The following is a 143,356-nucleotide window of genomic DNA, read 5'->3' as shown; positions in this document are numbered from 1 at the left end:
AAAGAAAAACGCTTAAATAATTCCATTACAAACTCATGACATTTAAAAATTAAGCAACCGAACTTAATTGATAAATTTAATTGTTTAGTGACTTTCATGTTAAATTCACATTATAGTAATTAAAAATTATAATAACCCCAACCGCACTCCCTTTTAAATACTCCCTTTATGGCCATAGTCTAAAAGCCTTTCATTCCTTAGGGATGGAAACCAATACATAGACCATTTTGCACTAGCTAGTACATAAGAAAGTAGTGTTAATGGCCTTCATACTAATGAAAACTAAATTAGAAATTTTAATTTTCAAAAGACAGATCGCTCTCTTATAAATTGATAAGGGCGATTCCTAATTTGAATCGAAGTATACATTGCCCTAGCTAGAAGGTGATGAATAATCATAAAAAGTTCAGGGCTACAAGGCAATACCAGTGAACACAAACTGTGGTTTGAGGTGAATTAGCTTGTCAATATATAACTTCATGGCGTTTAAGGGACTTTCCAATTGATCGAATGAAGTAATTAATTAACAGAATACCGTAATGTTATAAATTATATTTTTATCTTATAATTATTCTAAAATGTTGATATGGCAATCTTAGCCAATTTTTAATCCATCCTTACTTAAAAAATAATAAAATCAATGATTAGTTGAGACTACCACATTAGCATTGTACTCTTATATATATAAAGAGAGATATTTGACGAATCTTGTTAAGGATATTATAACTTTTAGCATAAGTTTTTTTATAAATTGACGTGACAGTACTCCAATTGGCATACTATCACATCAGCCATTAAACAATTAAATTTTATTTTGGCTAATGCGGCAATGTCATGTGGATTATCACATCAATTTGTAAGATCACGTGACACTTACATGCGAGCCACTAAACAATTAAATTTAATCATGACTAATATGAAAATGTCATATAATTAAACTGCCACGTCAATTTTTAAACTAGAGGTTATACCCAAACATTTTCCATATTTGACTGAAGCTCGTGATTCATTACCCTGCTTTATCTTTAATACGTTACCACCACAACAAATGCGAAAGAAATAATATGGGGCTCATCTACCAAAGCAAATTTAGTGAACCCTATCAGTTTTCTTTTTCTTTTTTTCATTCTTTGGACCATAGAACAATATGAGTACAGTACCCATTGAAAAGAAACATATATACCTCAATTGATTAGTACGAGCCATAGTCCGAGCCTTAGAGTTACCAGCCCGGTTGGGCCCATCCCTCTCATCTCCTTGAAAAACACCACAACCGCCGCGCGTCTCATTCACGCGCCACTTCCGAGCTGCCGCCACAAGCACCTGCGCCACCGTAGTGAGTGGGCTCCCTAGGGGGCCATGCTTCCTGTACCTCTTCATTCCTAGCAAAAATATTGCTAGTGACACCGCCAATGCTGCTAACAAAATTCCAAATCCTACGGCCCAACCAACATTGTCCTGTATGCATAGATCGAGTATAAACAAGGATTAGAATTTTCTCAAATTTCTTTCATATCACAACAATTGATTTGGATTTCAATGGTAAGTACTGGACCTATCAATTCAAAAACTATGAATAAATAATAAATGTTATATATTACACGTTTTTTTTCACTAGGCTGATTAATTTGGTAGTGCCCTTTGTTAACAAGATTAGGCTTACGGGTGCCATAGTTTTTAAATAAAAAATAAAAAATTGCACCACTGGTCCCTAGCATGTGGTTGACCTAAATTTTTTATTATGATCGACACGTGTCGTCATCTTATTGGTGGTAAAGTGACACCAAATGGAATCAGCCAAATTTTTTAATGGAATTTGACTCCAGATGATGATTTGTAAATTATCCCAACCATAGGAATCTCTGAATTAATTTTGATACCAGAAAGAACGATTTGTAATTTAATTAGGTCAACCACATAGACTAATAATGCAAGTATTCCATGCGAAAGAGAGAAAGCAAAATTAAGTCTAAACCCTTAAAAAGCGTAGATGGATGTAATTTTTTTAAAAGCACATAAGCCTAATCCTTTTCAACAAGAGTCGATCCAATGATTAATTGACATTGTCACGTCATTCCAGTGAGACGGGAGTGGGGTAGGTGGAATTTTTCAAGCCATTTGATGCAAGGAAGTGCTTAAGTTCCGTGGTTTTTTTGTTTTAAATTCTAAGGGATTTTGATCCATTTACTATATATTTAAGTTCCTTACAAACTAAGGTCACGACACTTATCGTATCAACCACAAAACGCGCGAAGTTTTTAAGAAAATTATAGTAAAAGAAGCCAAACAAATGTTTATTTTATACCTCCACGTATATTACGACCAGGATGGCAGAAGTGGAGCCAACTATTATTCCCAAATACCACCAGTTGAAGAATGAGCTCTTGGCCTTCCTATCCTCTTCAGAGTCCTCGTCAAATTGGTCCGCCGCGAAGGTTTGCACGCATGGCTTGTGCCCGCCTTCGCCGACTGTTAATATGTAAAGCGCTGTAAAGAACATTTCTTTACGATAATGCAGAGGAATTACTGAGACCGACAGTGTCAACAAAACCATTCCCTGCAACATATATAAAAGCCACGAACACAAGGCCTTAGATAAACGTACTATATATACATGCACAAACACACCCACGCACACACAAATTAAGCAGAATAGGATTCTTCTAGATTTTAAAATTACGAAATTCAGGCTATTTCAGTCGGCTTGAAAAGGTGCTTACGTTAAGAAGATGGCATATATATGCTTTTTAGGCATGCTTTCAAGGCAGCTTTCTTTACTTTTTCAGAAAAGCTTATCTGAAAACTTTCGCTTACTATATATCTCGAATTTTTCATCATTTTTACGATCATAAACATAACTTAAAAAAAAAATGTAAATTTAATGTATGCATTTTTTAATTTTTTTCAATTTTATCTCTCCTTTAGAATTTTTCATTAAATCATAACCAAAGGCCGGGTATCAAAATTTCTAAAATACCCATAATTTTAAGAAGAAAAAAAAATAAAAAAAAAAAATTGTAAGGAGTTAGGTGTTGGTTAGGATTTAACAGAATTTGTAAAAATACCCATGCGAATCATTGAAAAAAAAAATTTTAAAAAAAAAAAAAGAAGGTATTTTGAAAATTTTGACAGGATTTAACAGAAAATCTTAACGAAATAGTGAAATTGAAAAATTGATACACTAAATTGACATTTTTTAAAATTTAAGATTATGATTGTAAAAGTTGTGAAAAATTAGAGGCCAATGGTAAGTGAAGTTTTCTTAATGTTTTTTCTTCGTAAAACCAAAACATATTGAGAGCACCAACTTGGTGAAAATATATCGAGAAAATTTCACTTACCATCCCTGATGTTATGCCACAAAGTATGTTATCTGTTTAATAGATTGCATTTTACAAGCGGTTCGATTCTAGGAACAGCTTGAATTCCGTAATTTTAGAACGAGATCCTATGTCATAAAGCATGCATGAAGGTTTTGTATGGAAGAAAATGGAAGAGAAACAAGGCGAGAGATTATTGTACCAGAAGATAAATGATGGAGGAGAAAAGGATGGTCTTGAAGCGACCGAGGAAGGAATCAGCAATGAAGGCTCCAAATATCGACAAGACACACGACATACCAACCCACATGTTGACATCTTTTGCCGCTGTAGGAGTCGGCTCGTGGAGTTCGTTTGTGAGGTATGTGATGAGGTTCCCCATCATGCCAAAGAAGGCAAATCGCTCAGCCACCTCAACAACTGCAATCAGAAGATCAAGTGAAAAAGAAGGTCAAAGATGAAGATTATTGATCAAGGAGGTGGCCGGAGGGAGGAGGAGGAGGAGGAGGTTGGCTTACAGATGATGAATATAGCGGCGTTCCAACCACCCTTGGTGGGTTTTTGTTGTGTAGAGACCTTCTTGTCGGTATCTCTATCATGTTGACCATGATTATCAGCCATGACTGGTGCTGCTAAGAGAGTTTACCAGTGGAGAGTTTATGTGAAGATTTGGACTTCAGTACTACAAAAAGTTTGATGGTGCTTCTTGTGCATTTGGGTCTACTTTTATATGTATGAAATTCATTATTATCACTTAATTAATTTCTTCTTTGGAGTTTATTTGGGTACTTCAAACGGTATCTAGTACTATATCTACTATGGTAATTCAGTAAGTTTTTAGCTGTTCTTGGAGTCATTAATTAGACAACTAATACAAATGAATTGAGATTCTAGCAATTCCAAGAATTGTAGGAATTGTAGGAGCTACCATTTCAAAAATTCAGCTAGTTCTTTCAAAACAAATAATCTAGATTAAGTCCCATAAGCCTTAGAAAACAAATAAACAAACTAAAATTGTGACTCGACCACTCCTTAGATGATTAATCACCTCCTTGAAGAGTGGTCGAATGTCGTTTTATCTTTTTAAAGAAGTGTTTAGTCATGAAATGACTACTGGCTAGGGTAATATATATAGGTCATTCTCTGCTACTAAGGGTGGTCACACTTCCTCCCTACACGTTGGGATTAATGTGGCTCCAGAATGATCGTCCCAAGAAGTAGTCGGCCACCCTCACAGGACAAGTCAAAAAGAGAAGGAGCAGGGCAACTTGTCATGTTTCTCATGCTCTCCACCATAGAATTTGACACGTGGGTGCATGTGCTGTATATGTGCCTCTATATCACTGTGTTTAACTTTAGAGTGGTCTCCCTGGTTTGCAGTAAAAAGTAAATACTTCCCTCACAGGTTCAAACCCCCCCTCCCCCCAAGCGTGAAAAGGGTAGATGCATGCAAGAACCTCACTCCCATTTAAAGCATCCTCAAAAGGATGGAAGTTGTTGAAGATTTTTCTGCTTATTACACAAAATGACAAGAGGTATTTATATTCACATTAATTGACATCATGTTCTAATGTTCTTCTAATTCATATTTTCTTTTTTAATAAATGAATGTTTAATATGGTATTAACCACAGGTCTTTGAGTTTACATTCTAATTCTAAGGTTTTTTTTTTTTTCATTTTAGTTAAATATATGACATGTTAGATCTCTCTTATAAAAAAATAAATTAAATCATCACGTAAAGAAGAGTATTAGAATATTAATAAAATTAAAATGTTTAATTACATTCATTAATTATTTCTTATCATTTGTTCTTTGTTAATTGGAAGTGAAAATGAGAACCCACTATTCTTTTTTGGTGGTCTCACTCATCTATCAATTTTCAATGACTTAATAATATGCTCATACATAATGATAAGACATTTTAATCCAGCCTATAGGTCGCCTCTTTCGTGACTCAATCAAAAAGTCGCTACTCATTCGATCCTATACTCAACGAACTGTGCCTGATTTTATGCTCGACGTACTTATAGTGGCTGGCTTTAATACCAAATGATACAAACCTCAAGTACGTAGAACTGATCACCCTTAAAAACCGACTTATAAACTTTTATATATATATAATTAAAATTACACTTAAGCCATATAGAACACTTATATAAGATCATAACATATATAGTCCATAAACATGCATAGTCCGTAAACATGCATATGCATGTTTATAAGAGATACAGAAAACATAAACACCGTTTACTTTCCAATATATATATAATTAAGATTACACCTAAGCCATATAAAACACTTATATAAGATCTTAACACATATAGTCCATAAACATGCATAGTCCATAAACATGCATAGTCCATAAACATGCATATGCATGTTTATAAGAGATACAGAAAACATAAACACCGTTTGCTTTCCAATATCCAATCCAATTAAACAGGGAAGAAAACATATATAAAACGTAACACTTTCTTCATTTAATTGGAGTTTTTGGAATATCACGCATATATCATTTCCATCAAGGTACGTACACATTCAATTACTGCTCCTTTTATGCGTGTATATCATCATCATCCCCTTCAACTTTTTTGTACACAAAACACTTAGCAACCCACACATAAACACACAAATTCAAAGCACTCAACCCAGCCAGCACCAAGTAGAAGTAATCAAGGTGTGCACGGTTAAGATTGTCACCAAGCCATTCTTCGCCACAGCTCGAGCTGATTGCCTCCACAGTCGATATAACAGCACTGCTAACGAAGCTCCCAACGCCTACGACGCTAACGTATCCTGCTGCTCCCAAGCTTCTCATCGACTCCGGCATTTGATCGTAGAACAACTCTTGTAGCCCAACAAATGTGAACACGTCGGACAACCCACACAATATGTATTGTGGAAGCAGCCACCACACGCTCATCGGAACTGTTGCTTTCGGGTTGTCCAAGATGTTGTATTCTTTCGCCACGCCGACCCTTTTGGCCTCTACCAAAGCTGACACCACCATGTTAAGCAATGACAAGAATAGACCGATGCCTATCCTTTGCAGCAAAGTTATACCTGGTATAATAAATTAAAGGATTAAATTTATTTACTTTTATCCTCTTAAACTTTTGGGACTACTTATAATTTAATATGATATCAAAATCAAAGATATTAAATTCAAACATTATCTCCATCATTTACCTTAAAGTTGTACAGGCGGCCGGTGGTTATTATCTCTAACTGCTAATCACATTGCTTTAAGCGGTTATCAATTTTGAACGGTTAGTCGTTATTTATGCTCAAACCGCACCGAAGTAAGTGTTTGTCAAGTATGGGCCTATTTTGTTGTTTCGTGCCTCTTTTTATGATATGTTTTAGGTGGTTTTAGGACTGTTTTAAGCCTATTTTATTGTTTTGGTACAAAACCCTTAACCAAAACGACGTCATTTTACTGACAACTTGAGTTATTAACCGCATCTATATAAAATATACCCTACTGCTGCTAATCGCACCACCCAAGCGGTTAGTTGGAAAAAGCCAACCATCAACTCATGCAGTTAGCAATTATTAAGTTAAATGACCATCCTTTTATAATATTGTACATCTTAATTCAGGAAAATGTTAGATTTACAACACCAATACAACAACTGTACAACAACCCCTCACATGAGGGTGGGTCCCACACACTGGAGTTCACCCTCATATGAGGGGTTGTTGTACACTTATTGTGATGGTGTAGTACAAGAATCAAATCCCCTTAATTCATCACTTATTTTAATTAAATATTGTAACATGTTGGGGCCGAGGTTGAGACGAGTGATGATCATTTAACCATATATACCTGATAGGTGACCGGTGAATCTTCTAGTTATTGGGACGAAGATTCGGTCGTACACCGGAATGGCGATCATGATAGTGATGCCAAGAAGGGCTTGGAGCGATGCTGCGGGAAGTTGGAAGTGCGGCCCGAGTGATCGGATCATTGTGCTGCCTTGCTTGGTGAAGTAGGTCTGGAAATTGGTTGCCACAACGGCAAACATTAAGGAGGTCAACCATATGGGGATGAGGCGGAGGACGAGCTTCACTTCTTCCACTTGATTTAGTGAGCATAGCCTCCATGGATTTCTGCTTTCTCTTGTTGCATCAATGTTGTCTATGATCGTTGCCTTGTCCAAAAATCTGCACTAGTTTTCATAATATCACATGCATATAATTGTAGAGTAATGCTACATATCATCCCCTTATCTTCTTTTTATCCTCCTAAAATTGATGCAGCTCTTAAAATCACCATTGAATTTATAATAGATCATTATTAGATTTTGATCCAATGGTGATTTTAAGAGCCACATCAATTTTGAGGGAACAAAATGAGGATAAATGGATGATATGTAGCATTACTCATAATAGTAACTAATATCTATTTTTAAATATGGTCGAAAAGTTAAACTCAATTTTCAAATTCAAATATATATATATATATATATATATATATATATATATATATATATATATATATATAGAGAGAGAGAGAGAGAGAGAGAGAGAGAGAGATGTTTAAGGGCTCGATTGAGTGTGCAATTTTTTAAAAAATTATGAATATCGAGAGAATTTATTTTTTGAAATTATGTTTAAATGGTTTAATAATATGAGACAATTTATAAAAAATAAAAAAAGTTGGATAAAATCTTAGTAGAATTTAATATTTAAAAAACAGTACGTATTTGAATTTTTTTCACCCAGACATGCCCTAATCTTCATATTCATTTGATATTAATTAACATGCATGGCATATTTTAAGTAGTCTTTATTTTATTTTATTTAAATAACTGAATAATAAATCACTTAAAACACGTTAAATTAGCAAGTATAAAATGGATAGAAATAGCAGTACTCATATTTTAAGAAAAAAATTCAAATGAGAGCCCCCATGGTTCTTACTCATATTGGTTAGTTAATCGGCTTCTTTACTATCCTAAATTAAAAAATAAAATAAAATAAACACCCTTAAAGTGCCATTATTTTCCTCTAAATTAAGTTGAAAGTATTTTTTTTAATTCAGTCTAATAAACTTTTGTATTTAGAGTATATAATGTAAACATATGTTTTTAATAAAATTAATAAAAATATGTAATTCTTACTTACATTTTTTAAAATACATATAAAACTGACGTATTTATATATATATATATATATATAATAGATTTAAATTTAGATGTAAACTTTTATTTTTCAAATTTATTATTTGACATTGACATGTGTACGTATTGAATGAGAAGTTGAGAACCCACACCGAGCTAGCTACCATAAAGATAAATCATAAATAAGAAGGATCACATTGGGGTCCAGTCCATAGGACCCACATGCAGCGCACTGATTAGAAATGGCACGAACCTCAACTGATCGGTATGGGCCAAAGTCCTAGCCTTGGGTTGACCATCTTCGTAGACCCCACTTCTCTGATCTTCACAACAAACGCGGCTTGTCTTGTCCATGCGCCACTTGCGTGCCGCCGCCACAACCACCTGAGCCACCGAAGTGAAGGGGCTCCCCAGAGGACCCTGCTTCCTGTACCTCTTAATTCCTAGCAGAAATATTGCCAGTGACACCGCCAACGCTGCCGCCAAGGCTCCAAACCCAGCCGCCCAACTGATATTATCCTATATATACACAATGTAACAAAATCAAGACTTTAGACTTAATTTACTGATATTCTTTGCACCCGACCAAAAAAAAAAAAAAACTTAAAATATTTATCTTGATCGGTATAAAATAGGTGTAATAAATAAGTGTTAAAAGTAATATTTATTTTTAAATAATATACTTAATTATCAAATGTGTTTAGAAAATTATTGATAGAAGAAATCAAAAAATTCCATCGGGATAGAGCATGAATGTTGAGGGATCAAACTTAATTTTTATAAGGGTCAAGTCTAATTTTTAGGCTTCCTAGCCCCGATTCCATCCCGGGACACATGCAAGATTTAATAGCTAATATCATATTATTAAGTAAAAAATATTAGATTTAAGTTTTTTATTTTTAAATAATGTTTCAAAGTGTTACATCGATCAAATTAATCTCACTCTAAAGTCAAATCCTAAAAGATCAATTACTCGCAATTATAAGGATTTGGAATGATTTCTGCATCTTTTTTTAAAGAATTTTGTTTTATTCTTTTAATTTTGTGGTCAAATTTATGTTTATATATATATATATATATATATATATATATATATATATATATATATATATATATATATATATATATATATGAAAGTTGAATTAAGATATATATTGAGGTAAAAAAATAATATGGGAATTATGTACCTCGATGTATACTACCGCTAGTGTGGAAGAAGTGGCGCCAACCATTATCCCGGCGTACCACCAGTTGAAGAATGAGCTCTTTGCCTTCTTCTCCTCCGGCAAGTTCTCGTCGAACTGATCGGCCGCAAAGGTTTGCACGCATGGCTTGTGGCCGCCTTCGCCTACAGCTATTATGTAAAGCGCTATGAAAAATATTGCTTTCCGATCATGCAAAGGTAATACCGAAACCGATAGTGTCAACAAAACAATTCCCTGCAACGTACATTAAATTAACAACATTAAAGACTACAAATATATGTCTCGTTTTACTTTGGAACGGCTAAAAATCTCTTGTAATTAGTTGCTCAGGCAACACCCACAAAGAAAACAAGTACTGTAAAATTTACCTGTTACAGACAGCTTACGTACGTTCTTTATATGAAACATGTCCAAATTACATACAATTTAAACAAACAATGTTAAAGAATCCCCCGTTAAAGCCGAGGTAGAAGGGTACACATGTTGTGCTTTAATTAAGTTTAATTATCTATCTTATACTAATTAAACACATGTAAACCATGCAGCCTGCTTTAGATGCTTTACCATACGTAATTATAATCAATGAAGACGTACATGTGAGTCAGTGTGTGTTAACGTTGGTAAATTTCAAAGATCTTTTAACATTTTCTTTTTCTCTCAAAATTATAAGATGAATCATATATAGCATCCAACAACCGAGTGAAGACACCTGTAGAAAAAAACAAACAAAAGAAAAACACAAATAATCACTCGTTTTCATTATATATATATAATATATAAAATCTGACTGGGTTTTGTATGCAATATATAGCTAGCCAGAAGCTGTCAGCACTGACTTCATGCAACCGCGAGGCCCTCATGATTAGGGAATTAGGACGACAATTTGTGTTTCGGTGTTAGATTTCGATCGTGTGAAAAAATGAATATATATATATATATATATATAACAGAATTTTTCGCCTTAAATATCGTGTTTATGTTCGGATCGTCTCGAATCATCATGAATATAAAATGAAATTATATATCAAAATTCATGTGGTTGCTTGCTGTGCGGTATAGTTGTGACCGAATGGCGGCCGCCTTTCGGTCTCTACTGATCTCTCAAATTCCATGTCTCTTTTTCAAGTCGGTTCCTCCATAACCAACATGCTTACACAAGAAAAAGACCGAGCGATATTGCTTAGAGCTAGCATTGAGAGTTTCGATCAAGTCAGTCAACGTTAGCGATGCTATACGTTCTAAAGATATTATCGTTGTAATCGGGCGTTGCCTTCAGTTTACAAGTAATTGAGATAAGTTTTTTTGCTAGGGTATCTTGCTGATGATGAAAAAGAAAGAAGAAAAACGCCGTGTGCATGGGATATGAAAGATTTAAGAACTTATATATATATACCGTGCAGTAAATGATGGAGGCGACAAGGATGGTCCTGAACCGGCCGAGGAAGGAGTCGGCGGTGAAGGCTCCAAGTACGGGGAAGAGATAAGAGACGCCGACCCAAGTGTTCACAATCTTCACCGCCGTGGAGGTGGGCTCGTGGAGTTCATCTGTGAGGTACGTGAGGAGGTTGCTAGCCAGCCCACAGAAAGCAAATCGCTCCGCCACTTCAACGACTGCAAACACATAATAATAAAACGAAGTAAAGAAACTATATATATATATATATATATAGTAGCTGATCATGAGTTCTAAGAAGAAATGAAGAGAGGAGGCCAGGAGGTTGGTGGCCCCGGCCGGCAGCTTACAGATGATGAAAATGGCGGCGTCCCATCCACCTTTGGAAGGTTTTCGTTGGGTGAAGTACTCCTCTTTGCCATCTTCAAGGCTTCTATCAATCATTTCTGGTGCTAGGTGCAAAATAATGGACTTGGTAGGTGCAAAATAATGGACTTGATTGGTTTGTTTGATTGATGAAAATGTGTGGGCACTCTTGAGCTTTTGGGGCCTTTATATACCCGAAATTCTCTCCAAGGGCATCTAGGTACTTTAACTTCTTTTCTTTTCTTTTCTTTTTTTTTTTTTTTTTTCCCTAAATCAGCTTTAACATGATTCACTTAGCATCAACTTATTATTGTATTGACCAACAAAGATCTATAAATTAGTGCTACTTCATGGAATTATAGGATTTTTTTCATTTTACATGAAATGAAAAAGAATTATTTCATGGTTTAAATTAAATTTTAGTGTATATAATGGTATATAAATTAATATTTTAAATAAAGTGACATTATATATGCATTATTTACAAACAAAAAAAAAAAAAAAAGTAGCTAGTGTGAGTTATGAGTGCTTAGGAAAGCGAGCATATATACTTTATCATGAGGCCAACAAATGCATTACTTTTATTCTACACGCAATTCGAAGCATGCAGTAGATCTTTGTAAAAAATATTATTTCGAGGCTCTTTGTTTTTTAAAGAACTTGAGTGGAAAAGGTGGCCTGAGCAGAATATTCTTCCATGTTTATGAACAGTTAAGTTTGATAAATCACAATTTATGAGCTCGGTAGTATTAAAGTAAAATTTTTGATTTTGAATTTGAACTTTGTTTTTATTTTTTATATTAATTAAATATTTTATAGGTTAGATTACACTTACTAAGAAATCATTTGAACCCACATAATTAGTGACCAAGCCCAAAGTCCTTCAAGCGATTAGAACTTAACAACCAATTTTCTTAGCATTTGGTCGCACAATTCACTTGTATCCAAAAATCGCACCGATCAACGGACCACCAATCGATGGTTACAGCGATCGAGGGAATAACCCTTGATTCCATCTCTTGTGATAGCCATTATTTGTCACCACCAATGAAACGTCTATAAGTGGGGCTTGGTGCGTTCAAATCATCCTCCCTTAAGTCACAAAAACGTCAGGGAAAGTACATGTCACGTTAGTCCAAGTAGACCTCGAGCCCATCCAAAACCTTATGCACAGATTACAAAAATCTTCCCTTATAGACACGTGGCATGTAGTCATATCCAAGGTTGTATCACCTTCTCAATTTCAAAATTTGTGAGACGAAGGAATCAACCCCCTTTGCAATCCAGATATTATATAAAGGGGAGGCACCAATGTAAGAAACACAACGAAAATTTCGTACTTTTATGCTGATAAAAAAATAAAGTATGCTAACTTAAGCATCAGAGTATCTTCGGCTCCAACCAGAGATCCTCTGACGATTTTTCCTGCTTCTTAGAAAAAAGTCAACCGTATTCAAGTGAAGTTTCGTTTTAGCCTCGTCATCTGATATCTTTGGTGGTCTAAACTCTTCATGGAAAAGGGTCCTAGAAATTGCCCCAACACACATGTAAAATAAAGTATTAAAATATTAATTAAATTAATTATTTTCTATCAACTCAAATTTCTAGAATAAATAGTGATTTAATAAAAGTTTATATATCTTATTTGTTTTGATTTAATTAGAATCCAATTAATAAGTTACAATATTATAAACTATTATGAACTCAACTCATAATCATGCAATAGTTCAAAAACTTAATTCACACATATGATCACAATCCACTTATGAGTTAATGAAGTTGAAGAGTCGAGCATAACAAAAAGGTCAACATAAAAGAGATCATGATATCTTCTCTTTTTTTTTAAGAGACGCAATACATGTAGGCCTCTCACAAATTTAATAGTTAATTCGCAAAAAAAAATTGTAAGTAGATGTACAGCGAAAATATATTAGATGGATTTTTTTTTTTTTTTTTATGATAGGTTAAAAACATTGCTAGTAGATTTTACTTTACCTAGTTTATGCGGATTCTTTATAATTTATTTATTCTTTAACGAGATAAAAGGGAATATTAGAGATTGAAAAATATAAATTTGGTGAGCATTGTAGCAGTAGCTCATCAAATTTTGTTTCAAATTGTTAAGCCGGATGCAGCTTCTTTTACCCTCACTTTAACATCCCGATTAACCAAAATAACAACTGACTAGCGGGGTGTAAATGATCAAAGACATTTAAATATTGGTTCTTTTCAAAGGCTCTTAAATGGTACGTGGGTTTTCTTGATATCAATGGCGGTTTTGTACCTAACTTTGCAGTAACAAACAAAAATTCAGGTTTCTCACTCTCACTCTCACTCAATCAAAGGTGGTTCACTCATTTATACTTCTAGACATCTTTTTCTGTTTGAATTGATTAAAGCATCTTGTTTACTGATCTCACTCTCACTCAATCAAAGGTGGTTGACTCATTTTTATTTCGAAACATCTGTTTCTCTTTGAATTCAATGAAATTTGAAGCATCCTTGTCCACAGATCGAGTAGTAGTTGGATTAATTAAGCTTTTCTTTTTATATACAAAATGACAAAAACTATTAAAGATGATGATGCTTAATTCTTTCTTATTTCCATTTTAACATACAATGCTAGCTAATTGAAGAAGGAAAATGGTGATAGTAAAGTGAGGCAACTTGTTGACCACGAATTTCTTTCTTGTTTCACAGATTATCTTTCGTCTTTTATTTTATTATTTTCAGTCATTTTCTCCAAAAATGGTTTTTGTTTTTAAGTTGCTATTTGTTTCATGAAAAAAATATATATATAGAAAACATATTCTTCAACGTTAAATCGTCACTTATCCCAAAAAGCTTAAGTTGATTTGAATGATTTAATTAATATTCTAATACTCTTCCTCACGTGTGGGATATATAAAACTCTTCCTTAATAAGTGAGGTCCAACACGTAGATAAATTAGAGGTGAATGACTGATACAATATTCGAATTTATGACATTTATTTTGATATCATATTAAATCAGCAATTATCCTAAAATTTAGGTCAATAGAAAATGATTGATTTTAACCATTTAATTAGTATTCTAAGACTCAAACATTTCAATTTCTTAACTTTTAGTTATAATGTTATATTGCTATCTACGTTATGGAATAAGATCCTCTAAATTTCGAGTAAAATTGAGATAATTTATTTTGCAGTCAATATTTTATTTTGTTGCATCTAAGTATGTATATGGAATAGCGTTATTTAAAATTTTTATATAACATGATAACATATACACCATTAAATTTGTTAAATATAATATGGACGATGAAATTGATCCATATAAGATATAACACTTCAAGAATTTTAAAAATTCTTGATTAATGATAATAGGAAATATATATCCTTGGATAACAAAGGCATTATTGCTCGCTAGTCATAACAACACGCATTATCTTCCTCCAATTAGATTTTATTCTCCATGAAATAAATAATAGAATCTTCTTACTATTTAGTTTTGAACAAAAAAAAAAAAACTATGGTTTAGATTCTTAGAAGGTATGAAACTTGGGGCTACAAAGTCAGAGGTTCTTCAATCCACTATTCCACTCTTCCACCAGGAAACAGTGTGAACCCACAGAAAAAAATTTCAGGGTTAGAGAAACCAGATGGAGTTGGCATTGGAAAATTACTGTATAAACCTTTTCAATGTTAAAATATTAATTAATCGATTAAGCTCATCTCTTCCGATCTTATCAATTTAAATTTTTGAAATAAGTGATAATTTAATATGATATCAGAGTAGAATTATTGAATTCGAACATTGTCTTCATCATTTACCTTTTATTTCAATTAAATATTTTACGTGTTAGACTTTCTAAAATAAGCATTGGTTTAACACTCAAAATTTTCAAACTTAAATAGAGTCCAATTTGAGTAAATTGCTTCCAATTTAGGCGGTGAGAGAGCCTAAAAATCTTGAATTAATCCTTGACTCATTGTTAAAAAAAAAATGTTCAGCTTATAATTCTTAACAATTTGTCGATACGTGTCGGTGTGATTGAAGGGTGTTAGAAAACAAATTATGTGCTTACACATGTAAAAGAGTTGAAGTTTTAGCATTACTCTTTTCGGATTTGGCTTGTGTCCAATTTTAATTGTAATCGGACCCATTTGGAATTGATGCTCATGTTTGATAACAAGAAACAAGACTCATATTCCAATCTCAACGAGCCTCAAACCAAATCTACAATTTCTTATATGATTTCCTAAGGTTTATGTTCAAAAATAAAATTGCTACTTAATTATTTGAACTGGAAAGAGAGAACATAGAAATCTAGAGTTTGCATTTTCTCGCACTATCGACATGAACACATAACAATTTTATAAATTGAATTAAACAAAGTTTCTTGTCATTCAAAAAAGAGAAATGCTACATAAACTCTTAACTGCACACTCTCATATGCATACTCCTTGAATTTTGAATCCAATAATAATTTTTACTGTCGCGTTATGAAATATGAACTTTCAAGTAAAGATAGCATTTTTCGAGATAAAAACCAAAATAAAACCAAAGACAAAAATTCATCTTTCACTAAACCCTAGAACCAGTCTGTACTCCAGTCTGCCCATAAATAGAAGAGCAACCACGGACAAGTATCCTATGTAACCCACAATGTGCTTTATTGCCATGCCATATGAAATAACCTATTATGTGTTTTGGTAGTTTACCTCTCACTCTAGCATGAGAAGCCTATGTCTAATTAGCAAATCTTATTCCATCATGGCCCATCTATTAACCATGATCAACAAAATATTAATCATGATAAACTTCAACCTTTCATTCAATAACCGACCAAAACATACACCTATAAAACCAACAAGTGAATGAACCCAATCTGGCCTGCATGTATCCAAAGCACAAAGCCCAAGAGGGAATAAGATCTTCATTTCAAATGAAATGAAGAGAATCCAGTGAATGTATTCAAGAGGGGTAAGATAGTCTAAAAAAATAAAATAACCATCTTACCCCTCCTAAATGAACTAACTGTCTCCTCTCAATTTCATTTGAAATAAATGAAATAGAGAGAATCCGTTTCCGCCCAAGAGTTATACAAACAAACAAAAAGTTCAATTACAATTACAAACTCCAATTTTTTTTAACAATTAATTGTTACTCAACTGATGTTTAGGTCTTCTGAACTCTATATACACCTTTAACCATTTTTATTGGTAGTTTGGATTCTTGGCATCTTTGCCAAGAATCAATAAGCCCGCGTAATTCATTTGATGCATTGCTTCTGCGTAATTACTTTCTTTTATGTTTATTGTTGGGCTGCCCAACCCTAATTTGTTGTAATTTCCTTTCTTTAAGCCTAAAATTTAGCTTTGGCTTTAGTTTGTAGTTGTTTTTCATGTATCAAAAAAAAAAAAAAAAAAAAAAAAAAAAAAAAAAAAAAAAAAAAACCCTAGTATAATTCCACTACATGTTGTGCATATTATGAGAATATTCCTTATGTTAAAATATTACCATAATTGCGATAGAATATTTTTGACACATTATGGGAATATTCCTTATTCACCTATCACAAGTTTCTTATAAATAAAACGAATAATGCTATAAAGATGACTAGAGTCCTCACAAATTTCATGTGGTGAAAAAAGTTCATTTTGCCTAGCACGCCACTCCACATGCCACTTGTAGTCTCCTTTCGTCGCATGAGCACAGTCTCTTCTTTCAAGCATTTTTCTAGTGTTTTTCTCTGCTCAAGCAACACATTAAACACTTCTTTGACACCTAATGCGTGGATCACAACTTTTTAATGTTTGAGAGGACATTACAAATTAATTGATCAATTGAAGGAGTAACTGTAATTTTCAATACATTAATCATGCATATTCTTCATTTTTATGAGCTAAAAGGATAAGTGGAGGTCAAATATTGACACTTCATATCCTAATCGTTATTGTGATGGGTCATCAAATAAGAGAAGCCAAACGAATTAGTGGGCAATACGAAAAATGATCCCTCAAGATATATAAGAGACATGAGCCTTATGTTCTATAGTCAACGATGGTGAGACTTCAACCCATCACCTCCAATCCATCAAATTATATAGGAATAAGTTTTATCACTAGACAAATATCTTAGACCAATATCTTTCAATAGTTAACCTCCATGCTGAATCCAAAAAAAAAAAAAAAAACCTCCATGCTACATAATGTTTACAGGGTGCCCATCTACCCTTTGTTCGGTGACCAACCAAAACAAATACACCCACAAGAACCAATAGATCAATGAGCCCAATCTAGTAATCTCAGTCCCCAATACCTCAAAACCAGAAACTTTTCATTAAAGCACCCAAAAGTTAAAACCGGGGAAAAAAAAAAAAAAGTTAAACTACAAGGACAAACTCCTATTGTTTAACCCCAAATGAGTGTAATTCCTTCTTGTTTTGCTTTAGTTTTAGGGTTAAATGCGTAATTGCCACAAGTGGTTTACCTATTTATGCCCTGTTTGTTTGGACGTAAAATATTTTCGGGAAAATATTTTATGTATTTTTCGGTGTTTGGTGGAACCGAAAATGATTGTCAACGGAAATCATTTTCAATTTAACCGTAAAAGCTTCTTTAATTTTTGGAAAACGATTTACGGTTTTAAAAATCGTAAATCTTTTTTTTTTTTGGATTTAAATTCTTTATTTTTGAAGGCACATTTGTGGGAATCCGCCTTTGCCGGGCATTGGAGTTTGTTAATAGCCCGAAACTATCGCCAAAAGTCCCCAAATTTTGGTATCCGATTGCCTGATTCCGGCTACGGCAACCGCCGCTGGATTCTGGCAAAACAAGCCAGAATCCGCCGGTGCCGAAATTTGGCGTTGGTCCGTTGGAATTCGGCAACGTTCAGCCACCGTCGCTAGATTCCAGAGACCATGTTCATCCTAAATTGGCCAAAATCTAGCCAGTACGACCGGAATTCAGCCAATTTGCCAAAATCCGACTACATTGTGCCAGATTCCAACCAGTTTGGTTGGAATCCAGTACAAATGGTCAGATTCCGGCCACCTTCACCAGAATCCGGCCAACCCAGATTATAACGAAACTGGCCGAAATCTAGCCATTACTGCCGGATTCCAGTCTTCATCGCCAGAATCCAATGAAAGGGGCCAGAATCCTGCCAGCCAATGACAAAATCTTGTCACTAGTGATTTTTTCGTCGTTAGTGATTTTTTCGTACGAGCCAAACCCTGAAAAATATTTTCAGATAAATTATTTTTTCTGAAAAATAATTTTGTTAAAATATTTTACAATGAAAAACATTTTACGTCGAAACAAACGGAGCATTGTTTAAAAGGTGTATGGGCTTTTTTAAAAATGAGAAAATTGATATATGTACTTGACAAAATTTTCAATTTGATATTTCTATCCATTTACTTTCTAAAAACCTGGTGACTTTTTTTTTTCACATGTATAAAAAGTCATATAAGATCAATAAAATATACATTCAATTGACACTTAACATAAAAAATAACATTAAAAAAAAAAAAAAAAAAAAAAAAAAAAAAAAAGGGTGGCGGAGGGGGTGTTGTGGTTTTGGACTGTTGAATACATTTTTAGGTGAAAGAATAACGGTGAGAGTGGAAAGTTGAGAGAACTTTACCCTTGTGATGTAAAAAGGCTAATCCACTAAGACTAGGCTTTAAAAAGTATTATGTGTGAAAAATTATGTTTTTTAAAGTCTTGGAGACTCTGGAGGCTAGGCCCTATGAATGATAAAAATATGATTTTTCGAAAGTAAGAGATAATGAACAGTGTATCAATTTATTATTGTTCGATATTGATCAATTGATAGTCGAGTACTGTGCTAATTATACTCATCGAACAATCAATGCTCGGGTACTGATATATCGATAACCACCGATCGATTGGCCTTCGAGTGCTGATCTATTGTTATTTGGTCAAAATATTGAAATTTATATGTTTTACAGACTAAAGTTAGGACTACCACTTAGTAAAGCCTACTTATCGTAGGACATCTCATAGACGAATGAAATTGTTTACTATTAATGTTGTGAACTCTAAGTTTCGAGTAAAGATGAATGTATTTGTAAAATGAATGACTATGTGATTTGTAGTTATATGCATTGTTAATAAAATGGAATTGCTTGTATAGCCTAGCCACCATGAGAAAAATAAGTAAAGGGTATGGAGCATGTGAATACTATTTCTATGGGCTTGACATTATGGCTCATTGTTGAGTAGAGTATTATTTACCCTGGATCTGAAAGCTAATGTGATCGGCACAACCACTCAAAGGTAGGGGTGTAAACTCAAAGCGGGTTTTTGGTTATTGGGTAATAACTGGGAACTGGTTTCGGGATCCTTGGTTATTAAATTTCAGTAACCGGAATCGGAATCGGGTACCCCGATTATCCGGACCGAGTACAGTATTGTTCTATACTTTCTCAGTTTCTAGGCAATCAAACAGAGGGTAATCTAACCCCAAATTTTCCTCCCAAACAATCACTATTCAAATATCAAAAAAAAAAAAAAAACAATTAGACAAGTTTTGGATTATTACCATAGATTTAGTGAGAGTAAGTGCGGATCTGTGGGCAGAGAGGGGATCGCCGAATCGGAGCGGAGAGCTTTGGTGAGGAGAGGCAGTGTACTCGATGCAGCGATCGCGTTCATCTTCGTGCTCGTGGCATGCGTCGAGCTCTGTAACAAGTATTTTATCACTAATTTCTTCAGCATTTCCATCACTATACTTAATTCAAACCCAATCACCCGAATTAAACTATAACCTAGAAAGCAAATCAACATAATTTCTCCATTTCATACACGAAATGCAAAGGTAATCTTACAAGCTCTGCGACGCCGCCACCGTCGTCGACGTCTACCAGCTCATCCAGTACGACGTCTCCGGAGTCCCCTTCGGATCTCGCCTCGCCGCCCTCAACCACCACGCCGGCTCTCTGCACTTTTCTCCAGGTGCCAATCTCTTGCACACTGTCTCATCATCCCCGTTGGCGACCTCAACATCTCCTTTGAGGTACGGCTTTTTTAAGTTTTCTTGGGAACTAAAAGAGAAGGAAGAGTTGAAGTGAAGGAGAACGAAGAGGCGAAGAAGAGTCTGGAAACTACCCTTATAGAGAAAAGGGCTTAGGGCAAAAGTTGGAAAGGACCGAAAGGTCTCTATGTAGGCTGGTGTAGCAATAGGGTGTAAAAGGGTTGGGGGCAATTTTTTTTTTTTTTAATATGTTAATGGACCCGGAGTCGGGTACCCGATTATAACCGGGTGTTTTGAAAACCAATACCCGGCTCCAGGTCCGGGTACCCGGTTATTAAAAACCAGGTACCAATCCAGTTTTTCGGTTATTCGAAGCCGTTAGTGCCAGAAACCAATTTTCCGGCCAGTTATAACCTGTTCGGATTTACACCCCTACTCAAAAGGTGGAGTCACACCTTATGACATCATTAGTTTAGTGGATCACTGGGGTCGTATCCAGTCGAACAACTAGTTGTGGCTAGCTATTGTATCTCACTAGGGTATTACTGTACTAGACTTGTACCCATATGTCCCATGGGACATACAAATCTCACTGTAAGCTGGCTATAAGTATGGATAAGCCATAAATGACGATTATGACTATGGAACACATGTGATAATTTGTGTTACTAATATATACATTAATAATATTTTTTACCTTATCTACCTGATGGTTTATAAAAGATTGGGTTCAATGCATATTGACATGTTTAAAAAGTGATTGTTTACCAAGTCATGGAACTCTGAAATAATTATGTTTTACAGCATACCCATTTTAGACAATGGTGCATTGGGGCCCGCCCAGAAGACAAACTACTGATGAATTGGTTCAGCTCCTGATTGGTAGCACTAAGGGTGCTACTTATCTGCATGAACAGCTGAACACTATGAGGAGATTAACAGGGCTTGGCTGGAATTTTTGTACTGGTGTATAGGGTGTTTATCCAGGGTTGTAGAGAATTTTATTATGACACTTTGATAATCCTAGACTTGTTATGTATCCCCTCACATTTAGGCTTGATATGCAAAATTTGGTGACATAGTTATTGCTTAGTCTCTGACCCTCTTGATGAATGTTTTGACAATATTACTAAGTTATGTTATGATGGCTTAAGTTATATTGCAATTTAGTAATGTTCTGGTTATTATTATTTGTGATTTAGTCTTGTGGCTATTGTGGATGCCAAAATAAAAAATACCTTTTCTGTTGCATTGTTATTTGATTATCGAGGAGTTGTGTTAACCCTGCGGGTTATTTACATATTGAATAATCTTGGAGATGTTATAGTAACACTCTGCAAAGTTATTACCATTAATAAACGTTTGGGTCGTTACTAGGGGTATACAAGCAGTTACGGTTAGCGGTTATTTGTTAAAACTGCTAACCGCTAACCGCAACAGCCAAAGGTGGTTATTGAATTTTAATAACCACAACCGCCTCCGCCTAGACAGTTAACGGTTATTTTTATAACCGTCAGTTAGCAGTTATTTTTGAAAAATATTGCAGCAGTAGTTTGATTACTAGGATGCACTTAAATGATTTTATTCAATCTAGAGTATAGGTTGTCGATTCAATCTATCATTAATGGGATTTTAGCTTTTGTTGAGTGGTATAGAAGGGATTTCTATAGTAGGTAGCGACAAGATTTGTAGGGGCGGTTTGAAAGCCGCTTTTTAATTTGGGCTTTGGGCAAGTTTTAATTTTTTCAAAAACAAAATTAATAATTTTTGGACCTTTTGGTACAAAATTAACAAATCTAAATACAAATTCAAAACACTACAAATCCAAATAACCAAATACAAAACCAAAACATCACAAATCCAAATTTAAATAAAAAAAATTACAAATCCAAGTAACCAAATACAAACAAATCCAAAACCAAAACATTACAAATCCAAATAACCAAATACAAATCAAAAACCAAAAAAATTACAAATCCAAATACAAAAAATTACAAATCCAAAACCAAAACATTACAAATCCAAATAACCAAATACAAACAAATTTTTAATATCTATTTTTTTTCAATATATAAAATATAATATATATTATAAGGGTAGGCAGCTAGCGGTTACTAACTGCTTCTGCCTATACCTAAAACCGCAAACCGCCTTTACTTAGGCGGTTAGTGGTTATGCGGTTAACAGTTATAAGCAGTTAACGGTTGCAGAGCGGTTATAACTACCACATTTGTACAGGCCTAGTAGTTACAAATGGAGAGATAAAGGGAGAAAGATAATATACTCGGTGTTTGGAAGGAAGACAAAGAGCCTTTAAAGGGAGCTCTCAAGGAGTGAGCTTTCTATTGTGAAGTTCAGTTCATTTTTTAACAAAATTCCATTCTTCATTAACTTCAAATTTGACCCCAAATTAGGATCTAGTGACAATTTGTTCCCTAATTACAATACCTTCGATATGATAATATACTGTGAAATTCAATTCCTAGTTTGCATAAATATTTTGGTTTTTTGTATGATAATATAAATTTGTATACATCAAATATTATAGATAATAATGGATATGCAGTCAGACAATTATTATCATATAGGAACCACAACTTTAATCGTTGGGACATATTCCCACTAATTAGTAAATGGGCCCGGAAGTCCAACACGACCCATTTATTACCCATAGCCCTGAATAAGGCTATTAACCGGGCCCATCGACCGGGCCTCTTGCTTGAGCCCATGGGTTGGGCCGCCTGATCCATCGTATAACCCGACTAGGCCCAGCCAAAAACAACCCATGGAAAGCCACGAGAAGACTGAGGCTCCGTGATATCCGGAGCATGTTTCAAACACCTTTCGGCCCACGTCTCGGACAATCATGCTAGGGGTGAAATAACCGCTAACCGTAAAACCGTTAATCGCTAACCGCCTTTATTTTATATATATATATATATATATATATATATATATATATATATATATTATATTTCTTTTAGGTGCCCTAACTCATTCGCCTCTCATCTCATTCTGCCTCTCTCTCTCTCTCTCTCTCTCGCCGCAACATACATTTGAAGGAGTAACCGGTGGCTAATAATCGTTCAGGAAACTCTCTGGAAGGCAGCAGCACGAAGTCAATTGAACCCCACTCGTGCAGTTTTCGAGAAGTCTTTGTCGGAAAAACATTACCAGAGGACTAAATCGGAGAGGTATGAGCTACGAATTGGGGAGGATGGCAACGCGGTTGTCCTCGCATTTGACTCCGGCCCAAGAGCACGGACTGGGCTCTGTGACGTTCTAGAGAAGCGTTCTTCCGCCAACTGCCAACCGGAGGGCCAAGAGAGTAGATCGGTTGGAACCCAGATCTGGTTTTGCCAAGGGCAACACAACGTCGTCTTGGTTGGTTTTTGGTATCTTGGTTGGTTTTCTTCTGGAGAAAACCACCAAGATTTTGAAACGAGGAAGTGGGTTTGTGGGGTTTGGAGTATTGGTCATATCTGTAATCGCTTCAAAACCCTCTAACCAGTAAGCTTTCTTTGCGTTTGTTGAGGGATTTGTTTGAATCGACATTTTTGGGTGATGTTGATTTTCAGCATTTCTGGTTTTATTGTTTTTATTGCTGGATCTGTCATGTTGGGAAAAAGAAGCAGTTACCGGTAGGCGGTTACAAATCACCAACCGCCAGTTATTTCATGACCGGCAACCGTCCATGCGGTTGGCGGGGGCGGTTGGTGTTTTTCACTAACCGCCCAGGCCGTTGCGGTTAGCGGTTTTGGCCAATAACCGCTAACCGCAACCGCATTTTCACCCCTATCATGCCCTAGAATGCGGGCATGCACGATTTGGACACAAGGAGATGCGCCGATCAGATATGTGGAAACCCACATTTCGAAAGATACGAAGACCCACATTCCGAAAGTGGAGACCCACGACTAGAAAGCCGGTTCCTGCCATTTCCGAGGAAAACCGACTCCACTTTTCAGTATAAATACAAACCTATCTTTAGGTATTCCTATAGCTGAAATTATTATCGTTGAGGCATTTATATAGATTATCTAAATAACTGACTTAAGCATTGGAGTGAGACCAGCTGGTACCCCCAGCAAGCATCCTTATCGAGCTCACTATGTTACAGGAAAATATATCAATAACTTTCTAGAAGCTTGTGCTACTGGTTCGAAAACTGTTTTAACATTAACAAATAGTTTTAGACTCTTCATTGCGATGGTTTATGCAGTCCTCATATATTCATCCACAAAATCACAAAGTTACTCCGTGCACTAGCATCTTGAGTGCAATGATAATCTTTTAAAGGGGAGATAAAGCAAGTTTTCTAGAATTATCTCTTCTTTGGATGAAGTATGGCTCGTGGTGTGTGTTTTAAATAGTACTCGCAAGCGCACGAATCGTTTGCAATATAGTGTGTGCAAGTGCGAGGTCGAATCCACAGGGAAATGGTCAAATATTGGTGTCTTGTTTAATCAACCTCATTTTAACCTAGTTCCAAAGGTTTGAGAATTGATTCAAGAACAAAAGACTAAATAAAAGAGATAGAATAAAGTATGCAAATTAAAAGGAACTAAGGCTAAGGAATCCACCAAACCAAATCCAACAACTCACACTCTTGGTTTCCACTTGAACACCCAAAGAACATTAAGCTTAGGGTGTCATTTGAGTTTCTTAACCATAAACCCGAGAACAATTAAATGAATCCAACACATAGACAAATCACAAAGAGTACCAATTGAAATCAAAACATCCAATGTATCATTCAATCACAATGGATATCATCATTCAAACCGATAAAACAATGTATTCATCGGTTAAAACACATAAAATGTCCTCTTTCCACCACTAACCACATTCATTGCAAAAGATAAAGCTTTAAATAAATGGAACTTGAACAACTAATATGATATATATCATTAAATGTGCAAGTGGTACAGCAAGATTGTGAGTGTTATCAATGGAAAGGTTTCATTTTCAACCCTAGTTGAGGTTACTAGCCTTCCATGACTAAGAACACCACAAGAAAATGATGAACAACCATGGAAATGAAAGAAAAGCTTTACAAAGAGAAAGTGTCTGAAAATAAAACTACTGAAATACACTACAAGATGCACGAAATTAAACATATCTACTGTTTTTCTGCTCTATTCTACTCTATTCTACTCTTTTAACAAGGAGACATGGCTATGGCTTTTATAGAAGAAAGCTAGGGCTAGAAATCCATGTACAATGACTCATCTACCCTCCTTTAGGGTTCCTCTGCTGCTAGAGACAACCAAGAACATGAAACTAGCGTGTTCTGCTGCGAAAATCAGAGGGAGGACTGCTTTTTGGCTTCTGATTGGGTGTTCTGGTGCGCTATGCAAAAGCAGGTTCTGGGAAAATTCGATTGATCAACTTTTATGTCGATCGATCGACTTCGGACAAAGTTTCGATCGATCGACTTTTAAGTTCGATCGATCGACTTTTCAGGACCTCCGAATTTCCAGTCATTTTCTTATGAAATTTGCCATTCCTCTTTTATTGTCCTACAGAAAACAGAAAACACAAAAATTAACAAAAACATTAGAAAATAACAAGGTTAAAGGTCTTAACTAGTGCAAATCAAGGGGTCCAAATACACAATATTTGACACTCGTCAGCTCGTGAGCTTCGACCTTGAATTGAATACAGAGAAAAAGAGAATGCCTCATTTGAAACCTCCTCGGCTCCTCCAAAATAATTTGGGAGAATATGTTTGTGATTCAAAAAAATAGTTGAGAAAACATCCTCCGAGACTTTGCAAATGATTACGCCTGATGTATTTACGACATTGGGTAGCATAGCGATGGGATGTTGATCTTTGGTAGTCCATATCACTAATAATTATCTCTAAATCATTATCAGAGTCATTAAAAAAAATTTGTGAAGAAAATAATGACCCTTCTAAAAAGAGCAAGCCTTAAGAGAAAAAACAAGATTGAATGGAAAATTAAACTTGGGTTGAGGTTAATGAAAATTGAAGAGAAAAGTGTCTTATTTATATTGAAAGCATATAACGGTTGGAAAAAGACGAATTTGTTGAAAATATAACCATTAAGAAAAGACGAATTTCTAAAAATATGATATTAGAGAAAGACAAATTTTAAAAATATATGGCCATTAGGGAAAGATGAATTATAAAAAATAATTTTTTTATAAATATAATTAATGGAGAAAGAATAAAGAAATAATTGGAAAAATATTTAAATATATATATATTTTTTTAAACTAGTGGGTGGTCGGCCGCTGTAAAGGGGGGTTGGGGTTTTGGGTTTTTTTTTTTTTTTTTGGGTGGTCGACTGGCCACTGTAAAGGGGGTTGGGGTTTTGGTTTTTCTCTTTAATTTTTGTTTTTTTTGAAAAAAAGAGTGGTTTTTTCTCTAAAAATTGTGATATATTCCTATTAGAATAGTTATTCTTCTCATTTTTTAGAGGAATGGGTATTCCTCTAGGCCTAAGTGATTTTTGTGGATAGTTAAAATATAAAGAAAAGTAGTTTTTGTTAATTAAAAATAAAAAATAATTTTTTTTTTTTTGTTGAACAAATAGCATATGACATCATATATGAATGAATAAAGTCCCAAGGCAAGGACAAAAACAAAAGGTTCAAGACCTCAATACTCTAAGCCAGATAAATCTGACTTGAAACAGCAACCTGAACAATACAAATCGTTATAGGGACAACAATGAGCCACTCTTTACATTTAAAGCACAACTCACAAATAGATGAGGGCAGATTTAGCACATAGGCCATCAAATAGTTCAATAACTTTTAAGCATCACAAAGGCAAACTGTGAGAAAACACTAAAAAAATGAAATAAAACACCCTAACCCAGAAGCACAAATCGGGACCGGCGTCAGGTGGCGCCGTCGCTGGAGACCTCCTCAACAATAGAAATTCGCCAGAAGACCTCAGATCCACCGAAAAACGCCCAACCTCGCCTTGGAAGACAAGCTGTGACACACACGCGTTGGTTCAGGGAGAGACTTCCCTGGCGCGTGTAGGCCACGCGCCGAGCGTGAATGACCGACACTGCCGTGGCTGAGGCTGCTGGACCAGAAGAAGCCGGCGACCACTGTGGTGAGGTGCGTGTCTTGGAAGAATCCGCCGAAGTGAGCAGATCTGACACCAAATAATGAAACCCAAACAAAGAAAAACATGTCAGAAACTCCGCCGAAAAAAAACACACCAAAGAGTCGCTTCCCAACCCAAATCTCGTTTTAGACTTCTGTCGGGAAACAACAACTACTACCGAATTTAACCCGGGGGAACAAAAACTCAAAAAACCTAATGGCTGGAGGAAAACAAACACTCCACTGGCACTAGCCAGGAAAGAACAAAAGACCTTTCCCAGCCTAAGAGGGCAATGGGGGAAACACCACCCAGGGAAGACTCTTAAAAAAAAAACTCTCTGGGAGCCAAAATAAATTTTTAATTAAAATGAATAATAAATTAATATCGTTGTTGTTGTTGTTAATTTTTTTAAAAAGTAAATGTCAATGTTATTAGTTTATATAACTTTATATTAGTACACGTTACACGATACCACCATTTTGTTTTTCTCACAACATAAAATACATTTCTTGATTCTCACTCTCTTCAGCTCTCTGTCTCAGCGTCTGAGGTTTCACTCTCTTTCTTTTCAGTGCTCTTTCTTTTAGCTTTAGGGGTTTGATTTAGGGTTTTGGGCTAGAACCCACCAATTCGAAGGGCAGTGGGAGTGAGAATCTGTGGTAAGTTTTTCTGTTCCCCTTTTGTTTTGTTTTGTTTTGTTTTGTTTTCCTGTGTTTGGTTGCTGAGAATGTGAGGGAAATAAAGTGAGAACGAGGAAAATTGGGGGCATTGTGTTTTTGGGTTGGTTTTGATCTTAGGAAGAAAAGTGCAAAGTAGAAAAATTGGTGCATTTTTTTTTCTCAGCTGTGTTTGTCTGAATTGCTGTTTCTTGGGGATTGGAAAAGTTCAGACCTTGGGTGGTTTATGTTCTCTCTTTTTTTGGTTTTCTTTGGGTTTCTCGGAAACCAAACAGAAGTTCGTCACTTTCTTTGACTGCCAAGCTAAAGACATTGCGTTGTTGTCCTTTTATTGTTTGTTTGCATTTAGGGTTTTGTTGATGGTTTTTTTTTATTTGGCTGGGGTTTAGGTAATGTTGCTCTTCCTTCCATGCATCTTACGTTTTGATGTGTTTGGCTGCTGCGAAAGAGGAGGGAAAGGAAAGTGGTGATTTTTCTTTCTTTCTCCCTTTCTCTTTTTTAGTTGTGGTTTATAGGTTTTTCTTTTTACTTAAAAATTAGAAGAAAGGTATTTTCCTCTATTTTCTCAGAAGCCAAACCAAGCCTTTACATTGACTCAGTTTATTCTCTTATTGTTTATTAATAATTTATTTATTCTGTTAAGTTATGCTGAAATGTTTTCCGACATTTTTCTTGGCATATATACTGGAACTTGGGCTTTACTTGTAAAAGTGCATTTGCAAAAGTCTTTTTTATTTTTTGCTCTTTTTTTTGGGCGGCTATATAATAATCTTGGTTTTTGCATGTATGCATGTTGGTTTTGCTATAATAAGTAGTTTTTTTTTTTTCGTTTTCTCTTCTTGGGCTTATTTTGTACTTCTAATCAGAATATGTTGCTTATTGAGATATTGGAAATTTATATGCTCAGTGGCAAATGGATAAAAAAGAAAAAGAAAAAATGACTTGTTGTTTACTTGCACCATGAAAAGCAAAGAAATGGGATTTATGAGATCTAGATTTATCAACATTTGGGACATTTGGAAACAAAGTCTTAATTTTGAAATTAATACATACCAGGAAACACAATATCTTATTGTATGTCGTTCTATTCTATCTTTTGCTTTATTTCTCCCATTTGTCATCAACCAACAGAGGGTATTTCTTTTAATATATGATATTCCATTGTTTTGGGACCCATGAGATGAACTGTCCTCACTTTTGAGTTTAATAAAACCAAATGGATTAGTTAAGCCTAGTTTTTTTACTTTTGGAAACCATATTATAAGTTATAAGTTTCAAAGTTTTTGTTTATTTTCCTCAGAATTATAATTTTCACTACAGCTGGGCATCATAAGTCAGCTAGCTTCTTGTTTTAAAAGTGCAACTACTTGTTGAGATGAATCGTTTGTGACATTGAATCCAAATCATTATGGATAATTAGATCCAAATTTCTTTTCCTTCCAATATTTTTTTCTCAAATTATCTTCTCAGTTTTGTTTAATCCTAAATATTATAAAACTACAAAATTTAGAGTACTGTAACTTGCTGTACTAATTTTTTTTGCGAGAAAAAGATTTTTTTTAGCTGTAATATAATATTCATTTTTTTACATAATTACTGTTTTAGTGCATATAAAAAGGGGCAAATTTCTTTTCCTTTTGCACCATTTTCTCAAATTATCTTCTCAGTTTTATATGCTCCACAGTTACTGAAAACTGCAGAATGTGGATCTGTAATATCAGGCATTTCGTTTTTACATAATCATGGTTTCACTGCATATAAGTATCATATTATTTTCATCTGCTAAAATGGTCCTCCAGTAAGGTGGAAATTACTGACAGCTTGAGCTAAATGAGAACTGCTTAAATCTATACTGGCAACATCTCTGAAAGTTCCAGGAAGATTACAGCTTCTTTCTCTTTTGCTGTACTCTTGTTTATTTTCCATTTGTCACCTCATTTTGTTTACCTTCTTAATCACACTTAATGATGATTGACATTTGCTCGCCAAACTTGGGTTGATTTTGCAGATCCTGTAATACCTTATGCAAGTGTTGAACTTTTGCTTGTCAAGCTGGTTTAGGTGGATCAGAAAACAACTTTAACAATGAATTGATTGTTACTGATGGTCGCGTGCTTTGTTTTTGCTACTTATACATGTCTGTTGAGCTCCTTCAAAATGATTAATTGAAGCTCTCTCTCTCTCTCTCTCTCTCTCTCGCACTCACATACAAGCAGAAGTGTGCATGCTTGAGCACAAATACACAGAGAGGTATACCTGCTCCCTTATTATTTTGATATGTGGTTGTACAGCAAATTGATGACTAGGGTAAACTTCTGGCTCATGTGGGTTAGGTGAATTTCATTGCTTCTGGTTCATGCAGAGCCTATAAGGCAGCCCTATCTCCTTTTTCATCTTTTTATGTAATCTTGTTTTGCGTATTTAATGCCAAAAATTTTAATTTAGTAAGGGAGCTCCTTTTTTGTTAAGCTTTTTGACACTGTTGAGTACTTATATATTATCCTATATTGTTGGCACTTAATTAGGATTTCCTTTGCAGTACTTTTTAAGGTTTTCTGTAAAAGAGATGGAGGAAAATGTCTCTTCAACCATTTTAGATGGGGAGATTGTTGGGATCAGATTTGCTTTAGCTACTCGTCATGAAATTGTAAGTAGAAATGATATTTGATATTTGATATTTGTCTTTGTATGAGATATCTTCTTGGCATTCAGTTGATGGTAATCTCTTGATAAAAAATGAAGGTAGTTTTTTTCTATTTTGTTTGGAGGTAGTTGCTGTAGAGCTTACTTTGAACATTCAATTGAGAATGATAACTAGTTATCTAATATATGAAGTATTGCTGATAATTGGTAATTCATTATTGACTATGCCAAGCCAAACTAGAAAGTCACCTCCAACTGAGTAAAGGTACTCTATGTATTGCCTGCCTAATGGTCACAAAAAAAAAAAAAAAAATTATTGCCTGCCTAATTCACAAGTCACTCTATTATTATAATGGTACGAATTCAAGCCTTGAACCTTTTACCAAATCACTAGTAAATGGTTTAATTAATTTGTTTTTACATTGTTTTTCGTAGTGTACGGCATCCATCAGTGAGTGCCCCATTACCCATGTAACTCAACTTGCAAATCCCTTTCTCGGCCTGCCCCTTGAATTTGGTAAATGTGAATCTTGTGGAACTTCTGAACAAGGGAAATGTGAAGGTGCGTAAGTGTTCATCTCCGCTTGTTATCTCGTATACAAATTAGCGGATATGGTTAAGTGTTCAAATATATGACATGCAGATAATCATTCTTTTGTATATGTTATAAAGAGCAAAGTTTTGTTCGTTTCAGGACATTTCGGATATATTGAATTACCAATTCCAATATATCATCCCAGCCATGTTAGCGATTTAAAAAAGATGTTGAGCTTATTGTGCTTGAAGTGCTTGAAATTGAAAACTAACAAGGTATGACCTGATCAAGTATTTCCTCCTACTTTATTAAGGATCCTTTTTATGTCATGCTTCTGTATGCAGAGAAGAGACTTCACCAAAATTTTAGTTTTACTTGTTCTCTTAATTGTTCCTCTCTGTATATTGAGGAAAGATAGAGGCACTCCTTGTTTCTATTTTCACTTTCTGCTAAGAAATGAAGTGGTTTATATCAGAATCCTTGCTTATTAATAGCTTTTTTTCCCCTCAAAAGTCTCTCATTTCTGTAATTGTACTATTATGTTTTGATAAGTTACTACATTATTGTTTTTATTTCATCATTTTGTACAATATCTTCTTCATTGTATTTCTTTTGTATCTTCTCTGTTCATGTAGGTTGTACAACACAAAGTTTGTGCCTAGTTTTGTCAAAACATTGCAAAAGAAATCTTGAACCTTGATGCTGCATGATCGATTTTGAATATATTTCAATGGACCATTGACTTGGAACCCACGACTCTTTTGTTTGTTATTTTTCTTTTCAAGAACTAATTGATAAAAAGTTGGTCTGTTAGTGTGGTTCTTTCTTTTTCAATTCCTTTTTACTTTGCGAGCCAGTTGTGGTGCACTTGATATTTGAAATTTTACAGTTTCTGAGCTTGTGATTTATATGCTTGATCTTACTACCATTCAGTTTCCAGTCAAGACTGACGGTTTAGCGGAAAGATTGCTATCTTCATGTTGTGAGGTAAGTATAAAATGAATCAAATTTCGATTACTTAGAAAAAAGTATTAGATGAATCACTTATCAAAAAAAGTATTAGATGAATCAAATTATAGTTTCCTTGTTATTGGATGTGCATGTTATTGGGTGTGCAAAATGTTGTGCTTAGCTTATTTCAATTAATTTTTTATGTCGCCAAATTGATATCTCGTCTCAGCATATGTTTTCCTTAACTGTCTCTCTCTTTGAATTAAAAGAAAAAAGAAGTAACTGGATGAGTACAAATAGATGTGTTGTAAATAATTTTTCTATTATAATGTGTCTTTATACATTTTTTTTGATAAGTAAATAGATTTATTGAAAGCGTAAGGCGCCCCTTAGTACACTGGAAGTATACAAAAGAAAACACCTAACTAGAACAAGAAAATCAGAATAGCTAATCGACACGAGTGACAAAAAGGCCACCGTCCACTGATACAGCGTATGAAAAAACGAAGCTAAAATATCCTCCATAGAATTCTCCTAATCTTCGAAACACCTAAGATTTATTTTCTTCCAAACACACCAGAAAATGCAGTTAGGCACCATCTTCCAAATCGCAGCACTCCTTGGCCTTCCAGACTTCCACCAACAAGCAAATAAATCGATAACTCTTTTAGGCATAACTCTTTATACATTATATGTTTGAAGATCCAATTTCCAATGTACATGTTTTAGTTCTAATAAAAAAAAGGAGAAAAAGGTCAAATTCAAGTTTCCATAATTTTACCTTTGATCACATTCATGGTAGGTCTTACAAAGTTCCAATTCTTGGACAAGTTTGAGAGGTAATTGCCTTTAATTTAGAGTATGTTGATATATGCACTTTACCCTATATCTTTCTATGTATATCTTGAAAGATTATTTTTATAAGATCATATCCCTTTCCTCTCTCACTCCCTCTCTCCCTCTCTCTGCAAGCGATGGCGTGTGTAGGCGTGCCACACTAGCTCTCAGCCTTAGTTCGCTTTCATCTCCTTTCCTCTACTCTTTCTTTGTCAAGGAGTGTTAAGAAAAGAGAGGAATCTGCAACCCCAAAGAGATCTAGTTGTTCTGGGAAGCTTGCGTCTGTTTGGATATCAACCATGTGAGGTGTGGCGGCAGCGCTGTTGCGAATCCCTTCGGGGGCTGTCGTGTGTGGTAGGGTATGGAGAGCCGAGGCTAAATCCTTCATCTTCTTGGTGGTGAAAGGGTTTGTTGAGTTGAGGGTGACGAAAAAGAGGAAAGGTTTCTCAGGGTGGGTTCTGTTGGGCGCGCGATGCGTTGCTTGGTTACTGTCGTTGGTGGAAGAGGTGTTGTGAAATCTTGGCTTCGAGGATTTCGTTAAATCTTTCATGGAGGGTTCGAAGGTGACCATTATTCGGAGAGGTGGGAATAACTCCGGCCGGTTCTTGGAAGTGGTGGTGTACGCTGTGGGTGGCCAAAGAGGGATGATTGTGTTTCCTGAAGGCTGTGACAGGTGGGGTTGGGGTCGTGTTTCTAGGGAGCTGAGCAAAGTGTTGGCTTTTTTTGAATCCACGGTGGCGTCGTCATCTTCTAGTGGCGTCTTGGTGGGCAAGGTCGTGGGTGGTTTGTCGTTTGCAGAGGTGGTGCGCTCGTCGGTTGATGGTGGCGGTGGTCTGGTGCGAGGTGGAGAAGATCAATTCAATGGGTCGGGAGCAGGAGTCTTTCCGGCAGGTGGTGGATTCTTACGCTTTGGAGAGGTCCTCCGGGTAAGGACCCTGCGGTGGATTGCTATGCTTTGGAGGGGTCCTTTGGGTAAGGTCCTTCTGGCGTGCTCCAGGAAGCTTCTTGATATTTTTGAAGAGAGGCTTGTTTGAGCTTGTGGGCATGGGACTGAATTGGGCTGGGTTTCCTCTATTGGGCTAAAGTGGAGAATGGGCAGGAAAAAGAGTTGTCTTGGGTTGGGCCTAGGGTTGGCAATCCGGGTCAGCGGGTCGGGTTCGTGTCGACCCGACTGACCCGATTACATATTCGGGTTCAACACGAACTCGACCCGATTATTAATCGGGTTGAATATTCAAACCCGAACACGACCCTATTGTTAAACGAGTTACCCGAACACGACCCAGGTAACCCGTTGTGCCTTGTGACTTCGTCTTCTTCCTCGTCTCAACGCTGCTGCTCCTCCTCCTCTGTCTTTGTCCACCTCTCTCACGCCCCATCTCAAAGATCCACAAAGAAGATCATCAAAGAAGATCCACAACAACAAAACGAATCAGAGGAAGGAGATGCAGAAGGCGACCGTTCGGATTGGACTTGGATTTCGGGCAACTTCTAACTTCTTCAACCATCTCAGCGAGGCCATCAGGAGGGCGTTCCGGTTCAACCAGCGCTCGATCGACGTCGACGACAAGTGGGTCGACGATAGCTTAGGGAGTCAGGGTCTGGGGATCGGAGCTTCGGAGGAGGCATGATTATGAAACCAGTGAAAGTTGAAACGGCTGATTCAGACCGTAGGAGAGGAGGCGTGAAACTAAGTGAAAGAAAGTGAAAAGGAAAACCGAAAAGAAAAGATGCGGGCCTGCGGCTGCTAGGTTTGTTCTTTGTTTCAGTTTTTTTTTTTTTTACAAACGGGTTGTAGTCGTGTCTGGCTGGTCAACCCGCGGGTTGACCCGCCAGACACGAATATAATTGTGTCATAATCGGGTTGACCCGATTATGACCCGAACCCGATTACTATAAACCCAAACCTGAAATTTTCGTGTCGTGTTCGTGTCGGATTCGCGGGTCGTGTCAAAAATTGCCAACCCTAGTTGGGCCGGATGCGTTTAAGAGCTGGGTCTAGTAGGGTGGGTTGTAGGCCCTATTCAGAAAAGACCACTAGGGCGGTGGTTTCAACGCTGTTTTTGTCGATTTGAGCTCAAGTTCGGGTTTGTGGTTAGGCCTGGCGTCTTCGGTGGCCGACGATGCTTCTCTGGCACCGAAAGCTTTGGGCTATTTGTTAGTTGAGTTTCCGGTGTCTTCTTCTTCTCCTCCAAAGGTCTCTTCTCCGGCTGCTGTTGTGGAGATTTATACTGCCGCTGTTCCAAAGCAGGTAGCCGTGGGTTGCTCCTCAATTGTTGTTCCGGCGCTCTATCAGTCGCCGGTAGATGTGGGTTTCTGGATGGGGTGCTCGTCAGGAGTAGGTTTGGCGTCAAATCCGTTTGGCATGGAGGGGTTCCTTCCCCCTTTTCAGTGGGTTCTGTTTCCACCGAGACCATTCTCCTCGGTGTATGGGTGTTCTCCCTAGTTTTTACCTGGTATGTCTTGGAGGGAACATCAGTCTTCTTGGGTCTTCGAGGTGGGTGAGTCTTCAAAGGGGGTTGATCCTGGGGGAGGGGTTGTTGTATACCCCAGGGTAGTGCAAGATGCTAGGTTGTGTTTTCGCTCGATGGGGATTTCTTTCAAGGGGTCTGAGAAGGGTTTTCTGGATTTCTTAACTTTAGTTGAAGAGGGGTAGCACTCTATCTCTGCTCCTAAGAAAAAAGGTAAAAGAGAGGTCAAGATTCTAGAATGCTCGATCAATTTCGATGCTAGGTGAGTGGGTTCTAGCTGGGTTAGAGGCAAGAGGTTGGGGTTTAATGTAGTCTTTCCTTTGTCTTTTGGGTTTTTTTGGGTGTTTTTCATTTGTTTTCTATTTTTCTTTTGTTTTGGTGTCCTTGTATACTCCCTGTAGGCTTAGGGGCACCTTTATGGTTTTTTAATACTATTTCGTTTTATTACCTATCAAAAAAAGATTATTTTAGTGGTTTCATCTCTCTCTCTCTCTCACTTATAAAAAAAAAATCTTTCTCACTTGCTCTCTCTCAATAGGTGTTGTCCCGTGTATATTGGTTTATCGATTTTGTTTTTAAGTCTATAATATTGTATCTCTCATTTTATGTTGGGCTAACTTTAAGCTTTATAAACATCTTTAGATCCTGGCAAACTCTTCAATGTCTTCTCCATCATAGAATTGGCAATTGATCCTTTTAGACAGCTTAAGCTATAGAGAAGACAGTTTTTAAGGAAGACAAAGAATTTGATCAATTTTTTAAGCAGTTAGTAGATGGGTTAAAGAAATTATGCAATAATTGGAACAATTTTTGTCGATGATTGACTAAATAATTTTGACATTGTGTTCGATTGTCCCAACTACATACTTTTAGTTAGCTGATTTCTTTGGAGCAAAGCATCTTTGACCTAGTCGATATAGATAATTATGGCTTTGATGTATGAGATTGAATATTGAGAGCAGGAGTGTAGCGGAATGAAGTACATTCTCATTCCTATATCAAAGCACCCAATTTGATGATAGTTCATTATATCTAGGCGTCCAAAAATATCTTGATGATCTACTTATAAAAAAAATATATATCTTGATAATCTTTTTGTTGATAAGTAATAAAAGTTTTATTAAAAAAAGCGTAAGGTACCCTTAAGTACACAAGAACAACCAAAACAGCCTACAACAAGAAAGAAAACCCAATAACCCACAAAACCCAAAACCAACGGAAGACCCCAACCCTACACCAAGTGCGCCTTGCCTTTCCTATGCCGGGAGGACGTGCTAGAATCACTATAGTTGATGGAGCTTACCAAATTCAAAACTTCCCTCTTACCTTTGGTCTTTGGACGTTTTGCCTTAACTCTCCGTTGGAAATCCTCTTCAATGGCTTCTGAAATTGCCAATGACGGATCCAAATCCTCATCATTGTCCAACTCCCTATCCAAAGCCAATTTGGGAGGTAAAACACCCAAAGGGTAAGTAGAGTTGCCATCCTCCTCATCCCATACCTCGTCACCCTGTTCCCACGCAATCACCTCTCCAGACAGACCAAGGCCTATTGGCCACTTTTGGAATTGGGTCAAACCATTCACCCTGAATTCTTCTCCCTTAATGGCGGTCGGAGAACCTGGAGTCGACTCACCCTCCTTAACAATAGGAGTTGACGCAGACACGACCGACACTTATGTGTGACAACTGGGCTCGGGTTGAGAAATCCCTGCCAAAGAAAAACCCTCACCGGAGAGGGAGACTTACCCTTTTTTTGCAGCAAAAGCACAACAGCTACCTTCTTGGTTGGATCACTCGGAATCAGAGATAGAAACCTCGGCCCTTGAGTTGGCCTCAAAGCTTCCATAGAATCAGCAAGAAGAATCTCGTCCATATGTGCTTCTATGGCTTGCATAGCCTTCCAATAGTATTTTAGGAACGGTTTAGAGTTTGACAATATAGGAGAAGAGGAGCACAACCTCTTTCCCAACTCAGTCGCCCCTAAAAAAGACTGAGAGGAGGTGATGTAGGACTGAGAAGAAGAAGAAACTTGTAGAGGCATCACGTCGGAGGACTGAAAATCTGAGCAAGCAACAGCCGAAGAAGAGGCACCCAAAGAAAGAGACCCGACGACATTACTTATTGGTGTCGGGGCCAAAGAAAGTATCTTTGGAAACCTGAGGGGGAGGGGGAGGGAAGAAAACCTAGAATAGGACTCACCACCGAAGATGTCGACCCTAGCTACTGAATTGCAGAGTCCCCGGAGACGGCCAGGAGAACCAACGAAGACGACTCAGGCTGGGCAGGAATGGAACCGGGTTCCGAACTGGCAGAGAAGTCCAAAGACCCAGGAGTAGAGTCTATAGAAGAAGACCCAAGGCCTGCAGAAAAATTCTTCACCATGGCCTTAGTCCTAGCCCGATTGCCTCGTTTGGGCCAGCCCAACACAATTTAACTCGAAAGCTGAAACCGGGTCCAAAATAGCCCAAAGCCGCTCAAGAAGCTTCTTCCACGAACGATAAGGCCTTAGCTGTTGCTTCTTCCTAGCCTCGTCGCTACTAAGCAAGCAGATTGGGTTCGTGTTCTTCACCGTCGACCCGTGCGGTTGCTCCTCCAAATCATTGCAATTCATCCCCAATCTCCCGTCTTCAACCACCCTACACCACGCCTCCGGAAGCAGATCCAACCCACGTAGCTCTAACTCCGAACCCCAGCAACCCAGTAAGCTTGACGTGAGAAACAACTTCCCCTCGAACCACTTCTGCAAAGGATGGAGAAACCCCACCTAGATGACCTGATGAAACACCCCCCTTCTGTATCCCCTCCGATGTAGACGCCTCAGAAACCAATGTCCGAGCCTTAGATCCGAGAAAAGTGAGCATCTTCTGAAACTCACCCACAACTCGAGACCAGCCCCAACCTTCACGGCCTTAAAGGAGCCAAATAGCCCCTTTTCAACCGCCCTCAGCGTAGGCTACCACCTCTAGGTAGCGGCTGACCTTGTTATCACCCCCTCGTACCATCAATGCTTTCACGTCCTCTTGGAAATACTTGACGAAGTCTTTCTTTGGAGCCTTTAATGCCTCCTCAACAGTGGTCATCAACCACGGTGAACCTTGGAGACTCAAAAAAATGAACCCACAAAACCCCTTCCTCCTCTCCTCCAAACACAGTTTAGATGCTTCTGCCTTCGCCGGTGGGATTTTTTTATGTAAAAGAGATGCCAAATGAACACACATTCCTTCTTTTTTTATTTTATTTTTGTGTAAAAGGGATTTTTTAATTAAAGAGATGCCAAAAGAAGAAGGGATCCAACCTAGTATGGGAAGTATGGTAAAAGAGTATACAAAAAAGTAAAAGATGTTATATGTCAAGAGACAATTAATCAATGAACTCCAGATAGGTATGCAACCAAGCAAACGAAGAAGAGATGGAGCTTCAATAACATAGCACACTTTGAGTTAGGAAATTGACTTCTCCACCCGTCTGAACTCCCTCTTATTACTGTGTCTAAATATTACAAATTAGAGACAAGGAATCTGCTTTGCTTGCCACCTGATTTATTCCTCTACCAAAACTGCCTCTCCATCATCCTCTCCATTGCTTGGCTTGGCAATATCCCACTAAAGTTGTGAGTGAAAAAAAAATCATAAATGTCATGCTATTGGGCAATGCGTAGCAAGTTTTGCACTATTTCTCGTCATACATTACTTTGGCTGTTCAAATTGAACATATCATGTAATTCCACGGTGTACAACTCACAAATAAATTGTCATTAGTCCTAATGAAGGAGTTTAGGTGATGGAAGAAGTTCCCTGATTTGGATGGCTGATGTACTTATATGTTTTGGATAAGAAGTGGTCTTAAAGTCTGGTCTGTAGTTCATATCATGTATGATCATAACTCTTTGCTCCATAGATGGGTTCTTGATGTTGTTTCCATATCCATTGTTGTGGTTGATTCTGTCTATGGTTCTGAGCTTTAAATTTGAGTGGCTACAGAGGTTTCATGTGGGATCCCATGTAGTTTGGCCTAGGGCTTTGTTTAGTTATGTTGCAGAGCATAGCTATTACTGTAAATAATGAAAGTAAACTATGCATAAATTTCTTATATTGCCTTTCTCTTTTATTATATTATTTTATATTATCAGCTTCTCAATTGTCAAGCTTTGAAGATGAATTATACTAAAAAATAGTTGACAAAGCAATCTTTGTGTTTATAAAGGGATTTGCTTTTGTTCCTTAATCTTGTAACAATCTTTCTTGTGGACCAAGTTTCTTGTCCTGAACTAATTCAAATGGGCGGCATTATTATTACTGATCAAGAAATATATATATATACATATATTTAGAAATATCTCAAAAATAAAAAGGGCAATTCTTTTTATGGTAAAAAATTCATTCATCTCAATTATTTCGTAAGAAGAAAAAGAAAAAAACAGGGGATCTGTTGAATTTTTTATGGGTGTGGTTCTTATGTGTTTAGATATGGAACATTTTCTGACTATATATTTCTCTGTCATTTCAATTTACAAGGTTTATGATCTTTCCCATTTCTTTTTGTTCTGTTCTTTTTCTTGTTTTAGGACACTCCACAAGTTTCTATTAAAGAGGTTAAATCAACAGATGGAGCTTCTTTCTTGGAACTGAGGTTGCCACAAAAGGCAAGACTGAAAGATGGTTTCTGGAATTTTTTGGAAAGATATGGTTTTCGCCACGGTGATGACTTTCATCGACCTTTGCTTCCTTGCGAGGTTTGCTTCCTCCTGTTATTCTGTTGATCTTTGCTGTTGTGACACTATATATTTTTGGCTAGTTGATATGTAGGCTCAGATAAATTGACTTCTTACCTGCTGTTGTTTTACTTTGTTCGTATTTAAGTGGAAGTTTCTTACTTGCGAGGTTTGCTTCCTCCTGTTATTCTGTTGATCTTTGCTGCTGTGACACTGTATTTTTGGCTAGTTGATATGTAGGATCAGATAAATTGACTTCTTATCTGCTGTTGTTTTACTTTGTTCGTATTTATGGGGAAGTTTCTGGAAGATTTTGTGATTTTGCTGTTCTACCTTGAGCTTCATGCCCTTCCCCCCCGCTTCTCTCTCTCTCTCTCTCTCTCTCTCTCTCTCTCTCTCTCTCTCTCTCTCTCTCTCATACGCAAACACGTTTCTGGAAGATTTTGCAATTTTTCTGTTCTACCTTGAGCTTCATGCCCTTCCTCACACACTCACACACACACAGACACACACGTGTTGTACTGGTACCGTTGTGGTTTTTGAATCACATTTGTTCATATTAATATGTAGCTAATTATTGTCTTAAATTGTAACTTATAATGTATTATCATTGCATGCTTGTACTAATATTGGTATTGTTTGTGGTTTTGGCACCTGTATGAGTATCTTTATGCGTAGCTATGATATGTTCTATTCATGGCAATTTGGTGATATCACCATCATATTTTCTTAGATCATTAGGGTGACTTAAATTTATGGCATGTTTTGCCCATGGTTGGCTAGTTCTTCGATCAGTTTTTGTGGGTTTGAAGAGTGGCCGTGGTCTAATTTCTTCAATCATGTCGTAGTGATTGAGTGGTGTTGTATGTGTAAGAAAAATGAGGAGTCTATGGATCATCTATTGCTTCACTATGAAGTCGCCCATGATCTTTGGAGTTACATTTTTAGTTTATTTGGAATAGAGTGGGTTATGCCACGAATGGTGTTGGAGTTGTTGTCTAGTTGGGGTGGGTCGGTTGGGTATGGTTGTGCTAAAGAAGCTTGGCGGTTAGCTCCATTGTATTTATTGTGCTGTATTTGGTGGGAGCGGAATGCGCGGTTCTTTGAAGATGTAGAGACATCAATGGTAGAACTATGGAAGCGTTTGCTTAATATGTTATATCTTTGGATAGCGTCCCATCATTGCTTGAATGATTTTTCTTATGTAGAATTTTTAAATCTATTCTCTTCTCGTCCCTTTTAGGGGCTCTCTTGTATACTTCCCGTGTATAAGGGTTGCGCCCCTCTGCGCTTTCAATGAATTGAGTTGCAATTACTTATAAAAAAAAAAAAAAAATTTCTTCAATCCATTATTTTGAAGGCTGTATAATTTGGCTGGACTTATAAAAATTTATAATATCTCGAAGTATCACATGGAAAAAATATATGGGCGTTGATTCAGTACAAGCGCAAAGGGAGGAAGCCAAAGTCGGTGGTGGGTCTAGGAGAACAAAAAGATATGGGCTTTCTCAGGTGGGGGTTTGTCAATTCGAGCTCGTCCTCTCTTCCTCTAGTAGATCGTGGTGTCTCAGGCGGGGGTTGTTCTAGTCAAGCTCCTCCTCTCTCTGTGGGTGGTCCCTAGTTTATCTCTTCATTGGAGTGGTCTATGTTTTGTTCTTCGATGGTGTTTAGGGATAAGGGGAAAGAGCCGTTAACTGTGGCCTTCCTCTCTGCACTTGATGTGGAGCATAGGCGGTTGGATAAGATTGAGGGTTGTGAGCTTTAGGGGTTGGGTCAGTGTTGAGGCTGTTGCTTCTTGTATACTCCGTGTGTACTAGGGGCGCCTTACGCTGTTTTTTTAATAAAATTTGCACTTACCTATCAAAAAAAAAAAAAAAAAATCCAATCATCAATAACTGAGTCAAATGCTTTATTTTGTAGAGGTTTGAGATCTGAAAACTGAAATCATGCCATGTAAATCATAGACATTTCACAAAATGCTGTGGTATTCTGCTGTTTTTTGCATTGACACATGTATTGTCTCTTGACTATAATTAATAGGTCATGGAAATGCTGAAAAGAATTCCTGAACAGACTAGAAAAAAACTTTCTAGGAAAGGGTATTTCCCTCAAGATGGATATATCCTGCAGTACTTACCTGTCCCCCCAAACTGCTTGTCTGTGCCAGAAATTTCTGATGGTGTTACTGTCATGTCTTCAGTAAGTCAAATTATTAGCAAATCTTTACAGTTCACCTCTTTTTTTTCTTTTTCTTTTTAATTATTTATCTTGTTTGAGGTTGACTATTGGCATTTGTTTCATGTTTTATTCCAGGACCCTTCTTCATCAATGCTCAAGAAAATTCTCAGACAGGTTGAGATCATCAGGAGTTCAAGATCTGGGACACCGAATTTTGAATCTCATGAAGTTGAAGCCAATGATTTGCAATCAACAGTTAATCAGTATCTGCAAATTAGGGGTACTGCAAAAGCATCTCGTGATATTGATTCACGATTTGGAGTTAGCAAAGAGCCCAACAATTCTTCAACAAAAGCGTGGCTTGAAAAAATTAGAATGTTGTTCATTAGAAAGGGTTCAGGCTTCTCCTCCCGAAGTGTGATAACTGGGGATGCTTATCAAAAAGTCAGTGAGATTGGCATCCCACTCGAGATTGCACAGAGGATTACCTTCGAGGAGAAGGTTAACGAGCACAACATTAAGTATCTACAAGAGCTGGTAGATAAGAAGTTGTGCCTTACATATGGAGATGGCTCATCAAGGTATTCACTGAGGGAGGGTTCCAAGGGGCATACGTTTCTCCGACCGGGTCAAGTAATACATCGGCGGATTATGGATGGGGATATTGTTTTTATTAATAGGCCACCAACAACCCACAAGCATTCCTTGCAAGCACTTGCCGTGTATGTTCATGATGATCACACCGTGAAGATAAACCCACTCATTTGTGGGCCCTTAAGTGCTGATTTTGATGGTGACTGCATTCATTTATTCTATCCTCAGTCTCTTGCTGCAAAAGCTGAAGTTTTGGAACTTTTCTCTGTGGATAAACAATTGCTTAGCTCTCACAGTGGCAAACTGAACTTGCAACTGGCCACTGACTCATTGTTGTCACTGAAGACAATGTTCAAGACATATTTCTTAGAGAGAACAGCAGCTCAGCAGTTGGCCATGTTTGCTTCATCTCCTTTGCCACAACCTGCTTTGTTGAAGGCTCATTCTGCTGCCCCTTTTTGGACTACTTTGCAGATGTTACAGACGGCTTTGCCGTCTCACTTTGACTGCTGTGGGGAGAAACACTTGATTCATCAAAGTGACATGTTGGAAATTGACTTCAATAGGGATGTTGTATCATCTGTGGTTAATGATATTGTGACCTCTATTTTCTTTGAGAAGGGTCCTGAAGAGGTTCTAATTTTTTTTAATTCTCTACAGCCTTTGTTGATGGAACACATATTTACAGAAGGTTTCAGTGTCAGCTTAGAGGATTTTTCCATATCCAGTGAGGTCATACAAAACATTCGGAAGAATTTTCAGGTTATTTCTCCTTTGCTGTATCACCTAAGGTCAACATACAATGAGCTGGTGCAGTTGCAATTAGAGAATCACATCAAACTTGTGAAGGTGCCAGTTACAAATTTTATTCTAAACTCGTCTGCATTGGGTGATTTAGTCGACTCCAAAAGTGATTCAGCTATTAACAAAGTAGTTCAACAAATTGGCTTTCTGGGCCTGCAGCTTTTTGATAAGGGAAAGTTCTACTCTAAGACATTGGTTGAAGATGTGGCCTATCTTTTTCATAGTAAATATTCTTCTGAGGGAGTTGATTACCCTTCCGCAGAATATGGATTAATCCAAAGCTGTTTTTTTCATGGGTTAGATCCATATGAGGAGCTGGTTCATTCAATATCTACGAGAGAAGTAATTGTTCGCTCATCGAGAGGATTGTCTGAACCTGGTACTTTATTTAAAAACTTAATGGCCATCCTTCGAGATATTGTTATTTGTTATGATGGCACAGTGAGGAACGTTAACAGCAACTCCATAATCCAATTTGAGTATGGGGTAAATTCTGGAAGTAAAGCCCATAATATTTTGCCTGCTGGTGAACCTGTTGGCGTCTTAGCCGCAACAGCAATGTCAAATCCTGCATATAAGGCAGTTCTTGATTCTACTCCAAGCAGCAATTCCTCATGGGAGCTGATGAAGGTATTCAACTTTTGGCTAATGAAGTAGATATTATCATCTTTTCGCTTCTGCAGAAAATGCATAGGCATCTCTCATAATTGTACATTTTTATTTGTATTTTTATTTGTTGTCTTCTTCAGGAAATATTGCTTTGCAAGGTCAATTTCAAGAATGAACTTATTGACCGGCGTGTGATATTATTTTTGAACGAATGTGATTGTGGGAGAAAATATTGCCGAGAAAAAGCAGCATATTTAGTGAAGAATCAATTGAAGAAAGTCAGCCTTAAAGATACTGCTGTTGAGTTTCTAATTGAGTATGTTTTTCCCCTTCAACTGTACTTTTTGATCTTCTCTTACATATTTATGCATGTTCTGTTCCTGTAAAAGTATGGCACAATGCCCTAGTCCTTGTTGATTATGTTATCAGTCTATGTGTTCTTTTTGTGTAATATATATTCGTTTTATAGTTGCATCTAAGAAACAAGGATTATTTATGTCATTCCTTATTGTGTGAGTGAACCTTATATTATGATATAAATTTGCAAGTCTTGTGAGCCTTGGTTGTTTGATATATATATATATATAACTTGCTTTGCACCATAACATTATCTGTCTGTGCGTGGTACCAAATACGTACTTATTACTTTCAACGTGAACAAGAGATTGGGATAAGTGTATCTTATAAGTCAGTTATTGGACTGTGTAACTTCGTATAAGCAAGTCGCCAAATAGTGTGTAAAAAAATGAAACTGCAAGAGATGCTCATCCTCAAAAAGATGTGAGATATCACATTTTTTAGGCTGTGGTGGGTCTCTTCCAAAAAAGGCTTGTTCAAGGTCGGGTCTTGCTTTAGCTCTCTGACTTGCTTTGTGGGGAGTCACTTTCCTTGGAAGAGTGAGTGACGGACTCAGGCTCCTTCGCGGGTGGCTTTTTTTGCGTGGTCGACGGCTCTAGGTAAGATCCTTACAATGGATAACCTCAGGAAGAGGCATGTTATTTTGGTGGATAGATTTTGCATGTGGAAGCGAAATGGAGAATCAGTGGATCATCTTCTTCTTCATTGCGATGTGGCTTACGCTCTGTGGAGTGCTCTCTTTATTCATTTTGGTTTGTCTTGGTTTATGCCTAGGAGACTCTTTGACTTGTTTGCTTGTTGGTGGATGTCTGGAAGGCCGAGGAGTGCTGCAATTTGGAAGATGGTGCCGATATGCCTTCTTTGGTGTGTTTGGAAGGAAAGAAATAATAGTTGTTTCGAGGATTTGGAGAGGTCCTTGGAGGATATTTTACTTCTTTTTTTTTTCATACTTTGTATCTTTGGACGGTGGCTTTTGTGACCCTTTTGTCGCTTAGTTTTGGTGATTTTTTTGCTTGTTTTTCGCTTTTTAGTTAGGTGCTTTCTCTTGTATACTTCTGGTGTACCGAGGGACGCTTTACACTTTTAATAAGACCAATTTATTACTTATATAAAAAAAAGATGTGAGATGGAGTGCTTTGCTTGCAAATTGTCTTTGCAGTTGAATGTCTGGGAGAACATAGAAGGAGGAATTGCTAGTTGATTATCCCGTCAATGACAGATCCCATGTTATGTTATACGCCTTTTCTCTTTTCTACGTGAATATGATGCTCTCTTGTTACCAGCATACAACACAAGCGGATGGGCCAATAATATCTCCTCCTACCATGCATATTTTTGTTAATTTTTTTTTCCTTCTTAACAGAGTGTTTCTCTTGTATACTTTCTATGTATTAAGATTGTGCCTTTATGCACTTTTAATGAAATTGATTTACTAATAAAACAATAATTTGTCGTACTCATTCTATTTTCTTTTACTCCCCCCCCCCCCCCCCCCCCTTCTTTTCTGTTCAGCTTACTCTGTAATTGTGAAATGATTGTGTAATTATGTGCTTGATGTAATATGCAAAGTTTTAAGCTATATTTCTTACGTGCAGATATAAAGAACAACAAACTGTGTCAGAAAGTTCTGAAATTGATGCAGGCCTGGTTGGTCATGTTCATCTAAACGAGGTTGGTATTTTACTGATGTAGTTGCTATTGCTTGCTGACAATGATTATATCCTTTTGTGAGTAACTGAAGCGTTATTAAACAGATACTATTGAAAGAGATGAACACTAGTATGCATGAGGTTCTTCATAAGTGCCAAGAGACTGTTAATTCTTTCCGGAAGAAGAAGAAACTTGGTCATGTTTTTAAAAGAATGGTTTTGTCTGTCAGGTTTGTTCAGTTTAACTTCTAATTGCCTGATAAATAAGTTGCTCAGTTTTACTTTTTTTGATAAAAGAACTGAAATAGTGCAATCATTTCTCAGTATATTTTTTTTAAAAAAATTTATTTATACATTGCCGTAATATGAAAGTAGTGCAAACATTTCATAATATTATAGCCCCTTGGAGCTACTCTGTTGTTACCTTTATGATCTGTTGTCCACCATCATTGTTGGATCTTCCTACAACAGCAGAAGAATCATGATGAATTCTGTTAGTTATGATTTATCATGATTAAGGCTTTATAAATTGCTTACGCTAGTCTCCAGATAACCATGGAAGCACTCTTGAGCTCTGGAGCGTTAGGCTTTCAGTTATTGTCTGAAGGAGTTTTCATACCTATTGTACACTTCTGATTTTTATTCCCAGTCTTAGTTTGAATACCACACAACAAATGGACCTTATTTCTTCAAATCCAGACTTCATCATGTTTTAATTTATAGGTGACTTCCACTTATCAAAAAAAATTATTGGGGACTTCCAACTTTACCACTATGCTTTCACTAAGGTTTAATTAGTAGTATTCAGAATTTTGAGGTGTCTCCTTGAGTCGCACTTTTTTGTTCTTTTTTGATGTCCTTTGCACTACTGTACTTGTCCGTTTGTTTTTGGTTGAGATATGTACCTGTTATTAAATTCTTCAGTTGAATGGTTCTCTATAAAGAGAAGACTATCTTCTTCCTTTTACTTTTTTGTCGGAATTATCTTTTTTTCCTTTGTCATTTTTCCACTCAAAATTTTGGAATTAGCTTTGTTTTATCTGCGCTAGTTATTGTGCGGATGCATATAATCATCTCCCAAGATCACTTGTGTGATTATATCATGACCTTCATTTGTAAGCTTTTTTCCCCTTTATCAGCATGAGGTTATGAATGCATCATCTATGGCGCACTCTAGAAGGACTTTTCACATATTTTTAATCTTCTTCGGTGTTTATGTTCATATTATTCTCTCAAACATCAGTCGTAGATTGTTGTATGATAGTCTTCATTTTGCATCCATCATTGATTTTTCTTCTCTTAGTACTTATCAAAAAGAAAGAAAAAAAATTATTCTCTTAGTTGTCTCAGAGTTATTTGTATTGCCTGTCTCAGAGTTATTTGTATTGCCTGTCTCAGAGTTATTTGTGTTGCCTTTATCGCTATGCTTTTGTTTCTTATTTTTATATTTTATGATAAGCTACTATGTCCTTCATAACGTGGTGTGCTTTTTGTTGATGCTACACCCTGGAGCTATTGGTCAATGCTATTTGACTGATGTATTATTTTTGCCTTGGAAACCCTTTTACCGGTTTCATATTAAAAAAATAAATTGGTGTGCTGTTTGTTAATGCTACTACTGGAGCCATTTTTCTATGAGATGTATGCTGTGTCACTATTGGACAATGTTATTTTGAGTGGTGTATCATTTTTGCCTTAGAACCTTTTTTCCTGGTAGAGAAAAATTGAAGACAATTATCATTCTAGACTTGAATTGGAAGTGTGATGCCATGGAAACTTGGATTTATCTTAAACATTTCCATTTCTTTTGATGGGTTTGGCATCATATTTTTAATTTCTTCCAATCACCTTATTAAGGAATAGGAAAGATCATAAGTATAGGAAGATGATATTTGAATTTAATAGGATTGAAAGATATAAGGATATGGTTATATACACCATAAACTACAAATTGCAGGTTACTTGTGTAGGCAGATCACTCCTTGTTTGAATCTTTAAAAGAGGCTCCCCTTTTAGCCAAGAAGTGTCTGCCTCTGCATTACTTGGTCAAAAAATTCAAAAGATCATGAAACTGGTCTTAATGAAGATTCAAAGTCTCTCTAAGCAAGCTATCTCTCTCGATTCTAATATTGGCTTTAGCATTCAGTTGTTTAGGCCATCTCCAGCAGAAGCTCTATTTTAACCAAAAAGTCATAGTTGACTTTTTTTGCTTTTTTTTTCTTCTCCAACAGAATGGTTACTTTAACCATTTTTCTAAACACATGAACAGTAAATAGCCAACATTGGCTATTTACTGTTCTTGTGTTTAGACTTTTTTTATTAATTTTTTCTCTCTCCCTCTCTCTTTCTCCGATCCCTCTTCTGTTGCAACCTACCCTCCTTCACCGACCGTTTCCCCCAAATCACAGTCTTGGAACCGGTCTCCCTCTCCATCCTCTTCACCGACCCTTTCCTCCAAATCACAATCTTGGAACCAGTCTCCCTCTCCATCCTCTTCACCAACCCTTTCCCCCAAATCACAATTCTGGAACCGGTCTCCCTCTCCATCCTCTTTTGGGTATTCCCTCTCGGCCCAATAATCAAACCGATGAAATTATAACCTGGGTACTCGTTCATCGGTATGTAAAGCTTCTTCTGAAGCTTCGGCTGCCAATAATCTGCCGGTGGCTTGCAAGCCGAGGGACCGAGCCCCTTCTGCTCTATCGTCAAGAGGTAACCTGGACGATAACATCCGACTAATCTCTAAAAGCCTACTATTCAGAGCTTGGATTTCGGGATCGAATTCAATACCTCCGGTGAGTTCCTTCATGAAATCGGGGAGCTGAAGTGGCAGAGACGTTGACAGCTTCGGCTCGTCATCGGCCCACCGCGACTTCCTCTTCCGCGCTCCGCTGCCCGAATCGTCACCGTTATGAGTATTGTTGGCGTTGTCTGTGTTGGAGTCCAGTTGGGGGTCCCATCGGCTGCGGCGGCGGGTTGGGGTTGGGGTTGGGGAGATGGGTCGGGGTTGGGGGTTGGGGGAGACTGGAGAGTGAGAGGGAGAAGTGAAAAAAAAAATGAAAAATAAAGAAAAAGATTAAAAAACAATATTTTAAGAAAATGAAGAGTGGAATAAAGATTATTGTTGGAGTGTTTTTAAGATAGTCAGTGGTTAAAGTAGAGATTTGTACTTTTTGAGTAGCTATTTTAACTCCAACTGCTGGAGATGGCCTTACATGGTATAAATTAATGAAATGTTGGGTTAAATTTTTCTCCCTTGTGTGTGTGATTTTACTACCTTCTTACTCCACATTTTTACTGCTGTTTGGCACAACACCGAAGCTTTGAAAGTGAAAAGTTACCTTTTTGGTGTCTTTATTGGCAGTGAATGTTGCTCTTTCCAGCAATCTTGTCAACAGAAAAGCTCTGGTATGCCATGCTTGATGTTCTTTTGGCAAGATGCAAGTGATAGTCATTTGGAGAAAACATCACATATCCTTTCTGACATTATTTGCCCAGTTCTTCTTGAAACAATCGTTAAAGGTATAATTAACCATAGCTTTTTTTATTTTTTATTATTATTATTTTTATTTATTTTTTGTTTCAAGATATTTATTCTAGAGTTTTCTTGTTTCTACTATCTGTGTATGTGGATTAGATATGGTCAGTGATTTTACTTCAAAAGTGGTTGTTGTTGGGCTATGGTGCATTTCATTTGTGTATGTCTTATTTTACTCCCAATTCTCTGCCCTTGGCTATATGTCTTATTTAATACTGCTTTATTCATTTTTCTTGAACGTCTATTTAATCCTCATGTGAAAAATGTTGGCCCATATGTTTGGCCCTAGGTTCGTTGGATTTTGCTTACCAGGTGGCATACTGCATAAGTAGAAGGGGTTCTAGCACTTTAGAGACTTTTGAGGGTGACTAAGCTCCATTAAGCCCATAATCTTTTGAAGGGTTTTCTACTTATCAAAAAAATCTTTTGAAGGGTTTTCTGTTTTCTTTTTACCATATTGGTAGTTTTATACCTTTTCTGCTTTTATTTTTCTGTCCTCTTTTTTTTTTTTTGTGTGTTTCTTTTCTTAAGAGCCTCCTGCTTATGACATTGATCCTTTCAGATAGAGTATATGTAGCTTTTTTGAACTTTTGAAAGAAAGAAATGATTTGTGTGGAGCAATTTTTTGAGAAGGAAAGCTTAAAAATGTGACCTTAAAGTCTCAAATATTGACAAATTGTTTGTGCACTAACCTGGTCCGGAGTTCCTTATTTCTTTCACACCTAATGAAGTTTCCCTGTATTCCAACTTGCATAATGATTTACACATTGAAAATTAGGTCTCGTCTAAGTATTATCTTTTCCAGTCTTTCTCAGAAATGATGTGATTGTGTACTTTGGCGGTCGTATATTATGTATCTTTTGATATGTTGAGAATGTCAAAGTATCTAGAATATGAAATGAGATGCACAATTCCTCTTCAATGCGCAGGTGATCCTCGGATTTGCTTGGCAAACATAATATGGGTTAATCCGGATACGACAACTTGGATAAGAAACCCTTGCGAGTCTCGGAACGGTGAATTGGCTCTGGACATTGTTCTGGAGAAATCTGTTGTGAAGCAAAGTGGCGATGCTTGGAGGATTGTCTTAGACTCTTGTCTTCCTGTACTTCATTTAATTGACACCAGACGTTCCATACCATATGCAATTAAGCAACTTCAGGAAATGCTAGGGGTTTCTTGTGCTTTTGATCAAGCAGTTCAGGTATCATGGACATATCTCTCATTGTATGTTCTTCTGGCTCCCTCTATGCACACAGCTGAACATTCTGCGTTTCCTTTAGATGAGGGTACTTTTATACCCAGTTTGAAATAGAATGCTGGCTATTATTGAGGTGCATAATTTGCTGTATCTACTGAGGAAGCACTGATATGGATACTGATACAACATGAAAGGGCATGGTGAACATCAATTCATAGAAACTTAGGATGTGATATGGCATGGATATATTAATTAATAATAATAACTTATTAAAAAAAAAGGCGAAGCCCTCTTACATGAAAAGTATACAAGAGGAACAACAACCCACCCTAAAGTTGTCTTTTTCGAAGATGAATAACAAACACTAAAGGCATGATATACACACATACACACATGTATGTATGTATATATGCATATAAAAACAAATATTTCTTATTTTGAAGCTATGAAAGAATTTTTATTTATTTATTTTTTCTTATTATCGTTGCAACAAACAATAGGCTTGCAGCAGTGTGCATACCCTTGGCCAAAACAGAGAGAGGGAAAAACTAAAGAGAAAAAGATAGCTAACTGTGCCAATGTAAGTCACATGCCAAACAACTGTTCTTGCAACCAATCACTAGCTGACCTGCTTTTAACTGCAACCAATAACCAAACCAAAGAACTGTTTTTTTTTTTTGGGCAACTAAAAAATTAAAAGGTGGGTCCCTTCTTTTCCTCCTGTTGAGCGTAAAACCTTACCTGTAGTGTATCTGAGCCATATCTGAGATAAAATTAATTTTTAAGTTTTTGGATGTGTATAAATGTAGTCCGTTGTATCCATATGTATCAGATAGAGATACCCTAATGTTTTAAGGTATCCTTGCTTCTTAGGCATCATTGTTGCCTTTCTCGTAAGGGTAAGCACTGCAGTTTTTGTTCCTCCAAATCAGTGCATTAAAATTCTGTCCCGTCAAGTGCTTAGGGTGGTTTAAAATTCTGTCCCTGTCAAAACACCTTGAATGCTCTATAAATTATGATACTACAGGCACATCCTCTAGGTGTGGGAAAGGCAAGGCCCACGTTTTTTAGCGTTGAATGCTTAGGGTGGGGTTCGGGTTTGAGGGCCGTTGTTGTTTGTGGGCTATGGGTTTGGGAGCTTTAGTGTTTTGTGGGTTTTTCTTGGATGGGTTCTGTTTTGTTTTATTTTTTTTTGGGGTTGTTTGGGTTTTTCTTATGCTCGCCTTAGTTGGGTGCTTCTTGTTGTACCTGTCCTTAGAGGCGCCTTACGCTTTTTATAAAATTTCTCTTTTACTTATCAAAAATAAAAAATAAAAAAGATTGTCCCTGTCAAGTGGTTTTTCAGAAGTTTCTAAAAATACCTGTTCTTAGAAGGCTCTGTTCTGGTCGTTGGTCTCCTAATGGAAAATCTTTGCGGGTATCCTTTTTGTTAAGTTGCCTTGCCTTATTGTATCACAACTATTTGTGGCTGCTTCTGTCTTCATGTATAATTTGTTTTTGTACCTGTTCCTTCCAACAGAGCCCCTCCTGTGGTCATGCATTTCTTTTGCTTAACCAAGGGATTTTATACATTTTGGACATGGACCTTCTAAAATATCACTACATTATTATTATTATTATAAAAAAAAATTATTATTATTATTATTGTCAATGCCTCTTTCTGGTTTACATTATTTACATCGTCATAGTTTGGCACATTAATTCCCTCAAAAAGAGGAGGAACTTTTTAGAGTGAATCTTAGATAACATGAGATATCAGATCTTAATTTCAGTTATCCAATTCTTATTACCTCTGTTTTTTTTTTTCTCTCCATAAGAGAAAAGACTTAATACTGGCTCATTTGCAGCGCCTGGAAAAATCAGTGACTATGGTAGCCAAAGGTGTTCTCAAAGAGCATCTCATTCTCTTGGCAAATAGTATGACGTGTGCTGGAAATTTGGTTGGCTTCAATTCTGGTGGTTATAAAGCATTGACGCGTTCATATAATGTCGAAGCACCATTTACGGAAGCAACACTTTCTGTAAGTAACATGAATTTTGTTTTGAATGCTTTGAAATATATTAATTCTAATGCTTAAGGTTGTCAAAATCAAATCTTACTCGTGATCAGTGAGGTGTCTTTGAAGTATGTGAAACATGATTAAACAAACTTGAAGCACAAACCAAAAAGCTAGAGGTTAGTGCTTATAGCTCAAAAGATTAAGCCAAATTATAACCACGAAGATCAAGGTTTGACTCCTTGCAAAAAGTATATAAAAAGAATGTTCTATGTACCCATGAAAGAATATTTATTCACTTGCAAAGAAATAGACATCTCATGTTCTATGTACGGAATGCACGCAGTTTTGAAGATTGTGAGAATGGCTTGCTCAATTTGAAGAAGTCGGTGCTACAAACCTTGTATATGTGGAGAGTGACGTTGACTACATGTTCTACTTTTTCTGATTTTTAGGGGTATCCTGTATACATCTTGTGTATTTTAGGTTGCGCCCTTCTGCGTTTTTTTGAAATATACATTATTTATCAAAAAAAAAAAAAAGATCTATTAATTTCAGGCATCCCAAGTTCACCAAAGTTTAAGCCAAATGAGTAAGATTGCAGGTTTTTACCCATGTTGAGATTCATGTAATAGGTGGGTGATGCAGAAAGACTAAAGAGAGGAACTAATAAAATTCATAAGAAATAAAGAGCTGGGAAAGAAGAAACAAGAAAAATAAGTGAACGACTGAGTGACGAAGAAAACTGGGAACTTTAGCTGGAAGGACAGGAGGGGTAAGGGGGAGGGCATGATGCCTCTGGTGATCTGATCTTAAGAGGGCTGATTGCCCAAGATATTTGTGTTGGGTCTTGGGATGCGGTTTAATGTCTCTGGGGCACTGCCTCTTTCTTGTCAAATTGATTTTTATTTTGTACATAATGCCCAAATGCAAATAACAACCCATTGCAAGAAATCAGCCCAACTTTCATGACATCCCACCAATTTTATGTTTTAGATCCTGATATCCTCTAAGGCTACTGCTGTTTTTGAAGCAATCTGGATGGATTGGTTAACTTTGGAGCATAAACCGTACGACTTCACAACTTAAAATGAGATTTGTCAAACCATATATGAGATTTTATCTGAACTGAAAATTTATTGACCATTAGATAAGCTTCCTTGTCAGATAAGCTTCATTAGTTTTCATTTCATCTCACCTATATGTGGTTGCAGACACCAAGAAAATGTTTTGAGAGAGCTGCTGAAAAGCGTCATATGGATTCACTGTCCAGCATAGTTGCATCTTGTTCCTGGGGTAGACATGTGGCAGTGGGTACAGGATCTAGATTTGATATCCTCTTGGACACAAAGCAGGTACATGAGATTATAAAGTTCTTTTCTGACAGTCATCACAGCCTATCTTGAACATACTCCTTGGCTGCTAGAATTTTGTACTATTCATTTGAATTTTTTTTTTTTTTTTTTTTTTTTTTAAATTTTGTTTTCCAGGTAGGATTGAATCAAGAAGGCGGAATAGATGTTTATAACTTTCTCCATATGATGAACAGTACTGCAAATGGAGAAGAATCAAATACTGCCTGTCTTGGGGCAGAAATTGACGATATAATGCTGGAAGATGAATATGAAGATTGGGCCCCCTCCCCAGAGCATAACTCAAGTTCTGATAAGCCATTCTTTGAAGACAGTGCTGAATTTGAAAGCAGTTTAGATAATCGGCCAGGCGAATCAACTTTGGATGCTGATGCTTCGAATCCTTGGGGGGGAAAGGCTGGAGACATTGATCCTGCGAACCCTTGGGAAAAGGCTGGAGGCGTTGATGCTGCAAACCCGTGGGGAAAAAAGGCTGGAGAAAATACTTCATCTGGTTGGGGAGCCCATAATGCTGAAGCAGGCAATGTCTCCACCAAAGCCCCAGAGGATTCTTCAAGGTCTAGTGGTTGGGGTGCAGCAACCAAAAATGTTTCTTCTGGTTGGGGAACAGGTGGAGAAGAATTACAAGATTCTTTTGTCTCTACAAAAGCACAAGAGAAGTCTTCCAGATCCCCAACCTGGGATGCTGCAAGTCCTTGGCAGAAAAAGGCTGGAGATGTCGCTGAAAATACTTCATATGGTTGGGGAACCCATAATGCTGAATCAGGCAATGTCTCCACCAAAGCCCCAGAGGATTCTTCCAGGTCTAGTGGTTGGGGTGCAGCAACCAAAAATGTTTCTTCTGGTTGGGGAACAGGTGGAGAAGAATTACGAGATTCTTTTGTCTCTACAAAAGCACAAGAGAACTCTTCCAGATCCCCAACCTGGGATGCTGCAAGTCCTTGGCAGAAAAAGGCTGGAGATGTTGCTAAATCTGGATCTTGCAGATATGATGGAAAGCCTGTGCTTGAACAAACAACAGAGACTTGTGATTCGGATAAGAAGGTTACTCAGGAGACAGTTCAATCAACATCTGGTTGGGTTTCTTCAACCATAGAAGACTGGACTAGGAACGAAACTCCTTCCCCGTCTCTGGAACATGCTGAGTCACCTGCCATCAATCATTCACAGGGGCAGCGGAAGTCACCAGAATCTTCTCAAGGTTGGGGTGCTTCGAATGAGACAAATCAACCAGCAAGTTTGCATGGTTGGGATTCGCCAAATGCTGGTGACAGTGAAAGAGATAGACATCATCAGTGGGGAAGGCAGAGTGCAGAACCATCCAAGAAAAATTTCTTTGAAGGCTCAAGGGGTTGGGGTTCAAATGATGGAGAAAGGAAATCTATTCGCCCTGCAAAATCACCGGGAAGGACACATGCTGATTCTAGTGCAGGTGGAATATATACTGCAACTAGACAACGATTAGATATGTTCACTTCTGAGGAACAAGATGTTCTCTTGGATGTTGAACAGATTATGCAATCTATTAGAAGAATAATGCATCAGCCTGGGTATGTTATCTATGATATATATATATATATATATATATATATATATATATATATATATATATATATATATATAAACAATGTGTGATTCTTCTTGTTCTTTTTAATGCGAAACAATTAGATAATATTTGATAATAGTTATAATTCAGTGTAGTTTGTTTGATGAGCCTGTAACCAAAGCATATGTGCATTATTGTCCTGTTACATGTGAAATGGACCAGCTTGATTTAGGGCATTCTCTATGCAGCTTAATTTGGGGGACCTCGAGTCTACAATGTGGTAGATGTTGATTTAGCATGTGCCAAGCCAGATGCATTTGTGCTCTGTTTTCGGTTTTCCATACTTAACCTTTCTGCCCATGGCTTAAATGCTGCATGCTACCCATACCCTTTTAGGCTTGTACCTTTTGCTGAATTAGATCACTGGCAAGGCACACACCCACTTGGAAGTGGTGTTCGCGGTATCACTTAACCTTTTATTCCTGTTGATTTTCTTGGGGGTTCAGTAATGTATAATTGCTTCTGGATATCACTAAGAAGATGCTTCCGGGTGTATCGCTTATCCCCCCACCCCAGGTGGGTTAAATGTGCCTTGGCAGTTATGATCCTCAGAATACTTGCTTCTGAATTTCATTTCTGCTTTGATGATGCCATAAATAAATGCTAACATTTAGGGCAATTGTCATCACTTTGCCTTTGTTTTCTTTGATGCCCCATTTTTCAACTGTTTGATCTCAAATCTTCTTTCTTTTTGTAACAGTTATTTCCTGCAATGTGACTTATTCTGCAACTTTCCCATCTTTTGTAAAGTTTCTGATTGTAAGTTCCTGTGTGAAGGTACAATGATGGGGATCCACTGCCAGCTGAAGATCAATCCTATGTACTTGATAATGTTTTTAACTATCATCCAGATAAAGCAGTGAAAATGGGTGTTGGAACTGATCATTTCATGGTATGATTCACTACAATGTTTTGACTAGTATGGTTTCATGTATTTCAATGGACTTATTACACATAATAGTTCATTGTTTGTATTCTTTTTCACATGTTTGCATTTTTTACAGAAACTAAACCTTACTTTGCAAAATTATCCAAACAGAATCTCCTTGCCTATCTGACCCAATTAGTTCGAACTTCAATGTGCACAGCCAAAGCTTTCTGTGCAGCAAATTTATGCATGGAATTAAAATCAGTGAAAATTTGACTTGTCAATCCATTGGTGCAGAAAGATAGGAAAAAGCTTAAACTCCAGCTACCTGAAGTAAATTGCAATGACCACATAATTCAATTCACATGAGTAACTTAGTTTTGCATTTTATGAGTAACTTTTGAAGGGAGAACCATCTTTCTACATCTATTACTCTGCCACTTCTTTTACACTCTTCTTTTGTTGCTGACCTTGCACTTTGGTCTCTCGCTTTCTGTTTGATTGGCACTTGGGACAATGTCAGAGGCGGTAAGGGTATTTTTCTTTCAATTTTTAATTTATATATATAATATTTTTTTTTTCTTTCCAGTGATTGCATGTGAACCATACTCTTTTGTTTTGATTGGTCAATACACTCTTGCAGCACCTAACAAATGGAAAAACAGTTGATTCTGTCATCTTGTATCTAGCAAAACTGGATTTTCATGATGGGGTCGTTGATTTTATTCTCCACATCTGTATGATGTGTGGTGATCTCATTACACTTTATGCATGGACTGTAGATGTTGCTGAACCCATTGTTAAAAAGTTTACGAACACTGAACCTTTTGTCTTGATTTTTTTTTTTTTTTTTAAATAGGTGAAGAGATGTTACTAATAATCCTGGCCAGAGAATGTATGTTATTTGCTGATAAAAGTTGGCCGACTTATTTAGCATCTGGTCGGGAAACTTTATTCCTGTTGATTTTGATTTGACTGATTTGCAGTATTGTTCTATTAAACAGTAGAAAAGATTTTTAGGCCTTTGGTAGACTTTAGTAAACAGTGCTAGGGTTGAATGACTTTTTTTTTTTTTTGGTTTCTTTAGTCCTTTCTTGAAATGCTGTTTTTGTCTTTACCAACTATTTTTTTCATGGTTTTTCCCATAATTGTGTTGCGTGATAATTGATGTTGTTTGATATAACGTTGAGACTTGATATGACAGGTTAGCAGGCATAGCAGTTTCCAGGAAAGTCGGTGCTTCTATGTTGTCTCGACTGATGGTCGAAAAGAAGACTTTTCCTATCGAAAATGCATGGAGAACTACATCAAGGGGAAGTATCCAGACATTGCTGAAGCATTCATTGCCAAGTATTTTTTTAGAAAACCCCGTTCTGGAGGGAACCGGGAGAGAACCCCCAATCCAGAGGGATGGAACCGGGAGGGATGGAACCGGGAAAGAACCCCCAATCCAGAGGGATGGAACAGGGAGAAAACCCCCAATCCAGAGGGATGGAACAGGGAGAAAACCCCCAATCCAGAAGGATGGAACCAAGAGAAAACCCCCAACCCAGAGGGATGGAACATGGAGAAAACCCCCAATCCAGAGGGATGGAACCGGGAGAAAACCCCCAATCCAGAGGGATGGAACCAAGAGAAAACCTCTAATCCAGGGGGATGGAATCAGGAGAAAACCCCCAATCTAGATGGATGGAACCGGGAGAAAACCCCCAATCCAGAGTGATCTGGGAAAGAGCATAGGCAGTAAGGCTGCAGATGGGGCCGTGGTTTTGTTAAATGTAAATCCTTTAGCTTGCTCCCTTGATGTAATTAGATAGAAACATTTGTATCATCTGTTTGTTTTTTTTTTTGTTGTTGGTATATATGCAGGGCAGATGTTAAGGATACTTTTCAGCTCCTCCCCACAAAATCACCGAACCCCCTTCCATGTGAACTGCTAATTTTTTCAAATATCAGCAGTTCTTATTTATCCCGTACATAGCTTTATCTTGTAGAATTCAACTTATACAGTGGAGAGGGAAATTCACATGCTGTTTATTGTTTCTTTTGATATCAAATGTTCAATTCTTATCAAAATTCTCCAGTTTGTCCTTTGTTCTCTTGTTTCCCATTTGCATTAGAGTAATTGTCATGCGCAAATGTGATTGAGACAGTTGAAAAAGGTTTTCTGCTGCTGCAGAGATTTATTTAGCTGCATCTTTTCCACAGTTGCTGATGGACATGGTGTTGGATCATGGATGGGTTTATTTATATGGATGGCTTTGCATCTATTCTCAATGAATGCAATTTGTGAAGGAAATGATTCGTTCATTAGCTCTTCATATTACCCCCTCTGGGGTTAATTTTGACGTTACTCTAGGCAATGAAAACTTGTCTTTTGTAAACTAAGAAGCCTTGTGAACCTTGTATCTTCACATCAGCTCTTCAGGGTTTTGTCCAACATTCTCCCCATTCTTTTCTTCTTCTTCTTCTTCATTTTTTTTGTTTTTAATAATAATTTATATTATCTTCCATGTTCATGTTTCATGGTATATTTGTTGCTTAGACCTTTCACTTATATGCTTGCCAGATTGAAATATGTTTTGTTTTATTCATCAAACTGCAAACCTTCATTCAGAACAACGTTTTATATTATGCAGATTATTATTCTACCCCACCTTAACTTGGAAAACCTCCAAATGCAAGATTCCTTTGGCAACGAGGAGGAAATCAATAAGGAAAAAAAAAAAAAAAAGAAGAAGAAGAAGAAGAAGAAGAAGAAGAAGTAGAAGAAGAAGAGGAGCTTCACTCCAATGTTTAGTCTTGTTGTTCGGCCATTTTGCAAAGGCGAAAACGGAGACTTTATCTCCGACTAGTCAAGTTATGATTAGAGTTTTTTAAAATTACTTATAAAGACCAGTTTAAGCTAATAAAAAATTAATTTTAGACTTAACTTTCGTGAACACTTTTACAATCAAATCCAATTTGAGTTTTAATTTTTTGGAGTCTCACAATTTTAATTCCCAGGACTGGAGTTTTTAAGATAGATTTTTGTAAAGTTTTTGAAAACAAATTATTTAGGTCAGTTTTTTATATGGAAGACTATTCAAAGAATTTTAGAGGATTTGATGTTTATTATTTATATAATACCTATTAAAGTCTAACTGGTTTCTTCAAGCTTTGTTCACTGATTAAGCCTAGGTTTGTTAAAATTAGTTAACTTCATAATTATGTATAAGTTCGAATTAGTTAAGGAATAGCACACTCCGTTTGTTTCGACATAAAATATTTTTAAGAAAAGTTTTTTCCTATCTAAGAGTGTTTGATGAAGTGTAAAATATTGGCCGACCTAAAAATGTTCTTAAGTGAATAATAAAAACAAAATTACGAGACGTAATATAGTTTATGATTCACATCTGCATAAACCATTTTTCACTGCTCTTCCATATTCCCGGGCAAGCACTTTCGAGAGCATCTTTTATGGGGCTTACCTGCCCTAGTAGAATTCGAATTGCTCGAACACCTACCCGAACAGGTGGGCCCCACAAGAACCCTCTCACAATGATCTATCCAAATTTCAAGTAATATGGGTAGACAACTTGATCTCAATCGAGTCGGTCCCACTCCTGAAGGCCTTTTATTCTCACACATTTGATAATTTTCTATACGAGGCAAACATCGCCTAGAAATAAAGACAAAAAAATAGTCACTCTTTTTTTAAAAAAAAAATTAAAAAAAAAAAAAAAAAAAAAAATTCACGCGGAAAGAGAAGGGCTTGAAGTTGAAATTGGTTTTTACATGGTACTCGTGTCCGAGAGTCCGAGGTACGCGCGCGTCAGTTAACAGCATCTACAACGGCCATTCTGCACGAGACGATAAAATGAAGGTAAATTGAATATTTGGTAAATGTTTAATCACACAAAACCGAAAACTCCCTTTGAGTGATCCGCAAGCTCATCATCACAGCTCACTCTCCTGGTTCTGGGTATGCCCCCTCTCTCAGTTTAGCATGTTTTGCGTTAGAAGGCTGACATATTCTCTGTGATTGTGCAGGCACAGGGTGACGACTGTATAGTCTGTATGCAATAGGCCAATGGCCTCTTTGGTTGGGCAGCTGGTTTTTTCCTTGGATAATAATGGCTACAAGGCCTGGGAGGACCCATCTTTCATCAAGTGGAGGAAAAGGGACCCTCATGTCACTTTGCATTGCCATGATTCTGTTGAAGGTTTACTACTTTCAATTCCAATGTTTGTATTTGCATCAAATATTGTTGCAATTTTTTTTTTAAAAAAAAAATTATTCTAGCTGTATTTTGAAGTTTTAACGAATGGGTTTTCAAGTTAAATTGATTTTTTTTACTGTAGATGGTGGAATTGATGAAGTCCAAACTGTAAGAGAAGATTTTTAGAAATGAAAAACAAGGGAGAATGAACTGGTATTTTTCTTCATGAAAACTGAATTAAGAAGCGATGTGGTTAAACTGATTAAGTGTGGGATGTAGGAGGGGTTTGGGGTGCATGAGGGAGGAGCATGTGATTATGTGAAGTAACTGTGGTCTTTATACAATATGGGTCCTGATGGAAGTCTCTGAATGGCCTGTAAATATTAGGTCTCACACTGATTAAGTGGGGTATGGTGGAGTGGTTTTGGGTGCATTAGGGAGCATGACATAATCTGATTTTGTCTATTTGTCTTACACCAGGTGTAATTGGATTTCTCTTCACGTAATAAGCACCTTGATTTCGTCAGTTCTTATTTGTTGTTTTAGTGTGTTACTTTTCATCTCTTACATGTAGGGGAATCTGATGTTTTGTTGTATGAATAGGATCACTTAAATTCTGGTATGAACGCAGCAAAGTGGATTATGTTGTTGCTAATTCTGCTGTTTGGAATGATGATGCTGTTAATGGAGCTCTTGATAGTGCTGCTTTTTGGGTCAAGGGCTTGCCATTCGTCAAGTCTTTGTCTGGCTACTGGAAGTTTTTCTTGGCTCCCAGTCCTAATCGTGTCCCTGTGAATTTTCATGACAATGCATATCTGGATTCTGAGTGGGAAACTTTGCCAGGTACTTGTATATGTGTAGATGGAAATATACACGTACATTTATACATGGATATGTACATACCCATGCACACAAATACATACACTAACAGAGTCTTGTATGCATGTGTACATGTATATATAATATGTACATATTTCTTTCACCATTTCCTCTTTGACTCTTTTTTTTTTTTTTTTGAAGTTTGATTCCAATCATATAATATTCCTTTTCCCTGCACTGCTTGTGAACTTGTGGTTATGTGTTCTTACCTTGCATGGTCTTTTGAATTTCAATGTGGCACTCCTAGTTAATCTATGGCACCTATGTATATTTTCGTAGGCATGTTTGGAAAAGGATTCACCGTCTTCACAAGCTTATACCTGCACTGCTTGTCGGCTTATAGTTACAACCCTTTCAGTTTTCACGTTGCCATTAGTGGGTTCTGCTGGATGATATTGGGGATTGTGTCATTAAATATGAGAAACCTCTTTGGTTTTTCTAGTATAATTTTGAAGCTATGGTTGATGGAAAATTCGCAGGCACTGAAAGTTCAAGTATCCTGAATCTGATTTTTTGTTCCATTTTGGAGCTTAGAGTTAGGTTGTTGCCAAATAAATAGTTTAGGAATTGTTCTCAATGCGATATTGGAGGTCAAAAATTACCTTTTTCAAATTCATTGGCTATATATTTGAAATAGTTGAATGGAGATGCATTTATTGTGTTAAAATAATTTTAAAGAAATGTCTTTGTCGAAGGCCAATTTAGTTATTAACTTGTTTTCTGTTAGTAGATTTCACTTTCGTCATTTTCTCTATTAACAAATTCACCGTCTTAATTGTGATTCACCTCTTAAGTGAAATAGCCCGAGTTTCTTTTTTGGTTCCTAAATAGTTTGGTTAAACTCAATTCAACTCCAATAGGCCTTAGACCTAACTAATCAGGATGGCCACGTGTATCCTTTTTCATTATCTAAAGGATTCCTGTTCATAAAATGTCTCAGAATTTTATGTTGATGGTCAATCTACTGCTCTCACCCATGTTTAACTGGGCTTGGGATGGGCCATCTAGAATCAAGGCACTAAGCAATAAGCATGAAATAGCGAGAGATAAAGTTATACATGCATTGGGTATTCTCAAGTTACTCTTAGCTAATTGGTATAGGCAACATTTGAGTTGAGATGTTCTTTCTAGAACATCTGGTATTAAATTGTGCTAATAACATCCACAAATGTTAAGTTAGGGGCACCTTACGCTTTTAATAAGACCAGTTTATTACTTATAAAAAATAAAAAAATAAAAAAAAAGAAAAAAAAGAAAAAAAATTCACAAATATTAAGTGTAGCATCTAGGGTTGTGATTTTTTTTTAAGTTCCTTCTAAAATGATTTCAATATCAAATACTCTTACTCCTTTTTTCTTTCTTAGAAATAAAAGGCTGAAGAACTTTTGGGATGTTGATTATTTCATGATGTTCATGTTTGTAATAGAATTTTGAGTTTTTCAAACACTATAATGGAAAACTTATCAAATTCTTCTATTTAATCACTTGATTTTTAATCATTTTTAACATCATGTCATATCTAATGCTTAAGAGTGCTCCTCGACTGAACATGTCTCATAATTTTGTTTTCTCTAAATGGAACAGTTCCTTCAAATTGGCAGATGCATGGATTCGATCAGCCTATTTATACAAATATAGTATATCCTTTTCCACTGGATCCTCCATCTGTTCCTGTGGACAATCCCACTGGTTGCTACAGAACGTACTTCAATGTCCCTAAAGAATGGAAGGGTATGATCTATATGAAGATGAATACAATTTTTAGCTCATTACTGTGTTTACCTATGCTTCTTGATCCTTTTATCTATTTTCTTTTGTTCTTTGTTTCTGTTTATTGATCAATATACATTGAATAGGAGTTTGGCTGTTGTATTTCATGTAAACTCTGATATTCTACTTAATATTTGACAGGTCGTAGGATTTTGTTGCACTTTGAAGCTGTCGATTCTGCCTTTTGTGCATGGGTAAATGGGGTTGCTGTAGGATATAGGTAATTAACGTACTTCTAATGAAGTTTTTGTAAATGCAACTAATTTTCCTATATGTTGGTGCTTCTATTTGGATACCCTATACAATTCCCTACCATTTTGTGTAGCTTTCTCAGTGAACTTAGTCTGCTTCAGTGACATTTATATGTTTTTTTTTCATGGAAAATATAACCTCAATCAGGCAAAATGTGGTGAACTCAGCTAGTGTACTACACAGTGGTGAATGAGTTGTGGAGAAGAGATGAAAGAAAGGGGAGAGTGATTATTTCCATCAACTCATACTTCCAAGATGTAAAATGGCAGATGAACTGCCCTTATAATTTAGAGTAGACATAACACAGCATGAGATAGGTACACTGGAATAGGAGACGAATGTATAAACTCTGTACAACATTCTGCAACTGGAGCATAGACAATTGTTTTATACCTTATGGATAATTGTTGCAGTGTCACTCTTTAAAAAGTTATCATCTGTAAATATCTGTTATTAGCCTCCTAGAAAATCTTTGTATCTTTAATATACAAAGTGAAATAATAATTACTCCACACATTTAAGTTAATCAAATATAGCGATTGTATCAGTATTTGCTGCTCTATATTTCATCATACTGCAACAATGTGTGTCTTGTGTCCAGTAGTATGGAATTTAAAGTTTTTATATGAATCCTTTATCTGCTAACAAATTGTGTAATATTGTGCTAGGTCAGTCAGGATAGTAGACTACCTGCGGAGTTTGAAATCACTGATTATTGTTATCCTTGCGATTCGGACTCTAAGAATGTTCTAGCTGTTCAAGTATTTAGATGGAGTGATGGCTCTTATCTTGAAGATCAGGATCATTGGTGGCTATCTGGTATTCATCGTAATGTGCTTCTTCTAGCCAAGCCACAGGTTTCTGTTCTGTTCAATCTTGTTTCCCTGTTCTGTTGTTCTATTGCAGTTAAAATAATAACGGGCAGTAGTTGGAGTTCTTTGTGTGTAGGCAGGGGACTAACATGATGAATTTTGTGGTTAGTACACCATACCAAGGGCATTTTACCTCTTTTTATGACAGTTCATATACGTCAAATGAAGTCAAACTCGTAGATATTATGCAAGTTATTTTTCTTCTGCTCATTCCCTTTTACATGAAAGGGAACTAAACATTACCGAATGATGCAACAAATTGTTGAGATGCCAGTTATTTTTTTAGATTGTGATGCAAATATGATTGAGCAGTAAAGAGAAATTAAGAGGGTTAATCAGAGAGCTTGATCAAACTAATTACATAGCAAGAAGGTTGCAAAGCAGATTTAAGTAGAAAACATGCATACTTAACTATAGATTAGAGGTGCTACTTATTATATAATTTCTCTTTCCTCATATCACTGAATCAAGGAAAACTAAACACAAAATACACTTGAATGCTTAAGCTTCTTGGTTATCTCAGATGAGTTGTCCACTTTCTCTTCCAGCATTTTGCCATTTCCTTCCAATTAGCAAGGAACCACAACAAAACAGAGTTTTTCAAATGTTTTCTCTTGTCTAAAAGCCGCAGATCTTCCACTAGCAGAAAGGTCTGCTGAAGAGGTTGGAGAAGTCTAAGACATCTCAAATATTAGAGTGTACATAGGATTAGATTCTGAAAGTGTCTGGTCTCTTAAAATGCACCTTGTTTATATCTAAAAGTAACGATCAGTGAAATATAGCCTTGTTCACTTGGAAGTTTGGATGGTATTTTTGAAAGTCTCTTTCCCTTGTATGACCACATGCATTATGCATTATCATTTTTCTATGTCTATTTTGGCCAATTTACCAAACATACAAGAGTTGCTCAGAAGTTAACTGTAAACAGTATTGGTATGCAGGTTTTCATTGCTGACTATTTTTTCAAATCAAACCTGGCAGAAAATTTTTCTTATGCAGATATACAGGTAAGCATTTAAGTTTTAAAATTTGGAAGTGATGTATGAGCCTGATTTTGACAAGTTGTTCTATTTTGAGTAGAGGATATTAGGTTTATCAACTTATACTGATCTCCACTCTTCTGTTGTTCCTTTGTAAATATATGCTTGATAGTGTATCTGCCGCCTCAGTTTAGCAGCTGATATGCACTAGCTAGCGTATGTCAGAAACATCCAGTTGCGTATGATAAAACTTGGTCTTCTTCTATATATGCTGAAATCTTTAATGTTAGAAATAAGAGATTACTGTTTTAAAAGTTTGTCACTTGTCAGTAGGTTTCACGCTCTAGGTGCTGAAGATTCCGTGTCATACTTCTAGGCAGTACTTTGGCTTTCTAAGGTGCAAACTCCCCTGGCATCGCTTCTGTCTGCATGATGTTTGTGCAGGTCCTCTCCCTAAAAGACATTATTTCTCATGCATGCACAATATGTTCAAACTGATAGAAGTTTGGTTTCAGTGGGTGAACAGGAGTTTCAAACTGATGTCTATTGGTTCAAGTTGCCAACACACCATAGTTTTTTTTTTTTTGATTAGAGAAATATCATTAAAAAAGCGCAAAGCGCAATCAAGTACACAGGAAGTATGCAAGAAAGGCATCTAAGAGGAAATAGAAAACAATACAAGGAAATCATTAAAACTAAACGCTAAAGGTGCGAGGTACGCAACCGACCAAGAGTACAAAGAATGAAAGAAAAAGGAAATGAGGGTTTTAAAGAGTACACACCATAGTTGCACACTATAAAACCTTCTTCTCCAACTTTCAGTTTTCTACTGCTATTGTTATCTAGAAATTCACCATCATATTGCAATTTGGCTTCATGTCAGAGTTAGCTGTCTTATTTTACACTATTCTGGAAATCACACTATGGACACAACTGGTCCTTCAGATCACCTCTTTAGGGCTGTTTCTTGCATGATTATGCGGTTTGATCGAACTCAATTCAGGCCAGTTGGATGATTTAGGTGAAGACTTTCCTCCACCAGTTTTTGGTGAGAATACTACCCTCAAAAGCGGCATGTACAGTCTTCCTAGAGCCACCTACCTGCTCAACAATGTAGTATCATGCTCTGACGTATCACATTATAGTCATCGGTTATTAGGTTTGTTAGGTACTGGCCATTGCAACATTCTGCATTGAATAGCACAAATGGTACATGAGGCTGTATGCTGGCTATCTTGACCTCTGTTTCTTCCTTCTCTTTTGTTTCAGTCCTCATTGGTAAATGTTGCATGCACAGAGCAATTTTTGTCTAGAATTCTTTGCTTATGTTATCAGAATTTATGTATGATGAATAGTTGGAATATGTTTAGATTATGATTTCCTCTGTACATCCAGTTATGGCAGACATTTTAAATTTCTATTTCCTTGCACTTATCATCCAGGTTGAAGTAAAAATAGACAACTCTCATGAAACATCAAAAGACACTGTTCTTGCGAACTACACTATAGAAGCTGCATTATATGACACTGGCAGCTGGTACAACTGTGATGGAAATGCTGATCTGCTTTCATCTAATGTGGCTAATATAAAGCTCAATCCATCTACCACAAGTCTAGGATTTCATGGCTATGTGCTTGTTGGGAGAATTGAAATGCCAAGGCTTTGGTCTGCGGAGCAAGTGAGGGAGCTGAGCTCATTTAGATTTCTTTCTCATTTTATACTTAAGTTGGGTGCCCTTATGTTGATAGATAGTGGCTTGTTAATAATAATTCTGAACTGCAACTGGGTCAATGATATTTCATGGAAAATGCATTGCCATATGTCTGTCTGATATGTGCTGGATTTAGATCTAACTGGGACAATAATAACATGATATGTAGTTATATACTTTTTCTTTTGTGTCTTTTTTCTTTCTTTCCCTTTTTTTTTTCCTTTTTTTTTTTTTTTTTTTAATTCCTTTTTGTTACTTTGGTTTTTAGTTTTCGGGTCTATAGTACACATGACCATTATATTTCCTATATAGTTATCATGTTGTTAATTGAAATGTGGGGTAGAAAGATGATTCATTGAAATAAGAGATATGTGGGGGAAAATGAACTTTGAAGGAGAGAATTTTTGGTAGGGAACTATGGGGGTCTGCTATGGGGGGAATGAGAAGGGTGTTCTGGATTTTTTTGGCTCTAATTGATGAAGGGCAGCACCAAGAGGTCTCTGTCCCTGCTTCTAAACTTAAAGGGTTTAGAGAGATTGAGAATTTAGAATGTTCAATCAACTTCAATGCTAGGAGAGTTGGTTCTAGCTAGGTGAAAGGCAAGAGGGCTCGCACGGTTGTAATGTAGCCTAGGTCTCTTTGCGGGCGTTGGGTTTCCGTAGTGGGGTTTTTGGGAGTTCCTCTGTCTTCGGGTTTTTTAGGGTGTTTTCCTTTGTTTTTGTTTTCTTTCTGTTTTTGTGTCCTTTTTGTATGCTCCATGTATGCTTAGAGGCGCCTAACGCTTTTTAATGCTATTTCTTTATTACTTATCAAAAAAAAATAACAAATTGGTAGGGAACTTTTCTGAACGAAGGTTAACTAGAAGATCTAATCTTGCTGCAGATTGCACTTTGCCTAACTAGATTTTGATGATAGATCTTCCCTAAGATCACATTTAAAAGTGCTAATACATTGAATAGAAAGGATATCAGGAGGTGTATGGTCATATCATGTACCATAGTTATTAAATTGGTGCAGAAATTAAGGCTGTTAAAGGCCTGGGTCACTGGCTCACCAGTCAAACCACTGGAATAAGCAATAAAAATATTTATATTATGTAGAACACATTTAAATTTGGAAAATAGAAGTAAAAAAATAATTAGAATATTCAAGAAAATATGCACAAGAAGATAATTGCAATAACATCTATAGAAATATTGTTAAGTTTTTAGGAACTCTCCAGTATAAGAAACATTAGAATCTCTTTATTTTTTATAATGAATTCCTTTTTTTCTTTGTGTGTCAGTTAGCAGTTAATAACTCAAAATGGCATATTATATAAAAAAACAGTGACCTGTGGCCTAGTTGTCAATTTGTCCTTACACCTGTAGAATTTTAGGTTTAAATCCCCCTGTTGCTGGCAAAGTGCATTAAGTTGTAGCCATTTTATCCGCTATAATGTAAATTAAGAAGAATATAGGTTGGCTTGTGGGGTAATAGTTGATTTGTTCTCTTACATCCATCATTTCTCTGGTTCAAGCAACAGTGGAAGCCAATTGTAACTTTTGTGTTTGCTGACTTGACCAGTTCACCACCTGGGTAATGCTAGGTTTAGCAAAACCCAGTTGGGTACCTGGGTTTTGACTGAGCTGATTGAAAGTCTGGTTAGCTGAGTGCCATCTGACCATTTTGCCTCATGGGATGGGCCAGTGTTAATATCTACTTAATTTGCTGTAAAACTTCAGTTAATATTTGATAAGATTCTCTTTCATTTTCCCCACAATAGGTTGACTATCAGAAAAAATAGAGAAGACGCAAGATTTCAATTAGGAAAAAAATTAATTCCATTTTTCCCAATTTCCATCTCAAATGGAAAATTAGTATAATTGATTTGCGAATTTGGAGAGTGGGCCTTCGATCAGGAAGACAACTTTTACTTTCTTAGCCCAAGGCAACTTTATTACTAATGATTGGTAAAAGATATTATTATGTGAACATGTATAATGGTGAAGGACATTACCTTGTGGAATCTCAAAAAGAAACCCTGGAGTGAACCATCATTTACATACCTTGATCATTGCCAACTAAGAACTTATAACAATGGTTCGGCCTCTTTTGATTACATTTCCTTGAAAATGGACCTTTTACAATTTACCAATATTTATTTTATTCGACTCTGGGCTTTAGTTGCTTCTCATTTCACATCGGTTATGCATTTGTTTCTTTGAAGTGGAATAGTTTGATTCTCATTACCTATGACAGGAAGAGCAAAGTGTGAAGTTGTTGAAGTATTGAAATTTATCATGACTCATTAGAAAGCTCAAGCATTGTACTTTGAGGGATTGCGGGCTTATTTGGCAAGGGGAGAAAATTCTCCCTCCCCCTCTTCACTTTTTTCAAAAACAATCAACTTTAAAACATTCTAACTTTATATCACATCAATAATTTTTTTATTACTATTTAAATAAAAAAATTCACTACAGTACAAATTTTTTTCACTTTTCCATACAAATTCTTTTTACTTTACATCACTTCTTACTACTATCTCCAACTCACACTCCCTTACCAAACAAGGCCTGGATTTTTTTTATTTGGTTTTCCATTTTATGTTAATTGCTAATGAGACTTTTTGTTTCAGCCGAGTTTGTTTGAAGCTTTGCATTTTGTTGTTTGCTTACCACTTTTTGACCTAATTCAACATTTATCTATGAATTTTACATTTGGATATCTAATGTATTTGTTTGCATTTATTGGCAGCCAAATCTGTACACACTAGTTGTTATCCTGAAAGATGCATCTGGCCATGTAGTTGACTGTGAATCGTGCCTAGTAGGCATAAGACAAGTATCTAGAGCCCATAAACAGCTACTCGTTAATGGGCGTCCAGTCATAATAAGAGGTGTGAACAGGCATGAACATCATCCACGGGTGGGGAAGACAAACATAGAGTCCTGCATGGTTAAGGTGACCCATTCGTATGTTCTACTAGTTATCATCTCTGCTTGCCTAGTTGATTTCTCAGATTATGATGATGGTACTGGTTTAGGTATGCGTAAGACATTCATTACTATCCCTCTTGCAGGATTTGGTTCTAATGAAGCAAAACAATATCAATGCTGTGAGAAACAGCCATTATCCTCAACATCCCCGTTGGTATGAGTTGTGTAATTTGTTTGGCATGTACATGATAGATGAAGCTAATATTGAGACACATGGTTTTGATCTATCTCGGCATCTGAAGCATCCTACTTCCGAACCAACTTGGGCTGCTGCCATGATGGATCGTGTAATAGGCATGGTGGAGAGAGACAAAAATCATGCATGCATTATTTCTTGGTCCTTAGGAAATGAAGCCGGATATGGTCCTAATCATTCTGCTTTAGCCGGTATCAGATTCTGCTTTATATAGTGCTTTTTTGGGTGTGTTGTTTTGGGGTTGGAAGCAGCTTCTGCAAAATATTTCTGCCTTGTCACATTTTAATCAGACATATTGAGTTGTTTTCAATCATCCTCTAGATATATTATGTTTCATAACTTTTTTAATTAATTTAAATATGTAGCTTGGCCAATGATGTGGTTCCTGAAATAATATCATTTGTTCTTATGGCAAACTCGTAACAGAACCATGTTTTTTATTTAGAGAAGCTTTTCATTGAATACACATGCTTAAGCATTATAGTGGAAATTTTAGCACATCTAACATAGAAGAGACATTCAATCTATGGAAAATAACATTTAGAAATCAGTTCATCAGCTACCGGAAGTTGTTTTTCCTTGAACTGATGGCCAGAAATTATTAAAAATTCCGGAATTAATTGGTGAAAATTTTGGGAAGAGTTGACAAATAAACTTAATAAGGGAAAAGCAATTCTTCAGTGGAGAGAAGCGTGCACTCTAATTTTTGAACAATCAATCAATGTTAGAATTTTTACATCACTTTTTCCTCTCTTTGAAATTTACATCCAAGTTTGTTGATCATATTTGGGAATTATAGGATCAGTTTATAATAAACCTGTACTAGATGCGCTTCTTGAGATGTCATTCTTGATTTTGGATTTTGTTTCATAGTTTTGACAACTTGCTTCCAGAGAGGGCCCTTTCCTTTCCATTCACTTTTGGTGTGTAAAATTTAATTTAGGTTGGGTGCGGGGGAGGGATTTCTCACGGCTATTGCACTATGAAGGAGGTGGATCTAGAACCCCATCTACAGATATTGTATGCCCCATGTATATGCGTGTCTGGGACATAGTGAAGATTGCAAAAGATCCAACAGAAACACGTCCTTTGATATTGTGCGAGTAAGTTACTTTAGTTGTTGCATGTTACTTTTACTAATATTTTATAATAATGCCATGTGCCTTTGTTCTAGCGGTAATGCCTCGATGTACTTGAGGATACTTATGATGCACTAATGGCAGGTATTCACATGCAATGGGAAACAGCAATGGGAGTCTACACGAATATTGGGAAGCAATAGATAGCACATTTGGTCTCCAAGGAGGCTTTATCTGGGATTGGGTTGATCAGGTCAAGAATCCTTCAAGTCCTTTCTGATATATTGAATGACTCGTAAATTATTTTACTTATAATAGAAATAAGTATATTGAGTGATCAACATCATGTCAAAAGTCGAGTTTCAGGAGGTCCCATATTTCCTGAAAAACTTTCTCCAGTTAAATTGTTTGTGACATACAATTGGAACGTTGTATATTAACTGTAGAAGGCATGTATTAGGATAATATGCGACTCGGGATGATCCTTTTTTATGATTAACAGCTTCAGTCTAAAACTTGGGACCAGGCAATTACACAATGAATGAGTAATTCAAATGTCTGTGCTCATGTTACTTATATGGTTATAAAATCATTTTTAAGCCATCTATCCATGCAAAATGGGCACTGCTCAACAAATCTGAGATTTACGGTTCGGGTGACAAAGTAAGAGTAAGATGGCAAAAAAACCGCTATGCAGAAACAAAAAGGAGACAACAACCTACGTGGGTTGATCCCAAACTTCAACCCCCCCCCCCCCCCCTCCAATAAAAAAAAAGGGAAAAAGGAAAAGCTCAAACTCTAATTCTGGTGCAAAAAGATGAACTCTCCCTGCACTAGGTTCTTGTGGATACAAAAGAAGTTAAATATCCACTAAACATAATGATAAAACAAAGATAACCATATGATCAGGCTGGGGGAAGTTGGTTGGTGTTTTAACCATATGGGTTACTCTCACTGGAGCCCCCTTTTTTTTCTTTTTTTCTTTTATTATTATGAATAAATAACTAGATAAAGTTAGCATCACTCCATGCATCTTGTAGGCCATATTAAACTATCCAAGAGAACCAGAGTTTGGGATTCTTCACACCTACCTACCACTGATTTGTTTAATAAGTTTCTTATAATGAAGTCCAAGCACAGTAGAGCTGTTGTGATTGTTTTTGTTAAATCACCAGTAATCCCTAAAGTTTAAGTTCATAAGAAGGTGTGAATCTAACCATGTATTTAATTTTTTAATGATTTCCGTTACGTGTGGGATCAAATAGAGTTAGGGTTTGAATTCGTTGCTTCTACTCTGATATCATATTAAATCATGAGGTATCCTAAAAGTTTAAGTGGGTAGGAAATTGTGAATTTAATTAGTTAGTTAATATTCTAATTGTAACACCCCGGTCCCATATTGGGATAAGATGCATAGTTCACATAGAGTTAGTAGTTTATAAAGATACTCATGAGTGCTAAGTCCCACATTGCCTAATTACTAGGTGAAACTGGGCTTTATAATAGATTCTAAGGAAGCTTCAAATTGACTAGTCCTTTTGAGGTGATAGCGCAGATGTGGCTAGCGCTTTTCCTTGGGTTGTTACACTAATAGTTTTTACATATTTCTTTTGAAATAAGTAGATGTCCAAGACCTGTACCACTAATTATTTCCTAAATCTGCTCTATAGTTGTTTTCCCCTGTGCCTTTTTCTTTCTCACCCCCCTCCCCTCTCCCTCTTCCGGGGTTACTCATAAGAAGGAAATATATTAGATGGATAAAAATTTGCACTTTACATACAGGGGCTATTGAAGGATAGTGCAGATGGTATAAAGCACTGGGCATATGGAGGTGACTTTGGGGATATTCCTAATGATTTGAATTTCTGTTTGAATGGGATTATGTGGCCAGATCGAACTCCTCATCCTGCAGTACATGGTAAATCGATGTTTTGTGTCATATTAAACTAAACAACGTGCTCAGAGTTTTTCAAAACAATACTTGTGTGTCACTTATCAGTTTGTATGATGGCTCATGGCTGTAATTATTATTTTCAGAAGTCAAGTATCTCTATCAACCGATCAAGGTTTCATTAGAGAAAGGAACACTTAAGGTGCTTACATACTTCACTCACCTTCAACTTATCTTTTAGTGGAACCTTTTCTTTATGTTTGGTTGGAATTTTATGTTGCAGGTAACGAACGCCCAATTTTTTGAAACAACACAAGGATTGGAATTCAGTTGGGCTGCTAATGGGGACGGATGTGAACTTGGAACTGGAGTTTTATCTCTTCCCCTGATAGAACCACAGAGTAGTTTTGATATTGGATGGAAGTCGGGTCCATGGTATTCTCTATGGGATTCATCATTTGCAGAAGAATTTTTTGTAACAATATCTGTTAAGCTATTGCAGTCCACACATTGGGTTGAAGCTGGCCATATCATTTCATCTACACAAGTACAGTTGCCTACCAAAAGAGAGATCGTTCCTCATGTACTTGCTCCTCCTTCGTCCATACATTGATTCAATGAATGGAGTTAATTATTTATGATATCACTAACAGTTTTACTTACGATATCACTAACTGTTGACAAACGACTGTGGTTCCAGGTCATCAAAACTACGGATGCTACCTTCCTTGGTGAAATTCTTGGGGATACAATCATAGTGAGCAGACAAAACTTTTGGGAGATAAAACTGAATGCTCAGACAGGAATAATTGAAAGCTGGAAGGTAGTGCATTAGAGTATTAGTATAATTTAAACAGATGCCTATTATAATTTTTGGTGTAATTTGAAAGATCGAGGTTTTCTCTTAACTATATTTCCTTGTTAAATGAAGGAAATGAGCATTAAGAATGTTTTGACTTGCTCCTCATCTAGTTAATCCTTGAGTTTCTGGAGAACCTCTGACACATGATTGTTTTTCATTTTACTGTCTTCTAAAAACAACTTTCTTGAATGAAAGTCATTTTTTCCTCTTGCATTAAACCAAGAATTTCCTTAAAATAGTGTTTGTTTTTGCAAGTGATAGTGTGTTGATGAGACTAGAGTGGGAATGAACTCTAAGTTGCAAATTTGAGAGATATCTTAGAATATAAGGGTTTGGGGGCAAAATAGGACTAAACCCGAGTATAATAAGATCAAGTTTTGGCAAAAGTAGAAATAGAGATGGAGTGATTGTAAAATCGATACTTAGGATATACAAAAGAGCAATCACTTTTGGTATCTTGAGTTGATATTTCTTATGGATGGGCAGATTGAGGAGGATGTGGCTCATAGAATAAGAGCAAGTGAATGAAGTGGAGAAGTGCATCGGAAGTGTTGTTTGACTATAGAGTACCTCTTGAGTTAGGCCCCTACTAGTTAGGTGGTTTTTCTTGTATACTTTTTGTGTACTTAGGGGCGCCTTACGCTTTTAATGATATCTCGATTACTTATATAGAAAGAAAAAAAGAATACCTCTTGAGTTGGAGGAAAAATTCCATAGTACTATTATAAGAGGACCAGTTATGCTTTATGACATAGAATGTTGGGTTTTTCACAACCAACATACTTGTAAAGGATTTTTTTTGTTTATTCAAATCTTTCTTTTCTTAATTCTTTTAAATGAAAAAAGAAAAAGCATATTCTCAAAAATGTTTTCCATTTTGAATTTCAAGTATTCAGAACTTCAAAACAATGCTTATGGAAGATGAAACAAACCACACCTAATTGAGATGATTTATTTTAGTTCTAAGAAACATGATTTGGACTTCCTTTGGTTTAACTTTAGAGGGAGAGAATGTTAAGAATATTGCAATTTCGTTTGGATGGCTATAATGGACCTTTCTTTTCAAAATTTTATATTTTGAAGAGGGATGTGTGCTTTCCTCTACTTGTCCCTTTATTTTTGGTAATTGTCTCAGTTGACATCCTGTTCATACAATATGCTATATATCTAAACTTCTTTAGAGGAAGTGATATGATGTAGACTCAAATCCTGGTTGCACATCATGGCATATGAACTCATGACAAATGACAACTGTAGTTCTAAAGGTATGATGGTTAACCGCAGGTTGAAGGAGTTACTGTGATGAATAAAGGCATTCTCCCATGCTTCTGGAGGGCACCTACTGATAATGACAAAGGGGGAGATGCAAATAGTTATTTATCTAAGTGGAAAGCTGCTAATATTGATAGTCTTCTCTATATTACTGAAAACTGTTCTATACAGAATATGACAGACAGCCTTGTGAAAATTGCAGTGGGTTTTATTGCTGTCCCGAGGGGTGAGAAGGGTTCTCTCGCTCAGTTGGAAAAATCAAATGCTTTATTCAAAATTGATATGATTTACACAATATATGGCTCTGGGGATGTCATTGTGGAATGCAATGTCAAACCAAATTCTTCAAATCTTCCTCCTTTGCCTCGTGTGGGACTTGAGTTTCACTTGGTGAAGTCAATGGACAAGATAAAGTGGTATGGAAAAGGGCCATTTGAATGTTATCCGGATAGAAAAGCAGCTGCACATGTTGGGGTCTATGAGCAGAAAGTGGATGACATGCATGTTCCTTATATTGTTCCTGGGGAATGTTCGGGTAGGGCTGATGTTAGATGGGTGACATTTCAAAGCAAAGATGGATTTGGGATTTATGCTTCAATCTATGGTAGCTCTCTTCCTATGCAAATGAGTGCAAGTTACTACACCACAGCAGAGCTTGACCGGGCCACACGCAACGAAGAGCTTATTAAAGGAGATGACATTGAGGTATTTTCTTCTTTTTTTATTTTCTGATAAATAAACTCCATACACTACTGGTAAGAAGTTTTTGAATTGCTATCATAGATACAGTGGCCCTGTTACGATTTCTTGTCTAGGGTGTGTCTTATGCCTAACAGATTTTTAAGTCCATAACTTGTAGACTATATTTGTATGCAGTGATGCGAAACACCAGCATTCTCCAAATTACATATAATCTGATACGTATTATATGTGTGCTGAAAGTTTTAGTATACTGATACGCATTTAATCTGTTGTCCTTGCTTATTAAATATGCTTTCAATAATAATAAAAAATAAATTGTAAAGCATTAATCATTTTTTCAAGCTCTACCAATGTAAAATGGTAGATCTTTTAGGTGGCCACTTAAAGGAAATAGAAAAGAAGGGGAAGCCACAGTTGCTTACCATGAACTTTTCTTGTTCTTCAGACAATAATGGTATGGATTGCAATACCTAACCATTTTATGAGGGTGCTATTGGACCACCATTCTGAAATGTCAGATTCAACTGCATTTTCTTATGAATACTTGAAAATTAAAGTTTCTTTTTCACATTTTTTCTCCTGAAAGTTTTTCCAATATCTCTTTAATATTGGCATTTATGTGTAGCCAAATGCCAATCCATTTTGACACTAATACTTTGGCGAAGACAACTACATGTTGGCCCTTAAAAAAATTAATTAGTTTATGAGTGGAATGCTGTGAAATTTTTTGAATATAAGCAAAGCTATCTAAGCACATAAATGCATATATTTCTTTGTATGTGTATATAAATGACGTCCTCATTGTTTTACTCAAATTTATGTTGCACAATCAAGTGCAATCGAATTCTAATGCAACAAAAAATATATATATATTTATCAATTAAAAAAAAAAGGAGTAATTTACTAGTAGTTATTAGTTGCAGTTGTTATCAGATTCTAGGTTTCCCATTAGAAATATTTGCATCGGTATTAGCAATTTCCTTGTTTACATGCCTACAGAAAAGAACAGAAAAATGTGTTCTCAGGCTCTCACTTTCAATTGCTTGCTTTCTTTCTTTCTCCCCTGCATTGTCCTTGTTTTTGTCATCCATCACAGGGTGTCACCATCCTATATGTTTTTATGGTGTTACAGGTCCATCTTGACCACAAGCACATGGGATTGGGTGGAGATGATAGCTGGTCCCCTACTGTCCATGATCAGTATCTGATTCCTGCTGTACCCTACTCATTCTCCATCAGGTTGTGTCCAATAACTCAAGCCACCTCTGGTCATGACATCTACAAATCCCAACTCCAAAACTAGTTACATTTCTAGTTGCATGACTTGATCAAACGTCGACTATGTCTATTACCGTGAACTGAACTGTTTCCTTGAGATCATATATTGCCTTAGAAGTTGGTGAATAAATCTCCAATCCACACCAGAATTGGGACTTCCACCTTCAGGCTATAAAGCTTGCTCTATGCAAGTTGGGTTGCTCCACTGCCATGGGACTTGATCCTTCAGATATTTGCTTGCCTTTCGGCATGATGCTTGTATGCAAACTACTTGCCACCTTTGTTAAATAAGATCTCTTGGGGAAACTAACATCAGTTATAAATTATATTGTCAATTACTTTCGAGTAGAGTACATGATTTAGAGGATGCCAAGGAAGCCTTTAAGTTCGATTATCTCTTGGCCTCTCAAACTGCTAAAATTTAACCATATTTTAAGTTCGCAAAAGCCCTATGGTGACAAGTGTGGACTTGGTTTTGACCCAGACGCTTCAACTTCAAAAACCGCACCTGTCACTAAGGGAAAATAAATTTTGTTCCCCCCCCTTGTATGGATGATATTGTTCCGGAAGTTTTGATAAGGGGAAGGGAGTCTTTGTGGACAAGAGGTCCTAGGTTAGGAGGTCTAACCCTCACAGGAGACAACATTCTTCAAAGGTATCTCCCTACTTGCCACCTCCGTGGCAAAGTTGGTCACATACGACCTCAATGTCGTATTCTTAGGCCTAGGAGCCCTATGAAAGTGAGGACAACTCCTAGGAAAGCAACTATCCCTCCTAGGAATGATATTAAGAACCTCGTCTTTGTGATGAAGAAAGTCGTCAAAATTAAACGATAAATGTTGCACATAAGCAGTAGTCTAAAGGTACAACCACTACAACGTAAGGTAAAATGAGGATAAAATCTCCTCCAAAGTATTTTTCAAATCCTCAAAGCTCCTATGGTTCATTTCCCTCCATAAACACTAGAAGAAAATATTCGTCATTTTCCATACTGCAACACTCCTTGGCAGTGGTAGAGCCAGGAATCTGTCTTAGTATGTATTCCTGTCTTAGTATGGGAAAGTATTTTTCAAATCCTCAAAGCTCCTATGGTTCATTTCCCTCCATAAACACTAGAAGAAAATATTCGTCATTTTCCATACTGCAACACTCCTTGGCAGTGGTAGAGCCAGGAATCTGTCTTAGTATGTATTCCTGTCTTAGTATGGGCGGAATTAAAATAATAACATATATTTTCTTTTTATCATATTTTCTATTAAACTATCAAAAATTCAAAATATCAATAAAGAACCACAAAAAAAGGACACATGTCCTCACGACTCACTCTCTCACTCACGGCTGTCTTCAGCCTTTTCTTATCACTTTTCATATTCACTTTTTAGTTTTCACTGACAGCTTACTCTTTTTCCTCTCTTTCTCATCTCTGTCTTCTTTTTTTCTTTTTTCTTCCTCTCTTTTTTGTCTAGTCATCTCTTTGACTTTTTATGTGATGATACCCAAAAGTTCATAGTTCAAAATAAAAATCAGAAGCATAAAGACTCAAATACAGAAATACTTACAAATTTAAGGCTTACAGCGTATGAGAATCGTAGCAGCTCGGCCTCGGCGATAGGAGACTGAAGAATTAAAGAAGAAGATTTGACGAAGATTTGCATGTAGAGGAAGATTTGCTAGTACCGTAGTAGTGTGTAGATGAAGATTTGAGACGTGTCGATCATTCATGGTGTCTAATTTTGATTTTGGGTTGGGTTTTCTTAGTTCAATATCAACCCAAATTTGAGCGTAACTTTCATTTTTTAAGGGTGTTGTTGCCGTTGGGCACTTGGGCTGGAGTTAGGGCTCGGCTAAGCTATCTTAAATTTTATTTTATTTTTTTTCCCCTTCTGAGCAAATACAAGGAAATTAATGTTTTGATTTAATTTGTAGGGGCTTGTAGCCTTGTAGGGGCATTATTGTTGAAGCATAATAGAGTTTGGGTTAAAAAAATACACATTTTTTTTTTGTTTTTTTTCCAGACATTTAGGCGGGGCGGGCAAGGCTCCGCCACTGCTCCTTGGCCTTTCAGAGGACCATCAACAAGCAAACAAATCAATAACCCATCTGGGCATAACCCAAGACATTCCGAAGCAATTAAAGAGAGTGTGAGATATTAACTATGGGGAGCCTAGATCCCACAAAAAACCCTAAGAGATGACCCTTGTCAACAGTAACAAAAAAACATTTTACTCAAAGCCTCCATGACCACTACAAACAAAAGGGGAGATGGAAGATCACATTGTCTTAGCCCACAAGAACTATTGAAGAAATCGGACGAAGATTCATTACGCAAAGCAAAGAAGCGCACCAAAGTAATGTTGTGTGCTATCCATGTGACCAATTTCTCGCCAAAACCGCGCCTTCTCTACATGTACAATAAAAACGCAAAGTTGATATGATCAAATTCTCTAGTAATGACACATGCCATGTAACACCCCAGTTTTTAAAACATATTTTTAAAAATTAAAGAATAAAAATGATTATTTATGTGAATAAATAATCGTTCGATTTATAAATTGTTTTATAAATATTTTCAATTGATTTTAATGAACTATGTTTTAGTAAAACTGATAATTATTCGGAAATGACTGAGTCAAAATAGACAGATAATTAATCATTAGATTAATTATCCTTATTTCATAATTGTGCAAATATTATTTTGACAATTTATTATTTAATGTAATAATAGTAAGTGAATTATTATTTGATAAAAGACCCTTTGTAAAATACCGACAAATGATTTTAATCTGCCGTGATTTGATGCAATCAGGCTCCTTCAGTTTTAAAATTTGCTCATTCCCCACTTTGCTTAATTAAATCGCACCAATCCAGCCCATTATTACAGTTTTATAATATTCAGCCGTTTCTCTCCACTAAACACTTCAGTGCTCGCACCAACTCCTCCACTGACTTATTATAAGCTCTCCACCCACTAGCCTTTCCACTCATCACCCTTGCTGTTATAAAACAGAGCTTTTTGCTCTCTGTGAATCTCGCACTATCAGTGTTAAACACTGAGACTCTCCTTTCTTTATTCTTTTTCTTCTCTATCTTCTTTCTTCTCCTTTCTTCTTCTTTCTCATTCTTTTCCTTCTCTCTGCAATCTGAGAGATTACAGGAGACAGAGTGAGAAAGTGTGAGACGGTGAGGTAGAGAGAAATAGAAGAGAGATCAGAGGGCTGAGAGTGAGAGAATTTAGAGTCAGAGAGACCAAGAGATCAAGAGAGTGGGTTGAACATAGAGACCCAGACCGAATCCGAGAAGGGAGGATCCGGTGACCTGAGGCCGACTTTCGGCAAGGCTAGTGCGGTCCGGCAAAGCAGAGGACGCCGGAGGAAGCCGGGAGAGCGATTTCCGGCGGGATGGCAGTGGACCCGTAAGCTCGAACCCACCGAACCAGCTGGAACCCGTGACCCAGCCGGACCCGATCCGCCACTGGGTTACCGCCAGTGGACCCATAACACCGTGAACCTCGACTGACCTACCGGACTCAGACCGTATGTGCATGAGGCCTTGACCCACGACCCGCGAGCTCAGAAATCAGAGCACCCGTGACCATGACTTCCGTGACCCGAAACCCACATGACCCGATTGTGGAGGAACCATTGCAGACTTGAGCAGCCCAAAACCGTAGCCCAGAATCCCATCAAACCCGTGACCCAAGCTGAAACCAGTGAAGCCGACCCTCCAACGTGTGACCCAGCAGCGATCCAGCCCACAACACCCCGATCCAGCAGGGATCCAGCCCAGACTCGAATCCAGCTCGGATCCGCAGTCCGTTAGCCCAGAAATTTGGCGTGACCCGGACCCCCAGCCAAGCCCAGCCAAGATCCGACCCGTGAGAACCCGTGGGCTGACTCCAGCCCAGATCCATTGAGCCCAACCCGGTCGGCCCATTAACCATGAAGACCCGTGATACTGTGGGCTGAATTTCAGCCCAGACCAGCAAAACCCGACCCATCTCAGACCCGCTAAGCCCAACCCGAAAGCAGTCCCCAACCCGTGACCCGAACCCGGAGACCCGACCCGGTGGCGACCCGTCTCCGGCAGACTTTTCCGGCGACTTTTCCTGGACCGAACTCACTGTTTTCACTGGATTTTCTATTAAAAATCCTTAATATGATAAATTAAGAAACTATACAAGGAGAGTAAAGCTTGATCTCGATGCTAATGGAAAGTCCAAGTAAGGGAACCCTCTACCCCTTCTCAAATTGTTGTGTTACTTTAATTATTCCTTTACTTGCATAATTGCGATTTGATTATTTTTTATTCGGTATTTCAAATTATTTTGTTTACATGAAGAATTTGTTTTAAATTGGTTTTGATGTGAAAGTTATTGAGTAAAAATGATATTTTGGAATTTGTGATTTTGAGAAAAACTTCGGTTTTAAAGGACTTTGCAATTTTTGAGAATTTATTATTTTAACCGAGATGTGAAGTCACCTTTTTGGAATAACGATAAAAGAAGAAAAATATTTGTGAAACCCTCCAACACGTTGCCCCTGGATATACAAGAAAAGAACGAGAAAGTTTTGTGAAAAAACTCTATGAGATATATATAAAGGAGAATACTCTCCTCGCATTTTTCTAACTCGGTCTGTGCTCCAGCGTGAAGTAGAAGAACAAAAGAAAAAGAAGGATATAATAAAATAAATAAAAGCAACGCACTCCACTCGTATCTACATTCTCGGCCAGCACCTTCCACTCACCATTTCCATCATAAAATACACTCACACCTTCATCTCCATTCTCGACCAGCAGCAGCCCACTCTTCCACTTAATCCCATAAACTAATCTTCCACTTAGTATAAACTAATCTTCCACTTAACATAAACTAATCTTCCACTTAGCATAAACTAATCTTTCCATAGGAGACCTGCAGCAACCGTTTTTCCTCACAAGGTAGCAGCACCGAATATTGAAGACAATTGATACTTTCCATACCTGCAGCAACTTATCTCTCCTTCCAAAAACCATTCGGCCAACACATTACCAATCACTCATTCTCTCCATTCTCTCCACTAACCGAATAAACATCTCATCTCTCTCGGGTTCTTTCTCGTCACTATTTCTCTCTTCTCTCATCTCACTTCCTCTCTGACTCTCACTGCGCCTCGGTGAAGAAGAAGATAGAAGAAGGGAAAAGAAGGTAAAAGAATAATGGAAGGAGAAAGGAAGAGATAATATAATAATATACACCCATAATGTTAAACAGCCGGCCATTACACCTATATATATATAACTAAAAATAGAGAATAATGGGAGAGAATAAGAAGAAAAAGAAGGCTACACTTATTATAAATTATTAACAATAAGGAAATGTTGGAATAGTGCACCGGTGGAAGGATGGAAAGAAATCAAGAATAAGGAAGATGCTGAAGAAAAGAGGGTAATAAAATATTTAAAAGAAGAGACAAAATGATGAGGGAGGCTTATTAAAATCAAAGTGGAGAATAAGTTGGATTTTAAAAATGTGAGGGTGATGAGTGGATGGAATCATTACTACGGTTGAGTGTATGAATGAGTTGTATTTCAAAGATGGGGATGCTGAATAGATTTGATTAGTTTATGAAAAATAAAGCATTCGATGTAGATTAAATTATTTAGTAGGTAATTTTTTTACACTAGGTCTTTATCAATTTAATAAATCACTAGAGTAACATTTTAAACTCGTTTTGAGTCTAGTTCGTTTCATAAATGAAAACATTTTATTATGAACATTAATAAACATATTATTTGACAATTATTTATTATGTGTAAAAATGTTTGTAATAAAATATCTTGATTTACAAAATGAACTAGACTCAAAACGGGTTTAAATTTCACTCTAATGATTTATTAATTGATAAAGACCTGGTATAAAAACATATGCAGATGAACTAAATCTGCAGGAGATTGATGCTTTATTTTCTTCTAAACAATTCAGCCGTCCTCCACTACGTTTTAATTAAACCCTTATCCAGACAACATGATTTCCAGCTCCTACTACTCACCACTTTGTAGTTTAAAATTCAGCTCGTTCTTTCCCCACTGTGCTTAAAATAACATTCCAACCTACCGCACCAATCCTCACCTCCCCACCACTCATCACTACCCCATTTATACGAAGCATAACTTATAAATTTCGATGACGAAATTCTGTTAAGGGGGGAAGAATGTAACACCCCAGTTTTTAAAACATATTTTTAATAAGTTAAAGAATAAAAAAAAATGATTATTTATGCGAGTAAATAATCATTCGTTTTATAATTGTTTTATAAGTATTTTCAATTGATTTTTAATGAACCGGTGTTTTTAATAAACTGATAAATTATTTTTATCACAAAATTTACTAAGTTAATAAAATTGAAGAATAATTAACCGTAAAATTTATTTACCTTATTTTCATAAATTTATAATATATTATTTTAATAATAAAAACCTTATAATATTTTATCATTCATTTACAGCATCTTCTTTCTATTTGTTCTTCTTCTTGCTTATTCCTTCAAAATGAACTCCGCACTAAAATGAATGATTCGCACCAAACTCCTCCACTTTCATTTATTAATCGACCACTACACTTAAACCATTTCTCCACTGCAGCACTAACTCTCCCACCTTCTCCATTAAAGTTCAGATAATTCTCCACTCTGCGTAAATTAACTTCAGTGCCCTCACCAAACTATTCCACTGTGACTATTATAAGTCTCCCACTCAGTTCTCTCGCGGCTATATAACTGACCACCATCTCCTGCAAATCGCACACTTCTTCCTTCTGTAGTTCAAAGAAGAAACTACAGAAGGAAGAAGTGTGCGATTTGCAGGAGATGGTGGTCAGTTATATAGCCGCGAGAGAACTGAGTGGGAGACTTATAATAGTCACAGTGGAATAGTTTGGTGAGGGCACTGAAGTTAATTTACGCAGAGTGGAGAATTATCTGAACTTTAATGGAGAAGGTGGGAGAGTTAGTGCTGCAGTGGAGAAATGGTTTAAGTGTAGTGGTCGATTAATAAATGAAAGTGGAGGAGTTTGGTGCGATCATTCATTTTAGTGCAGAGTTCATTTTGAAGGAATAAGCAAGAAGAAGAACAAATAGAAAGAAGATGCTGTAAATGAATGATAAAATATTATAAGGTTTTTATTATTAAAATAATATATTATAAATTTATGAAAATAAGGTAAATAAATTTTACGGTTAATTATTCTTCAATTTTATTAACTTAGTAAATTTTGTGATAAAAATAATTTATCAGTTTATTAAAAACACCGGTTCATTAAAAATCAATTGAAAATACTTATAAAACAATTATAAAACGAATGATTATTTACTCGCATAAATAATCATTTTTTTTATTCTTTAACTTATTAAAAATATGTTTTAAAAACTGGGGTGTTACATTCTTCCCCCCTTAACAGAATTTCGTCCTCGAAATTTATAAGCTATGCTTCGTATAAATGGGATAGTGATGAGTGGTGGGGAGGTGAGGATTGGTGCGGTAGGTTGGAATGTTATTTTAAGCACAGTGGGGAAAGAACGAGTTGAATTTTAAACTACAAAGTGGTGAGTAGTAGGAGCTGGAAATCATGTTGTCTGGATAAGGGTTTAATTAAAACGTAGTGGAGGACGGCTGAATTGTTTAGAAGAAAATAAAGCATCAATCTCCTGCAGATTTAGTTCATCTGCATGTGTTTTTATACCAGGTCTTTATCAATTAATAAATCATTAGAGTGAAATTTAAACCCGTTTTGAGTCTAGTTCATTTTGTAAATCAAGATATTTTATTACAAACATTTTTACACATAATAAATAATTGTCAAATAATATGTTTATTAATGTTCATAATAAAATGTTTTCATTTATGAAACGAACTAGACTCAAAACGAGTTTAAAATGTTACTCTAGTGATTTATTAAATTGATAAAGACCTAGTGTAAAAAAATTACCTACTAAATAATTTAATCTACACCGAATGCTTTATTTTTCATAAACTAATCAAATCTATTCAGCATCCCCATCTTTGAAATACAACTCATTCATACACTCAACCGTAGTAATGATTCCATCCACTCATCACCCTCACATTTTTAAAATCCAACTTATTCTCCACTTTGATTTTAATAAGCCTCCCTCATCATTTTGTCTCTTCTTTTAAATATTTTATTACCCTCTTTTCTTCAGCATCTTCCTTATTCTTGATTTCTTTCCATCCTTCCACCAGTGCACTATTCCAACATTTCCTTATTGTTAATAATTTATAATAAGTGTAGCCTTCTTTTTCTTCTTATTCTCTCCCATTATTCTCTATTTTTAGTTATATATATATATATATATATATATAGGTGTAATGGCCGGCTGTTTAACATTATGGGTGTATATTATTATATTATCTCTTCCTTTCTCCTTCCATTATTCTATTACCTTCTTTTCCCTTCTTCTATCTTCTTCTTCACCGAGGCGCAGTGAGAGTCAGAGAGGAAGTGAGATGAGAGAAGAGAGAAATAGTGACGAGAAAGAACCCGAGAGAGATGAGATGTTTATTCGGTTAGTGGAGAGAATGGAGAGAATGAGTGATTGGTAATGTGTTGGCCGAATGGTTTTTGGAAGGAGAGATAAGTTGCTGCAGGTATGGAAAGTATCAATTGTCTTCAATATTCGGTGCTGCTACCTTGTGAGGAAAAACGGTTGCTGCAGGTCTCCTATGGAAAGATTAGTTTATGCTAAGTGGAAGATTAGTTTATGGTAAGTGGAAGATTAGTTTATGGTAAGTGGAAGATTAGTTTATGGGATTAAGTGGAAGAGTGGGCTGCTGCTGGTCGAGAATGGAGATGAAGGTGTGAGTGTATTTTATGATGGAAATGGTGAGTGGAAGGTGCTGGCGGAGAATGTAGATACGAGTGGAGTGCGTTGCTTTTATTTATTTTATTATATCCTTCTTTTTCTTCTGTTCTTCTACTTCACGCTGGAGCACAGACCGAGTGAGAAAAATGCGAGAGAAAAGAAGTGGGAGGAAGTGTGCATGTCGGCCAACAAGAAGAAAATGCGGAATTAGGTGAGGATATGTTAAAATAAAGGACAAAAGGAGAACACTGCGAAGAGGGAGACTGTGAGATCGAGTTATAAAGGGAGAGGACGGAGATTGAAATGAGATACAGAGAGGGACGAGAGGGATGAGAAGAGTAAGTTGGAGAGAAACAGGGAGATGCCGAGACAGAGAGGGAGATCGGAGGAAGAGAGACCCGACCCGGCAGCGACCCGTTTCCGGCAGTGTATTTCCGGCGAATATCCGGCGACTTCCCGTGACCGAACTCACTGTTTTCACTGGATTTTCTAGTAAAAAAATCCTTAATATGATAAACTAAGAAACTATACAAGGAGAGTAAAGCTTAATCCCGATGCTAATGGAAAGTCCAAGTAAGGGATCCTTTACCCCTTCTCAAATTGTTATGTTGTGTTACTTTAATTATTCCTTTATTTGCATAATTGCGATTTGATTATTCTTGATTCGGTATTTCAAATTATTTTGTTTACATGAAGGATTTGTCTTAAATTGGTTTTGATGTGAAAGTTATTGAGTAAAAATGATATTTTGGAATTTGTGATTTTGAGAAAAACCTCAGTTCTAAAGGACTTTGTAATTTTTGAGAATTTATTTTTTTAACCGAAATGTGAAGTCACCTTTTTGGAATAATGATAAAAGGAGAAAAAAATATGTGAAACCCTCCAACACGTTCACTTTGCCCCTGGATATACAAGAAAAGAATGAAAAAGTTTTGTGAGAAAACTCTATGAGATATATATAAAGGAGAAATTTTTGAGAAAATGGCACGTGTGTGGAGGAGACTATTATTTTGGGCCCCATATATATTCGCAGAGATTCGCAGAGATTAAGCTCGGTACCGTTGCTTGAGATGGAAGCGCACCCGCTGATGAACTTTGTGAAAGCGGTAATCCGTCTCTATGTCAGTCTAAGTGCACTTTAATTAATTAGCTGATGGGGGCAGGGCCTGTGGCCACAGGTAAACTGCATTACCTGCCCGAGGTCACAGCAATGACCGCGCAACCCTATTTACACAGGGCGTAATAGTGTACAGGGGCATATTATGAGTAATAATTGATTTCAAACATATATTATATCTTGTGTATAAAAATGAGTTTTTGACAATTGTTTTGAGGTTTTAAAGAAAAGAATTTAACTCAACTGTTTTATGGTTGAGGATTTCCTTACTGAGCAATTTTTTGTGCTCACTCCTTATTTTGTTTTTGTTTTCAGGTTATGACAGAGAGACCTAGGCGGCCGGGATGGGATCTAGGATTTGCATTAGATCATTGCATCTCAATTACCTTAATAAATGCACTTGCACAATAAATTTAGTTTTTCTTTAGATTCTAAATTATTGAATCAAACATAATTGTTTATTTCAAAATAACCGTTTCCGCATTTATTAAAGCTCTGAGTTTTAAAATCATTATTATTTTTAATTTTTTTAAATCAGCATACTAGTTAAGTTATTTGGCAGACCTTACGAATCTTTGCAGTTTGGTGTATGAGAATAGACGAACATAACCCTTAGCGGTTGATGTCCTAGAAAATATTTAATGGGTTTATTGGATAAGAATAAAAATAGGTCTACTTGGTGTGGTAAAACAAAACAAAATGTTTCATTTTGATCCTATAGACTAGTAATTATAGCCAAGAAAATAAAATGCAAGAGAACATTTTAAAGGTCTAAAAGAATTAGGTTCAAAGAAAAGAAGTTATAAAACAAAATTTTTAAAAAAAAAAAAAAAAAAAAGCAATGAAATAGAAATACATATATATATATATATATGGAGCACTCACTCAAATGGCCACTTGGCCATTTAATAAAGAAATGGCCAAATGGCCATCAAACAAATTATATATATATATATATATATATGGCCGTACGGCCAGTTGCATGAAATGGCCGAATGGCCATTTCATGAACTGAAGGGCATTCGGCCCTTCAGTTTAGAAAAAAAAAAAAAGTCAAGAATTCAAGCAAGTGGTCCACGTTAAAAGAAAAATGAGAAGTTTTAGATAACTAAAAGACAAAAATAAAAAAATGTTAGAAAAGATTAAAAGGAAAAGAGAATTAGATGAAAACAAAAGATAAAATAAAATAGAACATTAAATGGAGAGATGAGTGTGTGTCGGTCATAAAGAGAGGAAGAGTTAAGTGGAAAGATAAGTAAAGGGAAAAGAAAAGAATTAAAAATAAAAGGAAATACAATTGCATTTGGGACAACCTGCGCCCCACATGCGTAAAAGTTGAATGAAGGGCCAAATGGCCCTTCACTAATAAAAGGAAGAAAGGCTCCCGAGAGCCTTATTTCAGAAAATGGAGAGAGTTCCTCATTTCTCTTTCCTTAAGGTTTTTACACAAAATTCATGATCTACGAAGATCTAATGATCCGATCTTCGATCCGTCTTCAGAAACGTGATCCCTGCACTTGGATCTACGTTTCCACCGATCGTTTTGAGGTAAAACACTAAACTCATGATTTCGTAATTTTGGGTTAAAATATTGAAATGTGAGTTTAATCTAGTGTTTTCTTTAGGTAATAGGTTACTTGGAACTTGCTTGAGACTACCCAAACCATAGATTTTGGTTTGGTGAATTTTGGTGAGTTTCCTTAAACCCTTACTTTTGGGTTACGTATTTTAATTGCGATTTTCATATCTAATCCTAAGTAAACCTTATGAGTTAGGGTTATTAGTGTTTAAATAGCAATAATTATGTTATGGGTTAGTAAAATAAATTATGGTTTAAGTTTGGAAACTCTAATTTGATGGGTTAAATTAATTTAGAGTTTTTAAGTGTAAAACCTAGATTGTTAATTTGTGGATTAATTGTGGTTATAGTGATAATTAATCCCAAAGTAGCTATAGGTTTTGTAAAAAAAATAAGTATTTATGAATTAGGTTCTAATATTAGTAAAAATAAATAATTATGGGTATTTAGTTTAAATTGTATTTGTGAAGTTAACCCTAAGATTTTCTTATGGGTTAAGGTTATTTTAAATGTATTAATGATTTAAGTTAATAAGTTAGTAATTATTGTAAAAAGAGTAGTAACTGTAATTTTAGATTAATGTTAGTATAAAAGTATTAGTGAAATCAATTGCAGGTTAATAATTAACATTATGAGTAAATAGTGAAATATTGATTTTAATATCTAACCCTTAATAAATACTTTGGGTTAGTATTGTTTGAGTTTTAGTTAGTGTTTAGGATTTATGGGTAGGCGTTTGGAACCCTTAAAATATTATAGTTTTTCCAACGGTTTAGCCTTGAGCGATTCAAGTGCTAATTAGGGTGTTAATTACTTAATGTGCTAAATAGTGCAATGTATTATTTCACAGTGATACATTGCAAGGTGATGTCTAGGAGACCTAGTGCTTAATATCCGCGCAGCCAGGTGATATTATACTCACTGAAAAATTATTATTGTTATTTTATTAAAATAGAAAAATATATGTGTTTTATAAATTTGAACCAACAGTATGTTGATTATCTGTTTTGGTTGATTTGAGTAGTTTCAACTATGTTCAAATAATATTAATGATGTTATGAAATGATGTATGGATGAAATGTGTAGAGTTATTTTTAAAGGATTTGAATGTGAGCTGCGGTTGGGATTTAAATTATGCAAAGTTGAATGATAATGTTTCATGTTAATTGGTTTATTGTATTTGAAGAAATCATGATTTGTAAAGAATAGGAGAATAGAATTTGAATTGTAAAGCATAAAGCATAAAGCATGAGCATAAAAGGAACGAAAGGAATGAAAGGAATGGAAAGTTTTAAAGGAATGGAAAGACCATCATTAGCATGCATATCATTGTTTAAATTAAATGATGTTTTCATGATATAGAATATTGTAGTTTTGATGCTAGACGTATTAGTATGCCTAAAAGTTTTGATGGCAAAAGAGCTTATGTATACTGTTATCGTCTAGTTGCATAATTTTATAACATTGAGCTTGGACGAACAAGAATATTGTCATGGTTCGATATGAGTAATACAGCGTCCTAGGAGTAGGTAGATGAATTGTCGTGGCACGTCAGTAAGAAGTGCTTGGATACTCGAGTTTTACTCTAGTAACCGCATGGACAACTACGTGCTCGACATGAGTTGTAATGCCCTAGGGTTCTGTGTTAACCATGTTCGGAAAATGATAGTAAGCTTGTACTAAAGAGCGAGATGGCATGTTTTGAGCTTAGTGTGCTTGGTTTTGATGTTATTGGTTGCGATATCGGTGTGGCTTGGGAGTAGGTAGATGGATTGACGTGTCACATCAGTAAGAAGTGCTTGGATATCAGAGTCTTACTCTAGTAACCGCATGAACAACTATGGGCTCGGCATGAAGTTGTAATGCCCTGAGGCACAGTGTTATCACAGTTAATAACGTTAGGCCTATGTGCATTCGAGCTACCAACATAAAAGTATTATTGTAGGTGGGTTTATACGTGGTGGCTTCCAAGCCAAAGGAACTTCTACGTATGGGTCCAACTGCATAGTATGTTTTAAAGGTTTTCTGATAGTCGGTGTAGGCTATATCAGCTATGGGGGTTTTCAAACAAAATTCTATAAATTGGTAGCTGTTATAGTGTACGCGAGACTAAAAAGAAAAGTTAGTTCATTTGGAAAAACTCAGTTAGTTTAATATCACTGAGGTGGTGAACTCATCCCTTCACCTATACGGATGTGGCAAACCCCCACAACCGTATAGATGATGTCTCTTGGCTGCAGGTACACCTGACTTAGAGGAGGACCCCGTAGCTGCGTATTTGGGATACTACGATTGAAGCACACCGCGACAGTCGTATTGAGTTGGACTATGGAGTTCACTCTTTTGGGGTATTTTGTATATGGCTAGTGACGTAGGTGTCACCAGAGATTAAGCTCGGTACCGTAGCTTGAGATGGAAGCGCACCCGCTGATGAACTTAGTGAAAGCGGTAATCCGTCTCTATGTCAGGCTAAGTGCACTTTAATTAATTAGCTGACGGGGGCAGGGCCTGTGGCCACAGGTAAACTGCATTACCTGCCCGAGGTCACAGCAATGACCGCGCAACCCTATTTACACAGGGCGTAATAGTGTACAGGGGCATATTATGAGAAATAATTGATTTCAAACATATATTATATCTTGTGTATAAAAAATGAATTTTTGACAATTGTTTTGAGGTTTTAAAGAAAAGAATTTAACTCAACTGTTTTATGGTTGAGGATTTCCTTACTGAGCATTTTTCGCTCACCCCTTATTTTGTTTTTGTTTTCAGGTTATTAACAGAGAGACCTAGGCGGCCGGAATGGGATCTAGGCTAGCACTAGGATATTGCATTTATGTTTCCTTAATAAGTGCACTTGCACAACAAATTTAGCTTTCTTTAAATTCTCAGTTATTGAATCTCTAAAAATTAAATTTTCGAAATCACCGTTTTCGCATTTATTAAAGTTCTGAGTTTTTTAAAAATCTTTATTATTTTTGTTATTAAATTCAGCATATTAGTTAAGTTATTTGGCGGACCTTACGAATCTTTGCAGTTTTTAAAAATAAAAGGACGAACCTAACCCTTAGTGGTTTGGGGGCGTTACATGCCAAGTTTTGATTGGTTTGACATGGAATTCCAATAGTTTTTTTACGGCAGATGAACGAATGTATTATTTGGTTATATATGAGGTACCGCCTGTGATAAAAAATTGTTAAAACCCAATGGGCAAAAAGGTATTTAACCTTGATGTTTATATGAGATATATTACTGCATTGTGATTGTTCGATGTAGTGTTTGGGTTTAGATTTTTTTTATTTTTTTACCAATTGACATCAGAACAGATAGATTCTGCTTGAATTAATTTTCTGAGTATAATCCTTGATCCCTACGTACAAGCATGCAATTTATTAGAGGAGCCTAGCCTGTAGGCATTAGATGCAAATACTGAATACTCTTGAGAGCCCATTCTCTTGGTCATCTTCAATCATTGAGGAGAAGATACTAAGTCTCTATAATCTCAGAGGATCCTCTAAGATATTTCATTGTGTATTTAGGAGCATCTTGCTTTATAATGATATTTTAATTACTTAAAAAAAATAAAAAAAAATAAAAAAAAATACTTAACCGCTCATAAAAAGAAAACATTTAACAAATAAAGAAGAAATTGATTCATAGTGTTTTTTTATTTCGTAAGCCACCTCCATAGGGATGGGGTAAGTCGCTGGAAACTCCCACACCACCCGTGGAGGGATTTCCCCTCCTTTTGTTTTTTTTTTTTTTTAATATGACAAAGATGAAACGACATATGGACAAAAGAACTAATCTTATAAATTTGGAGAATTAAATGATCAATTTTATCACTTTTTAAAATCCTTGAAATGCTTTGATAAATATGAGAACAAGAAGACCATTTTTAGAGTTAATCCTTCAAAAATAAAAGTAATGTTCTATCAATAACACACTGAAAAACTTAAAAGTAGTGACCTAAGAGAATATTATCGTTCGAGGACTGCTACACGTATTCTCAAGTGCATTATTATTGAATTAATTTTAATGGGTAGTTCAATCGGCTGGGGACCACGTCTCATAAAGCGAAGGTCAATAGGCGAAGGTCACTAGTTCAATTTTTTCATTCCTCCCATCTAATGTGAACATGTTAAGAAATAAATAAATTAATTAAAATACATGTATAATTAATGATAATTTTGCTGGCAAATCACGAAAGTGAGAATTTAGGAGTACTTGAACCATTTTGCTATTAGAAAATGTCGAAATTAGAACTTGCTACCCATTGAATATTGTGCGAGAATAATGCTAGAGATCATTTTTTTTTTCTTTCAAAGTTAAGGTGGCTTTTAAAATTATCATTGGATTTAAAATAGATCACTATTGAATTTTGATTTAATGGTAATTTTAAAAGCTATTCAAATTTGAAAGGATAAAAAAATGATATCTGACATTATTTTATTGACCAATGATTGCTACTAGACTACTCAACCAGGATCCGATCCCCTCAAATTATCTATTCGAATTTGAGAGAATTTGTGCAAGCGATTGTGAGAGACCATTTAAGAAACCCACCTTACCGGATAAGTAGTTTGACAACCCAATTTTTATTTGATCAAGCGGGTCTCATAAGTGGTATCTCACAAGTACTTGCTCAAATTCTCTTAAATTTGAACAAATAATTTAATAGCATCCTAATCCTCTCGGCCATCACCTCAGCCCACTAGATCACCACCTTTAGCCGCTGATCAGAAGCGTCCACTCCTGGCAATTGATTGCCCAGATACGATAAAATCGGAGGACCATCTCCATACAATGGATGCGTCCCAATGCGATAACTCCTCACTCTCACTTAGGCTAGTAGCTTTAGCTTCCGCGTTCACATCTTCAGATTCTCCGCCCGTAAAGCTCTGATTCTCTGAAAGTGTGTGTGCTCAGTCAGTGCCCAACTGCCCATGAAGCTTTACGCACTCGTCTCGGCCACAACCGTCGTCGTTTTCGCCTTTGTTTTGCGGTCATGGTGGACACCATCTTCTTCTTCTTCATCATCGTCGTTTTTCTCGTCGTCTCCGGTTGCAGACTTGGTGGTTAGGAACGCCGTGATATTCACTAGCGATGACTCTCTCCCTTTCGCTAACTCCATGGCCGTACGAAACGGCAGGATTCTCCGCGTTGGCAACCATTCCTTCGTTCAGGTCCTTCATCATAATCATCATTCTCTTATACTCATTTGTGTGTGTACTTCGAGCGATATTAATACTATGTTTGGTTCAAACCAAGAGAAAAGAGAAAAAGTTTTGGATTTTTTTTTTTTTCTCTTCTTTTTCATTCCAATGTTTGATTTTATTCTGGCGTCCTGGAAAATTTCAGAATGTGAATGACAAATGTGATGGACGGTTTAACGAATTGGTGAGATGATAGTGTTGGTTGACATCAATGACATGTATTGTATTGTAACAGGAAAAGGAAAAACCTCAGTGCATCAGGGTTGGAGGTTTGACCTTTTATCAAATCAGAGTTTAAAATTGATCAAATCATCCTTAAGGTATAATCCGTTATCAAATCACTCCCTCGTCACAGTTCTGTTAAGTAGCATTACGTCTGAAAATTTAACAGAATTGTGATTTGATAACGGATTAAACCTTAGGGATTGATCTGCTCGAATTTGAACCCTGATTTGACAAAAGGTCAAACCTCAAACCCTGGTGCACTGGAACAATATTTTTCCCTAAAAAAAATTCCCTGATTTGAAAATTATCGACATTGATCGGTATTGTCTTGTAAAAGGAATAGGAAAAAACCTCACTTTTTGTTTGTTTGTTTTGTTTGTTTGGTTTAAGCATAGTAAGTTGGGAGGGAGGTAAAGTGTAGAGTCAGGTTCAAACTTAATACCATGTTAGACTATCAATTGTCTCAAAATTTTAAGTGAATGGAAAATAGTAATTTTAATCATTTAATTAATATATGAACAAGCACATGAGAATATGTAAATGCATATTCAGCTGTTGTGTTTTGAAGAAGTTAAGAGGAAGAAGGTTTTTAGGTGGAGACCTAGTAATAATAATTTATTGCAAATCAGTAAAAGAAGTCAAAATTAAGAAGATAGTAAGAGGATCGGGTTGTGTGAAAGAGTGGAAGAGTTACACTGTAAAGTTTAATTTGATGACCTTAATTATGTTTCTACAGTTTTATGAAAACAAGGGTTTGGAAAGTAAAGCCTTTTTTTTTTCCCTGTCAAATGCATCAAGGGTGAGGTATAGTAAATTCTAGTAAAAAGTGATGAACTATGAGGTGGGTATGTTCTATCTAAGTTGCTCATAGCCTAACTGGGTCTTTCAGGTATCTATCTTTGAGATCAAGCTCTTAAGTTTGTCATATTGTTCTTTTGGAACTTCGAGCTTGTCATTGAAAAATCATAAGCTGGATGTAGAGGTTACCATATCAAAGCCTCTGAAAATAATATTTTTCTTTAGCTTGTATAATATTTCCATACAGTCCCTTTTTGATCGCCTGTCCTTTAGGTGGCCCATGCTGGGTACTCTTTGTTTTGTTTCTCATTTTGATGCCCATCTTATATACTTTCATTGTAAAATTGATTCCTAGAGGATTTTTGGTGTTTGTAAGTTGTAAGAGTCTCTAGTTTCATGCATTATTCATATGAATGCAGGAGGTAGCAGGACATGGGACTGAAGAGTTAAATCTCGAAGGAAAAGTTGTGGTTCCTGGGTTTATTGATTCCCACGTGCACTTGATTTTTGGTGGACTTCAGGTTTAGCAGAAGCCTCTACCTCTAAATTGATTCTCTTCCCAATTTAAGTGTCATTTTTTTTCCTTTTCCCCTCCCCTTAATTTTCTGTGCTGAATTGGTTGAAAAGATTATATATTATTCCTTAGTTCCCATAACTCTGAGATTTCAAGTAGAGAATTATGTACAGCACAGTCATTTTTGCTGAATTGAACTTATCTTTTGTGATTTGTTAAAAGCATTTTTATTTTCTAAAAAGTATATTGTGTCTTGTTTTTTGAAAAGTGTTCCGTGTTTTGTTTTTTAAAAAATGTTTTGTTTGGTAACAATATATATATATATATATATATTTTTTTTTAATGTTTGAAAAGCCATTGGTTCTCAAATGATGGCCTTTTTTTCTTTTTTTTTTTTCTTTTTTTTTCTTTTTCCCTCACTTGGAGAATGGTGACCTAAGGTTTACACTTTGATTTCTGAGGGAGGATTGGGGGTTCGAAACTTGCATATGTTCAATTGTGCTCTCTTAGGAAAATCGTTATGCGCTATGTGCATGAAAAAGAGGCTTGGTGAAGAGTTGTGGTGGACTCTAAACTTGGCAATTCATGCGGTGGGTGGTGTTCTAATGAGCCTAATGGGCATATGGGGTGCGATTATGGAAAAATATTAAGAGGGTTTGGAGGAAGTTTTCCAGTCATACTAAATTTGGGATGGAGATGACTCCAAGGTTAGATTCTCGCATAACTTGTGGTTTGGAGACAAGTCCCTAAAGTAAGCCTTTCCAAATTTATATGGTATTGCTTGCGCAAAGGATGCTTCCGTAGTGGCTCACTTGGAGCTTTTCAGTGGTTCTAATCAGTGGAACGTAAGCTTTGTTAAAGTGGCTCATGGTACGTCCACCTCCTTCTTCAGCTTGTTTTATTCAGTTGGAGAGAGGTAGGAAGGTGAAGACAAGCTTTGATGGGCCCCTTCCAAAAAATGATTGTTCGCTGTTAAATCCTTCTACAATGTCCTAGTTTGTAACGATGGCGGTCTTTTCCCGTGGAACAATATTTGGCAGACTAAGGTTCCTTTGACAGTGGCTTTCTTTGTTTGGTCGATAGCTATAGGGAAGATCCTCACTATGAATAATCTTAGGAAGCTGTATTTCATTGTGATTGATAGGTGTTGTATGTGTAAGAGGAATGGAGAGTTTGTGGATCAACATCTTCTCCATTGTGAGGTTGCTTGTGCCATATGGAATTTTTTTTTTTTTTTCTTCAATCACTTTGGGCTGTCTTGGGTTATACCAAGCCGACTAGTTGACTTGCTTGCTTGTCAGTAGACTGTTGGTAGCACTCGGAGTGCTACTGTGTGGAAGATGGTACCCTTTTGCCTCTTGTAATGCCTTTGGAGGGAAATGAATTATAGGAGTTTTGAAGACTGCAAGAGGACGGTGGAAGGGCTTGAGTCATTTTTCATTCTGTACTCTTTATTTTTGGACTGCTGCATTTGTTTCCCCTTTGGAGCTTATAATTTTTTCATTCTATCCAGCATTTATTTTTAGAGGGCATGGCCTAGCAAAAAATGTTTGGCGTTTAGTTCCTCACTGTGTTTTGTGGAGCATTTGGAGGGAGCGGAATGCGAGGCTTTTTGAAGATGTCGAGACTGTAATGGTAGTTTTAAGGAAGCGTCTTTTTAACACGTTATATCTATGGATAGCTCCCCATCTTTGCCACCTAGGTGTTTCTACTTTTGTAGACTTTCTTAATTTATTAGTTGTTCCTCCTGTTTAGGGGCTCTCTTGTATACTTCCCGTGTATTAGGGTTGCGCCCCTCTGTGCTTTTTATTGAATTTTAAATTACTTATCAAAAAAAAATTTATTTTTGGGCTGCTGCATTTGTTGAAATTCATGATTTCCTTATTTTTTTTTCCCCTTCTAGCTAGCTAGGTGTTTTCTCTTGTACAATTCATGTGTACCTAGGGACGCCTTACGCTTTTAATGATAATTTGATTACTTGTATATATATATATATATATATATATATATATATATATATATATTTATACTTCTAGCTTTTTCTGCCAAATTTTTGTCAAATTTTTGTTTCTTTGATGATGTGATCTTTATTTCCACCAATTGGATCTAAATGTGTATGTTGAGCTGAAATTTTATGAGCGGGAAACAGATGGTGCGGGTGGAACTCCGGGGTGTAAATCAGAAAGATGAGTTCGTGAGAAAGGTCAAGGAAGCGGTGAGAAGTAATTCTTCCCATCCTTTTTCTTACTTTTAGAGTTGGTGGTGATTATAGATATAACCATGTAATGACCATACTCTCCTTGAACAATGGCTGAGATGTCAATTCATATTCTGATCTAAACGACATAATGCACTATGAATTTCATCTGTCGTCGTTGTCATCATCAAAGTATTCTGTGTAGGCAACACTAAACTTATTTTACCTCATCTTCCAAGTAAAATGCAAACTTGTCCAGCCATTTTGCTGTTAGCTTTCTAGATTATCTTTACTGTTTACGATGTGATTGAGGGCCTCTAACTCGGACAACTTACTTATCTTTCCATTTGTTTATCTTCATATAACTTGACTAATCCATCTTTGTTAGTTTCTTTCCTGATTTAGGTTACTCCCATGCTCCGAGTTTGTGGGTTTTTAATCTATATCTTTCTTTGGTTTCATACCTGGCAAAACAATACTAGGTTTCCTCCTTGAGGGCCTAAATTCTTCTTCATTAAAAGATAAGGTTTGTCTCATCATAGTATTTTATTGGGAATCTCAAATTTACATTTGCAAAATATACTTTACATGAAAATCTGTGAACTGCATTTCGTATGGTTTAAGCCTAGAAAAGGACTCAATCATACCCCTCACTTCCACTCAATTTCTTTCAGAATTTTTGTCTTCTGGATGAAAAAATAGCTTCATACGTCACTGTAGCTCAATAAGTTTTTTTACTTGTTGAAACTATCTTGCCCTCTATGCAAATGGTTAAAATCCTCAACATCTAACACCTTTCTAGTTTTATTGTCCCAAAACTTTAAAACCACTTCAAAGGGTAAATGTCATTGCTGGAGTGTTTTGTTCCTTTGAATCAATTGTAAATTGGAAGATTAAATTTAAGGTTACAAAAGGGAAAAGCATAAATAACTTTCTCAGCATTTATCGTGTCGTTTTATGTACCTACACGTTTTTATTTTTAGTATCACTGAAATGCTTCTTTGTGGTAGTTATCATAGAGCATTAATGCAAAACTGCATAACCATGCTTGTGGAGAGGAAGAATCTTTAGCCAGTACTAAAACTGACTAATGATGGTTGAAGAGAGTAGCTCAATTTTTTTTTTTTTGCTTTTCTTATGCCTTATCAAGCTTTTGCAGCTTTTTCAAAGTTTAACATTTGAACAAAAAATTTCAGATGCAAAAGAAGGTTCGTGGATTTTGGGTGGTGGATGGAACAATGATCTATGGGGAGGAGAATCACCGGCGGCTTCTTGGATTGATGATATTACACCTTCTAATCCTGTAAGCAGTGACATCGTTTATTTTGACTTCTAGGACGAATATTAACCATCAGAATAGTTTGGACCTACTTAAGTGTCTTTGTGCACAGGTTTGGTTATCAAGGATGGATGGTCACATGGGCTTGGCTAATTCAGTGGCACTAAAGTTAGCTGGCATTAGTAGTCTATTGGAAGATCCTGAAGGTGGAACTATTATAAGAACCGCCGGTGGAGGTAATATCAAATAGCACTCAATAGTGTTAATATGCTTTTGACCCACTCAAAGCACTTGGCTTTAGTGAACTGGCATGTTGGTTATAACTTCATCAAGTTTTCTCGTACATATCAAGTTTGAAGTCTCTTCATGCTACCTTATTTCCTTTCCTTCTTTTTAATGTTATTGAGAATTGGCCAACCCCTAATGGCATGCACAAGTCAGCGTTGGATGTTCCTTGCCCACTAAATTCTACCATATTCGATTGTTCTGCTGGAATTATTTATTTTAATCTGACTTATCAAAAACATTATTTATTTTAATCTGGTAGTGGATGAAGTTCCCATTTCATAATCAAATTTATGGATTCGATTCTCAATCTTATAAGCACCACACTACTAATTAAAAAGAAAATCTTAAAAATGTCACATGGTTACTGATGGCTTAGCAGTGTATGTTACTTTATTCGGTTTTAAGATTATGTACATGTTTAAATAAGTTGATGCACTACAGTAAATAACTTGTGTTATATCTTGTGTTACGTCCATGCAGAACCTACTGGATTGCTCGTTGATTCTGCAATGAAACTTCTCGTACCCTGGATTCCAGAGGTCTCTGTAAATGAAAGGAGGGAAGCTTTGCATAGAGCCAGCAATCTTGCCTTGACGAGGGGTGTGACAACAGTTGTTGATTTTGGGAGATATTTTACTGGGGTGTCAGCAGAGCTTTCGTGGGAAGATTTTTCAGGTCTCAGTTCAAACCTCTTGAGGATTCATTGGATGTTTCATGAAATGATATTTCTTTTCTATTTATCAAAGGGAAAAAAAAAATGTTCTATTTTTTGGATATCACTTGAACATGCAATTTGGATAGGTGAAATGGGTTCACAGTCAAATTTACCAAAATGGTTATGGAAAGTTGTGCAATTCTTAAATGGCTTTATTTTGACTAACTGTTAAAGAAAAATAAAAACCAATTTATCTATCTCTTGAAATGCAAAGAAAAAATATTGGGGTTTCAACACCCAAGTGCAATGTAATAAAATGACCATAAAATGGATTAAAACCGATGGGACATCGAAATGAAACAATAGTTATTGTTGATGAAGAACAGCCAAGATAGTTATTTAGTCATGTCAAGATAGTTATGTATTAGTGAGGGGCATTATTGTACTTTTGTTTTTTAAGAAACAATATAGGGAAAAATACACATATCCCCCTCAAACTATCACTCAATTGTCAATGTCTTTTCCAAATTACCAATTATGTCAATGTCTTCCCTCAAACTACCAAAAAATGTCAATGTCCCTCTTAAGATTAATAAAAAGACAAAATTGACCATAAAAATTGTTCAATAAGACAAAAATATCCTTATAAATTTGGAAAAAATAAAATAAAAACTAAAAAAATATTTTTTTTTAAAAACAAATTATTAAAAAAACCAAAATTAAAAAAAAAAAAAAAGAGAGAGAAGAAAATCCATTTTTTATTTTTGTATAACTTTTTGTTATTTTTATTTTTTTAATAATTTTTTTAGTTTTTTTTTTTAAATTTAATAATTTTATGAAGGGTATTTTAGTCATTAGGGGGACATTGACATTTTTTTTTTTGTAGTTTAGAGGAGGACATTGACACAATTGATAATTTAGTAAAGACATTAACAATAAGGTAGTAGTTTGAGGGGATTATGTGTACTTTTCCTAACAATATATATTGAGAAACCAACCACACTCTGTCGTTGGCTCTCTCATTCTCTTTTCTCAACGTCTGAGTCCATAACTTGTAAGTTGATCTAGTTCTTTGTTTTTAAAATTAAGATTTTCATGGTTGTTTCATATGCAGTATTATAGTGTGATAATGATAATTCCTTTTAACCGTCACACACTTGTTTTTCCTTTTTGTGATTTTTACAGATGTGTATCAATGGGCTGATACTTCTAGGAAGATGATGATCAGGGTTTGCTTATTTTTTCCAATGGAAACATGGTCACGTTTACTTGTATGAATTTCTTGTCATTGCTCGTTGGAAGAAATGATTTATTACTTGATAATTTTTTTTCTATGTTCTGCTTGCATTAGGTGACCAACTGGTGTCATATTTGCTCTTATTAAAAGCGAAAAGATGTTTCAGTTTAATGATATTTCGATTACTTATAAAAAAAAAATTAAAAAAAAAAAAAAATTGCTCTTATTATTAATAAGCCAGATAACTGTACTGGAGATTCAACCTCCGTAGGACCTTGTGGTCAAATCAATTAATCACTATTTAGTACATGTCAATTTTCTGGCATGAGTAAAGCAAATATAATTTTCCACCCTGGTTTGTCTGTGTTTATGCCAGTGTTGTTTCTGTCCCAGGTTGTGGATTAATCCAAGTTGTGGATTTGTTCACAAGCAACTTGATCCTGTTGAGATTTCACTCCTTTTCTTTTATCTTTCTAATCTAATGGTTACCTTGAGTGGATGTTCTGAACTTTTCTCTGTATACTGTATCTCATTAAATTTTCTAATTCCTACTTAGGATCTAATTGAAAAAATGGGTCATGCCATGAGCCAGTGGATTTACTTGGGTGGTGTAAAGGCTTTTGCTGATGGGTCTTTGGGTTCTAATAGCGCACTGTTTTATGAGGTGAGAACAAAGATGTATTAGCATTAGTATACCTTTTTAGTTATTATAGTCCATCTCTTATTTCCACTTTCATCATTTCTGTAATTTTTTTGGGGAAGGGGGCTCTTGAAAATCCTGAGCTGAGTTGCCAAAACTTGACAGGGATTGAGCATGGCTTGTAGTTAACTACCACTTCATCTGTGTTAGATAAAAATTTTATACAGAATGTTTTTTATTACTTTTTTACTAAGTTAATTTGTCTAAGATATGTGCTTCTATTTTGTAGCCATATGTAGAGGAGCCTCAAAATTATGGCCTACTAGTGACAGAAATTGACAGTCTTTTCAACATGACTGCATCATCGGATCAATCAGGCCTTCAGGTGTTTCCTTGTCTTACAAAAACCACCTTATATGTACAAGTAGTAATTGGCTTTTACCTTTAGTTTGTTTCAGGTTGCTATTCATGCTATAGGTGATAAAGCAAATGACTTGATCCTGGATATGTATGAGTCGGTCATTTCTACAAATGGAATGAGGGATCGGAGATTTAGGGTAAATGTTGTGGCTAAGACATGAAAATGATCAACAATGTTAAGTTTATGTTGTTGCGAATTTTAAAATGAAGGAGATCATTACTTTTGACAATGATATTTTCCTTTTTTGTTGCACAACTGAAAAAATGCTTGCAGATTGAGCATGCCCAACATTTGGCACCTGGGTCAGATGCCCGATTTGGACAACAAGGGATTGTTGCTTCAGTTCAGGTTTCTTATTTCAACTATCTTCTGGGCTTTCTCTTGTTCACATCCTGCTACTTCATGGTGCTTGTAATTGTTTATTTGTGTGGATTTTTCTGGATTTGTGGCATACATTCGTCAGTGTTCTGTAAATCTGCTGCTGAGTGCTGAGTGCTGTTATTGGGATGCATAATTCCTCCTTTGCCACTCTGATCAAGTTTGGTTTTTAACAGTTATGGAAACAGTTCAAAGTGCATCACGTATCTTATTAGTCTTTAGAGGGCGAAAGATAGAAATAGAAAGAAACAAGAAAATTCCTTAGCTTTTGGAGGCTTTGGCATCAACCCGTACTTGTTCACTAAGAATTAAGGAATTTAGAAGAGGATACATAAATCCCTGGAACTTCATTGCAAGATGATATGTCATTCCCCTCTATAGTTTAATGCCTCTTATCTTTTTAGTGTTTTCAGTCTTCCCGAATGTTGGATGGAATCAATCAATTTCTTTTTCTTTTCTTTTTTCTCGCTTCATTGTGGCTTATGGTTGCCTAGACCGGAGAAGTTGAATATAATAGATCCTTTATGAACAGTACTACTTTTGAATATTGTCTCATGATTTCCAAATTTGAACAGCCAAAGCACTTATTAGATGATGCTGATTCTGCTATAAAAAAACTTGGGATGGAGAGGGCACAAAAGGAATCTTATCTATTTCGGTCACTTTTAGCTGGCAATGCACAGTTGGCATTTGGTTCTGACTGGCCTGTAAGTATTATGACACACATTCAATATTTCTTTTCGTTGCATATGATGCTCAATAGGACTCTGATTTTTTTTTCTTCTTAAATTAATCAGTAATATGTGATACACCTCTGCAAAATATTAGGTCAGTGCTGTTGTTTCAGGTTGCAGATATTAATCCTTTAGGTGCTATACGGACAGCTATGAAGAGAATACCTCCTGGTTGGAATGATGCTTGGATTCCTTCAGAGTGCCTTACATTGAATGATGCATTAAAAGCGTAAGCAAATATTGAAATATTTGATCCTTTTGATGTTTTTTCTTGCTATATAATATCCCTAGCTTTAGTCATGACATGCATACTTGGGGATACAATGCCCCCTCTGATTGCCTCAGCAGGTTTTCAATGCTAGCTTTACTCACTGATATCCTAACAAAAAACATCCACCAGGGAGCCACATTCAAGCAAATTGTCAAACCAAAATCAATCGTCTTTTTTCTGTTGATGTGTATTTTGTGTTTATTTTTATTTTACAAGTTTCAATTTATTTCTTTTCTCTGCTGATCAGTGCTCTTTTCCATATGTTTCAACTTTCAACCCCTTCTTTCTTCACTTGTTGAACTTCTGTTGTACATGGAAATCTTTACGCCTTTCATGCTGGCAGGCACACAATTTCAGCGGCTCATGCATGCTTTCTTGACGACGATTTGGGGTCTTTATCTCCTGGGAAGCTCGCAGATTTTGTCATACTATCTACCGATTCATGGGATGAATTTGCAGCACAAGGATCTGCATCTGTTGAGGCAACATATGTTGCTGGCCTACGGGCCTATCCCTGACCGCCTTTGAGTTTAGTGATGAGGAACTTAGGTACAGAAAATAAATACAAGGGAATATGGAATAGCTCTTGGCTGATTTTGTTCATCGTGGAAAGTAAATTGTGTATGTCTAGCAAAAAAACAATCCTTTGGACACAAAGATGTTTGTATGAATTTTATTTTGATGTAAAATATCGATGGATAGATGTTTTATGACAAAGACAGATATTTGTCATACCTTCTACAGTGTAACTCATTTTTCATGCTCAATAATTGAGAATGATAGTGCCAATATCTTTGTATAGAATGACATGTTCGTTTTCCATAAGTAAGGCATGGAAATTGTGGTGATTTCGAGCCCATATTGGTGTTCTGAGTGGGTTATTGAGTTTGTATAACCTATAAAAGAAATATGAAATCAGGAATTATTGTCTTATGCTCCGTTTGTTTCGGCGTAAAATGATTTCGACATTTTACGGTGTTTGGTAGGGGCAAAAATAATGGTCAACGAAAATCGTTTCAGTTTGACTTTAAAAGCTTCTTTAATTTTCGGAAAACGATTTTACGATTTTTAAAACTGTAAATCGTTTTCCGAAATTAAACTCTTCGTTCTTACACGCACGTTTGATATCCGATTGTCAGAATTTAGCAATTGTCGATTGTTGGAATCCAATTGGGCCGGAGTCCGACAACATCCGGTCGCCGGTATCCTGCATGCGCCGGAATTCGTCCATCGGCCTCGGATGCCGGCCGGAAATTTGCTGGATTCTGGCCAAGCCGGCCGGATTCGGAAGATTCCGACTGGATCTAGCCAAAACGGCCGGGATCCAGCCGAATATGACCTGATCCGACTGGAATCTGGCCATTTTGGCTGGATCCGGTCAAACTTTTTCGCCGGAATCCGGCAACGGCTACCGAACGTCGCCGGATTCCGGCGGCATTTGCCAAACTCTGTGTTTTGCATTTTGTAATTTTTTCGTGCGAGCAAAACACCAAAAAATATTTTCGAGAAAATCATTTTTTTTTTTTTTTTTTTTCTGAAAATGATTTCGTCGAAATTATTTTACGAAGGAAATCATTTTACGTCGAAACAAACGGAGCATTAATGTACCTTATTTATCAAATTATTAGTTTTGCAGCTATTGAACGAGTGCATATGGATTAGGATTTCATACAATTGGCTAGAGGCTCGAATTACACGTAATTTGGGCAATGCCACATAGAGGAGGGTTAAGAGGCTCACCTATTTTAAGCATAAGTAGGTTTTGTACCTCAGGCTGTTCGGGACAGGTAGGACTGCAGCTCCTTCTATGTGAGAGACTCCAGGGATTCTTATCTAGTGCATGGAAGATTATTTTGAATAATCACATTTTAAATCATAACTATTAGAGTTCTATAGTATATGAATGTTAAGCATATATCAACACAGATAAGTTAATTCTTAACCTTTAGGAGTTCTATTTATTGTAAGTTTAAATTATCAAAAATAGAATTAATTTCTAAGGAAAAATATTTTCTCTTTCATCCAAAGTATATGTTTTGAGAAATGATCCATACACTCATTTCTCACAACAGCCCCACAACAAGCTGACGTGGCTGGTAATATTTTATTATTTTTTTACAAAAAGAAATGAAAACAAAACAAAAAAATAATAAAATATTACCAGCCACGTCAGTTTGTTGTGGGGCTGTTGTGAGAAATGAGTGTAGGGATCATTTCTCATATGTTTTTAAGAACATTTTTATAAATTGAAAAAATCGATCTATTATTATCATATCATTCACTTTTTAGCTATTTATTAACAACTAACTCAAAATATAAAATACTTACAAATCGTCTAAAATTGTTTTCACCATTATTTCACGTCAAAACATTTTTTTTTAAAAGAATAATGTTATACAATTAAAATAATGTGACAGTGACAATTAATCCCTTAATTTTTTATTTTTTTATAAGTGTTAATTTTCACTACCATATTATTAAATCATATGATAATCCTGAAACAGGTTTTTTTTTTTTTTTTTTTTTTGTTGGTAATTTTCAAGCATAAAGACAACTCAAAAAAAACATTAATAAATCACCGTCCAATAAAATATCCATCACAGTTCCTTCTCCCACAGAAACTTTGTAAGGATATCAATTCCATGATGCAGAAATTCTGGTGGGGGCATAAAGAAAATGATTCAAAGATTCACTGGATGAGCTGGAAAAAGTTGGGTTTCTCAAAGTCAAAAGGAGGAATGGGGTTCAGAGATTTGAGGTGTTTTAATACAGCTTTATTAGCAAAACAGGGTTGGAGGCTTCTTCATAATCCCCACAGTTTGGCAGGCCAAATATTAAAAGCAAAATATTTTCCAAGAGTAGATTTTTTGGGGGCTTCTCTTGGGCGACGACCTTCATTTGCTTGGAGAAGTATTATGTCCTCAAAAGATTTAATTCAAGAGGGTATGAAATGGAGAATTGGAAATGGTAATTTGGTTAAAATCTGGGGGGATAAATGGTTACCTACCCCAACGACGTATAAAGTTCAGTCTCCTATAACGATTTTGCCTGAGGAAGCAGTGGTGCGAACATTAATCGATGGGGAGTCTAGAGGGTGGAACAAGGCTCTTGTCAATTCAGTTTTTTCCAAGGAGGAGGCTGATATAATTTTTTCTATTCCTCTTAGCAAATATGGAAATCCTGATATGCTGATATGGCGGGGGTCCTCAAATGGAGAATTTACTGTTCGGAGTGCCTACTATATTGAGAAAGATAGGCAAGAGGTAATACGGGGTGAATGTTCTAAAAATGGAAGTGTTCAAAACTTGTGGAAGTTGATATGGGGAATGAAGGTCCCAAATCCGGTTAAGGTTTTCATTTGGCGTGCATGTCAAAATATTCTTCCAACGAAGGATAATTTACAAAAGAAAGGTATTTCTCTTGACCCTTTATGTTTGTTTTGCAAGAAAGAATTGGAAACGGCGAAGCACATTTTATGGGATTGTCCTTCGGCGGTTGATGTTTGGGGGGCAGGGGGAAGAATGATTCAAAAGAGCTATGTTGCTGGCTATTCTTTTGCAGAAGTTATGGAGTATCTCTTTGATAGGTTCAGTGGGGATGAGGTTGAAGTTCATGCAGAGATTGCTAGACGTATTTGGTTTAGGAGGAATTCGGTGGTTCATGATGGGGATTTTATCCACCCAAATGAAATAATAAAGATTTCTGCAACTTTTATTAACGAATATCGGGATTCTCTGAAAAGAAAGGGACATTCTGTATCGCTACTGAATACTCGGGCAGAAACATCTATAGTAAGATGGATCCCTCCTCCTTCCAGTTTTTTTAAAATTAACTGTGATGTGGCTTTAGACAACAAAAATGGCAGGATGGGTATTGGTTTGTTAATAAGAGATTCCAAGGGTATGGTTCATGCAGCTGCTAGTCAGGTGGTGGATTTTATTTTTGATCCGGTTGTTTGGGAGTCCATAGCGGCTTTGAAAGCAGTTGAATTTTGTAAGGACAGAGGGCTGGACAGAATCATGTTGGAAGGAGATTCCCTTCAAGTGGTACATTCTATCAATAAACCAGGATTAAATTGGGGAAAGTATGGACACATTGTGGCTGATATTCACGAAGTACTCCGGTTTTTTCGGGATTGGAAGGTTTGTCATACGCCAAGAGTTGCGAACTCAGCGGCACATACGCTTGCAAAAGAGGGAATTCAGTTTGTCGCAGATCGAGTTTGGCTTGATTGTTACCCGAATAGTATTAGAGAAATTGTAATTTCAGAGTTCCCTACTCTGATCCATTAAGAGTTTTATGCTCTTATTGTTTACCCGTTTTATGAATGAAATCAGTACGAATGTTTATCAAAAAAAAAAAAAAAAATATCCATCACAGAAGAAACATACACGTGGGAGTTGGGGACATGATATTTACTCTCACTCTCTCTCTCTCTCTCTCTCTCTCTCTCTCTGTGTGTTTGACTCGCTCTGACAATTTTGGTCTCTCTCTCAAAACTGAAAACGATGAATTCGTTAGCCTCTCCATGGATTCCCAGAGCCTCTATACTCACAACCCCTTCCAAATTCCCGAAATTCCAATCCTACCCTCCACCACCACCATCATCATCTTCTTCTTCGTGTTTTCGCGTGGTGTGTCGTGCCGGCCGATCGAATTCTCAGCAAGTGGGGAGCGACCTGAAGTTCGTTCTCCACGAGGCTTTGGAATCTTCTGGAATAGACACCTCTCATGCTAGAGTAACTTCCATTTCATCATCTTCTTCTATTTATTACTTCTTTAGTGATTTATTGTTATTTGCTTCTCATTTTTTTTTGAATTTAAAATCCATAGGCCATGCTCTTCATGAACTTTGGTGGTGGAAGTGGTTTATTTTAGGGTTAGTTATAATTGATCCACCTATGACTTGAGTTCGAATTGTCAACAAATAGTTTAACAAGTTGCATTTTTTTTTATTAGCATTTTACCCACTTGAGATTTTCTAACAGGGTATGCATAAAGCCAAGCAGGAACAATAACAACCTCATTATAATCCGAATACATGAACCAAAAGCAAATATTATTAGACCTTGGTAAACAAAGGGTAACTTTTTAAATTGCAGGTTGACAACTCAGACTCAACTGAAACTACTTGTAGCTAAAGTGTAGTTTCCATCGATATTTTGGGTCTGTTTGGTGCATTGTGTATGTTCTGTGATTCTTGGTAATACAAATTCTAATTTTGATTTTTTAATTCTAGGGAAACTAAATTTTGGTTAATGTAATATAGATTTGGTGAAATTTGTTGTTTTGTGTATTGTCTGGATTCTGATATAAATTTGTTCACTTTTGGTACACCCAACGCAGTATTAGCTAATTTTATTCTCTGTCTTTCTTTTTTATTGTGTGAATTTCTAGCATTGTTCTTTTCTTAATCAAAATTTATTTGTTAAGAAATCCTACATTGGTTGGATGTGTGCTTAGTTATGGGTATATGTATATGTTGAGCATCTCCACCTACTAGTTTAAGCTTTAGGGTTGGATACTCTAACAGGGTATCAGAGGTTGGTTTTATTTGTTCTTAGACTAACGCCAAACCTGTGAAATAAAAGAACTTCATACATCATATATATATATATATTTTTTTTGTTTCTGAATCTATATTCTTCTTTGTTTATTTTTGGATGTATTGTTGTTTAATTTGGTGAACTTGATTTATGATTGATCATTGAGCAGGATGCAAGGGAGGGTTTCTGTACACAGATTCAAAACCTCTCTGTTATCGAAAGGGAAACCAGCATCACGATTAATAGACGTGTTGATTTGGGGAAAACAGCTCTTTATATAGCTGCAGAGGATGATTCTCTTGTTTCGCACTCTTCAGTTCCTCTCCCTGTGGATGCTTTCATTGAAAGATTGGACGATCTTTCAGTGGGCTACTGTCCTCAGTATAACTCTTCATATAGTTCGTCGCCCGAGAAATTCTTGGAGAGTTTAGAGAGATATCTGTATGGCATGAAGGTATATTCATTGGAAGAGTTCCGGGGCCCATTCGGTAAAGTTTTGAGAATTATTTTTGGTTCTGGATTTTGAGAAAGGAAAAAATTGAGAATTGATTTGGTGGATGCCACATTTGAGAAAAGTTGAGAATTGGTTTGGTGAAGTTTTGAAGAGTGTTTTGTAAAAATTAAAAATTAAAAATTGAGAAATATTTTTATAAAATAAAATAAAATAAATGGTTAAAAAAAAATTGAGAAGAGTGTTGCACCACGGTGGCAGTGCCACCACCGTGGACCCGTGGTGGTGATCTGGCAGTTCTGGCGGTGGCCACCAAGCCACCAGATCTGAATGTTGTGTTTTGTTTTTTGAGAAGTGTTTTGGGTTCTGAGAAGAGTTTTATAGTTTTTTTTTTTAAAAAGTGTGTTAATGGTGAGGGCCACATCTAAAATCCGTTTGGTTAACTGGTATTTGAGAAGAGTTTTTAGCATTTGAGAAGTGAAAAGGGTTTTCTAAAAGTTTAACAAACAGGCCCTCAGTATTTAAATTCGAAGTTGAATTTTAATTTTACTTAAACAAAATGGAAATTTTATAAGGTGAGGCCCAGCGTTTTATATTTCCTGCGAGCAAAAAGTTTTTGCTATTTGTATTATACATTGGTCGATTTTATGTTTAACTGAGGCTGTTGAATGTTTAAGAAGTTTATGTCGCAAAATTGCCAATATATATTTGTTGACTTGCATGCATTGCGCAAACAAAACCATCATATACTAGCTCTAGTAACAAAAATCAATGGTTTCATATATATCTATTACTTTTAGAAGCTAATTCAGATTATATTTCGTCAAGTATTTTTGCCCCTTGCTGCAATTGTATTTCAGTATTTGCTTTTTCATGATGTGGGTTCTTCTTTTCAGGGCTTTCGAAGAACCCATTCAAGAAATCAATCTGAGCCGCGAGCTCTTTATCTTCACTCAGTAGGGAATTTTGCCTTCTGTGATGTTATTGGGAGCCTTTTTCTTTTTGATGGAGAATGCTAACAAACAATGGAGTTTTAATATTTTTTTTCTTAACTTGTTGAACAGGTTTTGACCCATCGTTCAGGCTCCATTGCAATGCTTTCGCTTATATACTCAGAACTCCTGAAAATGCTTCGTTTGTGGGGCCTTGTGAATTTTGATGTAGAGATATTTTTTCCTCGTGATCTTCATAGTCTACCCAGAGGCTATGTTAAACAAAAAAGCAAGGAGTCAGATCAAAAACATATAGTTACATCACAAATGCTATTGGTGGAGGTGACTTCTATGTTCTTGCTTGCTTGCATTTTTTTCCTTCTTTTGTATTCCCTATATTGCTAAGTTTTTAGTACGTTATAACTGCAATGCTTGTAATAATGCCTTTTTATCTGTTACCTTTAAATGGGAAATCGAACAATCTTTTTACTTAAGGCTTCTCCCTAACTATATTTGTGGTTGCAGCCTCTATATATGTGCCATGTTCTATGGTACATAGAGTTTCATGTTCTGTAGACTATTACCAAGCCAAATATAGGGTTTGAGTATAACATATCCACATAATCATCTTTAGTACATTAATCCTGCTATATGAAATGTGCAGATTTTGAAAAATCTGAAGAATGCTTTCTGGCCATTTCAACATGATCATACCAGGAGTTTGTTCTTATGGGCAGCAGATGCAGCTATGGATAAACCAAGTATTGCTGAAGAAAGGTATTCAAGTTTTCAATCCAATTGCAATGCAATCTGTACTTAACAAATAAGGTGTTCATATCAGATTCATATCATAATTTTTCCTTTCAGTGGCGTTCAACTTGCATCTGCTAAGGCTGCTCAACATAGGCTAAAACGTGGGGTTTGGACTAGCGTACGTTTTGGGGACATGAGGCGTGCATTATCTAGTATGTACTATATGCAGATTTTACTCCCTAGTATCTAGCATATTCTTCTTCTTTCTGCTTCTGAGCCGATGTCACTAGAAACTTCTTGTTGAGATGTTTTCATCTAAAGCCATAGATCCTACATGCTTGCCGCATTCTGCAATGCTTTCCACTTGATGCCAAAGTCATGATAATTTGGCATAGAGTTTTATTAGGAGTCAACTAATCAATGGTGGTGCAATAATTCATTTATTGGGTGCTTTAAGTATGTGGCTTCTATGATAACAATTAGGCTAGAAAGAATGGAGAAGGTCCCCTTCACTTTTGGATTAATATGGAATCTTTAAATATTTCTTATGGGTAATCTGAAGATGCATGCAAGTGAGAAATTATTGAAGAGATTTTTGTTTTCCCCATCTCCCATTGTCCTCCTATCTTCTTCGTCTTCTCCTTTGATGATAGAGGGGCTTGGAAGATGCTTTACATACTCCCTTCCTCTATTTCTTTTTATTTTTCCACCTCTTGTCTCTTTTGTTATGCTGTTATTTCAATGATTTGGGAATGATGTATGCAAGTGATCTTTTGTTTATCACATCTTCTTCTCCTACTCCTGATATTAAAGAAAGGGTAGTTACATGACCAATGAGCTGAGCTTGACTATCACATAAAGGCTGAGTTGGTCCTAAAAATTGGGTTAGCTTTACTAGTATGTAATTTTAATATTTTATAACTACTGCGTAAGTAATCAATACTAGGCTTTTTATGAGACATCTGCCTTTTTCCTGAAAATTTTGGATATGTTGATGCCTTAAGTGGATTGGACCTGAAATGTGTGGTGTCCTTTAGTTCCAGGGACGATACAATCATTTATTTAGAATGCCTTGTCCTGTTTGTAGTTGAATTTCTTGTTGACAAATCGGTTTAGGAAGTAACAAGGATTAAGGATTGCCAAACATGGAGAATGCTGGAAGGACACACTTCAAAATTGCTGTCAATGGAGTGCCTTTATTGATGGGAGCTGTGACTCGCAGCAGAAGAGATGATTAAGAAAATAGAAGAGCGTCTGTTACATGTACAGATCCTTCTCTAATCTAGATTCTGTATAAGAAATAGCAATGAAATCCCTAAAATGCTTTAGAGGAAAACATATTGCTCTCAACAAAGAGAAATGCAAAAGGAATATTGTTTTAAAGCACAAGATATTAAGGTTAATGATATAACATGCAGTTGGGATATTAAGTTGTCATGAAAAGTTGTGAGGAGAAAATTGGTATTATGAGAGTGCCAAACTAGCCTGTATTTGAACAATGGTATCCTGTTCATCAAGAGAAGATGCACAAGAGTCACCCATATCTATATGGTATTCCTTATCAGGTTTCATTATTTATCAAAAACAAAAAAAAATAGGTATTCCTTATCAGGTTTATCCTGTCTTAACATGACTATCAATTGGTTAGATTCTCCTCCTGTCGAATGTTCAAGCTTCATAGAATTCAAACCATAGAAAGCACTATAACTTGGAAAGATGAAAGAATAGATAAAGTTCCTTGGTTAGTATTTAGTGTTAGCCTTTATTCATACGCTGATGGTTTACTTGGTGGATTTGTTCTGGTTCATAACTACAGTAACTGGGGGTTCTGTTTGGTGCGTGTGAGAATGTAAGGGGGGTACTCAATTTAAGTTTTAAGGTCAGTTTTCCTGGAGTAATTGATGATAGTGATGATATTGAGGATAGTGACGATATTGATGATAGTGACGATATTGATGATAGTGACAATATTGACCGTGACCTTGATACGGAGATGGAAACTATGAGGAATGTGCTAACTATGGATATGATGCCAGAAATAGACCGATTTTATATCACCCTTCAATTTGAATTAGCAAAAGCAATGTCTCTTTCAATAATATGGATTCCAAACATCCATGATGTAGATGTGAATGAGTTGAATTACTTATCCCTCGGTCTATTAGTAAACTTTCGCTCCAGGAATTGTGAAAGGCATTCCACTAGGAATATTATTAGTATCATATCCCTCAAAAAGTAGATCCCGCTCTAATAGCTTTAAATAAATTATTAACTGTGAGTCCGTGACATTTTCTTTTAATATTTAGTACTAGTGACTTCTGTTTTGGCCTTTTCAGTGTAAGTGACCAAAAAGGGTTATCATTTCGACATAATATAAAGGGATAATTACACCGTTGGTCCCTGTAGTATGCCATAATTATTTATCACTCCCTATGGTTTAAAAAGTTCATGGGAGGTCCCTGTGCTATGCAATAATTACGTTTTACTCCCTGGGTCGATTTTTCGTCCACCATTTTGACGGAATCTGTTAGCTCTACACGTTAGCGCCACGTGTCGCCAATAAGATGGCGACACGTGTCCATCTTAATTAAAAAAAATATAAATTTATTAAAAAATAAATAAAAATACTTATTTTTTTTTTTAAAAAAAAAAAGAGAAGAAAAACGGGAAGCAAGGGGTGGCCCGATGGCCACCCCCGGCCACTGGGGTTGGCCACACGCCACCCCCAGGGGTGGCATGAGTGGCCCGCGGCCACCCCCAGTGGCTGGGGGTGGCCATCGGGCCACCCCCAAGCAACTGGGGGTGGCCGCGCACCACCCCTGGCGGCCACTGGGGGTGGCCCAGCCACCCTTGCTGTTTTTTTTTTTTTTTTAAAATAAGTATATTTATTTATTTTTTAATAAATTTATATTTTTTATTAAGATGGACACGTGTCGCTATCTTATTGGCGACACGTGGTGCTGACATGGCATTTGACGGAATCTGTTAAAAAATTTAACAGAATTTGACGCTAGGGATCGATTTGTAATTATTGCATAGCACATGAACCTCTCATGAACTTTTTAAACCATAGGGAGTGAAAAGTAATTATTGCATAGCACATGGACCTCTCATGAACTTTGGGACATCGTTGATATCTCACCAAGTCACCTGATATTACAAGGCCAACTGGAGGATAGTTTTTATTACGGGAAAAACTACATTTACCCTCTCAATTTACCACCCAATTTGTAATGTCCCCCCAATCTTTCAATTTGGTTAATGTACCTTATTGATATACTTTTGGGGTTGCAGTGTTTCCCTTCAGCGACCCAAAAGGACAAAAATACCATGCATAAAATAAACCAAAAAAAGAAAAAATAAAATAAAAAGACAAATTCAGGAAAAAATAAAATAGTAAATAAATAAATAAAACATCACTTCAATCTATTCTGATTTTTTTTTTTTTTTTTTTTTTATGCAGGGTATTTTTGTCATTTTGGGGCGAAAGGGGGATGTTGCAACCCCAATGATAGATTGGTAGGATATATTAACCAAATTGAAAGATTAAGGGTGATATTGCAAATCAGGTGGTAGAGGAGGGTAAATGTAGTTTCTCCTTTTTATTATTTGTCAGAACTGGATAGTTGGTTGCTCAATGCATTCATACACTACAAATGGAGTGTTGGTTTGAGACTTATAAATAACTACCTTTTAGAAGTTTCAGTAAACTTGATTGATGAGACCAGTGACGTGTTAGTCATATGTTTTGGATGAAGTATCAAGAAACTTCCATTTGAGAGTTTGACTTCTTTTCAATATTAGTAAGATTTGGAATTTATCATGGTTGTAGGGGATAGGTTATGTTGTCTTTGTAAGTTGTCACTTCCAGATTGGTGGGTGGCTCACTCCTTTTAGGGATACCTGATCCAAGGGATATTTAGCTTAACAAAGCTTAGTAACACGTCTAGTGATTTATTGACTAGTCTATGTATTCCGTAGCTTGTTATAAAGGATTTGACAGCTTTACTAACATGAAAAAGTCATTCAGTGTCATCTGTTTATTTTATTTTTTTTGTTTTGTTTTGGGGAGGGGGGTAATCTCTCTGTTCTCACTATGGTTGAGATGATAACCTATCTTGAGCTGTTAATGACTCGCTCTCATTTTGCTTCCTTTGAGATTTTAATGCACAATCCACTTCTGTAATGGAATCATTCAGAAGTATGTAAAAGAGTTACTTCTCGGATGATATAGCACATTAGCTGGCTTGGGTTCATTCTCAATTTTGAAGTACGTCACATAATTTTTATTCGATATGAAAAATTATATATATTGGAGTCATTTTTGGAAGCAGCCATCACTAGAATTATAACCAAAATGATGTCAGCTTCTGATATCGTATTGCACTAATGGTCGAGCATGTTTCAAAACTTTAGCTTACTGTTCCATTTTAATTAGGATTCAACTTATTGCACTAAAGGTTGAGTTTCCAACTAGAACTTCATCAAACGCTACCTTCTTTTTTATTCGCATTGTGAATGCCCTGCCCATAAAAACAGTGAATGATTACAAACTATCCTACTCAAGAGGATAATATCTTCTCAATTGCCTCTGCACCTATTTATGTGAAAATTCTTGCATTGTTACAGCATGTGAACGACTTATACTCCTGGATACTGATGCAAAGGAATTAAGAGATTATAGCATTCTTCTCTACCACTGTGGATTCTATGAGCAATCACTGCAATATCTGAAGTTGTATCAGGAAGCAAAGGCACAATTCTTTATCTGTGACAAAACATCTGTATATATTTTTGAATTAACTAACAAGATTTCTTAAACAACTGCAGGATTCCTCTTTACAAAAGCAATTGTCTGATTCACTTAGCAGCCTGGAGGATGATGCTGTGGAGAAATTGATGGTACGCCTCAACCTCATTTCGATGGAAGAAGGTTGGAGCAATTCATCATACCTGAGAAATTATCTTGGTAATAACTCTGAACCATGGTAGTGCCTCCTGTCAATTGACTCACAGCTAAGAAACCAGATTCAAATTTGGTTATAGTTAAAGGTAGTGATGTCTATAGACCATCCTCCATTCAAGCAGAATCCATAAGGGTTGCAATGATTGTTGCTAAAACAGCAGCATTTCTGGAGCCCTTTGTTAGCGTTTTTACCCATGTTTTGGAGTTGAGTCGATGAGATCGTCAGTCCGTTTGGAAAAGACAAATAATTGGTAGACATTTGTTGTTGGATGGATGAAATTATCCATCTACACGATGTGAGGGTCCAAGTGCCATATTATTAATATGTACCCACTTGTGTAAATAAATCTATAAAAAAGTTGTATATTTATGATGAAGAAATGGTAAAACATTTGCGTCAAGGGTTAATGATTTCTCTAACCATTCTCTTTCTCAACGAAGCTACTAGCACACTGTTCTTCTTCTTCTTCTTCGCACATTAAATCATGTTCTTTTAGTTTATTTTCTTAAAGAGTAAACAACACAGCCAATACATCTCCACAATTGGCTACCACCCAATAGGCCAAAACACTCGATTTCACCCCCAGTCGGCCACAACTCTCAACACTGGTTTGTGTCAAATCTAGCTTGCAAATAAGCATTCAGGGTACTAAACCCAAATTGCATCGCTGCCATGAAGATTGGAAAGCCACCAGCAATGTTCCGGCGAGCTGTGTTGCGGTGGAGGCGAAGTGGGTAGATGCAGGTGCGGTGGAAGTAGTGGACGAGGAAGGGAGAGATGAGAATGAGGGACTTAGGGTTGGAGGAGTGGAGGCAGTAGGGGAAGATGAGGAAGACCTAAAAGTAAATCTTGAGAATCTTGATATTTGCATGAGTTGAAATCTTAACGAAGAAATCTTGGGTTAATAGGAAAAGGAAAAATCCAATATTTAGCATGACTCCACTCAAAGAAGGAGTGCAGAAGTCAAAATGAAGAACTTCGATATGCTGTGGGTTGATGTTAAGAAAGCAATTAATGAGGCTGATGATGACGATAACGACAATGATAATAATAATAATAATAGATAATCATTAAATAAATAAATAAACTGAAAACAACCTGACCTCTCTTTGTCGGCAAAATCAAATGCAAAATGGAAAATATATCGAAAATTCGTTAATAAAAATTATTAATAATACTTTCCTATTTTGCATTTGAAGGTTTTGATAAGCAGCAAGGCTAAAGTACATGATTACCCTTCACACTATTTTCCTACTCCGGCAGGTAAGAAAGAAACTTCCGACTCTTAATCAAATAGACATGTTTACATATATATTTTTCATACATTTTTATTTTTTTTAAAAAAAAAAAAATCAATTTTTGAATCTGTAAAACCCACAAAAATAAAGCTATAAATTTAATAGTTAATTTAGAAAAAAAAAAAATATGAAAAATGTGCATATAATTTAATGGAAAACATTAATGGGATGTAATGATTTACAAATGTTATAAGCAACGGTCTTGATTTCATCAAATTGGATACTATAAAAAAGGCAAAGTACAAAGGAGTTGTGATATAATGTTTCTAAAAAAAATATTGTAAAACAATGTTCAATTAGAGAAAAAGAAAGGAAAAAATATTGTTGAGGTCCATTTGATTTGGCATTTTATTAAATTACTCTCTAGGGTTTAGAAACACGTCAAATTACTTTGTAAGGTATCTACCGTTATTAAATCACTCTATCCATTAGATTTTTAACTGTGAGCAATGACATGTAGGCTAATTGTCACGTTATATCCGATAAAATTTTAACACATTTACTTATAATAGAACTAATAATTTTTTTATTCAAAAAAAAAAAAAAAAAAAACCTATGAACAAAATAGAGAGAGAGAGGTGGTTAGTAATAGTTTGGCCACTGCCGACTTAACCTTTGGGATGATTTGCCGCTCTCAATGTTACTTTTCAAGATTTGAGTGACTTCTACTCACTCCTTTCTTTCCCCTTTATATATATACAACTTTTTAAAAAAAGATGTAGCCAAGTAATTTAGTGTAAACTCAACAACATTTACACGTATCAAAATTGTATTAGATATGAAGTGGTTATCGCCTCCGTCTCATTGCTCGTCGTTAAAAAATTTAATGGAATAAATGATTTAATAACATTACATTAAGGAATGATTTGATGGGTTTTATATCTAATAGAATAATTTGATTAAAAAAAAAAAAAAAAAAAGCTGTTAATTCTAACTCCTCCATCGAGTCAAATGTTTTATCTATAATTTAATCATTTTGATAGCTGTTTAGTCAAATTTTTCTCCTGTAAGATTGGCAAAAGCAACTTCTTCTTTTTCCTGTTTTTTCTTTTACTTGTCATGATGAAGCTTTTACTGTTAAAAGATGCATCTAAAATCCATTGAAAATGTGGTCTCCTTCTGCCCCGATCAAAGGTCATCATAACAATTATAAGATAATCCGAATCTTTCATCATATCCCATCAAGACCGACCTTTGGCTGGCCTCAGAAAAAGCAAACTAATCCCATTTAGAAGCCTAGCCTTAGCCTCTAGCCTCTAGCCTCTAGCCTCTAGGCATGTAGGGTGATTAGTCACTAACCTCGACCAATAGAAGTAACACTACTACACTAGGACGGTCCCCTACCCTTTAATTTGTATGGGAAATGTAAAATCAGTACTTTGAATTACTTGATTTCTATTTAGTTTAGTGTGATATCAAAATGAATTCGAAGATTATTGAGTATAATGCTTGTGTTTAGGGTATTGCACTAAAGTATGCCAAAACAAATAATTTACACATACAGTCAAATTTTGTCTATTGAATTAGCAGATTCTGATCGTGTGACACGTTCGAACCTATAAAATTACGAGGAAAAACTTCACTTATAATTCTGAATCTTTTATTATTTTTGTCAAATTTTAAAAAGTGTCAATTTATGATATCCATCTTTAAAAAAAAAAAATTAATTTCAAACATCTGTTAGAATTTTTCATAAAATCTTATCAAAAATTTCAAAATACAAATGTTTTTTTTTTAAAATAATAATGATAATAATAATAATTTTCAAAGATTCAGGTATGAGTATTTTTACAAATTCTATTAAATTATGATCAACACCTAAATCCAAAGGGTATTTTGAAAATTTTGACAAGATTTAACGGAAAATTCTAACGGAGGGTTGAAACTGAAAGATAGATATCCAAAATTGGCACTTTTTAAAGTTTGGGTACCCTTTTGCAAAAATGATAAAAGATCAAGTGTTATAAGTAAAGTTCTCTCAAATTATAACAAGTGTCATATTTAAGTCAGTGTCACATTAACGGAATTTATTAAGCCAGTGAACGAAATTTGATTGTAAAGAGTTAATTATTTTTTAAGCATACCTCAAAAACCTCTAATTTCGTTTTGATATCTCATAAAAAAGCTAATTGTAGATCAGATAAACTGCACCGACTAATTTTTTCTTTTTTCCTTTTAATTTTTATTTGAAGTTGTATGTTTAATACCTTTAATTTGATAATAGAAAACATATATGAATGTAAGTGAACCAATCAAGTTGTGTCTATTTTGTCTTACGAGGATTGATTTTATTTGAGGAATGTTGACAAATCTCCATTAGAAAAGGTATGGAAAGATAAAAAGAAAAAAGGACACATTATAATGGCACATCAACATCAATCCGGTTGGGGCCAAAGAGAGGCTTAACTTTTATGCAGTGCAACGAGATGTGTAGGCCAGCTATAGGGCAATGTAGCCTCCTAGGCCACCTAGGGTTTGATCTTGACCACCATGTAGACACCTCCATGTAGACTAGCTAGGGTTGTCACCCAAACATCCATTTTATTTTATTGCTACTAGAAAATATTTTTAAAGAAAATCTTTAGGGATCTTTTACCTAACAATTACTGTCTCCCTATAAATAATTAAAAGCCAATTGCCACAATCCATCCACCAAAAACTAGGTCTTGGTGGATGTAGGGAAAATGCTTTACACTATTTAGGCAAAAAAACTAGATCTTGGCAAAATCCTCCCGAACTCAAGTCGATCCAAATTTATTGAGCCGAGACGAGCAGTCTGATCGGCTCTTCAATAGGGCTCGATTTAGGATCAATAACATTTTTTCAAGTTCCAACTAGGTTAGGTCGAAATTCAAAATTTAGTTTGCCAAAAAAAAAAAATGAATGTTGACCCAAACCCTAACCGACACTTCTCTCTCATTGTTGTTGTTCCCGTTGTGCCACTCCATTTGTGTTGTCTCCCAACTACCGCCCTACTTTCTTTTGCACCAATTTACCGGTTGCCTCTCTCTCTCTCTCTCTCTCTAGTTTTTGGGGTGATTTATTCTTTGATCTTCTTGTAGCATTCTCTATTTCTCTCAATATTTTTCTCAAATCTCTCAAATTTAGCGTTCCAAAGGCAATCCCCTTCATCATCATTCTCAAACTCTCTTGTCTATGCACTCCTTACCATAGAAAAGTTCAGGCCAAATCCAATCATCAAAAAAAAAAAAAAAAAAAAAAAATTGCAACTTGAGTAAAACATAAAACAGTATACACAACTTGCTCTAATGGATGCATTTTTTTGCATGCAAACAATATTAACAGGAGCTACAAGCATTCAAGCACCAAGAATTTATAATTTAGTCACTAGACTTAAAATTTGTTTTTTGTTTTCAAAACAAAAATATTAACAAATAATTGAGAAGACAAAAAAAACAGTATACACAACTTGCTCTAATGGATGCATTTTTTTGCATGCAAACAATATTAACAGGAGCTACAAGCATTCAAGCACCAAGAATTTATAATTTAGTCACTAGACTTAAAATTTGTTTTTTGTTTTCAAAACAAAAATATTAACAAATAATTGAAAAGACAAAAAAAAAAAAAAAAAAAAAAAAAAAAAAAAAAAAACTTAAAATTAATTTCACCTTTATGTTATATTAGAACATTTTTTTTTTTCAAACTAAAAAAAAAATAAAAAAAATAAAAAAACACCCTCAAAATACATTAACAAACATACTCTTTTAAGGGTCCGTTTAGGTTTACGATTTCAAAAAGTACGATTTAAAATAATGATTTTAAAATGTGCAATTTGAAAAATATGATTTTTAAAAACGCAGTTTAGCCTTTAAAATCGCAAATTAGCTTTTAAAGTTATACGTTTTCAAAAAAGCACTATTTTACCTGCGATTTAAAAAATAAATTTTTTGCGTTTAAAATTAGCCTTTAATATTCTGCGATTTGGTTTAAAATCACACTTATTGTATACAAAATTGCAACTCCAAATACACCCTAAGTTATGTCGGTCGATATTTTTTTCAATGTATGTTTTTAGGTAATAATAAAAGCTTAGATGAAAAGTAATAAATTAATATAATGTGACCGTATATGGACAACCTAACAAATACTTAAAAAATAAAATGACATGAAATAATGAATTATTATATCAAACCGCCACTATTTTCATAAAAGAATTCAAGCCATTGAACTTGTTTGGCAAGAACATGAATGCCAAATGGTACATAGTAGTGCATACTATTGTTTTTGAACCTTTTTTTATTTTTTATATTTTTTAATATCAATCGACATCAAAATACTTTCATTGTTTTCACTTTTTATATTAAATCAATAATTTTTTATTATTATTCAAATAAAAAAATTTACTACAGTAAAAATATTTTTACTTTTCTATACAAATTTTTTATATTTTATCACATAATTACTTTTTACTAATTTTAAAATTTACAATTCACTTTATTTTTTACACCTCGTTGCCAAGCAAGTCCATTGTCTTTCTGCGTTACGCTTTCAAAAGGAAGGAACTTCGGTACATAAGCTGATGTACTTGTAGCTGTGGCAGCAGCCTCACCGTCAAAGCCTCCATAATAATTCTTCCTCTCTCTTTCTCTCTCTCTCTCTCTCTCTCTTTTTCTGCATAACTCATAGCTCACATACACCAAAAAGATTCTCACCTCAGATCACATTCTGATTTCCCTACAAAAAGTTTTTCTCATTTTTTTGGTGAAGTGAAAATAACTTATTGGGCAATTGTTATCAGTCCTATTCACCAGTATCATTTGTGTAATCACAAGCAAATTTCCCAGCTGATCATATGGGCATGTTGGGCCTGAGAGACCTGTTTCTCATAGCTCCAACCCCTTCCATGCACCAACAAAACCAACCCATTTCCTCTGATCACCACCCAAACATTCATCTGCCTTCCTCAACCGCCCTTGGTGTTGGCCTCGGCATTTTCCCGCTCCTCACTGCCACTCCATGCATAGTTCCCTCAAACAAAGGCGTCGAAAAAAATGATGGTTCTGAGAAAATGGTAGAGAGTAGTGGGAGTGGTATATGGGCGTGTAGGGACTGTGGGAACCGGGCAAAGAAGGATTGCAGTCATAGGAGGTGCAGGACTTGTTGTAAGAGCCGTGGTTATGATTGTTCTACTCATGTGAGAAGCACGTGGGTGCCGGCATCTCGGCGGCGGGAACGGAAGATGGTGGTGGTGGGTGGTGGTGATGGCTCTTCTGGGTCTTCTGGTGTTAAAAGGTCAAGAATTGTGGTTTCACCTCCTAATGCGACTACTGCTTCTCATGCTTCTACGTCTAATGCTACCACTCCTAGAAGTGCTGACATTAGTTCTGGCCACCAAGGTCCTCTCACTCTTTCTTTCTGTCTCTGATTTTTACAAAGTTTGTGTGATGATGGAATGTTGGAAAAGCTGTTTCTCCTTTTACTTTGTTTGTCTTTTCTCTTTCTTTTTGGGGTAGTGGTTTTTAGTTATTAGAGTAACCCAAAGAAAATTGATTCAACTCTCTCTCTCTCTCTCTCTCTCTCTCTGAATTATCTGTGTTTGAATAATGGAATTGAGACACAGTTGATTTGGTTTTGTTGAACTAAAGATGCAAGCTTTTAAACAAAATGACTTGGTTTTGCTGGATTATAGATTTTCATAAGTTTCTCTCTTCCTCTCTGCCTTAATGATTTCAAACTGTTTGGGCTCTTTCCCAGTGGTGGACGTAGGTGACTCTGTTTTTCCGCTTCTCTGTTTAATTTCCATTTCACTAGGAGTTTCTTCACAAACTGGCTGATGAATGGAATTGAGGCACTTGAATGACTTGGATTTTGTTAAACGACAGATGCAAGTTTTAAGAAGTCCTTACCGGGCCAAGTTCGAGCACCGGCAGTTTTTAGGTGTCACAGAGTCACTGCCATTGGTAATGGTGAAGCCGAGTTTGTCTACCAGGCTACCGTGAGTATCAGTGGCCGCGTATTCAAAGGGTTTCTCTATGATCAAGGGGTTGATGAGAAAAATGCATTCCCATGTATTTCACAACAGCATCTTGATAGTAGTAGCAGTGGAAGGAATAGGGAGTCCTCTTCTTCTCCAGTTGTGGTTCCATCAAGCTGATAATTTCTCACTGGTAAGGCCTAAGGCACCCAATAATAATTTCCTCTTTTTGTAAATGGGAGATTAGAGATATATGGAATGATTAACCTGTTTAAGAGTAAAATGATCAGACAAAGATATCTAATTTTAGAAAGAAAAAAAATTGTCGATCTAAAGTTATAAGTTCTCATAGCTACTAAGGAGTTCCAGATCAGTATGCAATGCAAACCTCCGGCATTCGTGTGCTCTGCTTCCTAAGAAGTTCAATTTCTTCTCCCAAACTTGTTGATCATGTGTATTTGGTCTGTAAAAGGATTTGTTGTCAACAAAGTGTAGTAGACAAGGAAACTTGAGCTTTAAATACTAGCAACTTGGCATCCAACTTATTATAAGATTTCATGGGTTTGTTTGTTTATTTATTTATTTATTCTTCCAATGATGTTGGACTTTAAAGCTAGCGTTAATTAGTTTGAAGCGTCCTAAGAAGCATGGAAGGGTCACTGGTTCTATGTCAATATGGATCAATGGAGAAAAGGAAAAGCACTGCATCTGTCTTTCTAAATCCACTATGTAAACAGGAAAGACATTATTAATATAGAAGTAACGCCTAATCATCCGGTTAGGATCGATCTAAACCAGCTCATTATGTATACAAGTCAACATGCCAACTATTAAACAACTTATTAGAAAAGACAAGACAATGAATCAGAAATGTCACAAAATCCCCCGCCCTTGGGGGATGCCCTCAGCGACGAGGACCATGTACTTGGGTGTATGTGTCACTCATTCAGAGCATGAAAGAGTTCTGTTTGTACTATGCTATGAACCTCCCCTTTCCAGTAGATTATATCTCAAGGAAAGGATTAAAATTTGTTCTATTATTTTAGTAATAATGGAAGAGTTCTGTTTGTAGGAACAAAAAGCAGCAGATCTATTCTATTACCAATACGCAATGGATAAGTACCAATACGCAATGGTAGGGGGGCAGGATCCCACTTTCATTCTCTTAATGAAAGCATACATATTTGTTCAGATCATTCAAAAGAACCCATTCTTAAAAAAATTCTTCTTTAGTCATATAGTTAATTCAATCTCTGATAGAAACCTTTTGGGGGGCCAGTTACTATTCAAGTTTCTAACAAGCTGTTTGTACATTCTTATCTAATCTCTTATTCTCCCTTGAATTATGTAAATATTAGCCAAGTCTATACTCATTTCTTCTCCATACTTTCCTATTTGTAGAGGGGACACGTCATTGTTTTGATTTAGAGACGAGCTTATAGGGTTTGATCTTTTGCTTATGTGTATGTTGTTTGCAATTAGTTGTGGTTAAGAATTATGCAATCTATAGTGGTTTCCGTGTGCATTCAGTAATGTCTCCTAGGGCTGCTGCCTATGAAATGTGTATAATTTGGTATGTTTTCCCCATGCTATGACCTTAGGCTACCCATCTGAGTTTTAGATATAGGAGAAAAACATAAATAATTCATCTTTCTTCTCATGCAGTAATTAACCTATATTCTTGTTATAGAGCAGTGACCTCTTTAAATCTAGCTAGGTGAAAAGGATAATGACATGGGAATCAACACTAAGGGCCTGTTTGAGATTGCGTTAAGGAGTTTAAAAAGTACTTTTAGTGCATAGAAAGCTGTGCAAAGCAAAAATTGGTCTGTTTGGTAAAAAAACTCAAAAAGTACTTCTTTGACTTTTTTTTTTTGAAAAAAATAAATAAATATCGCACTCTTGGGAAAAGCTTGAAAATGAAGCTTTTTCTCAAAAGCTCTTTCTGAATATGGTACAAATAGAAAGTGGAGATGGCTGTTAAACTTTATGCTATTCTTTTCCCATGTTCTATTATTCTTAGCATTCTATTTATGAAGTTTTTCTTTCTGTAGATATTAGGTATTGTCTTAATCTGAGAGTTTTCTTGGGCTGAGGTTTTTTATTCAGAAAATGAGGAAGGACACATGTAACGATATTCAGGTTCCGAGGAAAGAGTGATGCTATAGTTTTGTAATTTATTGAAGTTGTGCCTTCTTGCCTCCTGTGGTGTCTTTAGAGAGAAAGAAATGACAGAAGTTTTGAGGGTCACGAGAAGACGTTGGCAGAGCTTGAGTCCTTTTTCTTTTTCATTCTTTATATTTGGACAGCTGCGTTTGTAGCTCCCTTGGTGCTTAGTTTTCATGATCTGCTTCTTCTTGTTTTTCTCCTTCTAGCTACAGCCTGTTATTACTCATCATATTAGGCTATATATTGCAATTTTATCATATGTATTAATGGTTCATTTTATATTAAATTTACCATTTCCTATTAGTTTAAGCTTTTGAGGTAAATAGTAACCGGCTTAAGTGAATTTTTTTTTTTGCATTCCTCGACACTTAAAACATAATCATGTGAACATTAACTAAAATTTGTTTGTCATATGGCAGGTAATAAATGAGATCCACTTGTGCAGGTTTTGGTTTACTTGACAAGTTGAACATCAGAAGTGATTACTGTTACTCAACTTCTAAAGAATATATGTACATACAGAGCATATATATATATATAGGAACCTCTCCTGTTAAATTCTTATGTTAGAAAACGGCATGTTACTTTGGGGTTTCATGGCGACTGTCTGTAGTTGCGGAACAAAAAACTTGTCGTAAATGCTCGATTCGTTTTGAAATTTTCCATTTCTCGGCAGCCAAGCAATTTTTCCATTTCATGGCTGCCAATCTTTATAGGGCATGCTTCTCGAAGTTCATTTGAAAGAAAAAGAATTAGCAGGAGGATTTTCTGAAAGGTGTTACAGTAGACGTTTGCCTTAAAACCTTCCAAGCAGTGAGAAATTGCATATATCTAGCCAATGTATTTCATGGTAGTCCAACTGTGTAGCACAAATACATTTAAATCTGGAGGGAGACCGTTTCATGTGAAAACATTTGGCTGCACTACAGATAGTGAGAAGTGGTTCAGTCTGCACCTGACATGGGCTATGGTTGTTTTTTCTTGTCATTTCAGAACACTTTGTCAACTAAAAAAAACACCCTAAAAGACATTGACAAACATAACCGATCTTGATAACATTCATCTATAGAATTCTAAAATGTACAATTGAAGGTTCAAATGATTTCCCTTCCCAAAAACAATTTGTTGTCCCTATTATTATCAATTTAGACAGCAAATATGAGATGGTTTTTATACATTTTAGAATAAGAACTATCAATTTGTTGTTCTTACACATTACTATCAATTTAGCCACCAAAGGTTCAAATTGATGCTGAGATGGTCCTTTCCTCGGGTCAATGGTTCCTTATCACTTGCAACCTCAATACTGAACAGATGTATATCTTCAGCACAATTTGTTGTCCAGATTACTATCAATTTAAACAACAAATGTGAGAGAGTTCTTAGAGCATGCCTGGTGAGTAGTCTGAAATTTGTTTAGGTAGATGAGCTCTCACATTTATTGTCTGAATCACTAACAATCTGAACAACAAAATTGCTTAGAATCTTTATCTATGCTAGGCCACGGCTTCACATTTAGGGCAATCATAAGTTGCAATTAGAAAAGACAGCTTTTGGTGTGGTTGGTAGCTTCTCTAAGGAATGAAGGTTCATAGTTAGAAAGACAGAATAGGTAGGTTGGCGCATTTAATCTCTTGTAGCCTGCAGTAATGTAACAGGAAAAATACACAGGCTATATAGAGGATGCCTCAATCCTCATACCATAATTCTATCCAAAGCATATCTATAGCTCCTACATCAATAAATTATATTGAGGCCAACCATAGTTTCTAAACAGGTTGTTAATGTGTTTTGAAAATTTGGAGGGCTTTTTTTGTCTTTGGTTGGAAAAAAGAACATTGTGTGATATAAAGGTAAAAGCAGGTTTGAATGATTTCTGAATATTTAGAATTTTGCGTTGCTTGTTATGTTCCGTTTGTTTCGGCATAAAATATTTTTTGAAAATTATTTTTCAAACTTCTCGATTTTCTGAAAATTATTTTTCTTACTTTTCGGTGTTTGGTGCAACTGAAAATGATAGTCAAATCGAAAATATTTTTGGTTTGACTAAAAAAGCTTATTTAGTTTTGAAAAATGGTTTCCGTTTTTAAATTTCGTAAACCATTTTCCGTGTTTGAGCTTCTTATTATTAAACCGCCAAACCTCCATCGAATCACCACCGAAGGTTGCCGGAAGTCGCGTGCTGTTTTCCACCGTCGCTCATTTTCCGTACGAGCCAAACGCCGAAAAATATTTTCAAAAAAATCATTTTATTATTTTTTTTTTCTGAATAATGATTCTTTTTCAACGAAAAACATTTTATATTGAAATAAACAGATCATTAGTGTTTTTGTTTGGAAAACATAAAACAAAAAGGAATAAGGAAATAGTTTTAACAAACAAAGCCTAAGGGGCTAAAGTCTAATGTTAATAAAGGTCTAACCTAATTTTTTGGCCGATATATATTTAAAACGCCTCCTTCTAATTCCGTCTCTGATTTGGCTGTAAGTGGAAAGTCCATTTTCCAAAGTCCATATATGGGAAGCAGTGCTGCTGGTCTCTTGGCATATGCAGTGAGGGCAGGGCACCAAGGCACCAACCCATAACCACATTTTCTTCTCCTATGGTATCTATCAATTCCAACACATTTATATTCCCCCTCCATAGTCAACATAAGAGATAGGCAGGATAAAACCAACCTTGTAGGCCCAAACAGTGATGAGAAATAAGTTGGTTTCTTTTAGAGTTTTGATAAATGTTTTAAATTTTGAGTTTTGAAAAAAAGAGTTCTAAAAAAATGTGAAAGATGAGAATTGTTTTGGTAGGGGTCATATTTAAAAAAAGAAATAAAAAAGTGTTATACATGGATCCACAAAATATTTTGGTTTGGAAAAGTTTTTGAAATGTTTCTGAATACCAAAAAACCGAGATTTTTTTTTTAATAAAAGAGTTGTTGGATCTAGCAGCTATTGTGGGACCACCAAACGTATTTGGCGGCCAACGTGGTGGATTCCACCAAGCCAGCGTCAACTTTTTATTAATTTTTTATTTTCTACAAGGCAACCTTCATACATGAAAAATGAGCATGAATTTGGTTATTTTTTATGAAGTGTTTTATATATTTTTTTTAAAGTATTTTTTGGAAAGTGTTTAATTTTTTTTAAGAGAGTTTTGTGCTTTATTTTGAAAATATGTGTTTGTGGTGAGGCCACATGTTAAAATCGGTTTAAGTAGCTAATATTTGAGAAGAGTTTTTAGTGTTTAAAAAACGAAAAAAAAAAATTCTAAAATTTTGCCAAACTAGGCATAGTATCATGTTTACCAGTTGCCCATCTCTTCTTCAAAAACATCACTCAACAAATGATGTGTGTTGGAGGGTTGGTGATACCATAAATAAGCCATTTCATGGCGGCCAATCTTTATAGGGCATGCTTCTCAAAGTTCATTTGAAAGAAAAAGAATTAGCAGGGGGGTTTTCTGAAAGGTGTTCCAGTAGACATTTGACTTAAAACCTTCCAAGCAGTGAGAAATTGCATGTATCTAGCCAATGTATTTCATGGTAGTGAGAAGTGGAGGGAGACTGTTTCATGGGAAAACATTTGCCTACACTACAGAAAGTGAGAAGTGGTTTAGTCTGCACCTGACATGGGCTATAGTTGTTTTTTTGGTTTTTTGTTTTGTCATTTCAGAACAGTTTGTCAACTAAAAACACACCCTAAAAGACATTAACAAACATAACTCATCTTGATAACATTCATTTATAGAATTCTAAAAGGTACAATTGAAGGTTCAAATGATTTACCCTCCGGAAAAACAATTTGTTGTCCCGATTACTATCAATTTAGACAGGGAATGTGAGATGGTTCTTATACATTTTGGAATAAGTACTATCAATTTGTTGTTCTTATACATTGCTATCAATTTAGCCACCAAAGGTTCTAATTGATGCTGAGATGGTCCTTTCCTCGGGTCAATGGTTCTTTATCACTTGCAACTTCAATACTGGACAAATTTATATCTTCAGCAATTTGTTGTCTGGATTACTATCAATTAGACAGCAAATGTAGAGAGTTCTTATAGAGCATGCCTGATTGGTAGTCCAAAATTTGTTTAGGCAGGCGAACGCTCACATTTACTGCCTAAATCACTAACAATTTTTTTTTCAGAACAATGATTTATTTTTCTACGAAAAAACATTTTATGTCGAAACAAATAGAGCATTGGTGTTTTTGTTTCGAAAACAAAAAACAAAAAAGAATAAATAAAAAGTTTTAACAAACAAAGCCTAAGGGGCTAAAGTCTAATGCTAATAAAGGTCGAACCTAATTTTTAGGCCGAGTCCCCCTCTAGTTCCATCTCTAGTTTGGCTGTAAGTGGAAAGTTAATTTCCCAAAGTCCATATATGGGAAGCAGTGCTGCTGGTCTCTTGGCATATGCAGTGAGGGCAGGGCACCAACCCATAACCACATTTTCTCCTCCTATGGTATTATTGGTATCTATCAATTCCAACACATTTATATTCCCTCTCCATAGTCAACATAAGAGATAGGCCAACTTGTAGGCCCAAACAGTGATGAGAAATAAGTTTGTTTCTTAGAGTTTTGATAAATGTTTTAAATTTCGAGTTTTGAAAAGAATTCTAAAAAAATGTGAAAGTTGTGAATTGTTTTGGCAGGGGTCATATATATTTTTTTTTTTTAAAAAAAAATGTGTTATACATGGGATCCACAAAATATTTTTGTTTGAAAGGTGTTTCTGAATACCAAAAAACTGAGAATTTTTTTTTTTTTTTTGAAAATGAGTTGTTGGATCTAGCGGCCATTGCAGGACCACCACGCGTATTTGGCGGCCAACATGGTGGATGCCACCAAGCCAGCGTCAACTTTTTATTAATTTTTTATTTTCTATAAGGCAACCTTCATACATGAAAAATGAGCATGTGTTTAGTTTTTTCTTAAGAAGTGTTTTAAAGCATTCCTAGTAACCTCATCAAAATAGCTTTTTAGTTATTTTGGTGAGCCAATTTGATGAAAACACTAAAAAATCACTCCCAACAGCCTCACCATTTTAACCAAAAAGTTTTGATGAGTGAAATTACTCACCAATTCTGATGAGTAATATTCACTCACCAATTTTTGTTTCACATTTTTCTCTTACATGATCAGCACACTTTTTCCTTCTTTCTCTCATTTTCTTCTCGCATCTCCCATCTCTCTCACATGATAATGTCCTTATTTCATGGATATGAAGGATTCTTTGTAAAAAGATTAAATAGAAAAAAAAAAAAAAAAAAAAAAAAAAAAAAGAAATATGAAAAAATATTATTTAAATAGAATAGTGATAATAAATAGTTAAAATGGTGAGGCTGCTAGGAAAATTTTTAAAAAGTAGCTCACCAGAATAGAGAAAAGTGATTTTTAGCTACTTTGGTGAGTAAAATTTGATGAGGCTACTAGGAATGCTCTTATATATATATATTTAAGTGTTTTTTGAAAAGTGTTTTATTTTTTTAAAGAGAGTTTTGTGCTTTATTTTGAAAATATGTATTAGTGGTGAGGCCACATCTTAAAATCCGTTTAAGTAGCTAATATTTGAGAAGAGTTTTTATTGTTTAAAAAACGAAAACAAATTTCTAAAATTTTGCCAAACTAGGCATTGTATCTTGTTTACCAGTTGCCAATCTCTTCTTCAAAAACATCACTCATCAAATGACGTGCGTTGGAGTGTTGGTGATACCATAAATAAGCCAAGGGCCCAAGACCTTGGGCAATCGGACTCAAAATATAAGTGAATTTACAATCATAATCTCGAAGTATAAAAATTTGTAATGTTGATATATCATGTGTCAACCTTTTTTAGTTTCACCTATTTTTTGTTAAAATACCCAAAATGCCTCTTTTTTTTAATTAAAAAAAATATATATATATTAATGAAAAAGAATCGAAATTTCTGATGACCCACGGCTCGTTGTGAGTGAGTTCAAGGCATTTTTTTATTTTTATTTTTATGTTTTGAATTTTCACTTTGTTTTTTTGTTAAAAAAAAAAAAGAAAAAGAAAGGGGGGGGGGATTTTGGGCATTTTTTTTTTTTTTTTTAAAAAAAAGTAAAATTAAAATGAATTGAAACATGGAATACCAACATTGCAAATTTTTAAATTTATGATTACAAAACCGCTTATATCTCGGGTGCTGTAAGTAAAGTTTTCCTTATTTCTTTTAACTTCAGTTTTCCATCTTCATATGCACTTTGTTTGCCCGAATTAACACTCCATTTGCACTTACATTCATAAACTATGATTCACTATATTTCATTCCTCCAAGCTACCACTTTGTTCTAAGTAAACACACCGAGTTAAATTTGGTCGTTAAATGTGAATGAAAAATATTGCACGTGCTTGACACGTGATACTGTTTAAGAGTGAGAGTGCAAATGGAGTGTTAATTTGAGGCAAAATGTAATTAACCTTAAAAAGGTCAATGTCACAAAAATAAAATAAAATAAACGCATTTGCATCACATGCAACTCATATGTGACGGTCACAAGTCCAAATCTGACCTAGGGTGCTACTCAAAATAAAATGGTAATTTGGGAAAACGAGTTACAGTGAATCATAGTTTATAGTTGTACGTACAAATAAGGTGTTAGTTTGAAATGGCAAAATGTAATTTTCCCATACATATAGGATTGGAGACAAATACTCATAAAAACAAAATTATATTGTTTATCTACTTTGGGTGTGGATTAAGAATCGTATCAACAAAGAATAATGCAACAAGATCCTTTTGACCAAAAGGCCTAATGAAATGTAACATCAAGAATATGAAAGTATGAACTTTTATATAAAATTAAAAAATAAAATAAAAATAAAGTATTGAGAATAAAAAATGGTTTGTAGTCATATTTGGGCTCAAGAGTGCTACCCCATTATTCCCCTCCTAGACTTTCTTCAACCCCTTTTTCAGGTTACCACCAATAATATTCTTATATACATTCAACCCTCTTGTTGATCAACAAAAGGACAAACCATATCACATAAACAAAGAAAACAACATAGTTGATGAGTAGTGCTCCCCCATTGTCCCCTTGTGGAGACTTGTTGCCTCTAACATCCCTTTCCTATCAGGCATCACTTTCAGATTCTCAACCCCCCTCTCTTTTTTAATAAATAAAAGTCTCCTCCCTTGCAAAATAAGCATACATAGAATGGATAGGTGACACCAAGATCTAAGGAAACAAAAAAAAAATAAAAATAAAAAATAAAAAAGCAGCACCAAAAAAATATATAGTTGATCAACTTTGGGTGAGATTTAAGACCTGGTCCATCTAAATCTTTGTACAAAAATAACTACTTTGAACCCCTGTACATTTTTATTCAATGCCGAACTCCCAGACACTCCTCACCTTCTGGGAAAATTGGATACAAAAAGAATCAATTCCAAAATAGATTCACCTTTTTGTTAATCATATACAATTGGAAGAGGCTGAAGAGCTCTGGTTACAACTTTAATCTATACCTTTACTAGAACATATCATCTGTAACTACAAATTAAATAAGATCTTGAGGGGAAAGATGCACTGCAGAATTTGCAAAGCATGTAGATCTGGCAGCCACACAAAAAAAAACCCTCCAATGACCATGCCAATGGTCAAAATAATAACCTTTTGCTGTTTAACTAAAGTCATTTCCTTCAAGATCAACTATACATGGATGGCCACCAGCTGAAAGTTGAAAATATGGATCAATCTATAGCTTCAAGTGTCTTCTAGAAAAACTCTGAAGATGAAATCACGAAACCGTTTCGAGTATTGCTTCGGATCAACAGCAGAGATTGACGTCGGGTCATATTGCATTGATTTGTATGCATGCTCAAGCTTTTTGCTAATATCATAGTCTTGTAGTATGTCAATTATACCAAAGAAAATGTTAACTTCATATAACTCTCCTGTTGGTTCTCCAACCAGCTGAGGATCCCAGTCACTTCTTCTCACTGTCCGTTCCGCCCGTGCTGGCATGTTTATACCTAATTTAATGGACGCCCACCTGCAGCATGCAATCAGGTAATATGATTAACACAAAATTGCTTCTTGATTATAGGGCTTACAAATAACTTTAATGTAATCCTATCATAAGAATGGTACAATGTTCCATGAATTAGAAATGTTGGCACAATGTTCATGAATTTGATATACCGGGTAGGATCAAAAAGAAGCTGATCCATGTCTGCGCTAGAAAGTCGAGTGGCCCCTTCTTTGTCAGGGTCTCCATTTTCTGGAAAATAAATTCATCTCTTCAGTAAGAATTCATGTCAAAGCCATGAAACCAGAAAGTAATTCCAAATAGGACATAAACAGTCAGAGGGCAACCTCCAGACATACGGCTACTAGGTGTGAGGGAACCTCTACATGAAGTTTCTCGGAAGTGAAGACCAACCAATAAACTGTAGTCCATAATCCTCTCATGTTCAAGAAAGTCGCAATCCCTGTCCACTTGCCTGCGTGAAGGTACACTTCAGCTTACAAAGAGAAAAAGGAAATAGAACACAAACCACACATCATTCCACAAACTTCCCATATTTTAACTTTCAATTCAGAAAGACAGACACATACATACACAAAATATGCAAGTTTATGAACTATTGGCATCATACGCATCGATCTGCAATTTAAAAATTTTATTTAATTCTACTTTAAGAGCTATGATCACAAATTTATTATTAGAAGTCATTGTTATTACTGTCCACTTCAAAAACTTGTAAGAATGTTCAGATCTCACAGCTCATATCCGCTGTCAAGCAACATTTGTTTCAAATTTTATAAGCAGCTTCATCCTTTTGGTTTTTAGTTTCCAAAGATGCTTTTGCACCACTCACACACAGAGAGGTGACAGAGCAGAACAATGAGATACAAAAACCTAAAACCAGTAACTCAACCATCAAGGAACTGTCAAGATAATATTCCTATACTCTAAGCAAAGTAACTTCCAGCAATATCTGAATTTTATCCTAAACAAACCAAGTTTAACTTGCAGATTAAACATATATCATACATAAGGATAGAAGCAAAACATTTTGACTCCACCCCTCCTCCCAAACCCTACGCCATTCCAAATATTAATGAAGAAAATGGAAAAGAAGCAGATGAGAGAAAAAGTGAAAAGAATAAAAATCAACCTGCACAACTCTTGGAACCAAACTTTCTGCAACCTGAATATATAATTGAGATCAAGGTCCTTAAGGGTTGTTGTTGGATCAATTTCTGCCTCGGGTTTATCAGTCGTGCGACCATGGGAAGAACCTTTCAAGTCAAACCGCCTGTGAATTGCATACTCAGAACAGAACAGATTCCCCATTATGACAAATCGAACCTGAAATGCATGAAAGTCAGTGCACCATTTTTTTTCTTTAAATTGCAAATTAGAGGTTCTATACATCATGACATACCTTCTTCTGGGTAGCCCCAGTCAGTTTGACACAATGAAGACCATAAAACTTCGTGACTAGAGTGTTCTCAAAGGCCCGAACATGATTGTAGTAGGCTGGGAGCATCCGTAGGAACACCTGTAACCATCTTGGCAAGTTATGATCGCCTCTAATTCCATAAAGGAGAATATTCAGAATTTAGGTCGTAATTGGGAAAATATCATGCAAAAGTGGCTAGTGGCAATGACATAATTCAGCAATATATTCAAGAAGTCTCAGATATAAATTAAAGCCATATCCATTAATGCAAGGTCAGAAGAAAAAGAAGCTTATGCCATCATTGTATTTCAAAAGAATAGCCAGAAGCTGCAAATAATTCTTAAATCATTAGAAAAACTTGATAATTTGAGAATTACTCAACTGGAAGAGGGAAATTCTGGATACCAAATAAGAAGTCCAGATATAATTTGGAAAGTTTTTAGAAACTAAAAGTTGATGTAATAATATTAAATTAGAATCTGAAGCGGGTTGTGAAGGTGTTGATCTCAAATTTGGGTGCAGGAAGCAGAAAAGGAACTCACTTTTACTTCTGCCTTCTTCATGGTTTTTATCATGTATCGGTCATCGTTGGTCAAGTAAAAAAAGCTTCCGCTTTTTCCAGGGGATGAGAGCTCCCGAAGAGCATCATTCCCACATATTGATATCATGTAATCTGCTGGATCCACCTTGAACAATTTCCGGAGAGTCCTGCAAATAAGAATATAACAGACCATCAGGCCCTGTACGTTTCAAATCCAAATTACAAAAGGCATTTTGATGGTAAGAGTATCATAATTTCTAAGGTTATTGCTGAAGCAATGCATCATATGAGATGAATGAGTAATGGTAACTTAGTCTGCTTTCAGTGAAATGACTTCCCACAAAAATTTCAAGTCACCAATGTTATCTGGGAGATAATAGAATTTTCAATGAGCAGAGTATCTAGCTCTTTGTGCCCCACATACGATAATTGCAGGAATCATATGAAAGCAGATCTGAGAATCCACTTTTGTATAGCACCAAACACAGCCTTACTGAAGTTATATAATGAACTCTGAAATATATAGCCAAGAGCAGACTACCAATGTAGAAGTAAATCTTTCTAGGTCTGACCTGAAAACCACTGGGCAGTAGTCCTTCCACCTGAAGTCACTTGACTGGTGAGGGGGGGTGTACTTGGATCCTTCTGGTGGAAATTTTGTCCACACTTTTTCCTTTGGATCAAAAGCCGAAGCCTTCAAATCAAGGGTTGTCATTGGAGCAGGCCTTCCAACAGAATGTCTGTGCTATGGCACAAAGAATCAGTTATGTGCAATAAAGATAACAATTCTGGATAGAGATTTTGAAACTTTAAAGATTCATACAAGAAAGTTTTACCGCATGGTGGTGCTTGGCAATATCATCCGTTTTATTATACTACAAGCATTAAAGAACATCTAATGCGAAATCTGTTTCAAATGAAAATTATTCCTAGATTTCATAATCTTTTCTACAGGAGAACCCTTAAATGACAAGGAGTATAAGTATAACAACGCCTTAATTTTGGCCTCTATTCTCTTTTATGCCACGTTGATCTGACAGACTTGTACATGAGTGAGACAATTCAAACAATTCCAAAAATAAATAAATTACAAAGCTTGTAAATTTTTCCAATATAATATATCAATTTTAGTATACAAGAAGTCATCAGTAAAGGTTATAGTTTATCAATGTTATCCCTTCACTTCCATTCATCCTCTCGATGCAGTCCTCCAAGTTTCCTATGTATGACTAGCAAGTTCAGAGCATTTCTTCAGAACATTGGCATGCATTACATATACTGCAAGATCTTTGCTACAAGCTAGATTGGAAGATTGTTGTGAGCTAAAATGGAGGATACTAAAGACATGAATAAACATAATAAATCAGTGGAATCTGAAAAGCATATTATAGAACCTTTGCATCAGAATAATGATTCCTGTGAAATGTCGAAAAGATTTGAAAAGTTAAAACCCATCTCTGAATATAAAGCACATAAATGCATTGTGTTTCGTAGCTATATAACAATGGGGAAACCCTGACACCGTTTCCTCTATCCATTGCATTTGAAACTTCTAAAGTTAGAGAAACATAATTTGAATTAAAAAAAAAAAAAAAAAACATGGGAAGAAACTAAAAACCTGAACCAAAACAAAACAAAACAATGTAAGCAAAAAAGGGAAGTCAAGGAAACAACCAACAATTCATTAATACCTGATACCCAGCTGCAGATTGAGCATGAGTTCATAGTTCTTATGCCCTTTTGATATTGTCAACCCCTGTTTCTTCACTGGCTTTAGTCTCAGCTGCTGTGTTCCATTCCCTTTCTTAACCGACCCCTCAAGCTGAAGATTCCCCAATCCCTCAAGTCCATTGAAGCTACCAGCTTCACCATTCTCCCAGCAACAATTACTCACTTTCCCATCCACGGACACCCTCTTAGGCCTCACATTCCCATCACATCCTTTCCCGCATATCCCTGGCCAATTCAACATCTTCTGAGAAGGAAAAATCAAAACTTTCTCCCCAGGACAAATTTTACAATCATTCAAATCCACTGCATAAACCTCCTGAGGATCCCAATCCAAGTTCCCATTGGAATTCCCAGATGGGTAATAAGTACCATTCTGCTCTTTGCCATCCTTACTCCAAATCCCCACATAGAAACTCCCATCTGCCCACCTAAAGGTTCCATTCCCTTTAGGCAGTCCATCTTCCCAAGACCCATCATATCTATTCCCATTGCTCCAAATCATTGTTCCATTCCCATACATACACCCATTCCTCCAGTGCCCAATATAATGGTTCCCATTCTTCCACTGGTACCTTCCATGCCCATCCTGCAATCCACGCCTCCATTCACCCTCATAGTAATCTCCATTGGAAAAGCTCTTAGTGCCCTGTCCATGCTTCAAGTTCGTCACCCAAGAGCCTTTATATGTATCGCCAGAGGAACTTGTATAAGTCGCTTTCCCATCCATGAAGCCATTCTTGAACTCGCCCTCATAGGTGGCGCCGGAGGGCCAGCTGAACTTTCCCTTGCCGGAGGTCTTGCCTCTGTGCCATTCACCAACGTACATGCACCCATCCGTCCAAAGGTACTTGCCATGGCCGCTTGGAACATTGTCAACCCACTGGCCGGTGTAGAAGTCGCCATTGGAGAGGACTTTCTCGTCGTAGACTTGGCCGGGGCCAGGCTCGTCGTCGTCAGCATGTGCTACGGACATGGCTGTTCTTTTCTTGGCAATAGCTTGTGATTTGCGTACTGTTGCTTCCCACACCTTCACAATGCCAAAGTTTTCTTTGCTCATTCTCTGCCTCTCTCTCTCTCTCCTACATTGTTCCCGTTTCGTAAGGTTCATCCATCAACCCCCAAAAATCAAACTCTCTCTCTCTCTCTCTCTCTCTCTCTCTGTGCTATCTTCAGGAGCAGAAAGACCATTTATTGAAACAAACCCAAAGGGTGCAGAATGGAGGGAACAGAGAAAATGACAGAACCAAAAACAACAACACAAGAACAAAAAATTCGTTTTTGTTTGATGTGGGTTTTGTGTTTAACTGTTTTTGGATTGGTTTTAGTCAAATGAGTTTTTTTTCAGATTTTCCAAAAAATAAAAAAAGGGTGTTAGACTGATGGGAAAAGCAAAAAGGCCGTTGGTGCCAATGACTGCCTTTTTCTTTCTTTGTTTCTGGGTGTATTTTTGTTTTCTTTTCTTTTTTCTTCTTTATTGTTTTATTTTTATTTTCTTTTTGTCTGTTTGTCTTTCTCACTTTGGTTGGGTTTGAACAAGAGATTCAACACATTTTTCTTTGATTCCGGATTTTGCTCCTACAACAACTAATACACCATACAGTTGGAGGGAGGAGAGAAATGCTGGTTGTGAGGATGATGTGCTCGCCATTTTTAGTGTCTCAAAGAGGCTAAACACCAAATTACTTTACTATTTGTTTTGTCAATACCAGATTTTGTCTTAATACAAGCTTTTCTTTTTCTAATACTGTCCTTGCATTTCCACTCAATTCCACATTGTTCCACCTCCTTTTAAGATTTTGCACTTAGCCACCATGCCAAGGACCCTTTTTCTTCCTTTGCTCATATCTTCTTGATAGAGTTTGCTTACTTAACATCAAAAAAATTATTAGAAATCTCTTATGCAAAAATTAATGAGAAATTGTAAGATTGTGAAAGAACTCTAATTATTCTTTTATTTTTATTTGATACAATTTTCATTGTTAAGTTTTGTGCACATGACTTTCAGTAATTTTTTTCACTGAACACAAGCCAAACCCATGTTAATAATACTTTATAAAGTTGAATAAGCAAACTATTTTATTTTATTTTTTATTTTTGGCCAAATGATTGAAGAATCAAAACTCTAATGACTCATGCATTCATGGGTTGAAACCCTATCATTTGAAAAATAAATAAATAAAATTGGTTAGGCAAATTTTGGCCAAGTTATTGATAAATGATTTGCCTAACCTTTTTTTTTTTTTTTTTCAAATGATAGGATTTCACCTAACATTAGCCAAGTTATTCTAATCATGGGCTTTTTTTAAAAAAAAAAAATCCTATCATTATTGGATAAATGTTTCTTTAAGCAATAATTTCCAAATATATATTTTGAACAACTCATGAATGTAGCTTTTCGTTGAAGTATGGCCATTCTATGCAATATGCATAGTTTAAATAATATTTGTTTAATTTATTTTACAATGATACCTAATTATTAGCATTAGAATCTGTTTTAGTATGATGTTAGAAGATTACAACTGCTATTACATTTTAAGGTATCAATCATGATGTTTCAATTTTATTGTATAATATCAAGTTACTTTTTCTTTTGAATAATACTATAAACCACATTTTTATCTCAAAATTATCATATCTTTCTGAGGTGCAGTGTCAATTAACTCTTAGATCATTCTTTATTAAAAAAGGGGGCCGGGAGGAAGGCTGATTAGCATTGAGGTAGTAATAAGAAAAAAAAATAAGAGAATTATAACAAACGAAAAGTTTTTTTTCTTTTTTTCTAAATTGGGTTAAAAAAAAATTCAATTTAATCTATTAAACTAACATTTATAAAGCATCACGTGTATTAAAAAAAATATACGTGAAAATCATATACTCCAAGAACATATATCAGCGTTATAAACTGAATTTAAAAATTTTCTTCCAACCCCATATTTAAAAATAAATAAATAAATTGCTATAAGGGAACCCAATGTGCAAATAAGATAAAATTGGGGGCAGAAATGTAAGTGCAAAACGCGTAAAATAGTCCCAATCGTGCAGGCTGCTAATCCCCAGACAAGGTCAAACCTCAACACATAAGCCCCCCAATTGGCCCATAGAAGGTTTTTCTTGGCTGGATGCAAAGGAGACACGTGTCCCTTTTACTGACAAGGTACTGATTAAGGCATGATGATGATGGGTCATACAAAAGCAAATCTCTCTTGTCAATATATTCGTCTATTTATTCCCTCTGCTATAGATTTGTTTATTTCTCTCCTCTAAAGTGAACATTCTATCTCTCTTTTTTATTTTCTATTTTTTATTTTTGTTGTCTTTAGGTCTTTTTGGAACCAATCTACTATGACGAACTCTCATAGTAATGGTGATGAACTCTCATGGTAATGGCCACAAGGGTGTGTTCAAACTTCAAAGAAAAAGAAATTGAGGGTGTTACCAATGAGGGAAAAAACCTGATATTTCATGGAGTTCATCTTAGAATTGAAATTTTGTGCATGAGCTTTATTGTGAAGTCATTATCAGTTGATATTTGTCTAAAGATCTAGGGTTATCATTTTGAATTTGATGATGCATTGGATCGTATGGTCCGACTCAATCAACAAACGCTTACAAAAAGGGGTAGAAATAGTCGAAAGTTTGTCGGAGTTGGCATCGAAAAATCTATTTGATAGTTAAGTTAGTAAATGTGAATAGTATATTGCTTTAAGGAAGACAACTTTAAGTGTTTTAGGAAAGTGTTTGATATATGAGAAAATGGTCACATGATTGTACCTAAAATTGTCGCATATCGTCTCCTTATGGAGCATCCACTAGACGGGAATGACTTTGATTAAGTGTTGTCCATTGATTGAGTGTGACCACGGCTAGGGATTGGGTTGAATTCTTCGATATCTGGCAAGTGATGGGCGTAGCCAAATTACCTTAGATAAAAGTAAAAGAAAGCAAAAAAACGAAATGTTCCGAATGTGCATTCCAACGTTCGTCGCTTTTTTTAAGAAATTATTTGCCTCAACCAGAAAGGTATGTAAAGGGCCAGGTTACAACAAATATTTCTTCAGGATACAATGGAACCCAAAATCCTCTCTTTGTTTAATTGCGGTTTGCACAAATGAAAATAACCAAAATACTCATAGTTTATATTATAGCAAGAGACAAACACATGAAATTTAAATACAGTAGGTATCAAGAAAAAGAACTTTATTAATATATGGACAGCAGTTACTTCTGTATTGTGTTGAATAACTGCTAATTCAACCATTCATAACTGCTTAAGTAGAAATCATAAACTGCTATTTTTACAGACACTTACCTCTGATCATATCAAATAACTATCAATGATTATTTAATAATAATCATTATATCGTTATTATTTAATCTCAATCATTAGATCAAAGGTAACTTGACCTTACAATTTACTTTAGTTATGGTCCAATAAATCCAACCACCGGATCTACCTAGGGTTATCCTTTTGAATTTGATGATGCACTTGATCGTACGGGTCAGGCTCAATCAACAAACGCCTACAAAAAGAGTAGAAACAGTCAAAAGTTTGTCGGAGCTCGTATCAAAAAATCTATTTGATGGTTTAGTTAGTAAAGGCGAATAGAGTATTCCTATAAGGAAGACAACTTTAAGTGTTTTAGGAAAGTGTTTGATATATGAGAGAATGGTCATGTGATTGTACCTAAAATTGTCGCATATCCTCTCCTTATGTGGAGCATCTACTAAACATGTATGACTTTGATTAAGTGTCGTCCATTGATGGAGTATGACCATGGCTAGGCATTGGGCTGAATTCTTTAATATCTAGTAGGTGATGGGCGTAGCCAAATTATGTTAGATAAAAGTAAAAGAAAGCAGAAAAACGAAATGCTCATAAGGTGCATTACAATGTTGTTTTTCTTAAGAAATTATCTCTCTTTCCTATTTTTTATTTTTTGCTTTAGGGCTTTTTAGAAGGAAAAAGAAAAGAACGGAATTAAAATTTTGTCTTTGGAACCAATCTACTATGACGAGCACTCATAGTAATGGTGATGAACTCTCACTCTTTACAAAATATTGCCGGAAATATATGGCCACATGGGTGTATTTAAACTTCAAAGAAAAAGAAATTGAGGGTGTTACCAATGAGGGAAAAAACCTGATATTTCATGGAGTTCATCTTAGAATTG

General features: G+C 35.9%; 8 protein-coding genes and 2 long non-coding RNA genes across 18 annotated transcripts in view; 6 read left to right on the top strand and 4 right to left on the bottom strand.

The window, feature by feature from the left end:
- Positions 1–3,941, bottom strand: part of LOC133879244 (protein NRT1/ PTR FAMILY 5.4-like) — a 5,128-nt gene extending 1,187 nt beyond the window's left edge. Inside the window, exons 1-4 of the mRNA XM_062317773.1 lie at positions 3,839–3,941; positions 3,523–3,740; positions 2,306–2,557; positions 1,184–1,458 (exon numbers count right to left, since the gene is read on the bottom strand). Coding sequence (XP_062173757.1) covers positions 1,184–1,458; positions 2,306–2,557; positions 3,523–3,740; positions 3,839–3,941 — 848 coding nt within the window. The remainder of the gene's footprint in view (positions 1–1,183; positions 1,459–2,305; positions 2,558–3,522; positions 3,741–3,838) is intronic.
- Positions 3,942–5,876: 1,935 nt separating this feature from the next.
- LOC133879243 (protein NRT1/ PTR FAMILY 5.4-like) lies at positions 5,877–21,211 on the bottom strand. The gene is made up of 10 exons (XM_062317772.1): positions 21,201–21,211; positions 20,289–20,468; positions 19,967–20,150; positions 15,482–15,511; positions 11,397–11,454; positions 11,047–11,264; positions 9,636–9,887; positions 8,702–8,967; positions 7,152–7,489; positions 5,877–6,385 (listed from the first exon to the last, which is right to left on the bottom strand). The coding sequence occupies exons 1-10, from the start codon at positions 21,209–21,211 to the stop codon at positions 5,877–5,879; spliced, it is 2,046 nt and encodes a 681-aa protein (XP_062173756.1).
- Positions 21,212–27,966: 6,755 nt separating this feature from the next.
- On the top strand, positions 27,967–59,131 carry LOC133880766 (DNA-directed RNA polymerase V subunit 1). The gene is made up of 19 exons (XM_062319765.1): positions 27,967–28,147; positions 30,174–30,415; positions 30,705–30,812; positions 31,244–31,370; positions 31,503–31,618; positions 32,277–32,330; positions 40,169–40,336; positions 42,356–42,514; positions 42,629–44,521; positions 44,641–44,816; positions 46,453–46,528; positions 46,612–46,736; positions 49,871–50,028; positions 50,974–51,248; positions 53,093–53,266; positions 54,457–54,597; positions 54,733–56,165; positions 56,999–57,113; positions 58,294–59,131. Exons 3-19 carry the CDS (start codon positions 30,732–30,734, stop codon positions 58,810–58,812), a joined length of 5,790 nt encoding a protein of 1,929 aa, XP_062175749.1. The 5' UTR covers positions 27,967–28,147; positions 30,174–30,415; positions 30,705–30,731; the 3' UTR covers positions 58,813–59,131.
- Positions 59,132–60,945: 1,814 nt separating this feature from the next.
- LOC133879562 (uncharacterized) lies at positions 60,946–78,352 on the top strand. Its single transcript, XM_062318175.1, has 18 exons — positions 60,946–61,053; positions 61,122–61,294; positions 61,895–62,134; positions 63,755–63,901; positions 64,082–64,160; positions 64,866–65,049; positions 66,006–66,071; positions 67,487–67,723; positions 70,493–70,699; positions 70,818–71,121; positions 71,874–72,033; positions 72,154–72,262; positions 73,792–73,927; positions 74,047–74,102; positions 74,184–74,483; positions 74,601–74,723; positions 76,047–76,739; positions 77,869–78,352. Exons 2-18 carry the CDS (start codon positions 61,162–61,164, stop codon positions 78,037–78,039), a joined length of 3,345 nt encoding a protein of 1,114 aa, XP_062174159.1. The 5' UTR covers positions 60,946–61,053; positions 61,122–61,161; the 3' UTR covers positions 78,040–78,352.
- Positions 78,353–81,008: 2,656 nt separating this feature from the next.
- Positions 81,009–88,500, top strand: LOC133880412 (uncharacterized). The gene is made up of 2 exons (XR_009902263.1): positions 81,009–82,233; positions 88,305–88,500. It is a non-coding gene; the product is annotated as an uncharacterized LOC133880412 (long non-coding RNA).
- LOC133880413 (uncharacterized) lies at positions 82,680–83,140 on the bottom strand. Its single transcript, XR_009902264.1, has 2 exons — positions 82,995–83,140; positions 82,680–82,926 (listed from the first exon to the last, which is right to left on the bottom strand). It is a non-coding gene; the product is annotated as an uncharacterized LOC133880413 (long non-coding RNA).
- A 590-nt stretch (positions 88,501–89,090) lies between the features above and the next one.
- Positions 89,091–105,155, top strand: LOC133880411 (protein LONG AFTER FAR-RED 3). Of its 7 annotated transcripts, XM_062319360.1 has the most exons (16): positions 89,091–89,537; positions 89,615–89,679; positions 90,419–90,474; positions 96,227–96,328; positions 98,471–98,543; positions 99,715–99,821; positions 99,910–100,033; positions 100,566–100,760; positions 101,926–102,011; positions 102,534–102,641; positions 102,907–103,002; positions 103,076–103,174; positions 103,312–103,386; positions 103,992–104,123; positions 104,264–104,379; positions 104,765–105,155. In XM_062319360.1, the coding sequence occupies exons 5-16, from the start codon at positions 98,471–98,473 to the stop codon at positions 104,937–104,939; spliced, it is 1,386 nt and encodes a 461-aa protein (XP_062175344.1). In that variant the 5' UTR covers positions 89,091–89,537; positions 89,615–89,679; positions 90,419–90,474; positions 96,227–96,328; the 3' UTR covers positions 104,940–105,155. The 7 variants fall into 7 exon arrangements, 5 of the variants coding, with proteins under 5 accessions (XP_062175344.1, XP_062175346.1, XP_062175345.1 ...); XM_062319362.1 differs by lacking the exon at positions 89,615–89,679; XM_062319361.1 differs by lacking the exon at positions 90,419–90,474.
- A 3,705-nt stretch (positions 105,156–108,860) lies between these two features.
- LOC133879741 (uncharacterized) lies at positions 108,861–127,140 on the top strand. The gene is made up of 10 exons (XM_062318493.1): positions 108,861–109,160; positions 110,137–110,421; positions 111,315–111,374; positions 111,483–111,692; positions 112,015–112,127; positions 112,218–112,315; positions 116,733–116,857; positions 116,934–117,072; positions 118,270–118,333; positions 126,895–127,140. Exons 1-9 carry the CDS (start codon positions 108,930–108,932, stop codon positions 118,290–118,292), a joined length of 1,284 nt encoding a protein of 427 aa, XP_062174477.1. The 5' UTR covers positions 108,861–108,929; the 3' UTR covers positions 118,293–118,333; positions 126,895–127,140.
- LOC133879742 (protein LATERAL ROOT PRIMORDIUM 1-like) lies at positions 122,873–126,726 on the top strand. 3 transcript variants are annotated; one of them, XM_062318496.1, is made up of 3 exons: positions 122,873–123,728; positions 124,215–124,499; positions 126,361–126,726. In XM_062318496.1, the coding sequence occupies exons 1-2, from the start codon at positions 123,185–123,187 to the stop codon at positions 124,484–124,486; spliced, it is 816 nt and encodes a 271-aa protein (XP_062174480.1). In that variant the 5' UTR covers positions 122,873–123,184; the 3' UTR covers positions 124,487–124,499; positions 126,361–126,726. The 3 variants fall into 3 exon arrangements, with proteins under 3 accessions (XP_062174480.1, XP_062174479.1, XP_062174481.1); XM_062318495.1 differs by having other exon boundaries at positions 122,874–123,728; positions 126,416–126,726; XM_062318497.1 differs by lacking the exon at positions 126,361–126,726 and having other exon boundaries at positions 122,874–123,728; positions 124,215–125,003.
- Positions 127,141–133,906: 6,766 nt separating the features above from the next.
- On the bottom strand, positions 133,907–139,650 carry LOC133879317 (phosphatidylinositol 4-phosphate 5-kinase 6-like). Its single transcript, XM_062317844.1, has 8 exons — positions 138,146–139,650; positions 137,027–137,194; positions 136,456–136,621; positions 135,896–136,012; positions 135,626–135,819; positions 134,820–134,947; positions 134,646–134,724; positions 133,907–134,496 (listed from the first exon to the last, which is right to left on the bottom strand). Exons 1-8 carry the CDS (start codon positions 139,291–139,293, stop codon positions 134,208–134,210), a joined length of 2,289 nt encoding a protein of 762 aa, XP_062173828.1. The 5' UTR covers positions 139,294–139,650; the 3' UTR covers positions 133,907–134,207.
- Positions 139,651–143,356: the final 3,706 nt, after the last annotated feature.

This window comes from Alnus glutinosa, chromosome 10 (genome assembly GCF_958979055.1).
Source record: "Alnus glutinosa chromosome 10, dhAlnGlut1.1, whole genome shotgun sequence".
In the NCBI taxonomy this organism is placed as follows: Eukaryota; Viridiplantae; Streptophyta; class Magnoliopsida; order Fagales; family Betulaceae; genus Alnus; species Alnus glutinosa.
This window is presented reverse-complemented; position numbering and strand designations above follow the sequence as displayed.

What these genes read in the sequence shown, in the direction of transcription:
- LOC133879243 (XM_062317772.1), bottom strand. An exon ending in TTACTCTCACTAAATCTATG is followed by an intron (nt 15,512 to 19,966) that starts GTAATAATCCAA and finishes AAATCCGAAAAG; the next exon opens with AGTAATGCTAAAACTTCAAC. An exon ending in ATTCACCGGTCACCTATCAG is followed by an intron (nt 6,386 to 7,151) that starts GTATATATGGTT and finishes TTATTATACCAG; the next exon opens with GTATAACTTTGCTGCAAAGG.
- LOC133880766 (XM_062319765.1), top strand. Translation starts at nt 30,732, where the DNA reads ATGGAGGAAAATGTCTCTTCAACCATTTTAGATGGGGAGATTGTTGGG. An exon ending in TGAAATTGAAAACTAACAAG is followed by an intron (nt 31,619 to 32,276) that starts GTATGACCTGAT and finishes ACTACCATTCAG; the next exon opens with TTTCCAGTCAAGACTGACGG. An exon ending in AGAATGGTTTTGTCTGTCAG is followed by an intron (nt 46,737 to 49,870) that starts GTTTGTTCAGTT and finishes CTTTATTGGCAG; the next exon opens with TGAATGTTGCTCTTTCCAGC.
- LOC133879562 (XM_062318175.1), top strand. Translation starts at nt 61,162, where the DNA reads ATGGCCTCTTTGGTTGGGCAGCTGGTTTTTTCCTTGGATAATAATGGC. An exon ending in TTGCCATGATTCTGTTGAAG is followed by an intron (nt 61,295 to 61,894) that starts GTTTACTACTTT and finishes TTGTATGAATAG; the next exon opens with GATCACTTAAATTCTGGTAT. An exon ending in TAGAGTCCTGCATGGTTAAG is followed by an intron (nt 70,700 to 70,817) that starts GTGACCCATTCG and finishes TCCCTCTTGCAG; the next exon opens with GATTTGGTTCTAATGAAGCA.
- LOC133880411 (XM_062319357.1), top strand. Translation starts at nt 94,515, where the DNA reads ATGAAGCTTTACGCACTCGTCTCGGCCACAACCGTCGTCGTTTTCGCC. An exon ending in TTCGTGGGAAGATTTTTCAG is followed by an intron (nt 100,761 to 101,925) that starts GTCTCAGTTCAA and finishes TGATTTTTACAG; the next exon opens with ATGTGTATCAATGGGCTGAT. An exon ending in GGATTGTTGCTTCAGTTCAG is followed by an intron (nt 103,387 to 103,991) that starts GTTTCTTATTTC and finishes AAATTTGAACAG; the next exon opens with CCAAAGCACTTATTAGATGA.
- LOC133879741 (XM_062318493.1), top strand. Translation starts at nt 108,930, where the DNA reads ATGAATTCGTTAGCCTCTCCATGGATTCCCAGAGCCTCTATACTCACA. An exon ending in AGTTGTATCAGGAAGCAAAG is followed by an intron (nt 116,858 to 116,933) that starts GCACAATTCTTT and finishes AAACAACTGCAG; the next exon opens with GATTCCTCTTTACAAAAGCA. An exon ending in ATACCTGAGAAATTATCTTG is followed by an intron (nt 117,073 to 118,269) that starts GTAATAACTCTG and finishes TTGCATTTGAAG; the next exon opens with GTTTTGATAAGCAGCAAGGC.
- LOC133879742 (XM_062318496.1), top strand. Translation starts at nt 123,185, where the DNA reads ATGGGCATGTTGGGCCTGAGAGACCTGTTTCTCATAGCTCCAACCCCT. An exon ending in CATTAGTTCTGGCCACCAAG is followed by an intron (nt 123,729 to 124,214) that starts GTCCTCTCACTC and finishes GTTAAACGACAG; the next exon opens with ATGCAAGTTTTAAGAAGTCC.
- LOC133879317 (XM_062317844.1), bottom strand. Translation starts at nt 139,293, where the DNA reads ATGAACCTTACGAAACGGGAACAATGTAGGAGAGAGAGAGAGAGGCAG. An exon ending in TGGTTCCAAGAGTTGTGCAG is followed by an intron (nt 134,948 to 135,625) that starts GTTGATTTTTAT and finishes ACCTTCACGCAG; the next exon opens with GCAAGTGGACAGGGATTGCG. An exon ending in TAGTAGCCGTATGTCTGGAG is followed by an intron (nt 134,725 to 134,819) that starts GTTGCCCTCTGA and finishes TTTATTTTCCAG; the next exon opens with AAAATGGAGACCCTGACAAA.